Here is a 143,310-nt window from a genome sequence, read left to right as displayed (position 1 = left end):
AGTATCTTCATGTCGGGGATACAACTGGCCGGGAGTGCCTGGTAAAATTTTGTGAGGGCATGATAGACGCCTTCGGCGCCACATATTTGCGCAAGTCGAATGCCGAAGATTGCCAGTTCTTGATAGGGATGCACGATAGGGTGCACGACTTTTCTGGAATGTTAGGGAGCATTGATTGTATGCACTGGGTGTGGAAAAATTGTCCGGCGGCGTGGAGAGGCCAATTCACCAGTGGGTATAAGGGTACCCATCCGACGATGATCCTTGAAGCCATCGTTGACCACCGTCTTTGGATTTGGCATGCTCACTTGGGCGTGGCGGGGTAAAACAACGACATTAACGTGTTGAACACGTCGAGTCTCTTCACCGAGCAATGCAACGGAAACAGTCTGGTTATCCAGTTCACTGCCAACGGACGGAAGCATCATATGGGCTACTACTTAGTCGATGGCATATACCCGAGATGGTCAGTTTTCTTGAAGATGATCTCCTGCCCAACGGATGCGAAGAGAGCCCTTTTTGCACAGCGGCAAGAGTCTGCACAGAAGGACGTGGAGCGAGGATTCGGTGCGCTTCAAGCACGTTGGGCAATAGTGAAAGGTCCGGCTCGTTCCTGGTACATGCATCATATCGTCAATGTCATGTACGTGCATCATCTTGCACAACATGATTATTCATGATTATTCATGCAACCCCGCCAGTCATTCGAGGTTTACCCTATGGAGTCAGTGAGATATTACAAGCTCGGGAGAACATGTGCAACCGACAAGCTCATCTTCAACTCATGAAAGAAGTTTGGACACGTAGTGGGCATTGAAATTGTATCTCTTTTTAAATATTTTCGTTGTATTTTTTTTAAAAAAAATAAGTAATGCATGTTTTTGGCTAGCTCTTTAATTTAGAGTATAATTTTATTATTTTTAATGTGTAAACATTAAAAAATAATATTAAAATTAAAATGAAAAATGGATAATTAATAAGGCACCTACTAGGGCCAAACCATTACAGAAAGAATGGGCATGCTGATGTAGCAACCACTAGGACATCCATTGTGTATGTTCTCGCAAATTTTTGGAGTACATTTCTCTCAACCAGACTCACTCATAGAAAATTTTTGGTTGACTTTGATTCTACATAGCTAGTAATGAAATCTATGTTGCTTAGTCTATATTATGAATAAAATGATGTCATTTTAACTCCTAATTGTTGAATACAATGTTGAATAATTAAAAATGCCTCGTAGATCTATTAAATTTGAAGAATGAACCGCCGTAAGAAGTTGATACCAAACTTAAAATTTAAAATTTTAAGATCATTTTTAAAATTCATGAAAATTACTGAAAATCGCCCAAAATTTATGATTTTTTAGCAATACCCCAAAAAGATACTGCCTAGGAATACAAAAATGGGCTGTCCAAACAGCAAGACAAAATATACCAGCTCTGCCAGCTAAGGCCACAGTAACAAGATCAAGAAAAAAGAAAAAGAGACTCATAGAGAGAGAGAGAGAGAGAGAGAGAGAGAGAGAGAGAGAGAGAGATTCACCACCAAACTACATAATCTGTGTGTGGGTTCAGTGGCAGGTTGGCTGGACCTATCATGGTTAAGTTTTACTCCAACAATTGCATGTTGTGGTAGGCCCTTCACACACTAGGTGGTGGAGCAACTTTACACCAAAGCTTCAGCCCCACCTCCATACTTATGTTTCAATCCTACTCCACATCACTCTTCCATACATTTCCATGTCCAATTTAGATTAAACACCACCTTAACACTCAGGTGAAAGTGAAATACTACTAACTAGTGCAACTTGGCAAGCTAAAGAATCTTGTATTCAAGATATTATTCATATCAATACAGAGCAAGTAGCAAAACGAATGGGCACCGAGATATAATAGCATTCTATCCCACATATATATAAAACGAAGCCCCCAAAAATACAACACCGAGATATCATAACAAATTACTAACACTATATCCGAACAAGACTACGTTCACCCAACAAAACCAAGGATGATGACCTGAATTCTCACTAAGCAAGCTAAGAAACAGCTTCTCCCCTCAAAAAAAACAAAACAAAACGGCGGGAGTCAGAAAAGGAAAGGATCACCCGATCAGGGTGAAGACCTCCCCAGAAAAGAACCAGTCAAACAAACACAGAATACTACTACTGAGGTCAGCTGCTTATCACTAACTAGTAGCTTCTTAATTTTTTTCTTTTTTTCTAGAGTTTTTTTCCCTTCACAAAACCTCAAATTACTCGAGTACTCTCTGTACAAGTCCAAGTAAACACTTGCTATATACAGCCAACAGCAAGCTATCAAGAAATCATAGTACAATAATAAATCATCTATTATACCTCTCCCCCTTCTATGGACTTGAAGAAGAAGCTTCATGTCTTTGTTCTCTTAAGTACCCAAGAAGCCTTTCAGCCTGAAAAAAATTAAGACCGAGTAAGTTACAACCGGATGATGACATATAGGAGAAAAATTGCAGCTTTTAATATAAATACACGCAAAATGAACAAAAGCAACATTTGAGCAGTTATTGATCCTCTAAATAATGCAAAAATGAGATGCCTAGACTATCAGTGATGCAATTATATAAATCCAAACAATCAAGATTAGCATCAAAACATCAATATCAAGCCACTGATCATTTGGAGAGAAAGATTATGACAAAGTGCAATTATTGTGAGCAAGTGGTGCACCCTTTTTTATCATAAATTCAAATATCATCGACATAAAATATGCAATTTGCATTATCATCTATGTCCCCTCGCTTTCAGAATCATTCTTAATAATTAGGATAATTTTGTAGCAGTATTTGACACAATAAATTACACGTTCAAAAGGATTTGGGACTTGGGAGCAATCTAAGTGTAGTAAAACAAATATTAGGGAAATTATGTTTGAAATTATAGCACAATTAATCAAGAAAACAGTGATCTAACAAAGTTTCCAATGTAAAGAAATCATGAACAGAAAAATCGACGAACCTTATGCTTAGCTTTAGCCGTCCCATTCTGCGAAAGCGCCACCAACGGCGGAATGCCTCCTTCTCTGACAAGCAATCCCCTGTTTCTAACACTGTCGGCGCAAAGCTGGAGAAGAGTCAGCACAGCAAACTCCTTCCCTTTGTTGCTCCCATCCTCAATCGACTCCACCAACGCCGGGATCCCGCCTTCTTCAATGATCGCCTCTTGCCCTACCTCAATCCCCGCCAAGCTGCTCAAAACCACCATAGCCTTCTCCGCCAATCCAGTCCCCTGTTCAGCCACCAGCCCCACCAGCGGCCTGACCACACCGGCGCTCACCGCTCTCTCCTTATTCAACGGAACAGAGCACAGCTTGTACAGCGTCGTGAGCGCGTCCTTTTTCCCCCTCACCGAGCCGTTTATCAGCAGCGCAACCAGCGGCGGGATCGCGCCGCAAGCTCCAATCGAGAGCTTGTACTCGTCGACCAGAGCCAGACTCAGCAGCGCGCAAGCCGCGTTCTGCTTCGACACCTCGGTGCCTGTTTTCAAAACATAAATTAGGGATTTCACAGCGCCGGCTCTGGTTATCACGCTCTTGTTGCCGTCGTGGAGGGAGAGATTAAGCAGCGCCGTCACCGCGTGTTCCTGCGCGGTAGGGTCAGAGCAATTGAGAAGAGGAATCAGAGCTGGAACCGCGCCGGATTCCCCAATTAAAACACGATTATCAGCGCGATTCTTCGCCAATAACCGTAATTTCGCCGCCGCAGACCTCTTCACCGCAATTGAAGAAGACTGCAACCCGTCGACGCAGAGCTTGACCGTTGGTTGGAGATCTTCCGGCGAGATGCTCTCGATAATCTCCGTCGAAAACGTCTCTCTCTGTAGAAATCCGTAGCAAGGCTCCTGCTCATGCTCAGAGCTCGTGACCTCATCAACAGCCGGATCCGGTACACTCGCGAGGCGCTGAAGCTCGCCGGAGATATCGCTGGAGCACGCCGAAAAATCGCTGAACGCGTGAGATATGTCTAGCATATCGTCGAAATCCTCCGAGGACGGGCTCTTCGAATCGGTAGACGACTTACTAGCAAGCTCGCCGAGGCGCAGGTCGATAACGGAGTCGGTGAGATTCTCAGATAAATTAGGCGATTTTTCACACACCGGAACGGATTGATCGGTGTTGAAGATGGTGGAGCGGATTGTGCGCATGGATCGCCCCATGGAGCGGCTTATCTTAGCGGAGGACGGCGGCGGAGTGTAGTAATAGTAAGGCCTCGCTTGGTTGTAGTTGAAGCGAGCATTGATGTTTGGATTGGAGTGTGAATCGCCTATGGAGACCATGGTGAGTGAGTAGAGTTTGGTTTTAGAAGGATGAAGGAATTTTCATGGGGGATTGTAGTGAGAGAAAGTAGCTCTGGAAGTTGATAGTAATGGCGGATTTATAGATGAAGAGGAGGGATAGTATATTAATAATTAGATTTTTCAATAATTAAAGAAAATGATTTTTAATTAATTTATTTGTTTGTGTTTGGAAATCTGAGCTGAGGGGAGAGTGGATTTAGCGGGTGAGACCATCCACAACGGGTGTCGCCGGCGTCTCGCGTCTCAGCGAGACGAGACCCCGGCGAGACGCGTTGCAGCCTCCATCTCGTCCCGTCTCGTCGCGCGTCTCGTCGCGCGTCTCGCCTCGGCGAGCCACGAGACGAGCTGTCTCGCCACTCGCCTAGGCGACGTGGCGCAGCCCGGCGTCGTGCGTGACGCCCACTCGCTGGCCCGCGAGTGGGCGTCGTCACGTGCTGACGCAATAAATATTTTTTTTTAAAAAAATTCGAATTTAAATAAAAAAAAAATTTTTGTAACGGTATTATTACCGTTTTTTTGTTTTTTTTTATGTTTTTTTTGTTTTTTATTAAATTTTTTACTCTATAAATACTCCTAAACCCATCCCCATTTACACACAACTACACATCTATTCTTCCTATCATCTAAATTTTCTCTCAAATTTTCGCTGAAATTTTCATAACCCAACTCAAGATGTCCGGCGACGGCGAGGGCAACTATGGCGGCTCCGGCTCCGGCGGGTGGGATCTCAACTCATTCGGCGATTGGGAGAACATGATCAACACATTGGGCGGTGGAGGTTCGTCAACGCCGGGGACCCAGGGTTCGGCGACGCCGGGGGGTACCAACCACCCAATTTTGACCTTGATGCATATGTTCGTCCCAACGTCCCGCGGTTTTCGCAGGGATTATCCCAGATCCGGGAGGATTTTCCAGTTGATCCCACGCCGGGAGTAGGCCGAGGCGGTGGAAGTGGCCGAGGCGGTGGAGGTGGCCGAGGCAGTGTACAACCCCAGACGGGCGGACACTTCCCGCTTCTCGCACTCCCAATTTGCGGCCTGGTGGAACGGAATTGTGCATATGGCAGCACAACTTGGCCTTCCAACTCCCCCTCAACCTCGACCGCCTCCGGAGGATGATTAGCCCTTCCGATTAGTTTTTTTTTTTATTTTGTGTGTTTTTTTATTTTGTGTTTTTTTTAAATTTTTTTTTTGTGTGTTTTTTTTTTTTGTGTGTTTTTTTTTGTTTTAATTTTAATAAAGTGTGTTTGTTTAATTTGAATTGGGTTTTAAAAAAAATTATAAATTAAATTGAATGAATAGTAATTAAGAGACGGTATAGAGACGGTTAAGAGACGGAGCGTTGCAGGTTCCGTCTCTTAGTTAAGAGATGGAGGAAAAAAGGACAGTGGGGCCCTCAAATAGTGCTCAAATAGTAGTTAAGAGACGGTTTAAGAGACGGTATAGAGACAGCGTTGCGGATGGCCTGAGGGGTTCTGATAAAGTCACAGCTGTAGGATGGAAGGTTGGGTCCACGGCGTAATATCATTGGCTGATGCGTGTGTACACAGTGTAGGCTTCCCTCACATCTTTTTGGGTTAAACGTCACAGTACCGAGGCTGGCCTCACAGTACATTCTCTGGGCCAGCAACTGGTGATGCTTCACGACGTCGTATTTCATGGTGGGTAGCCAAACAATATATGGTGGTAAAAAAATAGGTGAAGAATATGTCAATATATGAAATCATCATAAGAATTTATAAATTTAGTTGAATTTTACTTATAATATTATATATATGGAGTATGAAAAACAAATGTCAACCAAATACATGCCTTCCATCAGTTACAACTTTTTAAAACATATAAAATCCTCTATTTTTCATTTAACGCAGTAAAAGATTTTAAGCCCACCTAAGAGTGTCCACTATAAGACGGACACCCCCAATAGCTCCGCTCCATTTTTTGTCCATAGCCCCAATTTTGTTATCCATAGCCCCAAAATTTTGTTTCCGCCACTATAATGGACACCTCCAATAGCCCACAAATTTTATAATCAATTTTCATTTTATAATGTTTCAAGTAATTATGAATAAATTTATCGTGCTATACGTAATTAGAAGCTGGTGCGCACCGACGTGGTCTCGTGGGATTGTCCGCCGATGAGTAATGGCACGAGGGATCGCATCCTCCGCCTCCTCCGCCAAACGGGCCGCATCCTCCTGGGCGGCCTGGTGTTGCACCTGTTGAATCAGAGCATTCCAGCTGTCTCTCCACAAATTGTTCATTTCCGACCACAAATTGTAGTGAGAGAGATTTTTAGTGATGTCGAGTTGGAATGGTGTAAAAATAATTAATGGAGTGGGTGTATTTATAGGTGAATTGAAATGAAAAAAAATTAAAATCGGCTATAGGCGCGGCGGTCAAGTGCGCCACTATAGGCGCCGCGCCTATAGCCGCGTCCGCCCCGGAGTCGGCTGAAGCCCGTCTGCCGCCTACCGCCCCCATTTCGGTGTCCACCCCGCAGGCGGACACCAACTCCTCTATAACCGCCCCCGCTTCCGCCCCCAACCGCGGCTATAGCCGCGGCTATCCATTGTGGATACCCTTAGTACTGAACACAAAAAGACATGGATACTCTAATAATCGGTTGAATAATTTGAATAAATCTTTTTCTTCTTACCTTTTCAATATCCGTGCATACCATACCAAAGAGGCATCAAATAATTTTATTTAAAAATTGGTACACAATTAGACGGAATTAACTTTATAAATAATTAGGCCATCCACAATGGGGCGCCCTATGGCGGGCCCTATGGCGCGCCACGTTATCAGTTTTATCCTCATACCCCCCACCTGCAATGGGGCGCCCTAAGGCGCGCCCTATATATTTTACTATTGTTTCGTTAATTAATTTAGATGTTTTCAAATATATAATGCAAACTAATTAAAAAACAGAACGAGTAACTAAAAACCGGCGAAGATTGTATTAATTACACAAAAGTTACACGATTCAAGTTGGCTAATCTACCCAATTCCCAACTTCCGGCTCAGCTCTTCGATCAACCCCCGGAGATATTTGGCTTCGGCGGGGTCCGTACACTTCTTGAGGGCCTTGTGTGTCTGCAACAACGTCATCGCCATCGAGGCTGTTGCCAACGACTCATACGCGGCGGTCGTCCGGATCGGGGTCGGGATCGGGACCGGGATCGGCGATGGGGCGGCGGCGGTCGAGGATGATGTCGCCGCCGCCTTCCCCTTGGCCTTCGCAGCCTTGACGCCTATGGGACGCAGGGAGGACATCGGTGTGCCGGAACTCTCAATGTCCTCGTACGTCCGATTGAGGTCCACCGGACGAGTTCCGCTTTCGCTGCTCGTGTAACCACCAGCTTCGGTGGTCTTCGTCCTCTTTGTCGCACCGGTGTGCAGAATCCCGCCTTGGAACTTCTGCTTGTCCCTCAAGAGCGCCCAGGTGGCCTCATACTTGAAGTCACCGTACAGGGACTGGTACGACAACAGCACTTTAGCGCGCACGTCGCTCAAGCTCTCGCCGCTCCCCTGCTCCCTCGAGCACTTCTCGTACTCCGCCGCGAATAGGTTGACTTGCTTCTTCACCTGGTCCCAGTGCTTGCAGAGCTGCTCCCGTTGGCGCTTGTACGCACTCGGCAGCTTCGCGGCATTGTAGCGCTCCACCTGCCTCTGGTTGTTCGTGAATATCGGGTCCTCCGATATATCCACCCAATACCTCGCCAATACGAGGGTTTCATCCGGCTGGTAGTTCGTACGGCCGAGGGCGTACTCTTCACAATTGCCTGGAGGTGGCAACTTTTCCGCGCGGTACCGGATCCGCTTCTTTTTGGCAGGGGCGGAAGGGGTAACGGCGGCGGCGCGGCGGGAGGGGGCGACAGGTTGGTTTGGAGACGGCTCCATGTCATCCAAACCGTACGATTCCGTACTGAATTCAGGATCGTACTGCGTGTTAGCGTCGAACGGCCGATATTCATCGGGTTTTGTACCCGGCCAACGCGCCTCACCAAACATCGGACTATTGGGACTTGAATCCATTTCGTAGTACATGTGAGTTTCGAGAGTGGAATCGTGAAATAAAATGTTACAAATGAAGGTGGGTAGGGGTATTTATACAAAAAAATCAAAAACGCGTGCCATCGTCCGCCGAGCCCACAATAGGGCGTCCGATGGCACGGACGATAGGCCATTGTCCGCGCCCATCGTCCGCCGAGCCCACAATGGGGCGCCCGATGGCACGGACGATGCATCGGGCTTGGGCGTAGGGCGCGGACGATGGAGGGCACCCACAATGGAGGCATCGTCCGCGCCCGAGGACGATGGCCGCCGTCGAGCGCCCCTTTATGGGTGCCCTTAGTGAACTATAATACTAGTTACTACTAAATTTTAGCATGATTCAAAATGACCATTAAACTTTATATTTAAACTTATGTTAAGCAAATTCACAAATTCCATTGTACAATGTTTTAAAATCAAATTATACTTTAAATTTAAAACAACCGAGAATCTCAATCTTGCAAGCTAAGTGCTTAACAAAAAATGACGTAGATGCACTAACAATAGATTGTATCATTTTCCTAAAATTTTCCCCTTTTTTGTTATATCTATGTATACCGTACAAAAGTGGCATCAAATAATTTTAATTTAAAAATTTATACATAATTAGGAAAAATTAATTTAATAAGTATTACTGAACTTTATATTTTAAATTAATTGAACCGAATTCACGGGTTCCAACCTCTTTGTACAACGTTATAAAAATATCACCTTTTACTTTGTATTTAATGCTGCCGAGATTCCACCATGCTAGCTAAGTGCTTAACAAAAAATGACATAGATGCACTAGCAACATGTTGAATCATTAGCCTAAAATTTTTCGTTCGTACTTTTTGTTGTATCTGTGTATACTGTTACAGAAGTTGCATCAAATAATTTTCATTTGAAAGTTTATACACAATTAGACTAGATTAATATCGTAAATAATTACTAAATTATAGCACTCATATCAATTTAATTACTAAATTCTAGCTTGCTTCAAAATAAGCATTATATTTTAGATTATTTGAACCAAATTCATGAATTTCATCCTCTCTATACAACGTTATAAAATAAATCAACCTCTATTTTGTATTTAAGAGAATCTCCAATAACCGGCGTCACCACCGCGACGCCGATTTTTCGCCGACGCCGGTTTGACGCCGAACCATTGGAACCGGCGTCGGCGAAATCGGCGTCGCCGTGCCGATTCCCGCGCTGACACCGGTTCCGACGCCGATCCTCACGGGCGCCATTGTGCGTCCCGGATCGGAGCCAAACCGGCGTCGGATTTAAATTTTTTTTTAATTCGAATTTTAAAAATTCGAATTTAAAAAAAAAATTAAAAATACTATTTATTTATAAAAATTGTTTTTAATATTTTAAAACAATTTTTACAAATAAATTTATACAAGAAATTCGTAATAGCCCATATATATTTAATGGGCTTGCGAATTATGAAACCATTCTAGGTTGTCTCTCTTTTATAGAGACATCCTTGAATGTTTTATGTTCCACATTCGATGTGGGACAAAAACCACTCTAGGTAGTCTCTCTTTTATAGAGACATCCTTGAATGTTTTATGTTCCACATTCGATGTGGGACAAAAACCACTCTAGGTAGTCTCTCTTTTATAGAGACATCCTTGAATGTTTTATGTTCCACATTCGATGTGGGACAAAAATCATTCTAGGTTGTCTCTCTTTTATAGAGGCATCCTTGAATGTTTTATGTTCCACATTCGATGTGGGACAAAAACCACTCTAGGTAGTCTCTCTTTTATAGAGACATCCTTGAATGTTTTATGTTTCACATTCGATGTGGGACAAAAATCATTCTAGGTTGTCTCTCTTTTATAGAGACATCCTTGAATGTTATATGTTTCACATTCGATGTGGGACAAAAATCATTCTAGGTTGTCTTTCTTTATAGAGACATCCTTGAATGTTTTATGTTTCACATTCGATGTGGGACAAAAATCATTCTATGTTGTCTCTCTTTTATAGAGACATCCTTGAATGTTTTATATTTCACATTCGATGTGGGATAAAAATCATTCTAAGTTGTCTCTCTTTTATAGAGACATCTTTGAATGTTTTATGTTTCACATTCGATGTGGGACAAAAATCATTCTAGGTTGTCTCTCTTTTATAGAGACATCCTTGAATGTTTTATGTTTCCATATAGAAATATTGTACTTTTTTAATTGTACTTTTTAATTTTTGTACTTTTTTTAAATTATTGTACTTTTTTTTAAAATTAATGTACTTTCTAAATTTTAATAGTATTATTCGAATTTCCCGTATTTGTCTCGTAAATTAAATTCCGTATGTTGATACGAATGTAAATTAAATTATATAATTGTTATTAGTGATGTGGATAGGTAGTGTGAAGGCTATGTGATGGCTATTTGATGTCCAGTTGATGTGGCAAGCTGATGTGGCAGGAGAATTGTAGTGCTGATGATGTGGCAGTGTGAAGGCTATTTGATGGCTATTTGACGTCCAGTGCTATTGGAGATGCTCTAACACAATCGAGGATCCCAACCCTTACACCTAAGTGCTAACATAAATTGACGTGGATTCCCTAACAATAAATTGAATATTTGTCTAAAACTTTATGCTCTTACTTTTTGTTATTTATGTGTATACCGTTACAAAAGATGCATAAAAAATTATTCAAAAATTTATACACAATTATGCAAGATTAATTTCATGAATAACTAGTACTACTTATAGTACTTTTATCAAATTAGATACTACATTTTAATTTATTTCAAAATAGGATTAGATACATATTGTTTGATACTAAACTTTATTTTATTTTAAAATAGGGTTAGATACATATTGTTCCATTAAATTACATCATTGTCGTGCTTGGACTTCTAATTTATAGGCTTGCTATATTTCCTATAACGTACGTCCAAAATAACAATTAAAAGAACTTAGACCTGTAACTATTTATTGACAATTAAAACATTTTATGTGTCCTTTCTGAATGAGAACGAACAATTATATTCAATAGGAGTTTCCGCGTAATTGGACCGTATATTAAATCCGTTTACTTTGTACCAGGAATACAATATACATATTCATAAATAAATAATCTTTATTATGCGACTGGGATTTCAATATAAAATGATAAAGTATAGAAAGATGGAGAAAAAAAATATTGTAAGTGGTAAACGGAACTCATTTTGTTAAAAAAAACTTATTACAAATAGATGGAAATTACATTCTAATGAACGACTCAAAATAGATAATATAAGTATTTTATGAACGGGATTGAATTGATATTAATTATAGAATTTCAATCTTATGGCATTCAGATATTAATTAAATGATATAGTGTATGATCAAGTGATGTAAGGTTAGTAATCATTGAATTGCGTCCATAAATAATTGAAAAAACTAACCAATCGTATTGTAGTTAAGATTTTAGAAAATAGATTTTGGAGTATTATTTTAAATTTAGTTATTTGTTAGTAAAAAACCTGGTGTGGACCTGTTGTAGCATAATTTTAATGTATACATATAAAAAATTGGTAAAGCGGTGGAAATTTAAAGTGTAAAGTTTATAAAGTAAAGTGTAAGGGGTTGTGAGGGTGACACGTGGTGAGACAGTGGCTATTGCATGCTTCCGCCGACAAAATCATCCAACCCATAGATTAAAATCTGCTACTACTACTCACTGCTTATTGAAATTTGAGCCCTAGGTCAACTCTAGTAATTTTAATCTGTTTATTTAATTAAGAGCACCAGCAGTGGCACGGAATTTCCTACGGACTTCTACTGCACTCTGCACAGTGGCGGACATCCCCAAGAACATCCCGAATGACTTCCTACAATCAAAAAAATTCACAAATTCACAAATTAAACAATTTCTGAAAGTACAAAATTTACGGAATTAAATAGTCGACACGAATACGGAGAAAATGCAACCACTTTATTTAAAAAAACAGACTTCATTATAAAAAAATACATAATTACTAAAAAAATTACATTATTAAAATAAATAAATATATAATTACTCGTTAATACAAGTGGTGCGAATGAAATGGAGTTCAACGGGACGTATTTATAGAAATTTAAAAAAATATTTAATGCAATAAACGAGATTTCCGCGCGGTCATCCGTGGGAGCCAACGCAATGGCGGACGTCTGCGCGGCGTCGCGACGGAATTCCACGTAAACGCCGCGGAACTGCGGTTTACTCGGCGGAATTCCGTATCAGTGCCTACCATGCACAGTGGTGGACGTCCGCCGCGGAATTCCGGCACGCCGGTCGAAATTCCACCGAGACGGGCGTCATTGCTAACACTCTAAAAATCATTTTTGACCAACAAAATCGGTGTTTTAGAAATACACACTAAAGAGACTGAATTGTGTGCATCAGTATATATAGAAATGCGATGAGAAAATGTCCTTAAAGTACTATATAGTCTTCTATATTGATTTTATATAGTCAAAAGTAATTTAATTACAAAAATTCCATATTAGTAGTACATAAGATTTTTGCATGTCAATAATTTAATAAATTATTATTATAGCTGTGCGCTTATTATATGGAAAATAAGTGAGCAAGTACTACATTTAATTTAATCTACATGAGAGAAAAGTTAACGATATGAACATAAATGCCGCCTAAAAATTATTACAGCAGCAACATTTGAAATTCATATTAATTGTATTTGCAATAAATAAAAGTGTTAAGGGTTAAATATGGTTTGTCCGTTGGTATAGGGGAATAATTTAGATTGATAAGTAATTACGATATTCAAATTTAGCGCACGTGGCGATTAGCTGGCGCCTTATGCATACTCGCAGAGACAGTAAAAACAATTATGGTGATATTAATATAAAATCGATGTAATCGAATTCTAACAATTACTACTATTATTCATTTTTAATAATTTTGATTTGATGATTGAATAACTTATTATGTCATATAGTAGTCTCATATTTCTGCGAAAATGATACGAGCATATCTCCTAATATATTCATATATCTTATTATTTAGTTATTTATTAATTTATCATATCTTTTCATATTTATTAGGATTTTTTTTTTCGTACCCACTATTATAAATAATAGACATTATTCTTTAGTTCAATCATTCAAGAAATAAAATATTTTTACGCAACTTTCTTCACCTTCATCAACAAAACCCTAGTTCTTGTCGTGTGCGATCGACGGGCAAGCGTTCCCGCGACCTCACGGAGGAATTTGTACGAGGTTAAGGAGTTCGTCCTTAAAAAGTGGTGCTTTCATTGTCGAACTCAATTTTCAATGGCAAATCGTGGCGTGGATCGCACGGAATCGATCGTCAATTCTTCCGTCGGCGCCTTCCGCGGGCTAGAAACTCTCCCTGCGACGAGCGGTGCTTTGGATGCGCCGGCATTGGCCTTCGAGCACGTCCTAGCGTCGCTGGCCCGCGTCGAGGCTAGTCTGGACTCGGCGGTACGACGGTCAGCCACCGCACAGCCGCCAGCGCGACCGGATCCTGATCCGCCATATCAAGCTCGACGGCGTGGGAGAGAAGACGTACAATATGAGAGACCGCTGCTGACAACAGCAACTTCGGTCGCGGGTCAGCCCCAATTAGGGTTGGGGAGCAACCCTCTCACGGTCCACATCGACCGCACCTATCTGAGCCGTCCCCGTGGGAGCATCACGGCATCAGCAGCAATGAGAACCGAGTTAGGCAGCCGACGGCGGAGTTGTTTATGGCGAATCGTGTGGGGAGCCGCTCGTGGCGATAGCAACCGGCATCGTCGCAGGGGTGGAGTCGCAATCTTCGTCGACTCGGGCGTTGGATACACCGGCGTTGGCTTTCAAGCATGTGTTAGCGTCGTTGGCACAATTGGAGCCGAGGATGGACGCGTCTGATCGGCGGGCAGCCGCCGCTCAAGCACCATCGCGGCCCGACCCCGATCCTCCCTACACGGATTGGCAGAGGGGGCGAGACGATTCTGGGAGGAATCGCCCGGTTTTGACGACATCAACAACAGTTTCATCTCTGCCGCAATTGGGGTTAGGAGGTCCTCCATCGACGCGTGTACATCAGCACACATATCAGGTTGGTGCGTCGCCGTGGGACAGACCAGGGTTCATCAGCGACAGTCGCGGCGTCAGACAGCCGTCGGCGTGGGATAATCCTGCCCATAGATCAGAAAATCGCTCCGGTCATTCCTCGCCGTGTGACTTGCCTAGGGCGAGAGCTGATGGGAATTTTGCTCGCCAACCAACGAGTTGGGATAATCCTGCGTCACGACAAGGCTATGGTCAGCAGTTTGAACTAGGGTTGGAACGGTACGGTATACCGCGCCGAAATGGTCATACCGCACCGTACCGTGCGGTATGACCAAAAAGCATACCTTTACCGTACCGCTTTTGTCGGTATACCGCAATTGCGGTATACCGAAAAGTCGGTATACCAAAATTTAGATATCGTTACCGTACCGCTTTTGTCGGTATACCGTACCGTGATTTCGGTATACCGCAATATGTATATACCGCAATTGCGGTATATACCGTATTTGCCGTATACCGTGTTATTTGCGGTATCTCCGGTAAATTTACAGTATATACCACAAATTTGCAATATATACCGTATATTTTCGGTATATACCGCAATTGCAGTATGATGCGGTATAACGCGGTATATACAAAATGCATACCTTTACCGTATCTAAAACTGTCGGTACAGTATGATACCATACCGAAAAGTACGGTATACCAAAAATTCGATATTTTTGGTATTTTTTCGGTACGGTAAGTGCGGTATTTCGATATATTTTCCCAGCCCTAGTTTGAACATCCTAGGCAGTTTAACATGCAACAGCCGCAGTTTGCTGAATCGGAGGTTGCGAATTGGATCTTGAGGATGGAGTACTATTTCGAGCACCTTATAATGCCGGAAGAGAATAGAATAAACAAGAAGTTGGACGTGATGGACGAACAACAACGCCTGCTCACCTACACGGCTTCATCTGCGCCGTTGAAATATTCGGCGCCAGCCTACGTCACGCCGGTGCAAACAACGACTGAGCACTACTTCCACAATATGTCATCGCCGTCAAAAGACTACCACCAGCAGCTTCCTCCTCCAAAAACCTATCGGCCGCCGCCACCGTCGGCGTTGATTCCTGATTGTGATCGAGTTGAGGAAGGCTTTGCTGATTCTGCCAAGAAGATTCCTGTTTCTTCTGTTGTTTTTGATGGAGTTGAAAAGGTTGAGAAGATAGAGAAGTTCAGTCCGGATTCACCACGTAAAGAGAAACCGGGTCACGGTTGCATCGAGATTCAATGCGCGCGACAATTGAATGCTTCTCGAGTAAAGATTCCCAAAGTCTAGATTGGTTTGGGTAGTTCCATTGTGGACAACGCATCGCTGAAATTATTGAGTGATTCATCTTATGTCAGGGTTGTCGCAAGTATGAATCATTGATCAACATCGCTCAACGCCGATGCCCAGTTGATTCCTCCGCAAAATGACACTCTATGCTTGAGCATTCATGGACGCATTGATGCAGGGAGACGCTCAACTATTCGGTGTATGTTTGACCCAGGAGGATTCCTCGACACTCATCGTTGCTTCATGGTTCCCACCTCGAGGACAAGATGGATTTCAACCGTGGGGGAATTGATACGAGCATATCTCCTAATATATTCTCATATCTTATTATTTAGTTAGTTATTGATTTATCATATCTTTTCATATTTATTAGGATTATTTTCTTGTTCCGTATCCACTATTATAAATAGTGGACATTGTTATCCAGTTCAATCATTCAAGAAATAAAATATTTTTACGCTACTTTCTTCTCCTTCATCAACAAAACCCTAGTTCTTGTCGTGTGCGATCGACGGCCAAGCGTTCCCACGACCTCACGGAGGAATTTGTACAAGGAGTTCGTCATTAACAGAAGATTTAATTAATAGTAGTCATTGAATCAGATTGGGTCGATTTTATAATCGGTTCTTTATTAATTAATGTTATTTTCATAAGAAATTGCTCCCATTAGATCTTTAAAATATGATTTGCAAGATTTATGATAATCACACATAATTTCCAATTTGATATGAAGATAATTACATAGATACCGAAAAGAAAACTTAATATTGTAAATTTTACTATGAAATTTCCCACCATTAATGCTTCGGACGAGAAAAACTATGAATGTAAATTTTACTACGTAAATTTGAATTATATATGACGCGTTGGGTAGTATAAGTGGACTTTTTCGGACGAGAAAAACTATGAATGTGGTGTCAAATAGATGTAAACGACGTGTTTTCACGTACATTGTTATTAGACCTCTGTCCAAATATTTTTTTTCATGTTTTTAGATGAAATTTTTTATTGTCTTGGATAAAATTTCAGTTTTAGTTTCCTGGAATTTGTTAGTTATCTTTATCGAATTTCTCCTTTTATTTGATTAAATTCGATCTTGTAATGGTCATATATAAATCGATGAAGGCCATGCATGTATGAATTATGATTCAATTTTGCCAAAAACATCCGCAGCAATCCCAGATACTATCAAAGTTCATATTTTTACTAGTACTAAATTTAAAATTTGTATGAATATCCAAAATTAGGTTGTAGTGTAGTGTGTGATTAACAATAAATGACCCTTGACAGTGAACAAAAGCATTCTCATACTGAACTAAACCCTAAACCTTTCACTATAATGACATTTTGACATTTTGGTTCACTCCATATTTTCAAATGTATTATGAATTAAAACGCTCTAATAGTGAACTCCATGTTTTAATATCTAATTATGCATTTAATTAGGACGTAATAATTATCCTATATGACTACTCATATATTTGTATATTATCGGATTAATGAACACGTACAAATATATAGCTTATATAAGTATCAACTTAATAAATTACTAGTATACATGTTCCTCATATTAGTAATGCATTTTTTTTACTTTGAGTCTTTTCACTTTTTTAAATAAATTAACACTTTCATTTTCTATTATTTTCAAAATGAAACACTTCAATCAACAAGGTAATGTATAAAAGTAGAATATATTTTCCCAAAAAATATACTCTGTATACGTATATATACAAAACAAAATATGATAATATAAATGTATATCAATTAGTTTATTCTTTTGTATGGAACGAAGAAATATCTTTGGTAAAATCCATGTTGATCGATCTATCTGCATTTTGATGGATTTTAATTTGCCAGCAAACAAAAATCATTATATTACGTATCCGACCTTGTAAGTTGTTATATCAGTATATAGGAAACAAAGCTCAATACAAGCCTCCTAATATAGTTAATCATTTCCACTTTTAGGATTTTGTTGTGTTGCAAGAAATATTCCCGGAAGCATTTACATTACTATACAATTATTATTTCGATGAATACGAAGTAATTAGCTTTTTTTTTCGAGTTTTTGTACTCCAACGTAGTAATGCATATTTTATGCGAAATTTGAAAACTATTGCATTATTTAAAAACACAAGATGAAGTACATTATTTAATACGTACAACATTTATTGTTCACATATGCTTGGCATCATTAAAAATACAAACTAATATTGAGTACATTGAACCAACAACCTCTTAATTATCAATTCAACATTCTATGTACTTTTGCTTTAATTAGCTCATGACGTGTTGCGGAAGAAGTTATGTTCACTTAAAAAGTACTAGTAATATAATCACTACTGTCAATAATAAATAATGCTTGTATACTGCGTTATTTAAATAGATTACCTAATTACGTAATGCCAAATATTTAAATAGTAAACATATCTCCATCATAAGATGTCTGTTTTCCAATGTGAAATGCTTAGTTGTTTACCTACCATTAAATAGTACAATTTACGGTACGATTATTCAATTGTCTGCGCTTTGGAGTATTATTCAAAGATATGTAAGAGCCAAAAAACGGCAAAACTATTTTACTTTAAATTTATATTTCTTAATAAATAAATTTATATTTGGAGAATTATTTTATCAAAAAAAAAATCATTTGGAGAATTTTAAAGTCCAAAACTTTCTACAACTAATCCATCCACCATCATGTGTCGCCGCAATATATACGCGATTTTATGAAATGTGTTCATGTTTATTTTTGGTAAGTATGATACGAAAATTTGTAGTTTGATTATAACTCGGAATGGACTTAATTAGCATGTCTTATGTTAGCGTATCTAATAAGAAATCGAATCATAAAAACTCACAATTAATTTTTGGATAGACCAGTAACCGGATAATAAAATAGAAAGTTCATCATTTTAATTAACACGAGAATAATTTTGTAAAAATTCAAAATAAGTCATTTTTCATGGGAAATCCCCAGATCTATGCACGTGATTCTTGCACGTGCAAACTCCCAGTGAAAATTTGTTGAAAATGGAAAGTACAACTAGTATTATACTATTCCATATTAACGTCTTAACAATATATTCGATACGAAATATTCTAATTATTAGTAGGAGTACGTCTTTTGTCACACCCGCATTTTCTAAGGATAGAAAATACAGTTGATCGCGACTAGGGGAAGATTAAAGAAACAGGAAAGAAAGGGGAAAACATGCACATTTGACAAAAACAATTTAATAACTGAAATAACTTGGGAAAACGTCATGACATTAGAGTATCCACTATAGGGGCGGCGCGCCGGCCACCCCGGAAGAGGCTAAGCCGCGCCTGTCTATAGTGGACGAGGCGTCCGGCCCGAAGTGGACAAAAAATCGGGGGCGGAAGAGCGTTCGGCGAGAAGGGGGCGAGGACGCGGCTGAGGAAGAAGGGGTGGGGCGAGGGCCGCGGCGCCCTATTGCGTGGAAACGGGGCGGACGCGGGCGGGCGGCTATGAAACGGCTGTGCGAGAAGGGGGGCGGCGGTGGGAGGGGCTGTGCGAGAAGGGACGCGGGCGGACGGCTATGAAACGGCTGTGCGAGAAGGGGGGCGGCGCCCTATAGTGGATACCCTTATCCTAACAAATATACCAACTCTAAGTAAATAAAGAATGGACGGCAAACAATCTTGAAACGAGTTAGACTCTCAACGATAAAACAATTCTAAAGAAAAAGGTTCTTAGCGGAAGCGTTCAAGACACGGAAAATGCCGAGTATGAAGACACGACATATCAAACAATACTAAACATGACAAAACAATCCATGAACTCTGCTCAACATCCTCCACGTCCATCGCCGCTCAATCTGCACATTAAGAAAAATAATATGCAAGGCTGAGTACTTGATGCACTCAGTGGACACATGCCAAAATATAGTTTGTCAAGTCATAATCAAGTGACCTTGGGGATTTTAATTAAAAGAACCCAAGTACACTAAAAATATATTTCACAAGTTCGGTTAGCCAACCATTTTCCATCCACATTCACCATCACCATATCTGAACATACATGACAAGGAACGTGGCCACGAACCAAGTCACTAGACCGGCCAACTCCAAAGAGATAGCGCACGATCTACGGGGTGTACACTAGTCCGAGCAGGGTTTGCAGCTCTACTGGGACCCGAATTCGATTAAACATACATAACATAGCCACTTCAGATAGGTTCCATCGAATAACACAAAACATGGCATGACAAATATTTTCATATCATTTTCACATCAAAATATATTTAGGACATAGTCCTTATTTAAAAAGAAAGTCCACCTCAAATGCTTAACTCCTCAACACTTTCTTGTTCCAGCCACAACAACGTGCACAAGTTCACCCTTTTTGAAATATCATGATATGCAAAATTATACTTTACAAAATAATAAATTTAACAATGCATGCATCCTAAGTGTGTGCTCTATTTATCCCTTTCTCTTTTCTTAGCAAAACCTCATATCTCAAACTTGTTCCAACGTCACTCAAAAATTAAGAATTCGGACTCATCAATTATATACAACAGTCCCAGACATCACTTTAAATCTTCCGATCATCACTAAACTGATATAAGCCAATTATGTAAATTCCAACCACACATAATATCCAATTACCCTAACTCAAAAGTTCAATCCTATTAAATCAAACTAAAGAATGGAAAAGAGTCTGTATCTTAAAATACTCGCAAACACCACACGTCAATACTCCCTGCCCATTCTGCTTCCAAAACAAAATAAATAAAAAGGCAGTACGTATATTATATTCCTACCAACACAAAATGAATAAAGAATATCAGTTAAAGGATTGAACATACATACTCTCAGCACCACGCATATATATATATATATATATATATATATATATATATATATATATATATATATATATATATAGGGGAGCGTTATTATCCTATCCATCCCTTAGATCCTTTATTCTTCTTAATATGAGCCGTTAGATCTCATTCATCAACGGTCCAGATGATCTGCATTATTACACTATAATGGTGCATTATTAGTCGGTGTGCATTATTCAACTGAAAATCTGCATTATTACACTATAATGGTGCATTATTAGTCGGTATGCATTATTCAACGGAAAATTTGCATTATTAAATAACACGTGGCACTAATCTAACCGTCGGATGACAAAATCGCGGGGCTGAGATCAAGAAGGAAAAAGGAGAAAATATGCAAAAAGGAAATGAATACATCCCTATATATATATGGGTGCATTATAATGATAACTCCAATTTGTGTGATAACCCTATAACTAAATCTCCACCACACATTTTAAAAATATGTGGTCTGGATTTAATCTAACAAAAATATCATATTTAAGATATATTAAGGGCAAAATTGTCATTTTGTTATAAAATTGGGCGGGTAAGAAGAAAACGTGAATTAAACACTGCATTCAATTTCTCTCACTCTCAAACCCTCCGAATCGCATTTCAAACCCTTGCTTCTTCAGTTTCGAAGGAAAAATCATCCAAATTCTGGAATATGTCGAAGGAAAACGCTCAAGCATCATCGAAGAAAGGCTGGATGAAGTTTATTACTTATTTCACTTTTGTTTTTGCTCGATTTTATCATTTTGCCAGAGATTCTCGTTTTTTTAGATTCTATAGTTATTTAGTGTAGATTTAGAGTTACATATGACAACATGATGAATTTACTTTGAATTTACTTCATACTTGGTTTTGTATCATCAATTCATACCTTATTCCATGATGAATTATAGTTTTAAATTATAAAATGATAGTTTTAGGGGATAAAATGATAGTTTCAAATGATAAAATGATACCAGGGATAGAAATCAGCTGCTTCTACTAATGTATTGATTTTCATACCAATCATTGGCTTCAAAGCATCATCACAAACATGAATGTACATACCTACAAATCAGTAAAACTATCATTTTATCAACTCAGAGTATCATTCTATCCGTCAAAACTATCATGGTATGCAGTAAACCTAACATTTATAAGCCAAAAGTATCATGTTAACACATAATCAGCAATGCATAATATAATTACATAATATCATGAACTGATTTGTTGCCCATATTACGAATGCCAAAACCAACTTAACGAGCATAATGTTCATAGAAATCAGCTGCTTCTACTAATGTATTGAATATCATACCAATCATTGGCTTCAAAGCATCATCACAAACAGGAATGTACATACCTACAAATCAGTAAAACTATCATTTTATCAACTCAGAGTATCATTCTATCCGGCAAAACTATCATTTTATCAACTCAGCGTATCATTCTATCAGGCAAAAGTACCATTTTATCAACTCAGAGTATCATTCTATCAGGCAAAACTATCATTTTATCAACTCAGAGTATCATTCTATCCGGCAAAACTATCATTGTATGCAGGAATGTACATACCTACAAATCAATAAAACTATCATTTTATCAACTCAGAGTATCATTCTATCCGGCAAAACTATCATTTTATCAACTCAGAGTATCATTCTATCCGACAAAACTATCATTTTATCAGCTCAGAGTATCATTCTATCCGGCAAAACTATCATTCTATGCAGCAAACCTAACATTTATAAGCAAAAAGAATCATGTTAACACATAATCGGCAATGCATAATATGTCATTTTGTCAGGGTAAAGTATCATTTTATCAACTTATATGCAAAATTGAAAACATCTTCCCGATCACAATTATACGAGAAATATGGAAACAAAATCTGGAGATTATGGAATAATGAACCAAATCGGAAGAAAATCTGGAGCCTATGTAAATAAAATAGGCGAGAAATATGGAAACAAAATTGCTCAGAAAAGAGAATCGAACTGAGAGAGAGTGAAAGAATGGAGCGAAATTCAGAAATTAAATGAGGGAAATGACATATTTACCCTCTGCGCCTTTTTTATGAAGTAAATCTAAGTTTAAATCTCACCCACAAGATTAGAAAATATGTGTGGTTCAGATTTGGTTATAGAGTTATTACGTGATTTGGGGGTTATCATATGATCACAACTATATATATATATATATATATATATATATATATATGTATATGTGTGTGTGTGTGTGTGTGTGTGTGTGGAGTCAATAGATGGTATTTGGTTGGAGATTCTTAGGGGAGAGGGAGATATGGAGAAAACCGTATGGTAAAGGGATTGGGAGAAATTTGTTTGACTACAATTTGACTGTGAGTAGAATAATTATCTAATATTTTGGCTTCTCAAAATTGGTCAATTAAAAAGAAATAAAAGGCTAGAACAATAGAGATAAAATGATAGGCCCAAATATTTGATTTAGAGTATTAATTAAATTGTGGTATTTTGTTTTTTTAGTACTTGGTGTTATTTCAAGTACTCGTACGAACGCCCAAATCTCACATCGACAAAACTCACATCAATCTCGCCGACTACTTTCACCACACGATTATCCAATCAACGATACAACATTTAATATTCCCAAAAGCAACGAAACAAAACAAGGATGGTATTTTAATCAAAGTCTATCACACGCTCGTTCCCAAAACAAAAATTTTAACTTAAAAAGATAGAAATATAAGCTGGTATTACATCTTTTTATTAGAAGATCTGATACGTCTTTCTGCACATAAGTGCATTTATATAATAAATTAGACTTTAATCCTATATCACAAAATATAATAATTTTGAGTTGAATGAGTAGTAATTTGGAATTCAAACTTTATGCCGTCACACCTAATTAAATGGAGTATATATCATTCACAAAATAAAATAATGTTACAGTAATCTTTTTTTCCTAATTAACAAAAACACTAGCCATATTATTTAAGTCAAAATTTTATCAACATGACTATGATTGGTTGAGCTAGTAAAAAGCATCATTAACTAATGATTTACAATTGAATAAGAGGTGAAGTCAAGATAACCTATTAAGTAAACGATAGGCCACCAAAATTTGATCAATGCTTCTTAGTTTCTACTCACCTAACTTAGTTTCTTTTATACCTAAATTAAATAAGTAAGTTTCATAATTTCTTATTTTTTGTTGATTTATGTACGCCTATATTTTGAAACCTTTTGTGTCTTTTGCTTGCAGTATTGATTGCCTTTTTTTGACCTCATAAATAATTGAGATATTGGTCCCTAAAATTATAAACTTTGGCAAAAACTTAACTGCACCCCAAATATAAAATCTGTTCCTAGCTGCAAATTTCTTCCGTTGAAATTGCCTTGGCGGCCCCCACACTTCGGCCCGACATCATGTGAGGGGGTTCAATCAGGGTACGCAGTAGCCCGTTAAGGGGGAGGCCTTAACCCACTTGTGCCTGAGAGATGGAAGCAACTACACAACAACAGTGGGAATCGAACCCAGGTTCATTGCAGCAAGATCTGCCCCTCCGTTGCCAACGGCGCTACGCCCCTAGAGGTGGTACTATTGATTATTGAATATGGTGGAGAAGTTAATGATACTTAGTGGCGGTAATAATTGAATTTAGTCCTTTATATTATATGTTTGAACTATGAAGTCTCACACTAAGCAGTGAGTGTGTCAATTCAAAATAATGGAACCGTGTTCGCTCAACTTGCGATTTATTTAGATAAATGAGTATAATCATTATTAGAAAAGAAAAAAAAACGTGGTAACCTGTTTGTAACACGTTTTTAAGAGAAAATTTACTGACTCGTTTGAGGCTTAATGGAGTATTTAATTACTAATTACCACTGACCATTGACACACACACACACAGTAATTCACCATCATAATTTCCACGCTCAAACAAAGTTCATTCAATTTTCATGAGGTTAATCATCATTTACCACAACTTGGACATGCTTAGTGGACTAAATAGCGTAACATTTAATATTGGTTGTGGATTATCTTTTTTTTTATCGATATAACACATCACAGTCACTAAATATCAAATTAATTATTTGCAAATCTTAAGATAAAACGGACATAGAAGCATCGACATCAATTAGAATTAATTTGATATTTTTGGGTGTGGATTGGTTAAAGAGCCACACTATGGTGCATTCGTCCTAATTGGATGTGTGAATATACGTCTACACATACGAGTATTTTTTTTCTTTTAACTTATTTTTAATTTTAATATTTATATATTCGAAGAACCCAAATTAACTAAAAAAGAATGATATTTTATACTCCATGTCTCAATTATACTAAAAGTTAATTTGTTTTTTACACAATATTTAAGAAAATTATATTTTGTAATAATTGAAGACAGTAACCAAAATAAGAGACATAATAAAATAAGATAAATTATATTTTATTTTTTTTATTATAAAAAATAATTCAAGCAATTAGTTCAAACCATTCAACAAAGAATATCACTTCCTGCATCCCTGAAAGTTTGTCACATTTTCCATTTCTATTCATCCCACAAAATTATTCTATTTCACTTTTTATCATTTTTGTAGTGGACATGATATTCCACTAACTCATTTCTACTCAAATTTTATTATAAAGTTAATATATAAAAATAAGACTCACGTTCCACTAACTTTTTCAATTCACTTTTCATTACATTTCTTAAAATCCATGCTCGGTCAAAGTGAGACAATATTTAAGGGACGGAGGGAGTGGTCTACAATTAATTTTTGGATAAAGGAAGTCAAATTTAATAATCTTTACTGTAATTACTCACTATCGTATAACTGTTTGAATTGAGTTCCAGTATCCAAGATTGACTATTAACATTGTAGCACAAAATACTGTATTTCTTTGATGGGATTAAAATTTTAAAAAAAGTTCATAAAACAGTTTACAGGTGATTCACAGTTAATATTCACACGATTACACTGGAGCTCTTAAAATTGAATCTGATCATAGCAACCGATGCAAATCTTTTATGACAAATAAATTATTAAATAAATAACCTAAATGTATATAAATTATACATATACATAATGACCTTTTTAAAAATTTAATTGAATTAAATTACTTATTGGATCTGTTATTATTCTATTGCAATAAAATTAAGAAATGATATGAATTATTTATGACAAATTTTCAGTTGATTTTGAGCTTAATTCTAAATAATTATCCGTTATCAATAGAAAAAATTAAAAATATTAAATATGTAGATATTTAATTTAAATTTTTTAATATTTTTAAAAATTGTTGCAGAATGATTAGTATATAATTTGTTTAAAATTAATAAATTTTTATAAATTCATTTTCAATACATACTATCTTTACAAATTCAATATAATTATGTATGTACACTTATGTATATTTATTAAATATCCCTTGATTCAGACAGTGTGCCATAGTCTTGCTACATTTATATTAAATATCCCTTGATTCAGACAGTGCGGTCATATTCTATGTTACTATTTTTAATTAATTGATTACTAAAAATTAAAACTACTGTGTTAATAACTGCTTTAGAATAAACATAGGTGAAAGCCGGCAGCTGTCCATTACAAAGTAGGTGAACAAGATCACATGCATTAAATTTGCCTGATTTTGTTTTTTTCTTCTTCTTCTTCTTTCTATTAATTTGTTATTTTCTAAATGGCCAATATTCGATTTATCATGTAAAAGAAATAAAAAATTAGTACTATCACTTTAAACCATAAATTATCTTATCTTTATCAATTAAAGTTAAATTAACAACTACAAATATCCATCCTTCCTATAGTAAATTTAAAAGGTGTTCATGATTAATTCTTTTAAGAAACTCAATTTTTTGTTAATGATAATTTAAAAACTTTAATTTACACTCCAGTATAAATCCGAGTTGTGAATGATAATCTTAAATCTCATTTAAAAAGTATTACATTGCAAATTACTTATTACTAATTAATAAAATTATGCTTTAATAAAAAAAATGGCAGTAATTCATCCAAACCGTTCTTGAAATTCTTGCATGGATTAATTGTTTTAGGTTTCAATGTCCATGAGACTGACAGGATTTAATGATTCTAGTTGATAATAAATATATGCCTCATGAAATAAAATATTTAAAGTCTTGTCCATCATCATCCATCCACAAAAAATATGAAAATAATGTTGACTTAACAAGTGGTGGATGGTGTGTGATGCAAATGTATTAGACCCTATACAATATATACATCTTTTTCTAGAGGTAGGGCATCCAAATCTTGAAATTGTAACAAGACATCAACTTTCAAATTTATTGCTAATTTGACTCAAATCTTTAAAAATTTATTTGTTACCCAATTTCTCATTATGCAGTATTCATATCCCTGGATTTTGTACGCGAATTCGAATCGGATATCTACATATCCACCATACATCACATAGTCTAATTGTACTATTGCAGCAAGCTCTGCTTCTCCGTTGCCAACTACGTTACGCCCCTGCGGGCATTTTCAAATTCATCACTGAATGCTTGAAATTGTGACTCGTACGCCCCGAGAGCCCTAAATACGCCATCTAACTCCTAACTCGGTTATCCAATCTTTGGACGTCGGATTATGAAATTGGCAACACTCCGATGATAGTCCAAACAATGAACTTATATGTTGTATATCGAAACATTTTAAAATTTTGGATCTAATTTTTTTACATGGTATATAGAAAGAAAAGAGAATTGAAAAACAATCAACCATTTTCTCTTTATTCAGTTGGGCTGGTTAGACACTGTGTGTGAAACAGAAAAACAAAAAAAAAAGGAAAAGGGAAAAGCACTGTTTCATTTGGGCCAAGTTGTATTTGCCCGTCAAGAGTTTTTATTTGTGTTTATAAAAAGAAATAAGGTCTCGTGTATTTTATGTATTTGGCCCAATTTATCTTACTAATTTTCATCAAATGAAATATGGGTGATGCATCTTAATTTTAATTTTTATTCTCCACACACACAAGTATGTAATAAATGCATGTTTTAGCAAAATATACTAAACACCAAATTGCTTAAGCACATGTGTTTGAATATACTTGGGCCTGAGAATGAGTGACATAATCCCAATCTTTTCCATCACCCAAGTGAAAAAAAGACAACTCATGCCCAATCAATATTATAAATAGATTTATGCAGAATTAGCCATTTTCTTATTAGCCAATACTTCATCTATAATTATCTATTTTGTCATTTTCATCCCTCTATCAATAATAAAGGTTAACATTCTACTAATTACCTTACATTTTAATAAAAGTTTGACCCACCTTCCATTATATTTTTCCATTCATTTTCTATTATTTTTTAAAAACTTATGTCAAGCTAAACTGAGCCTATTATTCGAGGAGAGAGGGAGTAGAACTTAGGGCGACTTCCCCTCTAGTAAATAATTGTATTCAATTGACCGAGGCGTTTACCATAGTTATCAAACATAATTTAACAACATAAGATAGGTAAATCCAAAAAATAGCGGTTAGATTAGGGGTAAAGGAAGATTTTTTTATTATTATTATTATTTTTTTATGAAAACAAAAAGGAAGATTAATTGGAGTAGTTGAGTCAATTTTAGTGATGCAAAGTCTTTCACGAAAACTCACTTTGAAATGTTGATATCATGACATCAACCTACAAATTCTGCCCAATCACTAATCAAAAAGTTGTTGGCCAAAATCTCCAGTTACGCTATTGTTTCTCTCTAATTAAAGAGTGATATCTTCTTTTATATATTTGACATCTAATTCATTTACTTCCCCCAATAGTCTTGATAATATATAAATGATATACATGTAAAATTGATAAAAAAAAATGTGAGAAAAATAAAAAAGATAAAATTATTGAAATATTGTTAGGACTTAGGAGAGAATAAGGCTTACTTTATTAAACAAATAAAAAAGTTAAAGGATAACTATTTTTTATAAAAAAAAACTCAAGAAAATTATAGTAATTGATTAGGGATCAACGAAGTATAATTTAAATTATCTAAAAATAGTAGTACATTAGTAAATATGCAATCTTGGTAATTGATATCATGATACGTGATAATGGAATACAAAATTGAGACAAAAGTTATCAAGCATTGACGATGTTGAGATGTAAAATCAGAAACAAACAAAGTATACCAATATGTTATTTTGGAAGTAAATTATTCCCTCCGTCCGGCATTAGGAGTCCCGGTTGAGTTGGGTGCGGGTTTTAAGAAATATTTGATTTTGTAATAATTGGAGTGTGTGATAATAGAATGTGGGACCATTTGCATTATTATTGGCTTTATTCTTTAGATGTGTTTTTACTTGTGCTTTATAGTGTTTTATTTTATAATATTTTTATTTCATTTTTTATGAAAATATCTCACCGGGACTCCTAATGCCGAACGGATGAAAATGGTCAACCGGGACTCCTAATGCCGGACGGAGGAAGTAATAACTAGTGGTTGCTGACTAATAGTAATAAAACCAATAAGCTCCCTCCATCCAAAGGTAGTGGAGTCGTTACATTCGTATTCCTCTTTGGAATGTCTTAGAGCATCCACAACCGTGCTCTTGCCAGCGGCACGGTTGTGGGCCAGGGCCCACTTTTTCTGCCTGCTCTCTGGCAAGAGCACAACACCCACAGCTGTACTCTTCCGCAAGGACGAGCACAAATTCAATTTAAAATTCAATTAAACAAAAAATTTCCATAACATTAAAATTCATTAAAAAAACCTAAATAATATTACAAATGACAAATAAAATAAAAACGACATAATTAAAATCCTAAAAATAAAAAATTACATAATTAAAATACTAAAAATTAAAAATTACATAATTAGACTCCTAAAAATTAAAAATTACATAATTAGACTCCTAAAAATTAAAATTACATAATTAAAATCCTAAAATTTGAGATTGAGAGAGTTGTTTGGTATAGTGTCATTTTTTGTGTTTGAAATGAGACTATTTATAGATGAAAGTATGAATTTTGGGGTAAAAATAATGAAAAAAATAAATTAAAAGTGTGGAAAAAATGGATATATTTTATTAGGAAGTGGGAAAATATTTTTTTTATTAATTTTGAATTTTTCAGATTTTTTCAATTTTTTTAAAAAAATTATAAAAAATGATAAATCAACGGGTCAATCAGAGCATGTCACGTCGACGCCTCGTGCTCTTGCCGCTGGCACGGACGTGCTCTTAGCAGAGCACGTCCGTGCCAGCGGCGGCGGAGCTCGTCCTTGCCAGCGGCACGGACGGACGGACATCGTCCGTCCACCGTTATGGATGCTCTCACCCAGGAGTATTTAGCCTTGCAAGGTGGTCCTTGCTGAGTCAATTTTTTTAGCAAAAAACTTTATTCTCTCTTATACTTTAATCTTTCTTCATTTTTTTAATACTATTTTATTGCATCTCATATTTTACTCTCTTCATTTACTTTTAATATATAAATTTTTTAAATCTTATGCCTAAAATTACCTCAACTACATTGAGACCAGAAAATATATTTTACTATGTAAAATAAAAGAATTGCCCATTCAATCTTGCATGTCATGCTAGTGCCACTTGTTATCACTGCCATGAAAACGAGGTCATAATCTTACCAACTTCTCGACGTATGAATAAATACATAAAATAATACATACGTCTCCTCTTACCAAAATATATTCAACAATATTCCAGAAGTTCTAATTTAATTACTAATTTATACTAGAGGTGTGTGTTGAAAGAATTGCGAATAAACAATTAATTATAGACGGAGGCAGTGTTATATTCTTTTCCCTCAAAATAATTCAAGTTGTTCCATATAAATTTCCTTTTTACTATCTCTGTTCAAAAATATAGTTATTACGTCCATTTTTGTATTTCAAGACGATGCAATGCTGCTATTGCAATTTGCAAGTAGCATTCTAATTAATGGATGTAAATTGTATTAGTTGTAACGAGATAATGTGCATGAAAGTAAAATGATCACTTATTCGGTTTGAAAGCTTTAGCTACTAAACGAGCCTTGTATTTATATTAGGGGTGGCAAATCGTGCGTGTCGGGTCGTTATCGTGTCGACACGATAACGACACGAACACGATAACAACAAACACGAACACGACCCGTTAAGAAAACCTCAAACACGAACACGAACACGACACGAAACCCTCAGACACGAACACGACACGAACACGACACGAACCCATTAACGACACGAACAAATTCGGGTCAACACGACACGATAACAACACGTACACGAGATGACACGATAACGACTCGATAACAACACGACCTGATAACGGTTAAACCTATTAAAAATGAAAATAATAAGAATTAATAATATTAAAATATTATTTGTTAACGGATAACACGAACACGACACGAACACGACAAGAACACGTATTGTTAACGGATAACACGAACCCGACACGAACACGACACGAACACGACACGAAATTTTCGTGTCCTTAACGGGTCGACCCGATAAGGACACGAACCCAATAAGCTCTGACCCAAACCCATTATTTTCGTGCCGGTTCGTGTCGTGTTATCGTGTCGTGTCAAAAATTGCCAGCCCTAATTTATATGTATAGTTCAAGTTCAAGTTCAAGTTCAAGTTCAATCGGTATTATTTTCTTTTTTGGGAAAAAATTTTACATCTTGGTTCAAGGCCAAAAATATTCGACAATATGAACATGTGATCCAACATTCATCCCTCCACGAAAATAAATACACTAAACTATTATGATTATATTGCAGATTTCATATCTACCATTTAATTTCAATAAATCCAAAAATTTATTATTAATAATTAAATATTGACTTCACGCTATATATTCTCAACAGTCCCAGTGATTGTGACTTTTGTAGTTCTTTATTGATTATTATTTATTATTTATTTATTCTACATGTTCAATTTTAATAAGATATCCTAGTCAAGTTCAGAATGGGAAAGAAAAAAAGAGATTTAATTGGGATAACGATGTCATGCTTTGTCATGCTCATTACATATTAGTGTTAGTATAAGAAAAAAGTGTTTAAAGTATTATATGAAAAATGAGATTCACCTAGTTTGAGACAAAAGCTTGACATAAATAAAAAATAGACTAGTTTTGATAAACAAATTAAAATAAAAAAATAGAATTATTTTGTGTGAACGGTATTAGAACAATTTATAAGGCCTTTCGCAACGCGTCCCTTAGCCGTCACTTATCTCGTCTCGAAGTGACGGAACGATTAAGGGACGGCGTTGCAGCCTTTCGTCTCCATCCTGTCACAGAGAAACGCCCGTCCCGGAGGACAGCTCGCGAGACGACTCGCCACGCGCGTTGGCGACGTGGCGAGCTCCGGTTCGTCCGTGACGCCCACTCGCCGCCCCGCGAGTGGGCGTCGTTTTTATCCGGAAAAATGTTTTTTTTTTAAAAAAAAAATTTAGGAAAAATTCAAAAATTTAAAAAAAAAACCCAAAAAATATACTAGCCGTTTATAGCCTTATTTTTGCAAATTTTAAATTTTTTTATTTTTTAAGCCTCCAATCACTTCTATATATCAAATCATTCCCACAAATTAATCCACCATAAAAAAATACTCCCTCCGTCCCGCACTACTCGCACTTATTTCCTTTTTGGGCGTCCTAAGTTACTTGCACTCTTTCCATTTTTAGTAAAAAATTTCACCTACAGCCGTCATTTTTTACTTTCCTATACACTCATTCCTTAATCTCCGTGCCGAAAAGGAAAGGAGCGAGTAGCCCGGGACGGAGGGAGTATGTTTTTATTTAAATTATATATTTTTAATTTTTTAGGATTTTATTAATGAGGTTTAAAATTTTTTAGAATTTTAAGTTGTAATTTTATTTTATTTTTAATGAAGTGTGTTTTTTAATTGAATTTGGTTGGAAATAAAAATAAAAAATGAAATTGAATGAATAGTAATTTAAGGGACGGAGGATTGCAGGTTCCGTCCCTTAGTTAAGGAATGAAGTAAAAAAATATAGTGGGGCCCGTGAATAATAATTTAAGGGATGGTTTAGTGACAGTGTTATGGATGGCCTAAGACATTAGCAAGTAGTAATGAATATATTATATGTATGTCAGAATACGTGTCTTCATGTTTTAAAAGAAGCAACAACAAATCACAGTGCATTGTTAAATTGTGTTTTGGATTCTATCAACTCTTTTAGATAGAAAAAAATTGTTTTAATAATTAGTTGCAATTTTCTAGTACGTATATAATTCGATGTAATTAAACCCATATAGTCATATTTGAATCATAAACATGCCGATTGCAATCAAAAGGCATATATACTGTTTCGGTGAAAGGGAAATTGGAAGAATATTGCATATGAATCTTCTTCAACTTTGCATTTACGGCAAAGATATAATTATAATGTGAGCTACGCGGTTTCTACTAATTGAGTCATTTCAATTGACTAATTTAATTATAAAAATATAAATAAAGATGTGTAGAAGATAAATTAAAACAAAATCAAGACACAAAGGGGTCCATCTCTACTAAATCAAGCCCTGTAAACATCAATCAAATTATCACAACCTTTCCATTTATTTAGCATCATAGGAATATATGTTACTGAATTATTTATGTATATATGTGTTACTAATTGAAAAGTCGAGAATAACTGAGACATCATTTTGATACTCGAGGAGGTATAGTTAATAATTTATCTTGGGTTCTTAATTATAAATTTACTGTAAATTATGCACCTAATCCAACACAAAATACAGTATTAAAACTTACAACTATGATTTGACTCTCCTCCTTTATTTCTGCAATTATTAACTAGTAAAATTACAAAATGATCCTCATTTGATTTTAAATAAATTAATTATAATTGAAATAGATATTTAGGCATATTGAATTCATTGTTTACTATGACAATACAATATATGTTGATGATTTTAGTTGGTTGTTGATTGGAAAAAAAGTGATCAAAGGTTGTGATGAAGGCCATGCTTTTATATATATATTTATATATATATATATATATATATATATATAGATATATATATAGGGTCATGATAATATACAAACTCCCTAAGCTACAAACTATGCAAACTATAATCTCATCCGGTAAGTATATCAAATCGACGGTTCTAATTTATGGTCTCTACACATGTCAACACAGCTTATAAAATCGGTCACCAAGGGTTACTTTTGGGACAAAAATTATAAGCTGAAATCACAAAATCCGTTTAGATTAAGCAATCCCAATAATGTCGGCTATTCATTGCACCTCTCATTTATCACGCCTTCCCCTCTCTCTTCCATTCCATCAATTAAGCATGTTCAACGCTCCACCCATTAAACACGTCTCACCTCTCCAATTTCCTCCATTCCACCGTTTAGAATTTGTACCTCACGCAATCGCCGTTCTTCAAGGATCGCGTTGACATGAGTTCTGCGAGGCGAGCGGGTCAAGCGGCTGGAGCGTCAGCCGGAGGTGAGGTTTCCATTGAAAACCCCAATTTTCATCAACAATGGAAAATCATACATTTCCAATAATGTTAACACTAAATGTCAACAGCAAACTAATAATGTCAGCAACACACCTTCAGCAATGTCAACAACAAAAATAACAGGATGAGCAACAACAAAATCAAAGCAGAATGTGATCAACACACCATCAACGATGTCAACAACAATGTAAACAACAACTCTAAAATCATTCGTTTGGCAACAATGACAACACCAACTCTAAAAATGTACATTTCCAATAATGTTAACACCAAATGTCAACATCAAATTAATAATGTCAGCAACACACCTTCAGCAATGTCAACAACAAAAATAACAGGAGGATCAACAACAAAATCAAAGCAGAATTAGAGTGAAATGAGGATGTATGTAACTGCTGGCAAAAAATGATTTCCATATACACCCCCCGCTGACATAAATTGTACTGCCCGGTGACATCGAATTTGTAACCTCCTAACAGTCGTAGATTAGTTACAATGATGGTGTGTGATTAGAGTTTGTAGTTTGCATGATAAATGAGAGTTTGTATTTGATCACACCTCTATATATATATATATATATATATATATATATATATATATATATAGGTATTTGATCAAAACAAAAATGGTGTTAAACCAAGAATTGCAGACGGGTTTTTGTCCATTGGATTAGACAATCTAATCTTTAGATTACATTAATTAACGGCTAGATTTATTAGGAAGATATTATTATTTTAATTACTTATAATCTAAAAAGGTTAATTAAGTAAATTGCATATTGTCGTTAGTTATAGTATTTCCTATGATTGTGCTCCTTCATCTCTCCACTAACTTCTCTCCACTAACTGCTCTTTAGCGTAGGTTATCAGCCCATAATTTCTTCTCCTTTAATCTTTCGTCGAATTTTCATACCCTATTCCATTTACTGTAGTTCTGCTAAGTCTTAACATTTGAAGATATGCAAAAATTCTCTGTCGATGTAGTTATTGTGGTGTAGTATATGATGCTATGACCCAAATATTCATTTATTATGACACAAATTAAGCATACGATGCTATGACCCAAATATTAATTTATTATGACCCAATGTATGAATTCTCATATACTATTAGTTTTTTGCCTAATTATGCTTATTATGACTCGTACATGCATATATTATGACATGAACTGCTAATTTACATAATCAATTTTTTCTCACAAGTTAGCTTGGTTATTGTACAAAATTCCCACAACAAATTAATGATTTTATTTTTATCTTTTTTGCTCAAAATGACTCTAACATGTACGAAGTATGACATAGAGTCATCTTATACTTTGTTTTTACTTTTCAGAAGAGATCAAACAACCATTATATTTTTACCTTGGTCATAGAGTCAGAAAAATAATTCATATTAAAGTCTAATTTGCAGAAACAATAAAATCCAAAGCCATTTTAAAGTATCACCCATTGATGAAATAAAATATTTGAAAACCCATATATTAAATACACACATAATTATATCAATAAAACATACTTTAAATCCAAAATTTATGACATGGCCACTACAGAAGCTCTGTAGCTTGCTATCATCTTTTCAACGTCGATCATCATTTTCTTGTTGTCCGTTGCATAATGTTTGGATGTCGATGTTTTATTGGAAAGGGAGCTGTGATTATTTTCGGCCAACTTCAACACAATACTTTTTAGCTCTTAAATACTTAAGCGCACCCTTATATCTAGTCGATAGTCCACAATTCCAATGGCCTTCTCTCACCCATGTTGACTTCCATCTGAGAAAATAAACATTGCAGTCACTTATGACATAAAAGTGATACAAACATGACCTAATTCATATATTTCACTTATGACATAGAAGTGATATAAACATGACCTAATTCATATATTGCTACTACATAACCCATAAAACTATTCCAATGCTAATCAATGACCATACATTTATTTTAGGTGATTCCAAATTGAATGCAACCTATAGAAACAATAACAGTTTGTAAACATGACACAAAACTGTTACATATATGACCTAATACACTCATATTCTGATATGACATATATAATTGTTTAGTATGACCCAAAAGCATATCTATTTTTTTAATAATTGTTTTTGCATGATTCAATTGTATTACCTCTCGGAGCCTTTGGGATCTTTTGTAGCTTTGTCTTCGCGGATGTTCTCTCATACACTACGTGAACAACAGATTTAAATTACAAATCGGCCTGATTTTGTCAACTTTAAGTCATGGGTTACAACATCGTACTAACCTTTTCCGTCACGAGGTGCGGATCCAGAGGCTCTAGTGTTGACCATGGTTGTAGTAGCTTTTTTGTTATCCTTCTTCGTCAAGTTTTGAATTCTGCCTAAGGTTTTGTGGTAGAGGAATCAGTTTTTATGGAAAACTCGATTTTTGGTGCAGACGAGGTTGAGATAGTGGAGGAGACGACTAATGTTTACAGATTTGTATGGTTTGGGCGATTGGGTAGAGATTTTGGTGATGGGGTTGAGATTTGGGTGTTTTGTCGTGTAGATTCTAGGGTTTGTTGGGATGGGGTTGAGATTTTGGTGAGAGAGATGCATTGAATGGCGAGGGAACCGAAGAATCAACTTAGAAAATGTGAGGAGTAATGATCCCAATTAATCTGGTCTTAATTAACGGAAGGGCGGTTGTTTATATTTTCTATACCTAAATTGCCCTTTCATGACATAGATCAATCCTATTATGACCTACAGAAATTGTTGACAAATCCACATCGTGGCCATTCATTTCCATATCTTACGGTCCATAATTGGTCTGTATTTCTATACTTAAGGGCTTCTTTTGATAGATTAAGACCCTATATATATATATATATATATATATATATATATAGGGTTGCGTTAGTGTGCTAACTAATTTACAGTAATAACTAATAACTTTCAATTCTGTGTATTAAAATTATCAACACAAAGACATAATTATATCAATACAACATGTAAATTTAAATACCAATACAAAGATATAATTTATCAACACAAGAAAGATTGATAAATTTATGCCTTTGTGTTTATATTTTTAACATACAAAATTACTATTTAGTTATTAATTATTACTGTAAAAAGTTAGTATTTGATCACACCTATATATATATATATGATGAGAAAATTTCACACGGCAGCAATGATTGTTATTCAAGAAACGTGAATTGGTGATGAATCAAGAGACTCTACCTTGCATGCTCATCTCCAATAATACTATCACAAATAATTTTGATGCGATCATATGTCAATTATCAATGTCACTATAAGTCTTGTGTGACTTCAGTCTTCCACTTTTAAATTAATGACGCGTTTGATAACTAGTATTCCCTCTAACCACAATTAGGAGTCCCATTTTTTATTTCGGTACGTCCACAAATAGGAATTCCGCGTCCTTTTTACTAAGTACTCCTAATAAGCTCCACATTTCATTAACTCAGTCTTCTTACATTTCATTTAAAATCATACGTATATACAAATGAGATTAATATTTCACCTAACATTTTTTCGTCCACGTTTCTTAACAATTTTTTAAAATTCACGCCGAAAGGAAATGTAATTTCTAATCATGAATGAAGAGAGTACTACAACGTAATAAATCTAAGTTAGCTCTTATTTGGTTTTTACTATGCGCTTGGTATACATATTAGTCTTAGGTGGTGTTCGATTTCATAGATAAAATAATACCAACATATAATCTAGGATTGAGTAGTGAAGCTATTTTAGTCATAGATGATTAGCTATGACTAATTATCCTATGATTATCCATCTAGGATTGAATTATGAGATTGAATCTCATGAACCAAACACACCACGTTGTTCTTACCACCATATTTGCCAAAGTACTGCTTTATTGCGTGTCGCTGATCTTCCAAATTAAACTATGAAAATGGGTGGTTGGAGTTAGACCTAAACAAGTGTGGTTGTAAACTAAAACAAATTAGGATACCAAATATTGGCAGATGCAATTATCTCAATAAAACAGCACCAATTATTTCGTCACACTTCCTTTACCAAACTGTAACTACTCTTGTCCCCACCATTCTCCTTTTATAAAAACTCCTCTCCCTCCATTCCAAAACCACCTTCATCAAACTCAAACTCAAACTCATCTCTTCAATTCTCACAAATTCAACAACATAAAACCAAAAATATCATTCCTAAATGATGTTGACGATCCTCTCTTTCATCCTCCTATTCTCTCTCCACATCTACTCCTCCCACGCCCAATCATGCGCCACCCATAACTTCACCGGCAACCGGATATTCAGCCACTGCTCCGATCTCCCTAATCTCAACTCCTTCCTCCACTGGAACTACGACGACTCCGCCAAGACCGTCCAAATCGGGTACCGCCACACGGGGGTGGCGGCCACGAGATGGGTGGCGTGGGCGATCAACCCCACCGGGAGAGGGATGGTCGGTGCGCAAGCGCTCGTGGCGTTCCGGAAATCGGACGGCACCATGAGGGCATACACGTCGCCGGTGAGCAGCTACCAGACTCAGCTGGCCGAGGGGGATTTGAGCTTCCCAGTTTCCGACCTGTCGGCGACCTATGCCGGAAATGAGTACACCATCTTTGCCACGCTCAAGCTCGATAATCTCACATCCACGGTGAATCAAGTGTGGCAGGAAGGCCCCCTCTCTGGGGATTCTCCAGCGAGGCATCCCACCACCGGCGCCAATGTTCAGTCCACTGGGAACTTGAATCTTTTATCTGGACAGACGGGAGGGACGACGACCGGATCAGTCGACTCGAGGACTAAAAAGAAGAATGTGAGTTTTTTTAAGTCAAAAACTGATATTAATGTATTTACAAACTATACGGTACAACGTTCTTGTTTTAAGAAGAGTTCTTAAATGAACCATCTCCTTTATGTATCTTGACCTTAAACTTGAAACGATGCAGATTCACGGAGTGCTGAATTCAGTCAGTTGGGGAATACTACTGCCAATCGGGGCTATCACAGCAAGGTACCTGAAAGTATTCCCGGCAGCTGATCCAGCGTGGTTTTACCTACACGCCCTTTTCCAGAGCTCGGCCTACATCACTGGAGTCGCAGGCTGGGCCACCGGCCTCCAGCTCGGTAGCCAGTCTGCCGGAATCACATACACGGCCCACAGGATCATCGGCATTGTCATCTTCTGCCTCGCAACCCTTCAAGTCTCTGCTCTGTTTCTGAGGCCCAAGAAGGAGCACAAATGGAGACTCTATTGGAACATCTACCACCACTTCAGTGGATACTCAGTTATAGTCCTCAGCATCGTCAACATTTTCAAGGGCTTTGACATCCTACACCCCGATCAGAAATGGAGGAGATCCTACGTTGGGGTCCTGATCGGTCTGGCTGCTCTCGCTGCCATTCTTGAGGTCTACACATGGTATGTCGTCTTAAAGAGGAAGAAGTCGAGCCACCCCGACAAGATTTCCAATGGAAACAATGGCTATAATGGATATGGTGCAGGTGATCAAGATAGAGTATGAAGGATAGGTTAATGTTTGTTCTGTTTTGCTCTTGTTGGTTTTGGTAGCCAACTTTTGATGTTTCCATGATTTTCTACTCTGTCTTTAGTTTTTTATTTAGATTTCTGTTGGATAGTTATATATGTTCATTATTTATTTGGTCATTTGGTGCTAATACATGATTTTATTCTCTTCCCCACTTTCTCAATTTTCACAAGTACAAAAAACACAGAACATATTAGAACTTCGCAACAAGGAATTCTTCCATAACAGAAAGTATATAAGTTTTGTATAAAATGTAAAAATAGTATGGGTGTAAGCCTCATCCAATAGGAAGAATAAGCAAGCAAGTAAATGATATTGGTGCTACAGAGGTGTGGTGTGACAAGAAACTCAACTGGCCATCTCTATTCTGATTGTTTCAGAGCATCAACAAATGCATCCTTTAGAAAACCATTTGAAGCTGCTACACGTTGAGCAGTGATGTCGAACTCCTTGCCGGTGCTGTTGAAGAATGAAAGCATATGATTATTTTGGGATAAGAGAAACTTCATGACCCCATTTTTCACGACCTAAAAGTTTGTTTTTTTGGGTATATTGCTATTATGCATCCAATTTATACTTAATTTTTTGTGTTGTCGTATGAACTTTCCGGTTCATGTTGGCTGCTATCTAGTGCCACTTCCGGCAAAATATGTGCGAATATTCCTAGCATATTTTGCGGGTGGTGGCTCTAGAAGGCAACTTAAAAAACATGTATAGTTCTGTTGGATGGTCGTAAACAATTCACTATTGATTTGAAGGAGTTTGAAGGCTCGTCACTTACGGATCAAATACATGCCCTCCAGCTTCAGTAAGAATTACAGCTCCAGCTGCTACATCCCTGAAAAGATATAACCGACGTTTAGTTGTTCCTTGGAAAAATATTAATTTTTATATAAAAATGTAAAATCTTACCAGGGCCCACCAAAACCTACTTCATAGAACAGATCAAGCCTTCCACATGCAATTCCACAGAGATTTAAGGCACAAGAGCCACTCATCCGAAGTGACCGAACCTGATTAAGAGAAAACCCAAGTCATGCGTTTAAGCCATCTATCAGAATTACAGAAACAATTACTAAAAATCATCATCAAAACTCAAAAGACCGCCAATAGTGAGCTTACCTTGAAGAGTAAGCTATTGATCCTATTTGTGGATGCAACCAAGGTGGCCTTGTCACGCTTGGTACCCGCCTGCCATTATAATATAGACAAATTTGATGAGGTTCTAACAAGCAGAATTACCTAAACAAATTCTCGATGAAGCGAATAAGTGAGAGAATCCAGCAAGTAAAGAAGAATGAGGATAGAATAGCTTCCGAGTGATTCATAATCCCTTCACTAAATAATTGAGTACACGGCGTATTTCAGTCTGTCAACAGTCACTATTCTGCAATATGTATAGCTAAGTACCTCTGTTGCAAGTAGAGACTTTACGTACCTCTGTTGCAAGTAGAGACTTTACGAGCTCAGTTTGTGAAGACGCTGAATTTTCAAAATACAATATCAGTGATCACATTGAAATTCATGTTCTTAAAAATTATCTACAAGGAGAATTGACTTACCCTTAATAGATTTCCATTGAGGAAAGCACCTTTTCCATGAATTGCAGTGAAAAGCTGAACATCAGAACGTAAAGCACAGTAAATAAAAATTCTGTTGAAACAGCAATGCATGCCATGTATATTCTTATACCAACAGGTGGTAGTGGCTAGAATGACTAGATCGGGTAATGACACTTTCGACCTTGCATAATTCAGTATATCTAGATAACACGAACACTACAAGGAGTAGGAATACAATACTTTGAGCGTGACGAGAATAGCTCTAATTGGAAGTATATAAGAACTTCTCATACTATTATCAATTCCTAACAACAAGTCAAGATATACAATATGATCATTAACAGAAGTTAACCTCTACTACTAGTGCTTAGCAGCTGTACAAATTTACCTCATCCATTATCGGGTTGTAGACGACACCCACTTTAGGAATTCGTCCGATTGTGAGTCCAATAGATACACATACAAATGGGAACCTGCAATCAACTATCAGCCTCAATTAACTACTATAATCAGGAATATGAGAAACTTCCCTAAAAACAGATGAAATAGATATGGCACTTGCCCATGGACAAAGTTAGTCGTTCCATCCAGAGGATCAACGATCCAAGTTGGTTCATCCGTCAATTCAGTCACTCCACAGGCAGCAGTTGTTTCTTCCCCAATGAACTAAAGATGAACAACAATAATGAAGAAGATTCAACATCAATCCAACACAGGAAGCAAAACCAAAAGACGGTTCACCTTGTGGTCAGGATATTGCTGTTTTAGCGAACTGAATATGAGTTCTTCGCATGCCTTGTCAGTCTCCGTGACCAAATCCACCTACATACATAGAAAGAAATGGATGACTGACAGAAACCTGAATATAGGAAACCTTAGAAGCTAACATTAGAGCCCAAGCTCATTGTATTCCCATCCACATTTGTAGAATTCAAACAATACTTGCCAAACATATCTTCTTCTAAATAAAATTTTTGCTCAAATGTCCCCATTCTAAAATTATAGCTTTTCATGAAGCAGATTATGCATTCCCAATTCAAAGAATTGATTGCAAGATAGTAACAGATTATTCAAGATCCATCAATTTTATCCACGAAATCAAAGAAACAACTTCACAAACTTGCCAAAAATGAGTTAAATCATTAAAAAAACGAATATTTTACCAGGCCTTTGTGCTCAACAAGCTTGGTCTCATAGAAGCCACGACGAATAATCTGCAATCCAGTTGATTGAGAATCAAATTCATAAGAAATTAGATTACAGAAACTCACCTCTCCAGCTTTCTTGGCAGCTTCCACCGCCTGGGCCAAGAAATCCTCAACCGAACCTGAAATCCGATAAACTATCAGCAAATGTATGGAAATTCACAGAGAGATAGATACATTGTGCACATAATTGAGTGCGCGAGGGGAAATGATAGGAGTCGCGCCTTTTTCCGCCATTTTTGTTTTTCTTTGAGGATTGGGAAAATGAAATATTTGGTGGTTGGAGCTTCTTCTATTTCCACTTAGCCGATGACTGAAGCTAATTTTTTATGTGGAAAGGGAAAACAGAGAGAGACAGATTTATACAACAAATTTTAATTTCAGAAATAACAAATTTAATAAGTATTTACTATAGATCAGTGACTTTATTAAATCTTTTTTTCTAAAATATTTACTACACAATAAATATTACTCACTTTACTAAGTTGGTGATTTTTGCAACAACTTTGAAAAATACCAAATATTTTTGCATGGGATTTTATAGACTACCATTTAATAATTTATTCAATTTGGATACCATTCTCCTACGGAAATTATTCACCTCAAACCAATTATTAATAAGAACGTGTAAAATATTGGCTTGATTCTCAATTGATAAAATAATAGATTGGTCTTTGATTATCAGTAATAAATTTGAAGTGATAAAATACAGGTCATTTTGAAGTTGGCAAATGAACCTCTATACACGGAATATGCCAATATCCTAGTTTTATATTCGAATCTAAGCATTATTTTTGTTCATTTATTGATTCGAATCAATTTCTAAAATTCTCGCGACTTCCACACAATTATACGACGATAAAGAAGGCAACCATTATCGAAAAAGTAACCCTCACGATCAGAGTCTTTGCAGACTTGGAAAAAAATGAAGAACGAATAAAGAATTATTCCAATAATTTCTTGTTTAAAATGATACCACATGTAATTACAACATGTAAAAAATACTATTTATTACTCCCAAATATGCAACACAGGAAGCACTTTGCAGATCGACTTCTTAGTATCTCACAACATTGAGATCTGATTTGTATTAATTCACAATTATATATAGCAGAGCGAAATGAAAATGTCACAGGTAGATTTACTGGTACAAGACAGCTGATACACTTCACAAGAGCTGAATTCATGGCCGCTCTTTAGGCTCGAGTGCAGCAATTTCTTTGACAACTTGCGCTTTATCGGCCTCGAACTGCTCATCCTCTGCAACCGAAAAAAAAAATCAGAAACACACCCAATAATGCAAATAAAAATATTCGAAGATTATCTGTGAATATATCATTCCTCGATTTTACCTTTGTCGGGCTTGAAATCAGCAAAGAGGCGGAGGAGCTTGCTTCGGTTGGTGATGAGAATACTAACAATATCCGGAGGTTTGTTCTGATTAGCTGCAAATAACTGCACATATTTGCATTGCAGGCCACAGTATGAGTTACCTAAGTATTTCCAATGTACTACTATATGTGATCGGTAGTATAAAACTGTACCTTGAAAACATGGAATGCTTCAATCTGTATGCTCTTGCTCGTCTCCTGGGATAAGTCAACAGTTCAGCACTAACATATGGTACGCGATATGCATGACAAAATATCTCAAATTCTTTCAAGTAAGACATCACCAAGATGACAGGGTTCAGAACGAATTAACATTTTAATTCATTTAACGTGTTCAGGAAGGGGTTCAGAATATGGTAAGTCATTGAACACGACAAAAACCCTAAACCCTAAGTAGCGAGCTTTCAAGCTCTTATGACATTGATTACAATAGAATAAACAGTCTGAAGTCTGTGATAAGAATATTCAAGAATGAATGGGGTCTAATAGCATCAGATCAATTCAAATTCTTGAGATTAATTAAATTACAATTTGCTATGCACTTAAAACCTACATATATTTCATTTCTCAACACTTCGCCAGCCATTTAAATGGAAGGGGACTTAGGGAAGTGAGGACTGACTAAAGCCAAGAAAGTAACATACCCTGAGAAGATTCATGAGGATCCTCAAGTTGTCCCTTGAGCTAACATATCGTGTCATTACAGCTGAATTCGAACGATCCAGCAAGATATCACCCAAGAGCTGAAAGGGGTGCATCATCAAGAATCAGAATCATAGTCAACCATACAGAAACAATTGTGCATGTGAATGGTTCATCATGTGAATGATGTCTAACAATACTAAAAAGGAGATACAGGCACCACATTACCTTGATAGCCTGCCTCCTAGTGATGTAGTTAGTAGATTCTAGCAGCTTCGAGTTGTACTCCGCAAAGAACTACAAGAGGTGAAAAGCAAATCAGGATCAGATGCGATGCTCATGAAGGACTCCAAAAAACTATATTGTGATATTTGAGGGTGGGACATGCAACAACATATTATGAGGTATGGCTGGGTCTCTGAGTTGTTTGTATTGACCAATGAGCATAATGTATAAAAGCATGTAGAGACAATATTCGAAGCTCTGCGGTATAAATATTAAATCAGAAAATAAGCAGTACAAAGAAGCTCTAGGTACTAAAGCAGTAAAAACTTACCCAGTCATAGTTTTTAGAAAGGAATTCGGCTACTGTTGACTTGTGCCTAGTCAATAATTCCTGCAATAAGATGTCAATCCTGTTAGATAGACTTTAATGTCAGTACACATGCCAAAATTACCAAAAAAATGCATCATTAAGGAGCATAATCTAGAACTTAAATAACCTAGGTTTCAGTAGCTTATATCATTAGTGTCTTAGAAGAAAATTGGCACACTGTGGACCTCATACATCATCTAGGTGTTGCACATGTAGTAAACCATTCATGTAAGAACACATGAAGAAAAATATAGGGTCATAAAAGATAATGCTACCCAGCTTAACAACCGAGTCGCGCATCTCATCGAACATCAATACATCATAAGTTCACTTTTCCCATTACCATCCCTAGCACTTCCTCAAATCATAGTAAACCTGAATGTTATCTCTTTAAGGAATAAGGTATTCTATTAAAGATTTTTCACCAAGCAACCACATTTTTAGTAGAGTGTCAAATGAGGGAACTGTATACTTAACACTAACTGCATATGAACCTTCTAACGATTAGTTAAAATGTAAAAGTCAGTAACTTGTCAACTACACTGCATATACTACAGTGCAGCAAAGTGAAAGAAAAACCATTTATTGAAAAAAGGAGGATAATATATAATCACTGCTTCAGATGGAATACCCAACCTTGAAAGTAGCAGCAGCATCTGAGGCAATGTCGAAATTTGGAAGTTGGATAAAATCAAAAAAATTCTTCATATGCTCCAATTCCAAAACATACCTATAGGACAAAGCAGATCCCAGCATTAATAAAATGTTGGTTTTAATCTGCAGCACTTAAACACTGGAGTAAGCTAATGCAATAAAGAAAACAAAAAAGGCAGGCAATGTAGTCAGTGACTGCATACATGATAGAATGATCCACACAAGATATCAGAAAACGAGAAAATTGAGTGATTTACTCACTTTGCAACAATTTGATGGCGTATGCATTCCCTCAACATTGCACCATAGTGTAAAGCCAGCTCAGTGTTCTCATACCTAGATGCAAAAAAAAACAAATTGAAGTCAATAGATTGCAAACAAGAATGAAATCCCAATTCAAATGAAAGCCTGGAAATATAAGTTATTTCATTGAACAATCCAGAATCTAATGCAAATTCTTTATCATAACATACCCTGCTATTAAGACATCCATAAGATCTATGTTCTTTTCCAAGTAATCACACGCAATCAACTTTGACTGAACCTGTTGCCTCTGCAGATTTGCAACAACCTGAGTAGCATCTTTGCGGGTCTGCGAAATTGTCTCATCAGTCAACTGAACTATCCCTTCACTTCTAATCGTAATGAATTAAATTCAACAACTATAGGTTTACAAATTTATAGACTAGGAACTCAAGCACCATTCAATACAACCATAAAGCTAAATGCACAAGACAGAACTCTGATCATTTCTAGTAACCAAATTAGTGATTAACCCTACACGTACCTCTAAATTCAACTTCGGCAGACATGTAATTAGGATGCGAAGAGTGTCCTCTCTGAAAAACTCCTGAGTCAACTGGGCACAGGCTTCTGCCACTGGCTCAGATTCACTGTCCCCATAAAGAACTTGCTTCAATTCTCTCATTAGTTTGCTCAATTCCACCATCTGCACAGTACAATCAGCAAAAGACATACCATTAGAATCAAATAAGGATCGTAAAATCATCTACGCGACCGCACTCCACTTGCTACCATACAACAATACAAAACAGACATTTCAAACACCAGAAGCCATCAACTAAACCATCAATACAGAGCTTTGCCTATACCCAATGATGGTACCTTCTGAAATTCAATTCCAAAGCAGCTACTCACAAAAACATAGACATTCCAATCATGACCTAAATGAGCACAAAATTAACAAGTGGAACAGTAGCTCGCCAAGCCGACTAATACCGCAATTCACTAACTAATAACAGAGACGATTTGCCTTCTATCGAAATTCGACGATAATGTCAAACTACAAGCATCACCAGATCAACCAAAGCTAAACGCAAGGAAGTTAAACAAGAGAACCTTCTCGTCTCGCTTGCTCTCCTTAGTATCAGGAGCGCCGAGATCGGCGAAGATGAGTAGATCGCGAGTCTGCCGCACCAAATCGACCGGAGTCCTCGGCTTGGACTTGAACAGACTCTTCATCTTAGCGTTTTCCGAGCCGCCGTCGGTGGTATCTGGTATCGGAAGCCTACGGACGGACGCCTGTGGCGCCAGCGGCCGCTGCGGCGGCGGTTTCCCGCCGGAAGACAAACACCCTCCTATTTTGGATAATTGTTAAATCCCCCCTTTTTTGTGAAAAATGGCCTTGAACTTGTTGAAGTTAGCTCGACTCTTTTCCAATCGATTGGTTTAGGGATTCGGATTCAGCAAAGCTGATTTTTCGTGGTGAATCCTAACAGAATATTTTGGAGCTTTGTGTATCAGAATGATTTTGTGGGGGATTTTTTTAAAATTTTATTTATATAAGGTAGATGACTCGACGGTGTGAAGCATTTGTAGAGCATCCAAAGTTAGTGCGGATGTCCCGGTGGACATCCCGGCGGACTTTCCAAAAACTCCTTCTGTCACGTTATTAGAATATCTCACTGCACAATGATAGACATCCCCAAGACATCCCGGCGGACATCCACAATAATAAAAATTCACAAATCCACAAATATGTAATTTACGGAATTAAAATTTCGATACGAATATGGAGAAAATGCAACGATTTTATTTAAATAGTAAAAAACATACATAATTATTTTTAAAAAAATACATAGTTAAAAAAATTACAGCCCAAAGCTTCGACAAACGCGGCCCCCGCCTCACTCCCGGGCAGGGGTGGCACTGGCATCCCCAAATCGCGCCTCATACTGTCGATGACATCCTTCAGCATCAACTTGTATAAGGGGTCTGTCGATGCATGCCACTTGCCCATGGTGTCTAGCAGGCTTTGCGTTTGCTGCATACGGGCGAGATGGATGAGCTCGAGATTGAGCTGGGAAGGAGCTTCCAATTGGACCTCGTGGGACCCGCTGGCGCTTCCCCTAGCCAGCCGCATCGCAGTCTTTTGCCCAACCGGGCGACGACGGGAAGACGATTGAGGGGTAGGGAACTCTGCCTCGGCGTCGGGGAGGTCGTGGGAACCGGCACTGCTGCTGTGCTCGCCGGAGGCGTTTATCTTCGTCCGCTTCGGCCAGCCAGCTTCAACGCCCACACTAAACTTGGCAGAAGTATGCACCACTAGATAGACCTCCAAATATTTGAACTCCCCGAAACCCAAAGAATTGTCGGGTACTGCTGCATGGACAAAACCTTCACATCCTCGGCGGACATGCCGCTGGTTGCCGTGCGGAGGTTGTTTTGGTAGATGCCGGAAAATCGGCTAAGGTGTATCCTCAGCCGCTCCCACTGTTTCCTGCATTGCTCTCCATCGTGAGGCTTCCCACCTGGCGTTTTGAATTGGAGGTAGCTTTGGCTAATGCGCCACCACATTCTGTCGATATACTGGTTAGCCCCGATGTAGGGATCCTCGACTACACCGACCCAGCCCTTCGCCAGCGCGACGCACTGCCCTATGCTCCAGATGGTTCTCTTTCTCCCGTCGGCTTCCTCTCCCCGGCCCCAGCCCCACCCTCGTCCCGCGCACGCGAGGACGAGGTAGTGCTCTTGCCCTTCCCTTTGCCCTACTTCCTCGTCCTCCCTACCGCCGGTGGCATCGCAGTGGGAGACTCCCTGACGGGAGATAGCCCCAACTCCTCAAAAGAGAAAGTCTTAATGCCGGTGAACTGAGTCTCCAGAGGAGTACTCTGGGGGGAATCACTAGACAATAAATCCATGTAGGAGCGATATACATTGTCCCCAGGTGATTGGGGGACCCCCTGCCTGCTACCCCCGTAGCGGCAGGCATGCCCTGCATCATCCCGGGCATTTAGGGGATCTTCGGGATAGGTGCCATCCCCGTCATCGTGGCACTCACCCCGACCATTTGGGGCATCATCCCACCCATCCCTGCACTGTCACGCCCGCATTTCCTAAGGATAGGAAGTACGGTGGACCGCGACTAGGGGAGGAGTAAAGAAGTGGGGAAGAAAGGGGAAAAACAAGAATATTTGACCCAAAGACATTTAATAAAAGGAAATTCATTTTAAAACAAGGTACTGTAGCGACATTTCAAAAGTTTAAGTAACCAGAGTTTAAATGAAAACATTGTTTCGGATTACAAGCAGCGGAAAAAGATCAAGAGACAGATAATGCCGGGTATGACGACACGACATTATCCAAAACAAAGTGAAACGCATTTTGACTTTAACTGCTCAACATCCGTCCTCCCCATCGCCGCTCAACCTGCACATTAAGAAAACAACATGCAGGGTTGAGTACTTATTGCACTCAGTGGACACACGCCAAAATCATAGTTTGTCATGCCATAACAGTGTAACATTGGGGTTTTGAGTGTAATGAAAATAACCCAAGTACACCAAAATATATTTCATAAATTCGACTGCGCAGTCATTTTCCGATATTGCCACCCTTATTCCCTCAATCATACACTATCTGATCCAAACGGTGACAAGGGGCGTGGCCACACCCCAGGTCATCTAGACCGGCCAACTTGCTCTCAGATGGCACCCAGTCTCGTGTACACTAGCCTGAGGGTTCGCAGCCCAACAGACCCGAATTCGATTAAACATATGTGGTAAACCACTTCAGATAGGTTTCAAATCAAAACATTTGGCAAGACAAACAGTTCACCTCCATAAACAATTCCGGAACAGAGTCCGTATTAAAAACAACCCACGTAAAAGTAGGGTAGAAAAGCCCACCTCGATTGCTTAGCTTTTAAAATAATTCCCTTCTTCAACCACACTTTCCTCGTAAACGATCACCCTTTTGAAAGATAAATTGTATCATGATTAGAGTCAGAAGAGACGAGACTTTAAACGACAATGCATGATTCCTACGTGGACGACTTCAACATCTAGCACGTTACACGTACATACACTTAACAACATGTTACAAAACAAACACACAAAGTCACACGTTCGAAACACACCCCGCACGCAAACGACGTACCCAAAACGCGCACACGACACACGAACACAGCACTCCAAGTCCTGGCATACCCTTACTGTGCAAACGGCTCACTTGGCTCGGAAAAGGTTCGGAAAAACTCGGAAAAAGGATCGGCGTCTCGACATGGCTCGGTGTCTCGGCCGCTGGCTCGGCACCTCGGCCACCTGTTCAGCACCTCGGCCGCTGGCTCGGCACCTCGGCCGCCTGCTCGGCACCTCGGCCGCCTACTCGGCACCTCGGCCGCTGGCTCGGCACCTCGGCCGCCTGCTCGGCCCCTCGGCCGCTGGCTCGGCATCTCGGCCGCCTGCTCGGCACCTCGGCCGCCTGCTCGGCACCTCGGCCGCTGGCTCGGCACCTCGGCCGCCTGGCTCGTCCCGTGCACACTCACTTTCCTCCAACTTCCGATTCTCAAACCCTATACAACATTCACACCACACATTCTCCGTCCCAAAACACACCCAGACACCTGGGATCATCCCTTCAAAACCCCCCCACAACACTGCCCTAGGCCGGCCCCTAAAACTCTCGGCCAACCCACGCAAAACCCTCGAACCAAACACTGATTTTCCCGAGCCATCTCTTGGTCAAACACACCCACATTCATCACAAAAACATAGCACTCAGAATCACGCCAATTGCACATGAAAACATCTCCCAAAAACATACAACTCGCGAAACTGCGCAGTTTACTTGCAAAAATCATAATAAATTCATACGACATCCAAAGAGGCTGAAAATTACACACCACACAGAAGCCACATTAACCTTTATACATTTCAAAATTCGTACCCAACGGAGATCGTTTGCTTAGATAAAAAGGGGTCGGAACCCACTGCCAGTTACTACCAAAAACATGCTCAACCATATCACATAGCCACAAACCCTATTCAGCATCTAAACCATCCAAAACGTCCTATATGCATGAGTTTTCGAATTAAACAAGGGTTAGGGTTTGGTTACCTTTCTTGGATAGTTCAAACGTAAATTCGAAGCTTTCCCTACACCGATTTACAACGTACGAGCGTAACACCTTGAAGAAGCCAAGATGATGATGAGAAGGGGATGAATGGGGAAAGGTAAACCGAGAGAGAGAGGGGCGAGAGCTTACCGTGAGAGCACACTTCGAGAGAGATGAGAGCTAGAGAGCGAGAGAGAGAGAGAGAGAGAGAGAGACCGAGAAGAGAGAACGAATGGAAAAGAGGGGGAGGGAAATCGGTTATGAGGGAGTGGGGGCGGTTGAGAGAATCATGGGGTGATGGGGGAGGTTTTTTTTTTCGAAAAAGAAGAGAGAATTGGGGAGGGAGGGATTTAATTTGTTAATTAGGAGTTTTTATTCATAGCTTAATTACTTAATTCCATTTTAATTTGCCTAGGTAGAAAATACCACATCCACAACAATCAAATAAACACAAATAATATTTTCCACACCATAAACACAAAAACATAAAAATTTCATCCTTAATTAAAAGAATAAAATTCCACAAATTTTCGGGTATTACATTCCTCCCACCTTAACAAAATTTCGTCTCGAAATTTGTTAGATTACTCAAACAGCTCTGGAAACTTCTCTCTCATCTTATCTTCTGATTCCCATGTTGCCTCTTCGGTTCCATGATTCCTCCACCGTACTTTCACCGAAGCAATTGACTTATTCCTCAATTCTTGCACTCTTCGATCCAAAATGGCCTCGGGCTTCTCCTCATAGCTTAGATCGGGATTTAGGACCATCATCTCTTCTTGGTGAACTATGTGTGTGGGGTCAAACACGTACTTCCTCAATTGTGACACATGGAAGACGTTGTGCACATTTCCAAAGCTTGGTGGTAGAGCCAACCTGTATGCTACCACGCCGACTCTATCCAAAATCTCGTATGGACCGATGAATCGGGGTCTAAGCTTTCCTTTCACTCCAAAACGAGTTATTCCCTTAGAAGAGGAAACTTTCAGAAAGACCTTTTCCCCGACCTCGAACTGTAACTCGGTCCTTCGAACATCCGCATAAGATTTCTATCGATCTTGTGCCTCCTTGATCCTCCCACGGATTTGTTGGACAATCTCTATCATCTCTTCTACAGAGTCTGGTCCGAGAATTCTTCTCTCACCCACTTCATCCCAATAAAGTGGCGATCTACACTTCTTTCCATACAAGGCCTCATATGGGGCCATCTTGATAGTCGCCTGGTAACTATTGTTGTACGCGAATTCAACCAATGGCAACACTTCTTCCCAACCCCAGCCTCGATCAAGCACCACGGCTCGTAGCATGTCCTCCAAGGCTTGTATCGTTCTCTCCGACTGCCCGTCGGTTTGAGGGTGGAAAGCTGTACTGAAATTCAACTTAGTCCCCAACTCGCGTTGCAGGCTTGTCCAAAATCTAGAAGTGAATTTAGCATCACGATCAGATGTGATTGTCGCTGGAACTCCATGCAAGCGTATAATCTCCCGTACATATACCTTAGCCAACTGGTCGGATCCATAAGTAGCGCGAACCGGTACAAAGTGGGCAGATTTGGTGAGACGATCTATAATCACCCAAATCACCGTGTTCCCTCGCTGGGATTTTGGCAGTCCTATCACAAAGTCCATTGCAATATGTTCCCACTTCCATTCCGGAATCTCGAGGGGTTGCAATTTCCCATAGGGCCGTTGGTGTAGCGCCTTTACTTGTTGACACGCTAGGCATCTCTCCACAAAAGCTGCAACATGCTTTTTCATACCGTTCCACCAAAACTGTCTTTTCAAGTCTTGATACATTTTGGTGCTCCCTGGATGAGCAGCGTATGGGGTTTCATGTGCTTCTCTCATGATTTCCATCCTCAAGCCTTCATCCTTGGGCACACACAACCTTCCCTTGTAGGTGAGACCGTTATCCGCTGCCTCACGGAAACTTTCGGGTTCACCCGTCCTCACTTCTGAGCGAATCCTTTCTAGTAGCGTATCTCGCCGTTGAGCTTCCACAATTCTGGCTCTTAAGTCGGGTTCCATCACCAACGTGGCTACTATCCCTTCCACAGTCTCGGGCATTCTCACCACTTTCAAGCGCATCTTACTGAACTCTTGGATTATACTCTCCTCGATAGTAAGAAAGGTGGCCAGCTGAGATTGAGACTTCCTACTAAGAGCATCGGCCACTATGTTTGCTTTTCCCGGATGGTAATTTATACCACAATCGTAGTCCTTCACCAACTCGAGCCACCTACGTTGGCGCATATTCAGCTCCTTTTGCTCAAAGAAGTACTTTAGACTCTTATGGTCCGTGTATATCTCACAACGGACTCCATAGAGATGGTGTCTCCAGATCTTCAAAGCATGCACCACAGCTGCCAGTTCCAAGTCATGCGTCGGATAATTCAGTTCATGGGGCTTCAATTGTCTCGATGCATATGCAATCACTTTCCCCTTCTGCATAAGCACACATCCCAGTCCCACCTTCGACGCATCCGTATATACCGCATAGTCAGTCTCTGGCTCCGGCACAGCTAGGATTGGTGCGGTGGTCAATTTCTCCTTCAACAACTGAAAGCTCGCCTCACATTCTGGCGTCCAAATCATCTTGACTCCCTTTTTCAGTTGTTGCGTCATTGGCCTTGCTATCTTCGAGAATCCCTCGATGAATCTTCGATAATAGCCCGCCAGTCCTAAAAAGCTTCGGATTTCATTTTGTGTAGAAGGTGGCTTCCATTCCTGCACTGCTTCCACCTTGGCCGGGTCTACACGAATTCCATCTGAGGTTACTACATGTCCAAGAAAGTTCACTTCCTTGAGCCAAAACTCGCATTTACTGAACTTGGCATATAGTTTCTCGTCCCTTAGAGTTGCTAAGACGGTTCTCAAGTGCTCTTTGTGCTCCTCTTCGTTCTTTGAGTAAACGAGCACGTCATCGATGAAAACCAGGACAAACCGATCCAGAAATGGATGGAACACGCGGTTCATAAGGTCCATGAACACTGCCGGGGCGTTCGTCAGTCCAAAAGGCATTACAACGAACCCATAATGACCATATCTTGTTCGGAACGCCGTCTTGGGTACATCTTCTCGCCGAACCCTCAACTGATGGTACCCAGACCTCAAATCCATCTTAGAGAAGACTCCTGCCCCTCGAAGTTGGTCAAACAAGTCGTCTATCCTTGGTAGTGGATACTTGTTCTTTAGCGTTAGTTTGTTTAGCTCCCGATAGTCGATGCACATCCTCATCGTTCCATCCTTCTTCTTTACAAACAACACTGGTGCTCCCCATGGTGACACGCTAGGTCTAATGAATCCCAATTCCAGTAGCTCTTGCAGTTGCACCTTAAGCTCCTCCAACTCTTTTGGCGCCATTCTATAAGGTGCCTTGGATATTGGTGCCGATCCGGGCTCCAGATCGATCGTGAATTCTACCTGCCTGTCGGGTGGGGGTCCCGGCAATGCATCGGGGAAGACATCGGGATATTCACTCACTATCGCCACATCTTCTATCTTCCTGTCTTTCTTCTCCTCCCCATTCAAATAAACAAGGTACGCTGGACATCCCTTCCTCATCATTGTAGTGGCTTGCAGCGCAGAGATAATGGACTTGCGTCGGCTCATTGGGACTCCGTGAAACTTCATCGGCTCTTTTCCGGGGGTTTCAAACGAGATTTCCCTTTCTCTACAATGAAGGGTAACGTGGTTCTCCGCTAACCAATCCATACCCAAGATTATGTCTACGCTACCCATCGTCATTACTTGCAAATTATAAGCCACTAAACTGAGTTCACCTATTCCAAAGTTCACACATGCACAAGATCGGGATATATCTATAGTCCCGCCTACCGGTGAGGTCACACTCATAGTGGGTTCGGTCTTAACAGTACGTAATCCCAAAGTATCCACACAAGACGTTGATATAAAGGAATGCGACGCACCCGTATCAAACAAGACAACTATAGGCATATTGAGAAGTGTGCCCATACCTGCCAAGTTTCCTTGCTCAAAGGTTTCTTTCCCGTTTGCCGGCTGTTTCCCCTTCAAGGCGTAGGCCCTTGCTTGCGATGGCAATCCTTGGCGGCGTTGCTGTGGTGGAGGTGCAGGTAAAGCCTGGGGTTGTGGACGGAAGCCTAGCTGGTTCTGTCTCGTTCCCGTTCCCATGTTCTTATTTGGGCAGCTTCGGAAGTAATGGCCACTTCCACCACAGTTGAAGCACCTAGGGTCTCGACACTCCCCGGCGTGGTACTTGAAGCACCTTCCACATTGAGGGTTCCTCGGCGGAAAGTTTGCCCTCGGTTGGAAAGTATTCTGTCTCCCGCCATTGTAGGGTGGGTTCCTCATGTGTTGTGGCCTCTTACCACCATACTGAGCTTGATCACCATCCCACCTCCTCTTCTCTTGGTGGCCCGGCTGAGCTTGTAGGGGTGTCGCGTTTGTTGTTGCCACAACTCTTGGCTTAGGGAGTGCATATTCCACGTCCAGTGCACAAGTCAAGATCTCCGAGTAGGAGAGTTCTCCTCGACAGGCCAACGCGGCCTTTATCTCATCTCTGAGCCCAGCCCGGAACTTCACCGCCCATTTCTCATCGGTGTCCATCAACTCGGGCGCATATCGTGCCATCTGCGCGAGGGCTCGGTCATACTCGGTCACAGTCATTCGGCCTTGGCTTAGCGTGTGGAACTCTACCACCTTGGCCCGTCTGTACGTCTTTGGGACATACTTGTTGTCAATCTCCACCTTAAACTCCTCCCATGTTAGCGCCTCCAGGCGGGTAGGATTCATAGTTCTTTGCCGAGTCTCCCACCAGTAATCGGCAGCACCTGACAGTTGAAAGGTAGCGCCAGCAATGCGCTCCCTATCTGTGCACTCCATGACCCTGAAGATACGCTCGAGGCCGCGTATCCACTCTTCCGCTTTGGATGGGTCTCCTTGTCCGTCAAATTTTGGGGGATTCTGCCTTGAGAACGTAACTATGAATCTTTCTTGTTGAGGCGGGGGTGGAGGTGGTGGTGGTGGAGGTGGTGCCCCCACGTTGGTTCCTTGTCGTGGTTGACGTCCCCGTCTTGGCGGCATTCTGATTCAATACCCATAAGTGTTACTTTAATTCTCACCCAAGATTACCACTTTCTCAAAAATTCTTATAAAACCTTCATGTAGTATAAGATGCAACACATAGGATATAAATCAAAATCAAATTCTCATTAAAAGAAAGAAGGCCAACATTGTTCCCAAGAGTAGATCGTACTGAAAGCAAAAACTGAAAAGACAACGAACTATTCTAATTCTAGACTACGACTCTATCATCCTCATCCATAGGCCCTTCCTCCGGGTCTTCGTCGTCGTCCTCCTCGGAGTTCCCTGGCAGAGCCTCCTCATAATCATCTTCATACCCTTGTTCACCCTCGTACATGCTCACATACTTGTCCTGATACACGACCCTCTCTTCCACCTCCTGTGGGGGCTGCTCCTCTCGAGAGTCCACCAGTGCACAATACACGGCTTTCCGAAAGCCAGCCATGTCACCCACCATGTCATCGGTAGCGGGCTCATGCCACGTGTACCTCCTCGCCGTTCTTTCGGCCCACTCCTTCCAGCTATCGGGAAGCAAATCTATTAGCTTCTCAATGCCGTCATGCTCTGTCACTCCGAACTCCTGAGCTGCCCTCCAGAGGGTGTCGAAGTGTGCCACGAACTCGATCAACGGTACGTGATCCTTCTTCCGGTACACTCTATAATCCCTGAGCACCCTCTGTGCCCTAAGTCTATCGCGATCACTCCGTCGCGCGGTTCGGAACATACGCGCCATCTATAGAAAAACAGAAACAACCGCCTCGCGTATAAAAACAGAGTACATAACCGAAGAAGAGAGAGAGAGAGAGAGAGAGAGAGTGTGTATGCACGTATCGCTGTTCTAACCCAAACCCGCTGGTGTTCAAAGGCCAAAAGCTCTTATCTATCATAGGTCCAAGAAGCACTAGTGAAATTCTATCACGTCTAAGTTCAAACATTCAAAAGGCCAACACATACTCACATAAAAGCTCACATCAACATTCACGTCATCATATCATCACACATCAGCCACATGCTTTCATATAAGTTCATCATACATCAACAGTTCATAACTCAAATAATTTCCAACTTTTCCACATCACTTTGTACCCTTCCACATGTCTCAACATTTACTTAAACTTTACATAAAAATCATTTTCAACACCAAAATCACAATTTCCTCCACTTCCATATACTTTCCAAAATTTCGAAATTTTCATTACCTCATTTCAGGTTGAGTGCGATGAGTCGGATGTTGAGCCAATGACACTTTTGAAAACTTACTCCAGTCAGAAAAAGAATTTTTTTGGGTCCAGAGCAGAAAGAGAAAACCTAGGCTCTGATACCACTCTGTCACGCCCGCATTTCCTAAGGATAGGAAGTACGGTGGACCGCGACTAGGGGAGGAGTAAAGAAGCGGGGAAGAAAGGGGAAAAACAAGAATATTTGACCCAAAGACATTTAATAAAAGGAAATTCATTTTAAAACAAGGTACTGTAGCGACATTTCAAAAGTTTAAGTAACCAGAGTTTAAATGAAAACATTGTTTCGGATTACAAGCAGCGGAAAAAGATCAAGAGACAGATAATGCCGGGTATGATGACACGACATTATCCAAAACAAAGTGAAACGCATTTTGACTTTAACTGCTCAACATCTGTCCTCCCCATCGCCGCTCAACCTGCACATTAAGAAAACAACATGCAGGGCTGAGTACTTATTGCACTCAGTGGACACACGCCAAAATCATAGTTTGTCATGCCATAACAGTGTAACATTGGGGTTTTGAGTGTAATGAAAATAACCCAAGTACACCAAAATATATTTCATAAATTCGACTGCGCAGTCATTTTCCGATATTGCCACCCTTATTCCCTCAATCATACACTATCTGATCCAAACGGTGACAAGGGGCGTGGCCACACCCCAGGTCATCTAGACCGGCCAACTTGCTCTCAGATGGCACCCAGTCTCGTGTACACTAGCCTGAGGGTTCGCAGCCCAACAGACCCGAATTCGATTAAACATATGTGGTAAACCACTTCAGATAGGTTTCAAATCAAAACATTTGGCAAGACAAACAGTTCACCTCCATAAACAATTCCGGAACAGAGTCCGTATTAAAAACAACCCACGTAAAAGTAGGGTAGAAAAGCCCACCTCGATTGCTTAGCTTTTAAAATAATTCCCTTCTTCAACCACACTTTCCTCGTAAACGATCACCCTTTTGAAAGATAAATTGTATCATGATTAGAGTCAGAAGAGACGAGACTTTAAACGACAATGCATGATTCCTACGTGGACGACTTCAACATCTAGCACGTTACACGTACATACACTTAACAACATGTTACAAAACAAACACACAAAGTCACACGTTCGAAACACACCCCGCACGCAAACGACGTACCCAAAACGCGCACACGACACACGAACACAGCACTCCAAGTCCTGGCATACCCTTACTGTGCAAACGGCTCACTTGGCTCGGAAAAGGTTCGGAAAAACTCGGAAAAAGGATCGGCGTCTCGACATGGCTCGGTGTCTCAGCCGCTGGCTCGGCACCTCGGCCACCTGTTCAGCACCTCGGCCGCTGGCTCGGCACCTCGGCCGCCTGCTCGGCACCTCGGCCGCCTACTCGGCACCTCGGCCGCTGGCTCGGCACCTCGGCCGCCTGCTCGGCCCCTCGGCCGCTGGCTCGGCATCTCGGCCGCCTGCTCGGCACCTCGGCCGCCTGCTCGGCACCTCGGCCGCTGGCTCGGCACCTCGGCCGCCTGGCTCGTCCCGTGCACACTCACTTTCCTCCAACTTCCGATTCTCAAACCCTATACAACATTCACACCACACATTCTCCGTCCCAAAACACACCCAGACACCTGGGATCATCCCTTCAAAACCCCCCCACAACACTGCCCTAGGCCGGCCCCTAAAACTCTCGGCCAACCCACGCAAAACCCTCGAACCAAACACTGATTTTCCCGAGCCATCTCTTGGTCAAACACACCCACATTCATCACAAAAACATAGCACTCAGAATCACGCCAATTGCACATGAAAACATCTCCCAAAAACATACAACTCGCGAAACTGCGCAGTTTACTTGCAAAAATCATAATAAATTCATACGACATCCAAAGAGGCTGAAAATTACACACCACACAGAAGCCACATTAACCTTTATACAGTTCAAAATTCGTACCCAACGGAGATCGTTTGCTTAGATAAAAAGGGGTCGGAACCCACTGCCAGTTACTACCAAAAACATGCTCAACCATATCACATAGCCACAAACCCTATTCAGCATCTAAACCATCCAAAACGTCCTATATGCATGAGTTTCGAATTAAACAGGGGTTAGGGTTTGGTTACCTTTCTTGGATAGTTCAAACGTAAATTCGAAGCTTTCCCTACACCGATTTACAACGTACGAGCGTAACACCTTGAAGAAGCCAAGATGATGATGAGAAGGGGATGAATGGGGAAAGGTAAACCGAGAGAGAGAGGGGCGAGAGCTTACCGTGAGAGCACACTTCGAGAGAGATGAGAGCTAGAGAGCGAGAGAGAGAGAGAGAGAGAGAGAGACCGAGAAGAGAGAACGAATGGAAAAGAGGGGGAGGGAAATCGGTTATGAGGGAGTGGGGGCGGTTGAGAGAATCATGGGGTGATGGGGGAGGTTTTTTTTTTCGAAAAAGAAGAGAGAATTGGGGAGGGAGGGATTTAATTTGTTAATTAGGAGTTTTTATTCATAGCTTAATTACTTAATTCCATTTTAATTTGCCTAGGTAGAAAATACCACATCCACAACAATCAAATAAACACAAATAATATTTTCCACACCATATTTTAAACACAAAAACATAAAAATTTCATCCTTAATTAAAATAATAAAATTCCACAAATTTTCGGGTATTACATGCACACCAAGGCAAGTACATATTGTAGTACCCGGGCATCATCCCTGCCATTTGGGGTTAGGGCATAATCCCGGACATCGGTGCACTTCCGCTGGCGTTTCCCCATCTCTAACGGGAAACGTCGGCGTTTGTGACTCGCTTGTGGCGGGAGAATCACTATCGTGGTGCTATATTTATCTTCAAAAGAAATGAAAGTAGAGAGAGAAACTCGTTAAAACAAGTGGTGCGAATGAAATGAAGTTCAACGAGCCGTATATATAGAGTTTTTTTATAAAAAAAAAATAAAATAAAAAATAAAAAATTGGGACGTCTGCCGAGACGTCCGTTGATGTGTATTTTTCGAGCTTTTATATCAATGAACTAATAACACATAAGTAAATCAAATAGCTCTAAAATTACAACATTTCTGCAAGAGTACAGATGTAGTTGTAGTCAAAGAGTGTCGAACCACAGGGAGGCGTGTGATTATTTAACAAGGTTTGACAAGATTAATAAACTAAATTTAAAAACTAAAGTACGAAAATAGAGAAACTCAAGAGATAAAGAACATTGCTCTCAACAACATTCGGATGATTCACTATTGTATTGATTCTATATTCAAGTTCATACGCTATTGAGAACGATGTATCAATTTTACACTCTAAAAGTACTGAACATACTTAAAGAATTATAGTACTAGTGCTAGCTGAACACATAGCCAGAAGTACCTACTCATTAGACTATCATTCCCGCAGAAGCGCAGTAAATACTAGACTAACTTCTCAAAGCCAACAAGAATTATGGTTAGCTGAACACTTAACACATAATATCTTCTCATCAAACTAAACTCCCACAGAAGCGTAGTAAGTATTAATTCAACTTTTGAAGACTTTTTTACATCAATATTCACTTATGCATTTTCCTCTAAACAAGGTAAAATTCATAAGTTTTTCATCTATGTTATCATCCAATTTCCAAGTTAAAGAGACATTAGAAAGAGGTGAAAAATATACTACGTTAGATGTATCAAAACATAGCATATATAAAATCCGAACCATAGACAAAAACCAAAGCGAATGATTAAATATACAATCTCTACAATCAATTCATCCTACTAGTGTTAGGAGCAATGAAGACAAACTAGCCACACATGCTAAAGAAGAAAAACCGTAAGATTAATGGTGTTCTTCGATAGTCGATGGTAGTCCGTCTCCGAGATGATGAAGATTCGATGCTGGATCCTCCTCCCTTCTTCCTCTTCTTCTCCCTTCTTTTCTCTCCAATTTCCTCCAAAACCGTCACCCCCCCAGAATGCTTCCCTTGATTCGTCCTTTAATTCCCTCTTCAAAACCGTCCCAAAAACTGCCGAGTTGCAGTTAGAGTTGAACCACCCGGCCGGGTGGATTTTTGCAACTAAGAATTCACCCCGACCGGGTGATAGGAATTCCGCCTTCTCTGGACACTTTACGCCTTGCGAATCTCACCCGACCGAGTGGATTTTGTTGGTGTACAACTCACCCGGGCGGGTGGTGGGCTCTGGACTCCGCATGCTTTATATATTTTACCCGACCGGGTGTCTTGAATCTGGAAATTCACCCGGCCGGGTGTAAGTTCTGGAATCCTCCAACATGCATTTCCGACTGTAATAATGGAGTGCTCATTTCAGTTGGAAGAAGAAGGAAGAGTTCGGTAAGCTCGGCTTTGAGCTGGAACTAGCCGAGAAGAAGAAGGCAGAAGAAGGAAGCTCGGCTTTGAGCTGGAACTAGCCGAGAAGGGAGTTCGGTTGTGAGCCGAGAAGGGAGTTCGGTCTTGAGCCGAGAAGGGAGTTCGGTCTTGAGCCGAGAAGGGAGTTCGGTCTTGAGCCGAGAAGGGAGTTCGGTCTTGAGCCGAGAAGGAAGAAGCAACCTAGCCGAACTAGCCGTTGGAGCAGCAGTTAGTTAGCTGAGATGTAGCGGTTATTCTTCTTGTTTTCTTGATTCTTGTTGTAGTTAGTTAGTAGCAGTTGCTACTTGATTGTAGAGCTTTAAATAGCTCATAAACCGTGTATGTAGTTTAGCAGAGTAGGAGTTTTATCAATAAAGAGTTTTCCAGTTTCTCTCCAAGATTATCATCTTCAATACTCAAAGTGTGAGTGTGTGTGTTTCTGCATTGTGTGATCTCATACAACAGTGAGTGTGTGTGTGATCTTCTTGAGTGTGTGAAAGCCTTGTGTGTCTAAATCACAACAAGTGGCGCCGTCTGCGGGAAGGGATATTGAAGCTGATTTGCAGAGGATCAAACGGTTTCAGAGATGGCAGCAAGGCTTGATGCAGAAAAGTTCACAGGCAAGAATGATTATAGCCTGTGGAAGATGAAGATGAAGGCGGTTTTGATTCAACAAGGCTTGGCCGCAGTTCTTGCAAAACCAGAGGAGAAAGGAAATGCTCCAGTGCTTGATGATAAAGCTCAGGCAAAGATGGAGGAGATGCAGCTCAAGGCACATTCTGCAGTGATCCTGTGCCTTGGAGATAAGGTCTTGAGGGATGTTCAAGAAGCCAAGACTGCGGTGGAGATCTTGGACAAGTTGGATGAAGTTTACTTGGCCAAATCCTTGGCTAACCGGCTGTATCTCAAGAAGAGGCTGTATGCCTATAGTTTTTCTGGAGATAGGTCCATCATTGAGCAGCTAGAGGAGTTCAACAAGATCATTGATGACCTGGGATCTGTTGATGTCAAGATTTCAGATGAGGATAAGGCCATTCTCACATTGAATGCCTTGCCTAGCTCGTATGACCAGTTAAGTTATGCAATTATCTATGGAAGAGATAAACCTATCACCTATGCAGAAGTCTATTCAGCCTTGATGGCCAAAGAACTCCAGAAGACAGCCAACAGAGGCTCTGCAAGCTCCAATGTTCAAGCTGCAGAGGCCTTGAATGTGAAGAAGTTCAAGAAGCAGAACTTCAAGAAGAAGTTTGAGGGCCCTAAACCCTCAAGTTCTGATGCTCAGAAGGAAACCAGAGCTTGCTATTGGTGCAAGAAACCTGGACATTTGAAGAAAGATTGTCATGCATGGAAGAGAAAGATGGCCTCTGAGGGACACAACCAATCTGATTGTGTGGAGAGTGCTGATCCCCCGGCTCAACTTATGAATATTAGTGACAGTGGGGTCAGTCACAGGTGGATAATGGACTCGGGGTGCAGCTTCCATATGTGCCCCAATAGAGGCTGGTTTCATGATCTTCAAGAAGCATCGGGTACGGTTGTTCTTGGAAATAATCATACTTGTCAGATAAAAGGGATAGGGAAAGTGAAGCTAAGCCTACAAGATGGCTCTGTGAAGATCCTGACTGGGGTGAGGTATATTCCAGAAGTGAAGAGGAACCTCATCTCATTGGGAATGCTGGAGCAGAGGGGGTTCACTATATTAATGAGTCAAGGAAAATTGTTTGTGAAATCTGGAGATGCAGTGATGATGGAGGCTGACAGAGAGCATATTCTCTATTATTTGAAGGCTAAGGCTGTTGATGGAGAAAGCAATGCTGTGTCAGATGATTCCCTAATGCTATGGCACAAGAGGCTGGGCCATCCAGCAGAAGGAAGCTTGAAAGAACTCATCAAGAAGGGCCTGATCTCTGGAGATTTCAACAAGATGGACCCCTGTGAGCAGTGTATACTTGGAAAAGCAAAGAAGGCACCCTATCCTACAGGTATTCACTCTTCTACAGCCCCTTTAGACTACATACATAGTGATCTTTGGGGGCCTTCACCGGTGTGTTCAATTGGTGGAGGAAAGTATTATCTAGCTATCATTGATGACTATACAAGGAAGTTGTGGGTATATATTCTTAAGGAAAAATCTGAAACACTCACTAAGTTCAAGATATGGTGTAAGGAGGTGGAGCTAGAGAAAGGAAGGAGTGTTAAATGTTTAAGAACTGACAATGGCTTGGAATTCTTGTCTGCTGAATTTGATATATTTTGCAAAGAGAAGGGTATGAAGAGGCACCGTACTGTTCCTGGTAATCCCCAGCAAAATGGTGTTGTGGAGAGGATGAATAGGACTATCCTAGAGAGGGTGAGGTGCCTACTTCTTGGTTCTGGTTTGAGCAGCAGGTTCTGGGGAGAGGCAGTGTATACAGCAGCCTATCTCATCAATAAATGCCCATCTACTGCCCTGAAATCTGAAACTCCTGATTACATGTGGTATGGAGCTCATAGTGACTACTCAAAATACAAGGTGTTTGGGTGTGCAGCCTATGCTCATGCTAGGCAAAGTAAGCTTGAAGCTAGGGCTCTGAAATGTATCTTGCTGGGATATCAGAGGGGTGTTAAGGGGTATAGGCTCTGGTGTATTGAGCCTGGTAGGCAGAAGGTGGTGGTGAGTAGGGATGTGGTGTTCTTGGAGGATCAGATGCCCTACTTGAAAGATAAGCTGGACTCCAGTGAAGTTGAGAGTGATTTCTTCAAGGTGGAGCCTATGGGAGTTGGCCTAGGAGCAGGTGGAGTCACTGACTCAGAATATGAACCTGATCCAGAGGGTGATGGTGCTCCAGCTCAAGGTAGAAGAAATGATGAGCCCACAGCAGACCCTACCAGAGAGTACCAGATTGCAAGAGATAGGGGAAGGAGAAATGCAAAGCCTCCTGAGAAATTTGCAGATATGGTCTATTATGCACTGTGTGCTGCTGAGAGTATTGATATTGCTGATCCTCTCACCTATAAAGAGGCCATGAGAAGCAAAGACAGAGAGAGATGGATAGAGGCCATGAATGAAGAAATAGAGTCTTTACTCAAGAACAAAACCTGGATTTTGGTGGACAAATCCAAGCTGAATACAGATGGAAAGGAGAGGAAGCTGATCAGTTGCAAGTGGTTGTTTAAAAAGAAGGTGATTAAGATTAACACCTTGCACAATCCGGCTGACATGCTAACAAAGTCTCTAGGTAGAGACAAGTTTGATCATTGCAAGAAGTTGATCAATGTTTGTGCAAGAACTGAGATGAGCCCTCAGGTGGAGAATTGTAATAATGGAGTGCTCATTTCAGTTGGAAGAAGAAGGCAGAGTTCGGTAAGCTCGGCTTTGAGCTGGAACTAGCCGAGAAGAAGAAGGCAGAAGAAGGAAGCTCGGCTTTGAGCTGGAACTAGCCGAGAAGGGAGTTCGGTTGTGAGCCGAGAAGGGAGTTCGGTCTTGAGCCGAGAAGGGAGTTCGGTCTTGAGCCGAGAAGGGAGTTCGGTCTTGAGCCGAGAAGGAAGAAGCAACCTAGCCGAACTAGCCGTTGGAGCAGCAGTTAGTTAGCTGAGATGTAGCGGTTATTCTTCTTGTTTTCTTGATTCTTGTTGTAGTTAGTTAGTAGCAGTTGCTACTTGATTGTAGAGCTTTAAATAGCTCACAAACCGTGTATGTAGTTTAGTAGGAGTTTAATCAATAAAGAGTTTTCCAGTTTCTCTCCAAGATTATCATCTTCAATACTCAAAGTGTGAGTGTGTGTGTTTCTGCATTGTGTGATCTCATACAACAGTGAGTGTGTGTGTGATCTTCTTGAGTGTGTGAAAGCCTTGTGTGTCTAAATCACAACACCGACGAACTTCCAGCTTTCAACCATCCTAAACTTCAATAAAAAAACAACTTGATGAGTTATAATTAACATAAAAATGTGTAGTCTAAGGGGAAAAATATAGACAATATGCTTCGCATCAAATACCCCCAAACTTGAGCTCTTGCTCGCCCTCGAGCAAGGTTGATTTTAAGCACAATAACTCTACAAAGTTTAACCCACAAATTTATTTCAAATGTTTCCATCACAAAGAATCAAGAAGGAACGTGAATGACAAAATCTAAACCCCCAACATTTCCAATCAAGATTTCTCACTCTCAAGAACAATCACTCATCAATCTAGAACTTCAAGTCAAAGTGCACTTCAAAGTAAGTCTGAGCATAAGATCATACAACTCAAACCGTCGTCATTGACTCGTCAAGCATTACTTACCACATAGACTCGCGGATTTCAAATCAAACTTCTTTAACTCTACCAAGCTATTTACAAAACATCCACAATGAATCAAATTCAAATCAGTAAATATCCATTGTCGGGACGTCCTCCGTTGCGGATGCTCTTATCCATTGAAATTCAAATAAGTAAATATCAAGTAATTCTATTCTTATTACTTACATAAAAAAATATTTCATGTTTACTTACAGTAGATTTATATAAAATCAAATTAAATAACTTAAAATTAAATATAGGTCACACTAGTGTCAATGCGTATGCCATACATATTAAAGATTATTTATCTAAAATGATAAATTTACAAAATAACAAGTCTTCTAATTTATGACATTAATTAGTTTACTAAAACTGAATTAACATAGCCAAACATGATAAAATTAATACTATCCACAACACAATTAATTAAATATTTTATGTGTACATCATTAAATACACTATATTAAATAGTAGTATTTTATTTACTTTTATGTATTTCACATTATTGACCGGTACTATATGGAATCTTTATTCCTTTGGAGAATTTCAGATTTGGAATCGGGCCCAAAGTGGGCTGAATTTTTTCTAAACAACTGGATCTAGTGTAGCATAGATACACTTGGAAAGTGAATTAGTCTGGATTGGATCGAGACTATACATAAAATTGTTTTTAATACTATGTTTTAATTAATTAGTTGTTTTTATTTTTTGTTAAATATTAAGTACTACTAGAAAATTAAAAAAAATATTTACATTATTAAAATATTTACTAGATTTATATTTTAATAGTATTTCATATATATTTATTGAATAATTTTAGAATCATATATAAGAATATGCATATTTAAATTTATCATTTGTAATATTTTTAGAAAGTTCATTTGTAAAGATAGATTTTGAAAATTATAAATTAATACCAAAATTTAGGACAAATATAGTTAAAACTATAATCTAAATAATTAAAATATTAAATTAGTAATTGTAGATCTTATCTTTACTAGTTTTGAGACTTCCGATGAGCATGATTTTTAGAAATGATTCAGTTGAAATTCATCTTAACTAATAGAGTGATTTTAGACTATAATATTAAATTAAATGATAATCCTATTTCAGTTTTTGGGATTATATTGTATAGCCTTTCAGAATATGGATTGGGCCTGGGATACACAATATTTTCATTTTAGGGAATTATTGTCTTTTTTCTCTTCTTTTTTTCTTAATCTTATTTTCCTCATTAAAACAATAGATAAAACCCAAGGTTGAATCTTCAATCTTCAGTCTTCTCTTGCCTGGATCTGCAGAGCTCCGCTCCAATGGAAGATGGATGAATTATTTGTGGAATATGGAATGGAAGAATGTGTAGATGTGGAGAAGGATTGGAGGCTCTGAGATGGAGAATGATGAATTAGGTTGAGAGGTATTTATAGGTGGGAAAAAGGTTTATTTTTTATAATTTTCGTGGTCTACAATAAATGGGAGAGATTTGGGCAACAATTTATTTTCTTCCCTAAATTTTCGTCAGCTTTGACTGCATTGCGCAATGTTAGTAGAATAGTCATAACTTTCTCCACAGAACTCCGATTGAGACGTGCAAGATATCCACCCGAAGCTCTTTCGAAGATGAAGAGAATGATATATGCATTAATCACTGATTAGACTTCAACAGTGCCAGCAAACTAGGCTTGAACTGAGGCTGTTGCACCTTGGCCCTTTTTGCACCTTTTTCTGTCTTTTTCTATCATTTATCAACAAACACGTCAAAAATTACCAAATGTATAACATATGCAATCTAAGAACATAATTTTCATGATTGGCATTTAAAATGAGCCAAATATAGTCCTCAAACACATGCAAAATCCGTGTTTGTCACCTGCAGGCCCCAACCAGGCCTCATCTAGGCCACAATTATTAAATTGCACTATTCACAATTTACCACCCATTTTACGCGTGAAATAAAAAATGTTGAACAATTAAAACACGAAAAATTCATTATTCAGTTGAAAATATAAAAAAAATTACAACCCTTAGAAATTAAAAATTACAAATCCTAGAAATAAAAATTAATGTCCTAGAAAAATTAAAATTACTAGTCCTAGAAATGAAAAAAAAAAAACACTTCTTTTTCATTTGTGCGCGAAGGTAGGCGATCATCTCATGTGCAACTCGAGCTCAAACTCCGACATTGTCGAGGTATCCCTCGACGTCAATTCCGTCAGATGGCCCATCTGTAAGGTACCACTCATATCCGACATAGAGTTGGATATCTTATCCAGAGAAGGATTGGGTGGTGACGACGACATAGTGGGGTAACTCGTAGCGGCCTTTTTAGTTCCCATCGGCCGGGTTTGAGTGGTAGGGGATGAGACGAAGAAGTCGTCGTCTGTCACGTTGAGGTCGATTGCCGAACATCCTTCGCTCGAAGAGTAGTTTCCGGTGGCGGAAACTTTGGTTCTGTTCGGCATCCCACTTCCCACCTCTTCTGCCCCGCCGGTGTACTTCGGGCTCTTTTGGATAAGCTTCCAAACATCGTAGTACTTGAAGTGCTTCTTCCCGTCAGAGAAAAACTCCTCATTAGCTTTTGCCACGAGGTCAATCTTGCTGTGACCGCTCGGCCACATTTGGACTACGTTAGTCCACTTGCCATTCCACTTCGTCATCTCCCTCTGAACCTGGCCCCAATGCTTTCATAGCTTCACGTAGCTACGCTCTAACGTCCCTCTTGGTCGACCAGCGTTATATTTCTGGGCAATCCGCTCCCAGAATACGTTGCCGCTCTGCTGGTTGCCGATGACAGGTTCCTCGGAGATGTCGACGAAATTCCTGGCCAGCCACAATGTCTCCTCCGGGCTATACTTCTTCGGCCCCTCATCATCAGCTGCAGCAACATTGCCCCTCTCTGTGACAAGCTCCATATCACTAATGTCGAACTCATTAGTGCTAACCGGCGGTGATGGCAAGTCAATGGGGCCTATGGTGGACCCCCCACCCCCCGGACTAGGCGCAATATTTCCGTGGGCAAATACCGGTAGGTACCAATTGTTGACGTTGACAAACTAGTTCAACTCGTGTTCATCGCTATTAAACCAATCCATACGAACAACAAATATTGAATGATTTAGAGGTTAGAAAGGAGAAATTGGTTAGAAAGGAGAAATTGGTGGAAGAATATTGAACAAATGAGATATAAATAAGCAAAAAGGGGGGAAGGGTTCGGGTCCGGCCAAAAGGGCCTCCAACGGCGGGCAAGGATGCAACGGGGCACGGCCCGCCTGCCTCCAACGCCGAGCCGAGCCGGAACGTGGCGCGGCCTCGGGATGAACCTGCATCACCATGCGTGGCCCAAGCCGCGACTTTGTGTCCTCCAAGACGCGGGCCGGGACCCAGGTGCGGTCCGGCCCGCCTGCGTTAACGATGGTCTAACTAATGAGTCGATTTCAGTCTCGTTTTGTTTCACTAATGAATTGGGCCTAAACCGTGATAGGCTAGATTGATGGAGTCGCCAATTGACAACTCAAGATAGTTCTTAATTTGCGGATAATGATCAGATTTGATACTGAATTGCCCTAAAAACAACTAAACAACTCTGTGTATAATTTTGTTTAATTGAAAAACGTATGAAAACTGACAATGGGTAAAAACATTAGAATGAAAAGTGACAAAAGATTATGTTGTAAACCATATCTCAATACTTTAATGATTTCGATAATGAAATCTAATTCTAGATTTGAATTAATTCAATCACAATATTTATACTATATATTGGAGATAAAATCACCAACCTCCATCCATGCTTTCTTTGTTTGATGTAGAGGTTGAAATCCACCAATTGATGTTAATCCTTTCTTTGACTGGATCGTCCAATTGATTTTATCTCGTCTTTGACCTCAAGCCTTTAACGATTCTTTTGATGGTTAAAGAATCAAAATCTTTATATTCACTAGTGAGTAGTGAATATGTACATGTGTATATACCGTGACTTTTTTGTGTTACTAATGAATGAGAGCACACATGTATTTATAGGTGTTGCATGGCTCTTCACGAAAAGTGGTGTAACTTCGTATCTATCATGCCATGCACTAACCGCAATTGATACGTCGATTCATCCATACGGTTACACTTTCTGTATCACATACATATATGTACATCAACTGCTTCTCACCAACAAATGAGTCGGTTGGATAATGACAATTAGTTTACTAATAAACTAATTACCACTCACACCCTTTCACCGTCACATACATATACTTTAATATTTAAATATATGTGTAACAATTTTACACGTCCAATACATGTATTTACATGCATGTCAGCCCACACATATTTATATACACAATTAATTATATATATATATACATGATCCTTCGTATAATATATATACCCCTATATATATTATAATATCATAATTTAGAGGTATGAGAGGAGGGTTATCAATACCCATGATTCTAATTCTTCAATCAAAACCGATCCATCACGGTATCGTCTTTTATATTAGAATCTAACATTTAATATAAACTTAATCCTTAATATTAAACCGATAGATACATAGGGCACATAAGAATATAAATATTCCTACATATGTATCTCTTCTCGACTACTCCACACGCAATTTGAAACTCAACAACTATCCTCAACATAACATATTTACACGCATTCAATCTCCGGTGCATTTACATCCGCGATCGGGGTCCAGCCGCCGGCGATTGGGCCACGAGCGGCGGAGACGGAAAGCGCGAGGAGAATGTGGAGAGATTTGGGGGACATGATTTTCTGTGCTTTGGTTATTGGTTGGGAGAAATGTGTGTGGGATAGTTGCTTTTATAGTTGGAGACTTTCCTTTAATAGTAAACTTTTTTATGAAAGTTGATTGTTGAACGGTGAAGTTTTAATTACTGCATTTAAATAAGGCGGGATTTTTTTTGAATTAGATCGGAAATTTGAATCAATATTTGTATCTTATTTAAAAAACATGAAAGTACAAAAAAAGGAGTAATAATTTGTTTACGTGCCGATGTACAAAGAATGAAAACCAAGATAAAAAAGAGTGAAAATAACATAATGAGAAAATACATTTGTTTGGAATGGAAAAGGAAAAAGGTGTGGAAAATAGTTGATTAATTAAAATCAAACTAGTATGAGTAATATTTTATTTTTTTATTTGTACTTTATGCACGTTGATTAGAATGAATGAATGAATGAATTTAACTATGATTTTCATTTTTTCATTCCTTTACCGTTAATTCTACGGTTTCTACCTATTTACTCTATACTCTTTGTTAGATGCGCATTCATCAATATTATACATGCTTTAATTTGAATTTTAGGTATATTATCACAAATAAACACGTCTACATTAGATTTATGAGGAGACATAGATATATGAATTGTAATGTTAGCAAATACGCGACTCAATCTTGCTATCACAACAAGATCGATTCCGGAACAAGAAGAACAAACACTCGATATGAAAATGAATAAAGCTAAGAACAACTCTCGGAGAATTAATGGAAATCTTGTATTCAATTTCTTGTGGAAGATTACAAACTGATGGATGAAAAATCTTTCTCTCACTCGCTTGCACAGCTCGGTTATTCACTCTATATAACACTAATCTAACAACCAAAACAAATCCAACGGCTGTCATTTAAGCTAACTAACTAATCGCATCCGACGGCTCACGTTTGTCTATGCATCAGTTAATAACAACGGCCAACACCGAACTCGACTAAGTTCGGCCAACACCGAACTCGACTAAGTTCGGCTAATACCGAACTCGACTAAGTTCGGCCAAAACCGAGCACCAGCAAGCTCGGCTAATCACCGAGCACGATTAAGCTCGGCTAATCACCGAGCACGATTAAGCTCGGCTAACACCGAGCTGCAATCAATCACCTAACAGTATATCAGTCCCTGCCGCGCACGATTAAGGTCGGCTAACACCGAGCTTGACTGATTGTGCAGTTTTGCCCCAATCCTCATAACAAATCTCCACCTTGTGACACAACTGGACAATCCACAGAGCATATCCATCTTCCACAATCACTCCAGCTGAATCAGATTCACCAAATCCATGCAATACTTCAACTTAAGTCCGGGTAACACCTTTGTTAGCATATCAGCAGCATTGTGCTCAGTAGCTACTTTCTCAATCTTTACTGAGCCCTTTTCAACTTCATCCCTCACAAAATGAAGCTTAACATCCACATGCTTGCTCCTCTCATGGAATGTCTGATGTTTTGATAGACATATGGCACTATTTGAATCACATAATACAGTCACAGCTTCTTGATCGACTCCAAAATCCGAGCAGATTCCTTTCAGCCACATGCTCTCCTTTACAGCCTCAGCCATGGAAATATATTCTGCCTCAGTTGTTGAGAGTGCCACCACAGATTGCAAACTCGATTTCCAACTTACAGCAGCTCCATACATGCAGAAAACATAGCCGGATTGGGACTTCCTTGTGTCAATGTTAGTTGCAAAATCAGAATCACAATATCCCAATAGAGGCTGTGTATCAAAATTCTTACTTCCATCAAACAGTATGCCATAATCCCGAGTGCCATTGAGATACCTTAATATCCATTTTAAAGCTTGCCAATGCTGTATACCCGGATCAGCCATGTACCTGCTCACAACACTTATTGCCTGGCTGATATCTGGCCTTGTACACACCATGGTGTACATGATACTCCCCACTATGTTTGCATATGGGACCTTATCCATTTCTCTTCTCTGTTCATCATCTTTAGGGCTTTGATTGCTGCTGAGCTTGAACTGTGAACTCAGGGGCATGCTCACTGGTTTGCTATGATCCATCTGGAATTTCTTGATCACACTACTGATATAATCCCTTTGAGTCAGCCATATCTGCTTGTGATCTCTATCTCTGATAATTTCCATCCCAAGAATCTTCTTGGCATCACCAAGATCTTTCATATCGAATTCAGATTTCAGATCAGCCTTCACTAACTCCACCTCTTCCTTATGCTCTGCAGAGATCAGCATATCATCTACATATAACAGTAGATATGCTACAGCAACTCCACCTCTTCTCTTGATGAACACACAGTGATCATACAAAGATTTTTCAAACCCAATCTTCTGCATGAACACATTGAACCTCAGGTACCACTGCCTTGAGCTTTGTTTGAGACCATAGAGACTTCTTTTTAGCAAACACACTTTCTTTTCATCTCCTGGCTTCACAAAACCAGGTGGTTGCTCCATGTATATTTTTTCTTCAAGTTCACCATGGAGAAAAGCAGTTTTAACATCAAGTTGTTGCAATTCCCAATCTCTTTGAGCAACTATAGCAAGTAATAGCCTGATGGAGCTGTGTTTGACAACAGGTGAGAAAATTTCATTGTAATCCACACCCTCCCTCTGTGTGAACCCCTTAGCCACCAACCTTGCTTTGAACCTGATATGGTTGTTGTTGAAGGCCTCAACCTTCTTTTTGTAAATCCATTTGCACCCTACTGTTTTCTGATCAGTAGGCCTCAGTACCAAGATCCATGTGTGGTTTTTATACAAGCTATCAATCTCCTCTTGCATAGCTAACAACCACTGATCCTTTTCAGGGCTTCTGATTGCTTCTTTATAAGATGAAGGTTCATGGTAATCCATCTGTTCAGCCACTGCCAGTGCATAGTGCATCATGTCATAATCATTAAATCTAGAAGGGAGCTTAATATTCCTCTTTGCTCTGTTTCTAGCAATCACTCTCTCTGGTGTTCTGATTTCAGCTTGCATTCCAGAAGCTCCACCACCACTGACATCAGATGTAGCATTTAGATCAGTCTGAGTTACATCTGTAGTTACTCTCTGGTTCTCCACCTCAAAATGAACTTTCTGATTATCCTTGTTGAGGAAAGGCATTTCAGATTCTTTGAAGATCACATCTCTGCTAACCACCACTTTCTTGTTTCCTTCCTCACAGCACCACAGCCTGTACCCACTGACTCCCATCTGATACCCAATCATTACACACCTGAGAGCTCTAGGTTCCAATTTACCTTGCTTTATGTGAGCATAAGCTCTACACCCAAATGGCCTCAGTTTTGAATAATCCCCATAAGATCCATACCATTTGCTGTCTGGGGTCTGATTTTCAATGGCAGCTGAAGGACATTTATTGATCAAAACAACAGCAGTAGATGCTGCTTCACCCCAAAATGGTTTAGACATTCCAGACGCTATTAACATGCACCTCACCCTTTCAAGAATGGTTCTATTGATCCTCTCAGCAACCCCATTTTGTTGTGGGTTGTGAGGGACTGTTCTGTGCCTCTTTATCCCCTTATCTTTACAGAATCCATCAAATTCATGGGACAAGAACTCAAGCCCGTTGTCAGTCCTAAGACACCTCAATGGCTTTCCTTTCTCCAACTCAACACCTACACACCATTCTTGAAACCTCTGGAATGTTTCTGACTTGTCTTTCATTATTACTATCCAAACCTTCCTTGAAAAATCATCAACAAAGGATAAGAAATACCTGCCTCCTCCAAGGCTATTCACTGGTGCAGGTCCCCATATGTCACTGTGAACATATTGGAGAGGCTCTTTCGATGTGTGCTTGCCCACTCCATATGGCAGTTTTTTGCTCTTACCAAGTATGCACTCCTCACAAGATCCAATGTGTCTTTGTACATCAGACTCAGACATCTGAATTATGCCTTGTTTCACCAACTGCATCATCCCAGCAACTCCTACATGCCCGAGCCTTGTATGCCAATTGATGGTTTGTTGAGTTGAATTTGCAGAACCATCAATAGGCTCAGCTTGTAGATAATAGAGTACATTACTTCTGATAGCTCTCATAATCGTCTGGCCATCCTTTGTAACAAGCATTTCTCCACCATAAAGGGTCAATCTATAACCTATCTTCTCAAGAAGTCCCAATGAGATCAAATTTCTCTTGATGGATGGGATGTACCTTACATCAGTAAGCTTTCGCAGTGATCCATCTTCCATCCTCAAGCATATGTTCCCAACACCCCTTACATCACACACATGATCATCTCCTAGCAACACCGAGCCTTCAGATTCCTTTAAATCTTGGAACCAGTCAAGGTTGGAGGACATATGGAAACTGCAACCTGAATCCATGATCCACAGCCTTGATAATGGACTATCCTCCACCACATTGAGAGCTCTTGCCTCTTCAATTTCCTCAGTGATAGCTGCTGTACCATCTGCTTTGTGATTTTCAGCTTGTCTTTTCTTCCAAGCAAAGCAATTTTGCTTGATGTGTCCTGGTTTCTTACACCAAAAACAACTTCTTGACTCCTTCTGATCACCTTCCTTCGCACCCCGTGGTCTCCATTTATCAGATGAGGGTTTCTTGAATTTGAATTGTTTCTTTGATGCAGTCTTCACATTAAGGCTTTCAGCAGCTTGATCGATTTGCTTGCTGACAGATTTCTGCATTCCCTTCAGCTTTAATGCAGAATATACCTCCTCTAAAGTCACCTTCGAATCCCTTCCAAGAAGTATTGAGTCTTTGAATTGCTCAAAACTCTGAGGCAGAGCATTCAATAACATCAAAGCTTTATCCTCATCTTTCATGGCATCATCCACACTCTCAAGATCATCTATGCACTTGCGAAAATCTTCTAATTGATCTGCTAAGTTCTTGGAGTCAGAAAACTTGAAATTGAATAACCTTTGTTTGAGATGCAATCTATTTGAGATCGACTTCTCCATATAGATTTTCTCTAACTTCTCCCAAACTCCTGCGGCATCATCTTCCTTTTGAACCTCCCTCAAGACTCTATCGCTGAGGCACAAGACAATCGAGCTATACGCCTTGTATTCCAGTTCTTGAGATTTCGCCGCATCCATTCCTTGAATCTCCTCCTCATCCGCCTTGGATTTGACATAATCCCAGACTCCTTGCTGCATAAGAACAGCTTTCATTTTCAATCTCCACAGGCCGAAATCATTTTCGCCGGTGAACCGCTCAACGTCGAACTTCGTGGTAGACATTGTTGAATGCGTCGTCCTTCTTCGTTTTCCCACAGACGGCGCCAATTTGTAATGTTAGCAAATACGCGACTCAATCTTGCTATCACAACAAGATCGATTCCGGAACAAGAAGAACAAACACTCGATATGAAAATGAATAAAGCTAAGAACAACTCTCGGAGAATTAATGGAAATCTTGTATTCAATTTCTTGTGGAAGATTACAAACTGATGGATGAAAAATCTTTCTCTCACTCGCTTGCACAGCTCGGTTATTCACTCTATATAACACTAATCTAACAACCAAAACAAATCCAACGGCTGTCATTTAAGCTAACTAACTAATCGCATCCGACGGCTCACGTTTGTCTATGCATCAGTTAATAACAACGGCCAACACCGAACTCGACTAAGTTCGGCCAACACCGAACTCGACTAAGTTCGGCTAATACCGAACTCGACTAAGTTCGGCCAAAACCGAGCACCAGCAAGCTCGGCTAATCACCGAGCACGATTAAGCTCGGCTAATCACCGAGCACGATTAAGCTCGGCTAACACCGAGCTGCAATCAATCACCTAACAGTATATCAGTCCCTGCCGCGCACGATTAAGCTCGGCTAACACCGAGCTTGACTGATTGTGCAGTTTTGCCCCAATCCTCATAACATGAATATTATTAGTAGTAATGAAATTATTTTCATAAATAATTTATTTAAAATTGAGAAATCGTAAGTAACGACTGAATGCATGGAGAAGGGAGAGTTTACGCAGTTAGTTTGTTGCGTAGGGTTTAAACAAGAGATTAATCAAATGTGGAAGCTGCTAGGCGTTTCCGGAGTCCAGACATTACTTAAACAAGTCTTAAAACTTAATTTAACTAGTAAATAACAATGAGGGAATACATAAAACACAAAAAAAATTGTAATTTTTTTTTCATATTAGTTATTGAAATTGGTCCACTCTTTTTATTTTTTTTATTACTGTGCATTTATTAAATTATCAAGGTTATATTAAAATTTTGACGGGTTAGTTTCATAAATATTAAATTAGTGTTTATATCAAATGGCTTTGCAGACTTGCAGCTCCAACAAATTTTATCCTTCTCAAGTCTCAACCCAGGGGTTAAGTTGTAATTGTTTACCTCTTTCCTCTGTTATTTTAAGTGAATCAGTGATGAGTGCAAACATTGTAAATTAATACTCTCATCCTCCTAAGGAAGATGACCTCTTCCTTAGTCAGCCGAGATTCTTTGCAATTTTATTTTGTGTTTGGTACAGAGTATGGAAGATGACATCTTCCTTAGGCAGCCGAGATTCTTTGCAATTTTATTTTGTGTGTTTGGTACATAGTATAAAGTTAAAGAGAATCAGTAAAATAGAGATAAAAATGTTTTCAGTTTTAGTAATTAATTATTTTAATTGGGATACAACAAAGAAAGAAGTGCATCATCTTCAATGAAATGGAGAAAAAACTATCCTTTCGTGACTATCTAGATATTTGACATTTTCTGTGAAGCAAAGAAACCATGTTAAGATAAATCCTTGGACATTGGGTTTTCGATAATACTATGGGCTTGTGTAAGAAATTGGAGATAAAAGGAATAAAAACATATTCAAAACAGTATTCTTAAAAATAGTCTCATCTCGTCCACAAAATAATCTTAACATCATTGGGAAAATGATTTTTTGATTCGCAAACTTTGGAGATAAAAAGGAACAAAAACATATTCAAAACAGTAGTTTTAAAATTAGTCTCATCTCGTCCACAAAATGATCTTAAAATCTTTGGAGAAAGTATTCTTTTGATTCGCAAAACTTTGTCAATTGATCATTTTTAGTTCGTTACGTTTTAAAATACTACTCCCTTCGTCCCTAAACAATATACATTTTGGATTTAGCATGAATTTTAATGTAAAATTGGTAAGGTAAGAGAGATGTAGAAAGAAAAAGTAATAAAAGTGTTGTTAGTAGAGAATGGGTCTCACCCGAGAGAAAATAGTTTCTAAAATTAAAATGTGCATATTTTTGTGGGACGAACTAAAAAAAGAAATATTGCACATTCTTGTGGGACGGGGAGTAGCATTTAAGGTTCATAAACTTCAATTTAATAATATACTCCATGAGCTACTTTTACACTGTTCCAATTTTATTTTGGGCAAAAATACCCTCACGGCTCAAGGCTATGAAGGACAACTCAGACTATTTACTCTTCAAGTTCACATTTTTGAAAACTTACTTCTTATTAGAGCAAGAAGAAAGAACGATAGATAAAATAAATATTTTAATAAAAAAAAGAGTAAATACACTGAATTATCCTTCATGACTTCGGTGAAAAAAAATTACATTCTAAAATAGTTCATATAATATTAAATGAAATTTATAGACATCAAATAGTACTCCAAATTTACAGTCTAAAATAGTTCATATAATAGTACTCCAAATTTACAGTCTAAAATAGTTCATATAATATTAAATGAAATTTATAGACATCAAATAGTACTCCTTTTTTGAAACAATACGAAAAAAAATACTCCATACATTACCTTATCTTTACCCAAAGAAAAAAGTCTCATTAAATAGTCTCGATGAAAATTGAAAAGTGAAAACTAATGTAGTACAATAAAAGGTGGATTATTCATCACGTCTAATTGTCTATCAAATAGGTACTCCCTACTCATAGCATATGGCAATATCATTGACAAAATCTGCAAGCATATACAAAAATCTCGAAATTTTATTCAACTTTAATACTAACTGATAATTATCCCTATTTTCCATTTCGATTCATTCCTCAATAATTATTGCACTTTATTTTTAACATAAATCATAAGTAAGACCCATATTCTACTAACTTACTCACTCACTCATATTTTATTATAAAATCAATATAAAAAATGGTCTCGCATTTTACTAACTTTTTCAATCAATTTTTCTTTATATTTCTTAAAATCCATACCCGATCAAAGAGGAACAATTAATCAGGGACAGAGGGAGTACAAAATCTAGCCAGTTTGGTAAAACAAATTTTTCGTATAATCAGCGATTAGGCTTTAATTGGCTCGAAGGAAGTGAGCTCTAGGGATTTCGGCGCAGCCCTGGAGTAAACCACGGCGGAGTAGGTTTTGGGGGCGGCGGCGCTTCCGTCCTTGGCCGAGATCTGGAGCTTGTAATTGATACCAGCCACCACCTGCGTCTCTCCCTTGACCACAGTCACGAAAACCAAGGAGGCGTGCGCCTGCTTATTGTGCTCCGACACCGCGAATTTCGCGATTTCGACGATCTCCGGTGCATTGGAATTGCCGATCGGGCGCCAGCCGCCGACGATTGGGCCACGTGCGGCGGAGATGGTAAGCGCAATTGCGAGAAGTGAGAGAGAGGCGAGGAGGATGTGGAGAGATTTGGGGGCCATGATTTTCTTTGCTTTGATTGTGCGTTGGAGAATTGTGCGTGGGACACTTGTATTTATAGTTGGACATTTTTCCCTTCAATTCATTGTATAGTTTAGAGATATAGATGAGCGTTGCCTTTCTTGGTGACGGTTGAACGGTAAGTTTTAATTAAATGCTCCTTTCTATTTTATAGTAGAAAATTTTGAAATATGTACTAAATTCTAATGCATAATTAAAAAAAAGTAAGAGAAGGATTTAAAAAAGATTATTTATATAAAAAACATGACAATACAAAAAGAAAAAGAAAAGCTACTCCACGTGACACTTTGTTTACATGCCGATATATGATTACAAAGAATGCAAACAAAGGTATAAAATAAAAAGAGTAAAAGTAACGTGATGAGAAACTACGTTTCGTAGTTTGGAATGCAAAAAAAAAGTGTGGAAAATAGTTTATTAAAATCAAATTTTGTACTTACTCCGTTTAACGGTAAGTAAGATAGTACTTACTTTTTTAAGTATGATTTTTTAAATGATATGGACTATACTTAAATAATTAAAATAAAAAAATAAAGTAAGAGAGATAATAAAATATTTTATTTTATTTTTATTTTAACTATTACCTAAAATTCGTATTAAAATAAGTGTCTCACCATCTCCAACCATACACCAAAACTTATTTTTGTTGTAGACAGTTTTTCTAATTATACACCAAACTCAAATCTATTTTTGAATTTTTCAATGGAATAATACCAAATATGGTGTTTACTGCTAAATTTTTGTGAAACAAATACTCAAAAAATGGTGCAAAACTTAAATATGGTGTAAATGGTTGGAAACTACCTTTTAATGTGACATATACTCAAAAATGAATTTGAGTTTAGCGTAAATAGTTGGAGATGGCGGGAGGAAGTATATTATACTCCTGAAACATATATTACTAAACTTATTACTCTAATTTATTCTACACTTTTTGTTATATGCACATTCATCATATTATACATACTTTAATTTGAATTCTAGGCATATTATCATAAATGAACACGCCTTGCATATTCTATACTTTTTGTTATATGCACATTCATCATATTATTTTAATTTTAATTTTAAGCATATTATCATAAAATGAATATGTCTTGCATTAGATTTATAAGGGTATACACTATAAGGCGGACACGCCCAATAGCCCCGCCCCAGTTTTTGTCCATAACCCCGGTTTTGTTGTCCACAGCCCCAAAATTCTATTTCCGCCACTATAGTGGACACCTCCAATAGCCCACAAATTTTGTAATTAAAATAATCGCAGTGTAAATAAATAGAAAACGAGGTAATTAGGGCCGAACATTCGTTGTATTGCAAACCGGTAAAATTATACAACGAATAATTAAAATAAAATACAACTAAAAACTCCGCCACCGTCTACTCGGTGTCGAATTCGGCTTCCTCGTCGTCTTCTTCTTCTTCTCTTCCTCCTCCTCTCTCTGCTGCCGGCCGCGGTTTCCCCAGGAGCATTATCAACCAACCCCAGTCGACTCTCAATCCGAGTGATGAGCCACTTGTAGACGTTCCTGACGTACGAGTCAGTTTCCCCTGAGAGTCGGGTGATTCGCCGTCGCCTCGGTGCATTTTTAGAGAGTGGTTGTGTAGATAGTGAGTGGATGAATTTTGTGAAAATGGTGAAAAATAGGTGGTGGGGAGTGGTATTTGTAGAGGTAAATAAAAAAAATTTGAAATTGAATCCGCTGCGCCGGTTGTCCGCCCCCTATGGGCGCCGCGCCTATAGGCGCGGCTAATTCTCCCCAGCCGCGGGCTCGCCCCAACCCCGCCTATCCCGCGTCCGCCACCCCTACCGCCCCCAAATGTTGTCCGCCCGCCCTCCGGACAACTTCCCCACTATAGCCGCCCGCCCTCCGCCCCAACCCGCGGCTATAGCCGCGGGCTCCCCATAGTGGACACTCTAAGGAGGCTTCCATACTATATATATATGGGCATGTTTGATTTTAAAAATTATATCTAATGATTGAATATATATTATGTTTGGTTCATTGGATTAAATGTCAGAATTTAATCTTAGATAAATAATCATATAATAATGAATTACAGTCATCCAATTCAGTTCTTTAATTAAAATAATTTAACAACTTAATCCTAGATGAGTAATTATATAACAATAAATTGTTAATTATATGACAATAAATTATAACAACCAGACGGGATTATTATTACTAGTGAAACTGTGTAAACAACAACTCTATTTGTATTGCCAGAATAATCATGGTGAGCTTCAACTAATCAAACAAGTTTTATAAACTCATTAAGTCGGAGAGTTTTAGACAAGGCTGTTGGCAATTGAAACATAAAATGAACATAAAAAATATCTCACATCTGTGTACACAAAGAGCTAATTCACTATATAAGTCTCATGGGCCTCTCCTCCTATCACCAATTGGTTTTAGGATAGAACCCACGGATTTCTATCAAAGGCATTAAGAGATGAATACCAAATGTGGAAGACCCTAGGTGTTACAAAACATTACTTAAACCAGCCTTAAAACTAGTAATAGTACTCCCTCCGTCCCGGGCTACTCGCACATTTGCTTTTCGGCACGGAGATTAAGGAATGAGTGTATAGCAAAGTCAAATATTACGGCTGTTGGTGATAATTTTTACTAAAAATGGAAAGAGTGTAAATAACTTGGGACGCCCAGAAAGAAAATAAGTGCAAATAACACGGGACGGAGGGAGTATAATTTAAATAACAATGGTCCCGTGACTAAAGGAATACATAAAACATAAAAAAAATTGCAAACATTTTCGTAATAGTAACTAAAATTGGTTCACACTTTTTGTTTATTTTTATTAATGTACATTTATTAATTATCAAGGATTGATTAAAATTGTGACATAAAAGTTTCCTACATTAATAGCTAAAACAAGAGATATATTAGTAACATCTTATGTGTATATGTACAAATCATCAAATACACTGAAAAGAAGTATAAATACATGCATAACATGTATGGAACTAATCATGAATTTGTCCCGTATTATTCATCATATGTAATTGTTACATATAGTTTTTGATGTACAAAAACCAAAGATATTAGAATAAATAAAATAAACTTGACTTTTGTAATAGAAATATCTAGATATTGTAAAAAAAACTAGATTTTTATAGAGAAAAATAAATATCTACAGAATATAAAAGAATACAATAGAAAATTTATGAATATGGTAAGAATACCTATATATATGGGTTTGTTGTAATATTTTATACAAAGTAATTTTTTTATCAATCTAACTTTTACGTTAGTATTAACAAGCGAACCAAAAAAAATATTCTCAACTATATCGTTAAAAATGTACAATAGTTTCTTTAAACAACTTCTAATAGTTCTATGCTCGATTATCCATATCACAATTCAAATCATAAATTCATTTGCTATTAGATCCTTACCCTGATTCTTGATAAAAATGGTTGTCTATTGCTTTGGGCCTTCTGTAAATTCCTTCAAAGAAAATTTGTTAGTACTAATTTTCGTTTAACATTCATTTATATTGCTATAAACTATTGACGAGTGCATTCAATTATAACGCTAGATAATAGTATAACGTTAGATACACTTACCGGGAGCTGAAATGCCCTACATTAACAGGAAAGAATCATTAGCTTTTAGAAGCTTTAGCCAAAGCTTTGATTTTCTAAATAATTTGTAAAATTGTTGGCGTGGTCAAACATTTTATATATATTAAAATTGAAAATAAATGTAAGAAACAATTTCAATGGATTGTAAGACTAAGTTATAATTTCTATGCCACCAAGTAAAAAAAATGCATAATTTCAATGTTTCAATTTCAAACACAAAATGTATAGCAAAACATAGTATTAATATCTTCATTTCAACTATCAAGTAAAAGACTTCAAAATCCAATTCACTATAAAAATATAAATACATTCTCACAAGTTCGCAACATGGCTAGGAGCGGGTAGCTGGACATGAGGGCGGAAGTGGGCAATGAACTGAGTTCACAGCTGCAAAGGCAATGACGTTGACGCTGAAAAGTTTTTGAGTTCACAACATGCAAAGATTTGTGTCGTTTCGACCTGGGTACTTGGGCTTTTATTAAGGACCCTAATTGTAGTTAAGAGTTTCGGTCCAAAATATCCACCTCAAATGTTAAACATGTTAGGCTTTATTTAGACTTGGTTTGACACTTAGCTAATGGCTAATGGGTTGTTAGAAATGGTTACGCCTTGTGGACTTATAGCTTGATCCAAATCCAACAAATTTTCTTCTTCCCGCCAAAGGCCAGCGGAGGGGGCGATCAGAGCAAAGTTCCAAGAGTTAAGTGGTAATTGATCATTGAAGGTCCTAAATCCGCCACTAATTCCAACCCCTTTTTTGTTTAAGTAAATCATTGAGTTCGTAAATATGTAAGTTGTGTAATGTTTTTTTAAAATTTTCCTAAAAAAGAGGTTACATTTATTCAAAAATAATTCTCTAATATTAATATATAAAAAAATATTTTCTCTACTTAATTCACGAACATTTCTTAAAATTGCCAATTTAAAATAATTCTTTAAAATTGTCGACGAAGAGATTATATCATTAAGGCCATCCACAGTGGGGCGCTCTAAGGCGCGCCCTAAAGCCCGCTCTATGTACCGTCACGTCAGCATTTTATCCTCCTGCCCTTCCACCTGTAGTGGGGCACCCTAAACATTTTCTTCTATTTGAATATTTAAATAACTACAAAAATTGGGAAAAACCTTCATTTCATTTATAAAATTAATACATTACAATACGGATTACAAAAAAATACGCAAACTTAGCGACGGCAGTTACGGGCTCACACTTCTTCAAATATGTTGTTCTTGAGCTGCACATGGTCGTGTTGGTTGCGCATTGAGGCCTGTCTAGATAGAACCTCATTGAAGCCCGTCGGTAATCCTCGAGCGGGGGGCGCGGTCGCCGTGCTAGAGGAGTTGGATGCAATTTCGTCATCGGTCCAATCGGTGATGCTCCCACCTTCATGTTCGACTATCATGTTGTGCAAGATTAGGCACGCATACATGACATCGGCGAGAATTTCTTTGAACCAGAGACGCCCCGGCCCTTTCACTATTGCCCACCGTGATTGGAGCACACCAAATGCCCGCTCCACATCTTGGCGCGCCGCCTCCTGCTTTTGCGCAAATAAAACTCTCTTATCACCAATTGGGCAGCTGATCGTCTTCAGAAAAACAGACCACCGTGGGTATATGCCATCGGCCAAGTAGTACCCCATGTGGTATTGGCGCCTGTTGGCAGTGAACTCGAAGGCCGGGCCGTTGCCTTTGCATTGCTCGGTGAAGAGGGTGGATGAGTTGAGGACGTTGATGTTGTTGTTCGACCCGACTACACCAAAGTAAGCATGCCTGATCCAGAGCCGATAGTCAGCGACGGCTTCGAGGATCATCGTCGGGTGGCTGCCCTTGTATCCACTAATAAATTGGCCTCTCCATGCCGCCGGACAATTCTTCCACTCCCAGTACATACAGTCGATGCTCCCTAGCATCCCAGGAAAACCGTGCGTCGTCTCGTGCATTCTTATTAGGCTGTGGCAATCTACAGCGTCGGCTTTCGCAAATATGTGTCGTTGTAGGCCTCGACAACTCCCCTACAAAATCTCTTCAGGCACTCGCGGCCTGTTGTATCCCCGGCGTGGAGGTACTCGTCGAACATGTCAACGCTGGTGCCGTAGGCCAATTGGCGGAGTGCAACTGTGCACTTTTGCAACGGCGTAAGTTCGGGTTTGTCGATGCCATCTTCCCGATACCGGAAGTATTCATCACGTGACTCCAACGTCTGGACAATGCTGAGATAAAGGTAACGAGGCATTCTAAACCGACGGCGGAAAACAGTCGGGCCCCACCGTGGTTGCTCGGCAAAATAGTCTGCAAATAGACGTTCGTGAGCTGCGGCGTGTTCGCGTCGGACAAACGTCCGACGTCGAATATGCCTGGGGATCTGCTCCGCCGCCGCCGCTGCCGCCTCCGCCTCCTCGCGTTGCATTATGGCTAAGCATTCCGCCATTGCGTCGTGCACGGCTGCATTTAAGGCTCAAGTAAAGGTCGGACTACCGTCCTCCGAGGAACTCGGGTCGTCGTCGTGGTTCATTTTGGCTTGTGAGATTTGGAGAGACGTGAGAGATGAGAGAACTGATGCCAGAAATGTTCGTATGAAAAATGGAATGACAATCGGGGTTTAAATAGATAAATTTCGAATTTAAAAAATTAAAAAAACAAACGAAAACGCGTTGCATCATCCGCGCCATCGTCGGCGTCGCCTACAGTGGGCGGACGATGACGCGGACGATGCCCTATCGTCCGCGCTTCGTCCGCGGACTAAGCGTCGGGCGCGGACGACGCATCGTCCATCGTCCGGGGAGCCACAGTGGCGAACGATAGCGCGCCCGACTATCGTCCGCCCCACTGTGAATGGCCTAAATTATTATATTTGAAAAAAGGATCAAAACATAAAACCTTTATTAAGTACTTGGTAATAAAAATAGTCTTAAAATCTCTATTCACACCTGTTTTTCAATTATTGCTTTAGTTTATTCCATTCAAAATGTTCATTTTATATATTTGCAAATAAATATTTCAATTTATTTTATATTAAAATATTTAACTTTTTTTTCCCTAATTATTGGACCCTAAACAATTCCTTCTAAAATCTTGTGCTACTAAAGAGTTGTGCTTAGTATTTTATTAAAGTTACCAATATCACAACAAAATTTATGCACCCACAAAAATCTCGAAATTTTATTTTCCTTTAATAATTCATACACAATCTAACCAGAAAACAAAATTTTCTTAAATTCGGCGATCCGCCTTAACCCTATATATATGCAAAATCGTCGATTAGCCTTTAATTTGCTCGAATGAAGTGAGCTCTAATGAAATCGGCGCAACCTTGGCATAAACAGAGGCGGAGTAAGTTTTGGGGGCGGCGGCGCTGCCGTCACTGACCGAGATCTGGAGGCTGTAATTGATACCAGCCACCGCCTGCGACTCTCCATTCACCACAGACACGAAAGCCAAGGACGCCTGCGCCTGTTTGTTGTGCTGCGCCACCGCGAATTTCCCGATCTCGACAATCTCCGGCGCGTTCGGATCGGCGATCGGGCTCCAGCCGCCGACTAGCGGGTGGGCGGAGATGGGAAGCGCAATTGCTAGAAGTGAGAGAGAGACGAAGAGGATGTGAAGAGATTTTGGCGCCATGATTTTCTACGCTTGGATTATGGATTGTGTTGGTGAATTGTTTGTGGGATGGTTATTTATAATCGGGGATTAATTATTAGTAATTGTGCCTTTAACATTATTTTCTAATGCTCACTAAATATATCGAGCGTTTTCGCGATGAATTAAGTAAATTTATCAAATCATTAAGGCCGGAATTAATTTGCTATTTATTTCTTTAGCCATTGTGGTAAAAGAAAATTAAATTAAATTAAATAAACAATTATGTACAAGTATTCGCACATTGCTCTTGGAGTATCATCATATGGCCATCCGAATATAGATTATTAATAGTATGAGATTTTAATAATAACTTACAGATATGTTGAATAAATATAGAGATTCTATATAAAAAAATGGCTCCTCTCATGACAACACAACCGCATTTTAAATCTCAAATCAAATTCACAACTCACCTTTTCGTTTGCTACGTTAATAATTTACTTAAAACTTTAAAACAAACCTTCTCTGGCCTATTTCAAATGATTCATATCTACTTTTGATTGTTGTTTAGCACAAATTTTATCTTTCTATTATTTTTTTTCTTTACTATTTTCTATTTCCTATTTTATTGGGTATCTTTATTTAACCATTAAACCGTACTTCCTAAAATCTTATGCCCAAAACAAGGTCCTCGACTGGGGAAGGAGTACTACAATATTTGGGTCATTTTCAACAATACTCCCTTGGTTCCACAAAGTTTGTCCGATTTACCATTTTCGTCTGTCCAGAAATTTTGTCGCAATTGGATCTTTCCAAAAATAGACATTAAATACACTTATAATCTCCTCAATATGAGACCCTTATTTTACTACACACCTCCATTTAACAAAAGTCAAATAATTTTTTAAAACTCGCACCGAATCAAACTAGAACCAACTTTGTGAGACGGAGGAATATTATCTATAATAATAATATGGCAGACTCATTATTAGATTGCGGATTGTTTATAGTGGAACACTTCATAGAGTATTAGTTCAATCAATATACTGGACATAGTTAATAGCCATTAGCCCAACTAGTTCAACATTCACAAGCCCAGTTTCCAAACCCTAATCCAAAAAACCCCATTATTTAAGCCACACTAAAACTGAAAAACCCCATTCTTTAGCTGAGAAATGCTTTCGGAGTTGGAAATTAAGAGAGTTTCTGTATTTTATTAGAATCCCATTTCTCCCTGTATACATCACCTTTTTTTGTCAATTTGATTTACATTCAACACAATTTATGATTTATTGTTAGAAATTCTTCAAAGATATTTCCTAGGTAATGAAATTTCCGATGTGGTCCTTTTTTTCTATTGAATCTGATTTTTTTGCTATATCCAATGATGGCATGTATCTTTGAGACCTGACTGTCAATTTGATGACAACTATAAGCATTTTCGCTGAGGATTTCACTAAAAATTCAAATTATTCACTTGCGTTTATAATCATTTGTTTTCATTTTCAAACTATTTATTTTGATTCCTAAGAGTGTCCACAATGGTGGCCTTCAAAGGCCACCATTTGTGGCTCCCATGTGGCCTTTGTAATGACAAATGTAAAAAAGTCAATGCAAATTCAAAGGGCCACCAAATGTGGCCCTCTAAAATGTTAATTTTTTTTTTTGCTTTTTTTAATGTTATTTTTAATTTAATTTAATGTTATTAAATTTTAGTAGATTAATAATTTGGATAATAAAAATAATTTAATAAAGAGAGAAGTAGAGACAAATTTTTGTCGTACTATTAATAGGGGAAAATTCTACAACGAAAATATTTTAAAAACACAACATAATAATAAAAAGAAAAAAACGCCACTGCTTCCTACTCGGTGGCGTCATCGGAATCCGGCACATCTTCTTCACCTCCACCGCCGTCGACACCGGCCCCACTGCCGCTTGCTTCGCCCGTCGCCGACCCATCGGAGAAGCCCAACTTCGACCTCAACCTAAGTGAGAGTGTATATTTATAAAAAAATGGAAATGAGAGCGTATATTTATAAAAAAATTTCGAAATAAAAAAAAAAATTATATTCCGCGGCCCAGCCGCGATTCGCGGCGCTTGCAATGGGAGGGCCGCGGCTCACACGGCTCAGCCGCGTGAAGGCCGCGGCCGTGGCTCAGCCACGCTTCTCGCCTCTCCGCCCCGGCTCTCGGCCTTTGCAATGGGGGGCCGCGCGCCGAGCCGCGGCGCGGCTCCCCCATTGTGGACACCCTAAGGTTGAGATATGATTGCACTGGGCTCTGAGCAGTTAAACTGCGGTATTGATGGATAATGCAGCCTAGAAAGCTATATCTGATCTCTTTTTAATTACATCCAATTCTTATGTTATTTATCCACTTTATTAATAGTATTAACTTCTATTTTAAAAAGGTTAGAAGTTAATAGTTAAATGACAGTATCAATCAAATAATATATGCATACAAAAATATATGCAGCACCGAAATCGAATTGTATCAATAAATCTAAAACATTATTGATTTGTAAAACACATGTTTTTCAATTTGTTTTTTCAAGATCTCAACAATTCTAAAACAAATAAAATAAGTCTTACTTTGACATTGTTATACACATGATATATTAGTGTTAATTGCATTGTACTACCTCCATCTTACGAAGCAGGATGATTCTTGAGAGTACAATCCTCACTCTGTATCAAGATATTAGACTCGTATGCCATTTTGGGATGTCCTAACATACTTTGGCCAATTCTATTTATAGTAAAAATCTACTTTATTACCAACTCCACTTACACCACTAAACAACACATGCTAAATTCTTTTGCCAAAAGAAATGAATCTAATATCTTGACGAATGGAGTACTATATTGACCTATAGAGTACATAATAATGTTAATAAATTAATACTCCTAGTTATCCCGAATCACTTGTTCCATAATTTCAAATATGCCCTACATTACACTAACCTTATTCCACTTAATGATCAATGCAGGAGTTTGGGCCCGACCATCAATTTCGAAGCCAACGGCAACCATCATCAAATGGGGTACTATTTGGCTGATGGGATATACCTGAGATGCCCAACAGAGCCAAATAGAGCTTACTTTACACAACAGCAAGAGGCTGCGCGAAAGGACCTGGAGCGATGAAGTGTACGACTCACCGACTGGGTGAACAAAGACAGTGACAGAACCATAAATATAATAGTACTATATTTTTTTAAAAACAATAGCATTAGAATATTTAATTTTACTTATAACCTTTTTACAAAAGTTAAAGAGAACAACATTTTCTTAAGTGAAACCATACACCAAAATTCTAAGACACTTTGATAACAAATTTTTTTATATAAATATTCATCATAAAATTATAAAGATTATAACATTTTTAAAATATTGCCATTTTCTCGTATGAAACTATATCCTCTAAACTCTTACTCTAATTAGCAATTAATATAAAAAAAAATAAAGTAAACAAATCAAAAATAAAGAGAACACCATCTAATACGGAGTAATACAAATAATAGAAACATAAATTGATGATATGAGGAACTAAATTCATGCACCACACAAAATTGATACATGAATTATAATTTATAAATTGATAGTATATATAATTTTGTAGGCGGAGAAAAGAAATAATTATATGAGTTAGAATTATAGAACTAATGACTATCGATTTGATCAATCATAGTACTATTACTTCTTGGGGATTAATGATAATTCCCAATAAATGAGTCATTACCATAAAGCAGCGAGAGACCGTGAGAAATATTCGGTGATGAATTAAAGAGGAGTGTTTTTAAATTGTTTAGTAAAAACTAATGGGCCAATGAATTTTATTTTACATTCCAACCCAACATCAAAACCTAAGCCTGTAACTTCATCTTCTTCCTTAAGCACTCAACAGATTCTGCAACTGGGCGGCGCCTTTACAATTTCCGGTGGTACTAGTGATCAGGAAGCGGGGGCTTGGCCTATGCTGGTTCCATCACTGAACAAAGATGCTGCTGGATCAAGCCACGGTGTGGCTAGTAAGCCCGTACAAATGGGTGCACTGCATGGCGAGTCTCGAAGGATCCAAGAATTCGTTAGTACCCACCAGAAAGAAGCCCTTCATCGACTCTAGCACGATATAATTGAAGAGATTTGGCATGTAGTACAAGTAACCATTGGTGATGCACATTTGAATTTTATTTTAATGTTTGTTTGTCGTTGTATTGTTTTCCAAACGTCTAACGAAGATTTTCGTATTAGTAGTGAAGTGTGTGAAGTCATAATTATGTTTATATTTGTTTTTTTTCTATGTTTTTTTTGTCCAACTCATTTCGTTTTTGTTATTTTATACTTCCTCCGCCCTGATTAAGTTGAGATGTAATTCTTTTTAGGATGTCCCAACTAAGTTGAGTAATTTCATTTTTTTACAAACCAAACATTCAATACCTCTTATTTTATTCTATCATTTAGAGCATCTCCAATAACCGGCGTCACCACCGCGACGCCGATTTTCGCCGACGCCGGTTTGACGCCGAACCATTGGAACCGGCGTCGGCGAAATCGGCGTCAAAATCGGCGTCGCCATGCCGATTCCCGCGCTGACACCGGTTCCGACGCCGATCCTCACGGGCGCCATTGTGCGTCCCGGATCGGCGCCAAACCGGCGTCGGATTTAATTTTTTTTTTGTTTTTCGAAAACACTATATATACGCGCGTTGTATTTTGGGATAGCCGGTTCGAACAACGACCTAAACGTCCTCAACTCGTCGCCCCTTTTCAACGAGCAGTGCCAGGGCGTCGGTCCGGCCATCAGTTTTGTCGCCAATGGCAACCAGCATGATATGGGCTACTACTTGGCGGATGGGATATACCCTAGGTGGCCCGTCTTTGTGAAGACGATCCGGTGCGCATCAGATCCGAAGAAGGCCTACTTTGCGACGCGGCAGGAGTCGGCGCGAAAGGACGTGGAGCGCGCATTTGGTGTGCTTCAAGCTCGATGGGCTGCAGTTAAGGGACCAACGCGTTTGTGGCATGTCGACTGCATTGCTGATATAATGTACGCCTGTATTATCATGCACAACATGATCGTCGAAGATGAAGGTGTACAACTGACTGATTGGGCCACCGACGATAATGAAGCAGGTCCAAGCCACGGCGTCACCACCGCCAACGTACGAGGTGGGGTACCGCACGATGAAGAAGCCCTCCTCCAAGCACATGCCGACATGCGTCAGACGGAGGCTCATATTCGACTGCAAAATGATTTAGTTGAAGAGTTGTGGGCGCGGAGCATTGCAAGGCGTTAGTTTTTATGCAAATTTATGTAATTTTTTAAATGTAATTTTTTTAATTATTGTACTTTTTTTTTAAAATTAATGTACTTTTTAAATTTTAATATTATTATTCGAATTTTCCGTATTTGTCTCGTAAATTAAATTCCGTATGTTGATACGAGTGTAAATTAAATTATATAATTGTTATTAGTGATTTGGATAGGTAGTGTGAAGGCTATGTGAGGGCTATTTGATGTCCAGTTGATGTGGCAAGCTGATGTGGCAGGAGAATTGCAGTGCTGATGATGTGGCAGTGTGAAGGCTATTTGAGGGCTATTTGACGTCCTAACCTATTGGAGATGCTCTTACTTCACTTTCTCTTTATCTCTTTCACCCCCTCTATTCCTGAAAATTTGTCACTTATTTCTATTTTAGTTCGTTACATAAAATTTGTCACATTTCACCTTTTCCACTTTTAGCTGTGGATCTCACATTCTACAAACTCATTCTCACTCACATTTTATTATAAAATTAATATTCCTTCCGTCCCAAGTTACTTAAGTCGTATTCCTTTTTGAATTGTGTCAAGTTACTTGAGTCATTTCTCTTTTTGGCTAAAAACAAAACATCTAATCACACTTATTTTATTCATTCTTTTACTTTACTTTCTCTCCTCTCTCTTATTTTATTTCTCTCTTCTACTTTTTTTACTTTATTTAACTCATTAAACACAACTTTCTTAAATCTCGTGCCGAAAAGAAATGCCCCGAGTAACATGAGATGGAGAGAGTATATAAAAATGAGATTCACATTCCACTCATTTTTCATTTCATTTTTTAAAATCCATGTTAGGTCAATACATAACAAATTATAAGGTCCAGAATGAGTACTTTATTATGTTCTACTTTTTGACACAATATCTTAATGTTCGTGCCCAAAAGTTTTAAATAATTTAATTAAGACAAGTAAAATATTTGGTAAACAGTCACAATTAAAATTATATATATAGGGATAGATGAAATGAGATAGGCTGGATGGACTATGAGATAAGCTAGACATGTGGCAGAAGGAAAATGAAGACATGATTAGAGCATCATTAACGCTACAGGCTGGGCCGCAAAAAGCGAGTTCCAGCCCGAGCTCAGCGTTGGAGGCGACAAAGTTCCGGCCCAGGTCGGTCCTGGGGTCCGGCCTGGCCGGCGTTAGACGTGCACAGGCCGCAATGAGCGAGTCCCGGCCCTGCGTTGCATGCTCTTCGGGCCGGGCCGCAAGTCCCCAAGTTTTTATTTTTTTTCTTTTCGATTTTGTGTCTATAAATACGGAACATTTGTGCACCAATCTTACGTACATTACCCATTTCAATCCTCTTGTATTCCCATATTTTCGACTTCAATGGATTAGTTTAACAGCGATGAACGAGTTCGTCAACGCCAACAATTGGTACGTGCCGTCATCACCCCCATCGCAACTGACGCCTAGTCCGGAAGTGGGTAGCAACATCGACATAACATCGCCAGTTAGCACTGATGAGTACGAGATTAGTGATATGGAGCCCGCTGAAGGGCGGGGCAAGGGCAAGGTTGCGGATGATGAGGGGCCGAAGAAGTATAGTCCGCAAGAGCCATTGTGGTTGGCCAAGAACTACGTCGACGTCGACGAGGATCCTATCATCGGCAACCAGCAGAGCGGCAAGGTGTTCTGGGAGCGGATTGCTGAGAAGTACAACGCTGAGCGTCCTAAAGGGACGTTCGAGCGTAGCTACGTGAAGCTGTGCAAGCATTGGGGTCGGGTCCAAAAGGAGATGAGCAAGTGGAACGGCAAGTGGACTAACGTCCTCCGGATGTGGCCGCACAACGAAATGGACCTCGTGGAGAAGGCCAAGGAGGAGTTCTTCCCTGACGGGAAGAAGCACTTCAAGTACTTCGACGTTTGAAAGATTGTCGAGAAGAGCTCGAAGTACACCGATGGTGCCGAACCGACGGCAAGTGAACCAAAGTTTCCGCCGCCGGAAACTACTCTTCGAGCGAAGGAGGTCCGGCGATCGACCTCAACGTGGCGGACGACGACGTCTTCTTCTCATCCCCTAGCGTTCAAAGCCGTCCGATGGGAACAAAGACAACAAAGAGAAAAACGAAGGTGAAGGCAACTGCGAGCTACTCAGCTATGCAGCCACCGCCGCCCAATCAGTCTCTGGACTCCGACTCTATGTCGGAGATGGGTATTACCTGGCGGATGAGCCAGCTGACAGAGTTGACATCGAGGGATACCTCGACAATGTCGGAGTTCGATCTCGAGTTGCACCGTGAGATGATCGCCTACCTTCGCGCACAAATGAAGAAGTAGTAGTTGGGGCCCGTGTTTCTATGACTTGTATTTTTATTTTCTAGGATTTTTAATTTGCTTTGTCTAGGATTTGTAATTTTAATTTCTACTGAACAATGTATTTTCCCGGTTTCTATTGTTCAACGTATTGCATTTACGAGCAAAATAGGTTGAAGTTGTGAATATTGTCATTTATTAGTTGCGGCCGGGTTGAGGCCTACAGGGTTAGAGCAGTTGTGGCCTGAGACTCAAATTTAGGGGAATAATGACGTGGAGGGGACTTGGGGTCTGAAATTGGGCCGGGTTAATGATGGTCTTAAAGATGGGCTCTAGTGAATGCTCTAAACCTCCAAACTCTTCCTCCAACCAAATCCAAAGCGCCGCCATGCCGTTTCTACCTGAAGAAATCGTCCGAGAAATTATCGGCTGCCTGCCGCCGAAGGCGCTGTTGCGTTTCAGGTCCGTTTCCAGATCATGGCGATCCTTAATCGACAGCAAACAATTCATTCAACTGCATCTGCACAACTCCTTGAGATCCAACACAAATCTCACTCTTTTAGTCGATTCATCCCGATTTTACTGCGTAGATCTGGATTCCTTCAACCAATTGCAAGTTGGCGACGCACGAATCGAGCCTTTCTCCGTCAAAGGCTCCTCCAATGGCCTCGTTCTTCTCACCCCCACCTCCGGCGACATATTCCTCTGGAATCCGGCAATCCGGAAGCAGCTCAAATTGGCCGCGCAACCGCCGATTCCCCATCGATTTTTCAGATTCGACTACGTGCAGGCTATATTCGCGCTGGGATACGATTCAAAACACGACGATTATAAAGTTGTTAGCGTTAATCAGGCTGTAACCGGCAGGGATGGCAATACCTTCGCCACGGAAACGACGATCTACAGCCTCAAATCCAATTCATGGAAGAAGGCAAAGGATTTCCCCTATTTGTTGCCACGTCACACTTCAAGATGGGGAATCTACCTGAACGGCGCGCTCCACACGGTTGCGAAACACGGCGACAACCCTGAGATGGTGATCATGGCGTTTGATCTCGGAAAGGAAGAGCACCGCGAGATTCCGCTGCCGGAACACAGCGTCGGCGCGATTCGTGGTTTGGAATCAGTAGAGGTGATGGGAGGGTGTCTCGCGGCGGTTGTTCCTGGGAGGAAATGTAGCACTGAGATCTGGTTGATGAAGGAATACGGCGTGAAGCAGTCGTGGATGAAATTACTGCAGCTCGATCCGCCGCCGCGCGGCGATCTGCGGCCGCTGGCTTTCTCCAAGAGCGGCGGCGAGGTTTTGCTGAACGACGATGGAATGTGCCTCAGCTGGTACGATCTGAAGAAGAAAACTGCCGCAATCGCTCGTGTTAGCGGCTTCAGCGCCTCGTTTGAGGCAAAGGCGGATGAGCCGTTTTTCGATACGGAGGTTGTTGTTGGGAGCCTTGTTTGGCCTTGTGTGGAGGAGGCACATGGTCCAAGAAAAGGTGTGAAGGAGATGAAGATAAAGAAGAGAAAGGTAGTTTCCTAATTTTACAATTTTGAGTGCTTTGGGTATTTATTTTGTTTATATTTCTCCTTTTTTGTTGTTGGGATCAAATGGCGATTCAAGCTAAGGCTATGAAGAATTAACAGTGAAAGTTAAGTGGAGAAATGGAGGTTGATTACTACGTTTACAAAGTTGTGCTTGGTTTTTGTTTTGATTTTCGGGTTTTGCATTTTAGTTCGTTTTGCTTGTGTGAAGTGCTCAGTTCTTAGGCCATCTATCTCTTCTCTTTACTATTAATACTTCCAATTTTTAGTCAATCACTTCTCCTCTCCACAAGTAGAGCACTATGTTGGTGTTGGTCTGAGGAAGGAACCAGTCGAACTGCAATCGACGAACCAAACCATCAACAAAGGGAATGGCTCAATAGCCCTATGATAAAAACCAGGAAAGCCCAGCTGAACTTTCTGAACATTACTTTATCAAGCCATTCATTCTCTTTATAGAGACCGCCATGAAACTCTTCAATGACGATGTTTATGAGAGCCTCCACGAGCTTCTTTGGAGGGCCAACATCTTTTGATTTCAACACCTGAACTCTGGCTTCTCTTAGATGGCTTAGAGTATCCACGATAGGGGAGCCGCGGCGGGGGAGGGGGGGCGCCCATGGGAGCGCCACGGTGACGGCTCTGCCAAGGCTCTTGGGCGAGAGCCGCGGCTCCGCCCATTTCCGAATTTTTTTTAAATTTTTAATATTTTCGAAAATTGTTTATAAATACCTCATTCTGCGGCTCCGCCCATTTCCGAATTTTTTTTAAATTTTTAATATTTTCGAAAATTGTTTATAAATACCTCATTCCACACATTTTCACATCACCCACATTTTACACCCTTAATTTTCATTCTCTACATTTTTCAATTTTTTTTATTAAATTATGCATTTTTTATAATTATTATAGTCCGATAATTTTTATTCTAATTAAATTAAAATATACAAAAAATGAAAAAAAAAAAAAATTAATTTGTGGCTTGAGCTTGTCCGCTATTAAGGTGGACAAGTTTTTTTTTTATGGCCGACCAAGTTTCTTGGCCTTGGCCAAGTTTTTGTGGCATGGGCAGAGGGCCATGGGCTTTTCTATCGTGGACACCCTTATCACCAACTCCGCCTCAATTGATCCTACCATCTTGAAAGAATCAACTTGAACTGTTTCGAAGGATTCATGTTTGTAAGGTTTAGCAGTAGTAAAGGAGGAGGATGGCGTTGAAGTCGGATCTGAGACAGAAAGTGATTCTGATGGTTGTGTCTCTGTTGGATGAACTGAAGTCAATAAGTTGTGGAAACAGAAATGATGGTTAATCATCAAACACTTATGATATTAAACACATCAAAGTATTCATTCCTACTTGATGATTTACTATTCGAGCTTGTTATATGCAAGCAAGAACATTAATGCAGGTAAAAGAACCTCAGAATATGATGAGTGAATTGCAAGTTTACTACTACATCAAATTCATGATGATACTCACCAAAATCCAAAAGCAAATAGATAACACAGATTCAATGTGCATTTTTTTTATTTCATGGCACAAGAAATGGAGTTTGTCCATTATCCCACAGAAATCTCACTTATTTACTAGGAAATCATCAAACAAAAATGTTACTAGTATTGAATTTGTCAAAACATTCCAAGCTTCCTACTGCTAAATACTTCCTTTGTCCGCCATTAGAAGTCTCACTTTACCATTTTAGTTCGTTCGCTGTTAACAGTCACGGTTCACTTTGACTATAAATGATAGGTAGACCCCACTTTCCACTAACTCATTCTAAAATTAATATACAAAAATTGGTCTCATATTCCACTACCTTTTCTCACTTACGTTCCTTATATTTCTTAAAACTCGTGCCGAATTCAAATAAGACTCTTAATGGTGAACGAATGAAGTACTATAAAACAACAGCTAACGTGAGGAAAACACAAAAATAAAAAAATAAAACTAAAAAAGATGTTAGTATATGTTGAGTGTGTATTATATATTATGTGAATTCTCTGTGTATTCAGTTAGTTTGTGTGGTTACAAATAGTGTGTGTAACAACTTTAATTATTAATAACGACTTTAATTTGCATATAGTGTGTGTATACAATGTGTATTGCTTATGTATATTGAATGAGCGTTTGTGTTTGTGTGTGTGTGTGTGTGTGTATTGTAGTAATCTAGTGTTTGTGTTTGTGTGTGTGCACAAAGTGGATTTAGTGAATGTGGGTTATTGTTGTGTATTTGTATACTGTGTGTTTACGATTTTTTCAAATTCAATTTAATTCTACCAATTTATTTTACCAAACATAAAATTTTAAAATTAATTTAAAATTCAGTTCCATAGATTATTTATTCCAATTTAATTCTTATTCCTTGTACTAAATGAACTCTAATCAAATTCTAAAGTTTAGTTTGATTTAGATTTCAAATATTTTGCTCGCTCCTAATCTCGGCTTGAAACATTTCAAATATTTTGCTCGCTCCTAATCTTGGCTTGAAACCTTTCACATGGGCCCCTCTCCAACCAGCCCATCAACTTATGTTACGAGCGCATGAGTCATGATACTTTTCAACCGAAAAATTAGAGCATCCACAATGGCGGCGAGCGGACCGGCTAGCCGATTCCCGGGCACTGGCTGATGCGCTCGCCGATCGGCTGACCGCCATTGTAGACTCCCGATCGACGAGCGATTGGCCAGCCGATTTTTTATATTTTTTTTATTTAATTTTCGAAACACTATATATACGCGATTTGCACGTCATTTTCATTCGCACCACTTGTTTTAACGAGTTTTCTCTCTATCTTAATTTCTGTACAAGAGCAACAACGCGAAATGGAGCGCAACAATGAGTCTACTCCAGTGACGAGCGGGTCTCAAACTCCCACGGTACCCGTGGGAAGTGGATGGGGTCCGATGGCCGGGTACTACAACATGTACCCTTGCAGCAGATGATGCCCGGGATGGCATTCGGGGGTAGTATGTCGGGATGGCAGGGGATGCAGGGCGGGCCGGTGATGCCGGGCGGGCAGGGGGTACCCGGGATGCAGATCATGCCAGGGTGGCAGCCGGGGGATGTAAGGGACGCCGGGGGGGGGGGGGGACAACGTCTATCGCCCCAGTTTTGATTTTTTGACTGCTTCTTCGCACACATCAACCCCATTGGAGATGCAGTTCACTAGGTGTGATACTTTCTCCTTAGAGGAGTTGAGGATAGATCTCGGGGATGCGGACATTCCCGTTCAAACGGAGAGTAGGGCGGGGTCGGGGCGCGCCAAAGAAGAAGAAGGGCAAGGGCAAGAGGGTGGTTGGCAAGTCGTCGCAGCCGGCTGATGACGAGAGCCCGGCACGGAGGAAGTGGACGGATGCGGAGAACGTCGCGCTGTCCAAGGCGTAGGTGAGTGTTTGCGATGATCCCCTCGCCTCGAACAATCAGAGGATCGTCACCTTGTGGGCTAAAATAGCAGCAGCCTACAAGGCATTTTGCCTGGAGGGGAGGCCACGCAACGGGGAGGAGTGCCGGAAGGGGTGGGGCCGAATCAGGGCTGGGGTCTCCCGATTTTCGGGCTTGTACACCAACGCCCTCCGCATGCAGACCAGTGGCCAAACTGACGACGACTGCAGGAGGATAGCAGAGAAAGCCTTCCCCGTGCCCGGGCTTTATAAGAAGTTCACCTACTGGAACTGCTATGAGGTGCTGATGGACTCCGAGAAGTTTCGGGCAGGTGTCGATGCTGGCTGGCCGAAGAAGCAGCGACTGGACTATACCGGTGATTACAGCAGCGGCAGCAGCGGCGGATCCCACGACCTCCCCGAGGATGTTCATGAGTTCCCGTCCCCTACCGCATTTACTCGCCGCACTCGCCCGGTTGGTCAAAGGTGGGCGCAACGGGCTCGCCAGGGGTCCCAGGAGGTCCAGTCGGCATCCCCCCTGTTGGCAGGTCGACAGCCGAGCTCGCCTTCTTCGCGCGTCAACAAACGCGGCCTCAGATGTACAAGATCTTAGTTGACAAGAAGGCGGCAACTGACCCCGAGGAGAAGAGTTTTCTTCACTCAATGCTCGTGAGTATGCAGGCCGATTTGAATGCTGCAGCGGCACAGTTGGGGGCTCAGACGCCGCAGATTTGTGGGTCCCGGATAGCAGCGACAACGGCGACGACGACGAGTAGTGAGGCGGAGGCGAGGGCTCGTGTGTGGAGGAGGAGTTTTTTTTTAAATTAATGTAATTTTTTTAATTAATGTACTTTTTAAAATTTTAATATTATTATTGAATTTTTCCATATCTGTGTCGTAAATTTAATTCTGTATTTTGTGTGATTGTTAATTATTTATTTTTTATAATTTTGTTTATTGTGGTTAGGATATGACTGACCTATTACTTATCTAGTTGTTTGTGTGGCCGGAGGAATTTTTAGTACTGATGATGTGACAGGAGGAGTTTAGGGCATTAGCAATGGGGCGCCCTAAGGCGCGCCCTAAGGCGCGCCCTATGGCGCGCCACGTCAGCAGTTTTATCCTCCTACCTCCCCACCTGCAGTGGGGCGCCCTAAGGCGCGCCCTAAGGCGCGCCCTATGGCGCGCCACATCATCATTTTATTTATTTGTTTAATTGATTTAAATGTTTTCAACTAACAATTAATAACGAGTAAATAAAAAGGTCGAAATAACAAACGGGGACACATTAATAAAAAAAGAAGTTACACCGTTCAACTTACAAAAAAAAAAACTAAGTCGGTGCAATTCCCAACTTCCGACGCAGTTCATCTATCAATGCCCGGAGGTATTCGGCTTCGTCGGGGTCGGTACACTTCTTGAGGGCCTTGTGCGTCTCCAACAACGTCCTCGCCATCGACGCTGTCGCCAACGACGAATACACTTCGGCTGCCTGGGGCGGGAGCATTTCCGGGAGCGGAGGTGGGGTTGCAGCGGTCGAGGATGAGGTCGCGGCCGCCTTCCCTTTGGCCTTCGCAGCCTTGACGCCGGGAGGACGTCGGGAGGACATCGGTGTGCCGGAACCGCTGTCGTCCACGTACAACCGGTTGAGGTCAACCGGTTGATTGCCGCTGCCGCTGCTCGTGTAACCACCAACTTCGGTGGTCTTCATCCTCTTTGGCGCACTAGTGTGCAGAATTCCACCTTGGAATTTCTGCTTGTCCCTCAAAAGCGTCCAGATGGCCTCGTGCTTGAACTCGCCGAACATCGACCGGTACGACAATATCGCTTTAGCACGCACGTCTTCCCAGCTCTCGCCGCTCCCTTGTGCCCGCGCGCACTTCTCGAACTCCGCCGCGTACAAGTTCACTTGCTTCTTCACTTGATCCCAGTGCTTGCGGAGTTGCTCACGCTTGCGCTTGTACGCGTTCGGCGGCTTGGCCGCATTGTAGAGGTCGGCGATGCGCTGCCAGTACGCGAACTGCCTCTGGTTGTTCGCGAATATCGGATCTTCCGATATATCTACCCAACACCGGGCCAAAATGAGAGTTTCCTCGTCGGTGTAGTTTGTACGACCGGGGGCGTACTCATCGCAATCACCGGGAGGCGGCAACTTCTGCGCCCGCTGCCGGTTCCGCTTCTTTTTGGCTGGGGCGGAAGCGGTCGCGGCGGGGTCGGGATCGGCCGCTGCGGCGTCACGTCGGGAGGGGGCGACTGGTCGGGTTGGAGACGGCTCCATGTCCGACAACCCATACGAGTCCGTACTGAAATCGGGATCGTATTGGGCGTTGGTGTCGAACGAACGATATTGGCCGGGTTCTGTACCCGGCCAACGCGCATCTCCACTAAACATAGGACTATTTGGACTTGAAGCCATTTCGTAGTAATTATGTAAATGTAAGTTTCGAAAGTGAAATTGTGAAATGAAATGTAAAACGAATGAACTCTATTTATAAAACAACCAAACCGCGTGCCATCGTCCGCGACCTATCGTCCGTGTACGCCACAATGGGGAGGACGATGGCGCGCCCGATGCCTATCGTCCGCAGCCATCGTCCGTGTACGCCACAATGGGGCGGACGATGGCGCGGACGATAGGCATCGGGCGCGCCATCCTCCGCGCCCTTAGTATCGGCCGCGACGATCGTCCGCGACCTATCGTCCGTATCCGCAATGGGCGCGGACGATCGATGGCGCGGACGATGCGCGCCATCGGGCGTGCCATCGTCCGCCCATTGCGGATGGCCTTATGGCGGGGTCATGGCTTACATATTATCATGCTCTAATTCAACGTAATTTGCGGGAGTAGTTCGTCGCGTATTTGATACGTCAACAGTCAGTCCACTCTCCTCAAAATTCAATATCCAGCATCCAAACTCTCTCAGCCCTACCATGCCGTTTATACCTGAAGAAATCGTCAGAGAAATTCTCTGCCGCCTGCCGCCGAAGGCGCTCCTGCGTTTCAGGTCCGTTTCCAGATCATGGCGATCCTTAATCGACAGCAAAAAATTCATTCAACTGCATCTGCAACAGTCCTTGAGATCCAGCAGAAATCTCACCCTATTGGTCGATTCATCTCCATTCTACTACGTAAATCTGGATTCCTTCAAGCAATTGCAAGTTGGCGACGCGCGAATCGAGGCATTCTCTGTCACAGGCTCCTGCGATGGCCTCGTTCTCCTCATCCCCACCTCTGGCGACATATTCCTCTGGAATCCGGCGATCCGGAAGCAGCTCAAATTGGCGCCGCAGCCGGTGATCCCCGCTCGATTTTTCCGATCCGAGTACGGGCAGTCTGCATTCGCGCTGGGATACGATTCTAAACACGACGATTATAAAGTTGTTAGGGTTAGTCAGGCTGCAAACGACATAAATGCAGATGCCTTCACCACGGAAACGACGATCTACAGCCTCAAATCCAATTCATGGAAGAAGGCAAAGGATTTCCCCTATGTGTTGCCACGTCACACTTCAAGATGGGGAATCTATCTGAACGGCGCGCTCCACACCGTTGCGAAACACGGCGGCAAGCCTAAGATGGTGATCATGGCGTTTGATCTCGGGAAGGAGGAGCACAGCGAGATTCCGCTGCCGGAATCCCGCGGCGGTGGTTTGGGATCGGTGGAGGTGATGGCAGGATGTCTCACGGCGGTTGTTCCGGGGATGAAGGGAAGCACCGAGATCTGGTTGATGAAGGAATACGGCGTGAAGCAGTCGTGGATGAAATTGCTGCGATTCGATCATTTTAGTCGCGATCTGCGGCCGCTGGCTTACTCCAAGGGCGGCGGCGAGGTTTTGCTGAACGACGATGGAATGTGCCTCAGCTGGTACGATCTGAAGAAGAAAACCGTCGCAATCGCTCGTGTTAGCGGCTTCAGCGCCTCGTTTAAGGCGAAGGCGGATGAGCCGTTTTTCGATACGGAGGTTGTTGTTGGGAGCCTCGTTTGGCCTTGTGTGGAGGAGCCTCGAAAGCACAATGATTCGAGAAAGGATGTGAAGGAGATGAAGATGAAGATGAAGAAGAAAAGGTGGTTTGCTAATCCTTTTTTCTACTTATCTTGATTATTTTCAATTTTGGGTTTTGGGTATTTGTTCTGTTTATATTTCCCCTTTTTTGTTGTGATGTTTCGCAGGGATGATTTTCTTTCAAGCGGATTCAAGCTAAGGCTATGAAGAATTAACAATGATGGAGAAAAGGAGGTCGATTAAGAAAGTTGTGCTTGGTTTTTTTTTTGTGAAAATGTTATGAGATTATAATGATACTACTATGAGACTAAAATGAAGTGCTTTTCGTTTGTTTGAAGTGCTTACTTCTTAGATTGCTCTATAAAAAATTGTGACCAACATTGATGGGAACAACTCTCTCTCTCTCTGACTCCGTGATTGTTCTGCATTTATGAGAGAAATAAAGTAGAAAGTGAAATTGGAGAAATTAGATAAATGGAAAAGAGAAGAAAATTACATGATGACGAAGAAGGAACTTGAAGGAAGATTGTCGTGAAATAGAGAGCATAGCTTTAATGAGAAATTTGGAAATGAGTGAAAATTGAAGAGACTCTGCATATTGAAGAACAGTTCACCTCATCTAAAATTAACTTAAAATCAAGCTTTTCTTTATAAACATGCACACACTGCATTAGCACTTGACTTTCAATCTATTGGAGTTTGTGTGCCAATCTGTATTTACTCTAAGTTAAAACTATCTCCAATCATTTATATCAAACTCATATTTTACATAATTTTTTAGTACGTCTCACTAAATTTTGAAGTAACTCTAGTGTATACTCATATTTGGTGTTATTCCGTAGAAAATTGTAAAAATGTGATTTTACAATATGATTAAAGAAGTTTTATACACAAAAAATGAGATTTGGTGCATGATTAGAGATAGTATTAACGATCACATTGGTAGAATTCTGATAAGGACAAATGGATATAGAAGAACGACACAACACTAGAAGAAGAAATATATTTAGAGTTGTGTGAGTTGACCAAGTAGTAGAGTGGTAATTCCCGAGGCCAAAGGTTTCGAGTTCAAATACACCATGATCTAATTTTAAATCTACATTCATTTACCCATTAAAAAACAACACTATATTTAAAGGACGAGGGTTCAAATCCACTATTTGATCAATTTATACGAACTTCATTATTTGATCGTTTTATTTCATTGCAAAAAAAAATTGAGCTAAAATGACCTTAAAATGAACTATGTCTGTTGTCTAATAATGAACTATTTTTAAGTTCAACGGTTCGACATTAAGAATTAGTTCTACCTATATCACAACCATATATATATATATATATGTTTATATTAAAATGGCAACCCATCTAAAGCGACAACGTACCACCATTTGTAACCATCAGTTCTTTAAGGGCCCGTTTGGTAGTTATGTCATGTTTCGACTAGGTATGATATAATTCATGACACTTATCATAGTTTCAATTAGTTAAGAAATATATATTGGGTGTTTGGTAGATTAAGATAATTGTGAGTTATCCTATTTAAGTGTTTGGTTCAACAAAGATTAAAATTGTAATTGTCAAAATTATCCTCATTAATTTTATTTAATTACTTAATTATCCTTACTGTGAATATCTGTACCAAAACTATTATCATGTTGTTGCACTTCTCTCCTGCAAACAGAATGTTCATCGATTCACCGAGAGCTGTTTCACTGTGTTGATCTTCTACAGACTGAATGCTCAAATTTTAGTTATCATCGTTGGGCGAGCTCTAGATGATGAAGAAATAATTGGAAAAAATAGACCAAACACAACAAATGAGAGGCGAGCTCTGGATGATGAAGAAATCAACTACCTCCAAAAATCCATCAAGAAGACATCGTCTCTAACAATCCCCTCTTCCTCCCCCTTTCAACAATCCCTCGCTTCAAAACTACTCCACCGCCGCATCGCCGCCGCCAACCATAATCAATTCCTCGGTGGCGCCTCCACAATTCTTGGAAATTCCTTCAATCACAGCCGATGTCAACTATAAATGTCGGTCAAGAATCATACCCGCTTCAAGAAATTGCACCAATTTCCGCTCCGATTCCCCTCTTCAACCCGATCGCCGGTACTCCTTCGCGCCCACCTGCCAAGCGGGACCTTTTCAGGTCTCCTGTCTCCGGCGACGATCCCACTGCAAAGGTTCGGTTTTTCCTTTTTAAATGTGTCGACGTCTTCCCTTTTTTAATTAATTTGTGAAATTTCATTCAGTTACTGCATAGGTTGAAGAGGATGAAGGAGAAGTGGAGTGAGGGTCTGGCGAGCGGCGAGAATATGTTGCCGAAAAATCTGGAAGAATAATTGCAAACATCCTAACCTTGATTCAAAAATGGAGTCGCCGGGAGATATGGTGTCGCCCGAAGAAATGTAGTTGCCGGATTTTTGAGTTGCCAGAAGAAATGGAGGAGGCAGAAGCAATTTCTGTGAAGAAGAATAGAAGGGAGGCGTATGTTTTTAGGATTACAAATTTGATGGGTAAAAATGTATTTTGCAAAATTAACTAGGTATCCTTGATATGTAACATGCCAAAATGGGTGGTTACATATGTGACTGAAACATAGATTTTTTAATGGGCTTTGTCCGGGCCGGATACAGAACACGAGCTATTAAGTTTATTAACATAGCTACCAAATGCACAAATAAACCCGGATTAATCCTCTTATCTAATCGTAACATAGCTACCAAACGGGGCCTAAATGGATGGAAAGGAATGTATTGTAGGATTGGAGTACAGATTGCTTGCGTATGAAGAAAATATTGCTTGTAAGGGTAATTTTGTCATTCTGCCAAATTTGACATCATTGACAATGGCAAGCAAATGCTGACAAATTGGCAAATATATGCGGAGTACTGCATATATAAATGTTTTACAGTTTTATACCTATTTCTTTTCTTCTTCTCAAATTATAGAATTTTATACTCCTTTTTAATATTCTCTTTTTTATTTATTGTAATCTTCATATTTCGCTATAAACAATTAGATGTTAGGATTACAAAATACCTAAAATATTTTACTACTTCTATCTGTTCCATAATACTCCCTCCGTCCCGCACTACTCGCACTTATTTCCTTTTTGGGCGTCCCAAGTTACTTGCACTCTTTCCATTTTTCACCTACAGCCGTCATTTTTGACTTTCCTATATACTCATTCCTTAATCTCCGTGCCGAAAAGAAAAGGGACGAGTAGCCCGAGACGGAGGGAGTAATATGCATTTTCTTAATCCGTCCTATATTCACTTTATAATTTTAGAAACTCTGTTCACTTTATTAGGGTGTGATTCATTTCATTCTTCATTAACAATATTTTAATTACTTTTTTTACTTACCAAGTACATATTAAAATTCATATCTAACTAAAATTACATTACTCTTGTGGGATATGAAAGTGTAAAATATCTAAATAATTCAAATTTTATTTGTTATATTTTTTAATTACTTTTTTTTTCTCCTACTCACAACCATATTATATTTACATTAAAAAAATGAGTACAGTGTTCGCTCGTATTTATCCGCGGCAACGCAAGGGCAGTTCGATATTTTACCGATAAATTCGCAAACGAAGGCTTCATTAATATTGTTTAACCCAAAATAAAATAATAATGACACGAAAACCTCCTTTCTGTTGAAAGAATCCTCTCTTAAATTTTGACAAACACAGCTTTACACTCGTCTCCTCTTCCTTCTCCCTTCCATCGCCGCTCTTGATTCGCCAATTCCCCCAAAATTGAACTGTGTTGTGCCGCCGTGTTTACGATTCCATGAACACCGCCGATGTCGTCATCTCCCTTCAAGCGCAAACTCGACGATTACGCCGACGATGACTCTCCTCCTTTCTCCATAAACCCTAGTAAGATGCGAAAGGACCACTCTACCCTCCCCTCCCCCTCCCCCCTCTTCCGATCATCCTCCCGCCCCCTCCAATTCTTCGTCCGTATACTCTCCGACCGCACCCTAGTCCTCCGCGCCGACCCCTCCGACACCGTCGAATCCATCCATGGCAAAATCCAGGCCATCACCGGAATTCCGGAATTCGAACAGAGCATCATCTACAGCGGAAGGCAGCTCCAGTTTGATCAGACCCTAGCCGAATGCAAAGTGCAGAACGATGCCAGTCTCTATCTCGTCGGCCGAATGCGCAGCACGGGGCATCCGAAGGCGTGGAAGCTCATCAACAACGTAATCAAGCTGATTTTCAAGCTTTGCGGGAGCAAATCTCCGGTCTATGTTACACAGACGGTGAAGGTGATGCTCGCGGAGTTCATGTCTTTGATTTCACAGACGGACGTGGAGAAAGCAACTGAGCATTTGCAGATTTTCAGTGCTTCGTCGGCCCCCAAAGCGCTAGTCATGCTCTATATGTCTAAGGACAATAGAGGCGCGGCAGATGAGGCTATTAGGCATTTCGTCACCTCGAGTAAGGGAATTCTTCATGTGATGCATAATATGAGAGGTGAGTTTGTGCCTATAATTTTGGAATTCTGTAGATTGTTAAAGAAGGCAGCTGGAGTTGATGATCCATTGTATTGTTTATGCCGAAGTAGTTTAGCGGGAATGGTACCGAATACCGAGCTTGGAGAAAAGGCCAAAACTGGGATTCCAGATATATTTCCTTTTGTTCAGGAGTTATCAGCTAAACTCACCAATGATTTCGCGTTGAGTACGCAGTCAATGCCTTTTCCCGGGCCTTCATTGTCTGATATACGAGATTTCGCTTCATTTGTGGCACCATTCATTAAGGAGATTGAGGGCTTTTGTGATCCTATTAAATTTCCATCGGACTTTCGTAGGGCGTGTCGTTATGGGGAAGAAGCTAGAATGTTGTATAAAATTTTTCATGATCTATTACGTACATTCGAGATGCGTTTGAAGATAGTGGAGGACTGTATGAACAATGATGTGAAACAGGATTATGGTATCCTTTGTGTTGGATCTTGTCATCACCTTGAATTTGCCAAGGAACTTCATAAAATCTCAAAAATTTACAGTGGTTGTGATTGTTTATTTTGGGAAACCATGAAGAGATACAAGGGGGCTTTCTGTAATCTTGTTGTCAGGTGTGCAAAGAGGAGTGAGGACCATACTTGGATTATGGAGTGTAAGGAAGTGACCAACTTTGAGGTGAGGAGACATTTAGCAATGATGAAGCTTCCCGAGGTGAAGGATGACTACGGGGAGATACATGAGATGCTTATTGACCGCTCACATTTGTTGGCAGAATCATTTGAGTATATGAAAAATGCTGAAATTGAGTCCTTACGTGCTGGTTTATTTATGGAGTTCAAGAATGAGGAAGCCACTGGACCTGGTGTTCTACGGGAGTGGTTTTTCTTGGTATGCCAAGCAATCTTCAACCCTCAAAACGCCCTCTTTGTAGCTTGCTCTAATGATCTTAGAAGGTTCTATCCAAATCCAGGTGTGGATCCTTTGTTTCCTACTATAATTCCTTATTTTTTCTGTTTTTTGCTTTTTGCATACATTTCATACTAAATTATTGGAATATGATATACTGTTGCTTATGCATCTCTATTTTTTCATAACCTTGAGTTGTGCTGTAATCTTGTAAACCATGTAATAGAGCTTCACTGGATGGTTATTTTTTTCTAATATTTACTTGATTTTTTGTCGGCATACTAAAAAGACATAATGTTATCTGTCTCACTAGTACCTTGGTATGAAAAGGAAAAGAACATCTGGTTGCTCCTAGTGAGATAGGTTAGGTTTAGGAGACATTGTCAGGACACGAATTCCCACTTGTCATTTAGATCTGAGTTTCTATAGCAAACATCCTTTGTGAATTGTGACAGCGTGAACTGTGCGAAACAAGTTTGAGCTTTGCTATTGGTCGCTTAAATAAGCACTCGGAAGTTCATCTTGTCTTGTATATAACACGAATTGTTGACCACTCTAGTAGCCTTATGAGCAAGAAGTCCTTAGACAAACTATGGGTGACGATGGTAGTGCAGTGGTAGTGCAATGAGATGCATGATCTGTGAAGACAAATTATTAGGCACATTACAAGCATTTACAAATTACAAGTATTAATTACATGAAGAGACAGAAGTTGAGAACTGAAAGCAAAACTGTAATAAGCTAGAATTTGGATTGGTGTTACATAAACATTACATGGTAGATATTGCATTAAGAGGCTAGAGTGATACTGCTATTGGCTGGTCAACATACTATTTGACTATGATGTATCTCATTCCCATAGAGGAATGCCACATATTTCAATTTTTCTTAGATAGCTGTAGATAAAAGCACCTGGTTGCTATTAAAAGTATCACATGTACATATTGTCTGTGTAATAGAGAATGGGACAAGAAGTCAAGAACTTAATAAGTGCATAGCTATCTGAGTGAAACTCACCCGTGTCTGGTGTAATTCCTTTCCTTCATGTTCACTTGTACAAATGTGCTTTTACAACACATGTTCTCTTTAAGGGTACACAAGAATGTCCTGCTGTAATTCGGTGAAGTTTCTTTCCCATTTGTATTTTGTGGATAGTCAACCATACAAATACAAATAGTTAATTTCTTTATTTTTGGGCTTGCATGATGGACCGGATAGTTAGAATGGATAATGCACTTTTAGATGAATCCTTAATGCTTCGGAAAGTTTTGTTTCAGATGTGTTTGAGATACCTCTGTGTAGGAAATTATAGTTGCAAGATGCAACAAGTTTCTACCTTTGCATTTCTGATTTCTCTACCATCTCAAGTGGTCTGTGTTTGAGTATTCTATAAATTATGTTTCCAGCCAGTAGGACAGTAGTTTCTGATCATTACTGCGATTAATGAAACTGTGACTAAGTTGTCCATTTTGTTGGCTGTAGGAGATTCTTGATAGTCATGATTTGTTTTTTGTTTCCACACGAGTAGTTACTCTTGTATTCATTTTAAACAAATGGAAAACACTGTGGTAGTTTAACTCCATTATTATTTTTCTGTAAGTTGTCTGACGTTGGAGGGTACTATTCTTTTTCTGGTTAGGCAAAATTTATGGTTATTAGGCAAAAATAGCTATTTTCTGCTATTTTTAGTTTTATTTTCAAGCTTTTATCATGTTCATTCATTATCTCATTTTTCGGTTAGCTGTTTACATTGTTTTTTGTGACAAAAATGATCTTTTACCAATTTCTTTGTGAAATCTATCATTAATGACTTTGTTCCAACTTCTTTCACTGTTAAGGAATAGAATATTCTATTCTTCATATCTTGTCTCAAACAAGAGAATCAGGGTCAGGGTACTTTGCTTTGTAAACAAAGATCATTAGAATGTAGTTTCATTTTTGTTACTAATATAGGGAGTACATTTTATATGATTTTTTTGATGTTTAGAAATTTGCCTTTTTTAAATATTTGATGGGGCTTATTTTGATATTGAATGGTGATAATTGCACTGTACAAACATAATCCTTTGAGAGACTTAAAAGAAATCCTTTGGGGCTCAATTGAGAGACTTACTAAGATTCAAAATCCTTTGGTAAAATGTGCATAATTAGGTGTGGTAGTACCAGAATCCTTGTGACATTAGAAGAAATTGTATTATTGGGTAACTCAAATAAAAAGAAAATTCTTTCCTAGGTACCAGAATCCTTGTGACATTCGAAGTACTTCCTGTTCCAGTTCGTTGAAACTAACAAGGCTGATCATTCCATTTATTGCATTTTCTGTTTGCAGCATCTAAAGTGGACCCAATGCACCTAGAGTATTTTAGGTTCTCTGGAAAGGTGATTGCCTTAGCCTTGATGCATAAGATACAAGTGGGCATTGTGTTTGATCGGCTATTCTTTTTGCAATTGGGCGGGCGTACAATTACCTTAGAAGATATAAGGTATGCAGATCCCTTGTTATATAACAGCTGCAAGCAAATCTTGGAGATGGACCCGGAGCTCATTGATCAAGATGCCTTAGGCCTAACATTTGTTCATGAAGTTGAGGAGCTGGGAACAAGGAAGACTGTTGATCTGTGCACTGGCGGGGAAAATATTGCTGTAAATAGTGAAAATAGGAAGAAATATGTTGATTCTCTTATACGGCACCGGTTTGTATTAGCTATTGCTGACCAGGTAAAGCATTTTGCTAAAGGTTTTGAGGACATTATTGGTTGTCCTCGTCTCCAAAAATCTTTCTTCAAATACTTGGAACCAGAAGATCTGGACTGGATGCTACATGGCAGTGAAAGTGCAATCTGTGTGGATGATTGGAAAGCACATACCGAGTATCATGGCTTCAAGGAAACAGATGATCAGATATCCTGGTTTTGGAAGGTATGTTAATGAAGTTTTTATTTATTTTAGTTGTTGAAGGCAAAACAAGGTTTAGTTGCACCTCATCCTACATATTTACATGATTCTGTTTAAATTTTGTCTTATTTATTCTTAATTTGCCCTTCATTCCATTTCCTTTTTCCTTCTTTGATGTGCAGATTAGTAAATATTAGAGTCTAAATTTCCAATGTAATTGCATCCAATTTCTGTCCATGTGAACAAGTTGTTTTCATTGTGTATGCATGTTTGATACACATCCATCTTTTGGTGTTTTTGTCTCAACCCCATAGATTGTCGGAGACATGACAGCGGAGCAGAAAAAGATTCTACTCTTCTTCTGGACCTCAATCAAATTTTTACCCGTTGAAGGTTTCAGAGGTTTAGCTTCTCGGCTTTACATCTACAAGACTTCTGAATCCCGTAGACGGCTTCCTTCGTCTCATACATGCTTTTACCGATTGTGTTTCCCTGCATACCGGACCTGTAATGTGATGCACGATCGTCTTAACATTATCACTCAGGAGCATGTAGGATGCAGCTTTGGGACATGGTGAAAATATGTGGATTCGGGTCATTGTGCAGAAAATAGAAATTCTCAGTCTTTTTTGTACATAATGGATGACTCTAAAGACGACGACCTTTTTTTTTTGCAACTAGACGAAAATCGAAATGAGAATGGTGATAAATTACAGTTGTAACATGTAGCGACCTCTATTTAAACTGTTGATATGGGTAATATAAAAGGCGTGAATGGTGACAATTTCCTGTTTCATTTATCAGTAGTGGCGGATCCGGAACTCGAAAATAGAGGAGGTGGAATCCAAGAGAATCGTGCCGATGAACTCGAAAATAGAGGAGGTGGAATCCAAGAGAATCGTGCCGATGTTTTTGCACGACGTTTTTCGATCTTTATGGCATCTGATGAGTTATCATGTTGGAGGAAGGTAGATGTTGAACATTTATTGATACAAATTTGATCGATGATTTAAATAAATAGTTCTACTAATTCAGGATATCATATGCTTTGTATTGTCAACGTGTTTGAATTTGTATTGCCAAAGCGTAAGAATTGACTATTCTAAAAAATCTTCCATATTGCCAATGATCAACAAAAAAAACTAATTCAAATGAGAAGTGAACCAAATCATGATAAACAAAAAATATTGACAAAATGTATTTGCATAAGAAAGGTAAAACACACAGATGTTTGTATAACTATATTTGACTTAATTAGGTCTTTTTACAATTTTTTGTTTCATTAGGTCATTGAATTTCCTGGTTTTGTTAAGAAATCTAGACAAAATCTTAACTTATTCATATCATGTCAAACAAAACTAAAAGAGTCCTTAATTAAGTTAACTACATATTCAAAGTTAATAAGAGGCTGCTAAAAGTTACAGTTGTTGTAAAAAAAAACATGACATGTACCTCCATTTTCATCTGCTACGGTACAAAACTACGAAAAATTCTATTTTCTGCACAAACATCTAAATCCACATATTTTCACCTTGTCCCAAAGCTGCATCCTACATGCTCCTGAGTGATAATGCTAAGACGATCATGCATCACATCACTGGTAGGGTACGCAGGGAAGCACAACTGGTAAGTATTTCATCGAGGTCAAGAAGAAGAGTAGAATCCTTTTTCTGCTCCTCTGTCATGTCTCCGACAATCTTCCAAAACCACAATATCTGATCATCTGTTTCCTTAAAGAGTTCATACTTTGTATGTGCTTTCCAATCATCTACAGAGATTGCACTTTCACTGCCACGTAGCATCCAATCCAGATCTTCTAGTTCCAAGCACTTGAGAAGGATTTTTGGAGACGGCAACAGCCCGTAATGTCTGCAAAGCCTTTGGCAAAATGCTCTACCTGGTCAGCAACGGAAATCACAAACCGGTGCTGTATAAGAGAATCAACATATTGCCTCCTATTTTCACTATTTACAGCAATACTTTTCCCATCAATGCAAAGATCAACAGTCTTCCTTGTTCCAAACTCCTCAACTTCATGAACAAATGTTAGACCTAAAGCATCTTGATCAATAGCATTTGAGTCCATCTCTAAGATTTTCTTGCAACTGTTATATAACAAGGGATCTGCATCTCTTATATCTTCTAATGCGATTCTATGCCCAGCCAATTGCATAAAGAATAGACGATCGAATACAACGCCCACTTGTATATTATGCATCAAAGCCAAGGCAATCACCTTTCCGGTGAAGTGAAAATACTCGAGGTGCATTGGATCCACTTTAGACGCTGCGAACAAGAGAGAGAAATAAATGGAATGATCAGACTTGTTAGTGGCTAATGAACTAAAACTGGAACTACTTCTAATGTCACTCTAGTAAGATAGTACATCATAGGTCAAGCAATTATTGTAGGAAATCATACCTGGATTTGGATAGAACCTTCTGCGATCATTAGAGCAAGCTACAAAGAGGGCATTTTGAGGGTTGAAGATTTCTTGGCATACCAATAAAAACCACTCCCGTAATGGCTTCCTCATTCTTGAATTTAATAAATAAACCAGCACATAAGGACTTAATCTCAGCATGTTTTATAGACTCAAAAGATTCTGCCAACAAATGTGAGCGGTCAATAAGCATCTCATGCTCATCGCCATCGTCATCGTCATAGTTGGAAAGCATCATCATTGCTAAATGTGTCCTTGCCTCAAAGTTGGTCACTTCCTTACCCTAAAAAATCCAACTATGGTCCTCACCCCTCTTTGCACACTTGACAACAAGTTCACAGAAAGCTCCCTTTCTTTTCTTCATGGCTTCCCAAAATAAATCTTCACAACCACTGTAAATCTTTGAGATACTATTAAGTTCCTTCATAAATTCAAGGTAATAAGAAAATTCAATACAAAGGGCATCCTTATCCTGTTCCAAATCACTGTTAATACGGTCCTCGAGTTTCCCCAAACACGACTCTAATATGCTTAAGAAATCATGGAAAATCCCGTACAACATTCTAAGTTCATCTCTATAAACATGAGGTACACCACGAAGATCCTCAGTCAATGGAACAACAATCGGATCACATCCCTTAATCTCCTCCATCAGTGGTGCCACAAATGAAGAGAAATCACTTATATCAACAAATGACTCCACACTCAACGCCAAAGCATGGGAGAATTCCAAAATTATAGGCACACACTCATGATGCCTATCCATAGGCAGGATGCTCTTAATCGAGGTGAGGAAATATCTAACGGCCTCATCAGCCGCACTCCTATTCGATCTAAAAGGCGACATATAGAGCATGACTAGCGCTTTTGGGGCCGAGGAAGCACTGAACATCTTCAAATGCCCACACGCTTGTTCAATGTCCATCCGTGGAATCACCGACAGGAACTCCTCGAGCATTAACTTGGGTGTAGTGTGAACATTGATGGGAGGATCTTCCTTGCACATAATGAAAATAAACGAAACCACCTGGGTCGAAGCCAACGAGGGAGAGTTCTGCGAAATTCTCCGCTTCACATTCGACTAATGTCTGCTCGCAATGCAGCTGTTTCTCTCCGTAGAAAAGCGTCCGCTCGGTAACCGGAATTCCGGTGAAGAGCTGAATGTTGTCGTGGATGGATTTGATAGTGTCGGAGGAGTCGGCATCGAAGTCGAGGGAGAATACATCGTGGATGTGTTCCGGATAGTGCCAGAATACATCAGTTATGATGACGTGGAATTGGAGGAAGGGAGGGCGGAGACGGAGTGGTCCTTTGCCATTCTAAAAGGATTTATGGGGAGACTACAAAAATCGTCGGCGTCGAGCTTTTGCCGCTTGGAGGGAATTGACAACATCTCCACGGGGCGTTTCATCGAAGTCATGATCACTCAATTATGACTTTAGGCGACCTAGGTTTTCGGAAAAAGTAAGAATTATATAGAGTTGTTCTATTGTAGATTAGAGCATCCAGTGGACGCTTCCAATAGCCCACCACTTTTTTTGTCTATAGCCACTTCTTATTTGTTCGCGCCTAAAAAAAAGTGTTCGCAGCTATAAGAGCATCCACTACGCGTCCCGCGCGCGGCTCGCGTTCCGTCCCGGAGGGACGGTTCCGCCGCGGGACGCGTTGCAACCCTCGTCCCGTCCCGTAGCCAGTCCCCAGCCCGTCCCGTAGCCCGCATCCGCGAGACAAGGGAAGCGCCGGCCCGTCACGCGCCCGGGCGACGTGGCGCGCCCCCGATGCATGCGTGACGCCCACTCGCTGGCCCGCGAGTGGGCGTCGTCACGGATGACGCAATAATTCATTTTTTTAAAAAAAATCGATTTGTTTTAAAAAAAAATCGAATTTTAATAAAAAAAAAATTTCAAACGGTAATGTTACTGTTAATTTTTTATTTTTTTAAAAAATTTTATTTATTTATTTACTCTATAAATAATCATATTTCATACTCATTTCACACACAAACACACATCTATTCCTCTCAAATCCTCTCCATCACTCCAATTTCCATCTTAAATCAACTCAAACAAATGGATCCTTTTGAGCAAATGCGTCAATTAATGGAACCATCACTTGAAGAAGATCGACGACGAGAGGCGGAGGAAGCCGCGCCACCCCCACGACGCTCCCGGAAGTACATCAATCGGAATCAGGAGGAAGCCGCCGCACGGTTAGTACGCGACTACTTCTGCGATAACCCGATTTGGGGAGATACCTACTTCCGTCGCCGTTTCCGCATGAGTAAACCGCTATTTCTCCACATAGCGAATACTTTGGCGGCCCGAGAAGAGTTCTTTCGAGAAGGGTTCGACGCGGTCGGCCGTCCCAGCCACACGACGCTGCAGAAATGTACTGCAGCCATCCGTCAGCTTGCGACTGGACAAACGGCCGACATATTCGACGAATACCTCCACATCGGAGACACCACTGGGCGCATGTGCTTGCTCAACTTCTGCAGAGGCGTCCGGGCAGCCTTCAGTGACGAATTTCTCCGGAGGCCAAGCACGGACGATTGTCAGTTCCTCCTCAACCTGCACGAACAAGTGCACGGATTCCCCTGGATGCTTGGCAGTGTCGATTGCACGCACTGGCAATGGAAGAATTGCCCGGTGGATTGGAGGGGGTCCTACACGAGCGGCCACAAAGGCACCCACCCAACCGTTGTACTCGAGGCCGTTGCCGACTACCGGCTTTGGATCTGGCACGCGTACTTCGGGGTCCCTGGCTCGAACAACGACGTAAACGTGCTCCACCAGTCCGATCTCTTTACCGAAGTTTTGGATGGTAAAGCGCCGGCCATCAACTTTGTCGCCAACAACCGGCTGTATAAAATGGGGTACTATCTCGACGACGGCATCTACCCGAAGTGGCCGACCTTCGTGAAGACGTGCGGCAGGCCTGCGAACCCAAAGCAGACTCTTTTTGCGCAGAAGCAGGAGGCTGCGCGCAAGGATGTGGAGAGGGCGTTTCGGGTTCTCCAAGCGCGCTTCAACATCATCAAAGCCCCGGCTCGTTCCTGGTTCATGGAGAGCATGGTCGACATCATGTATACGTGCATAATCTTGCACAACATGATTGTCCGAGACGAAGGACCCGATGCGGGAAATTGGTTCGACCCCGAATCTCCCGGAAGCTCAACCGCAAGTAGTCCGCCGCGAAGTGGAGCGCATCCGTCTATACAAGAACGGTTGGCTATTCGGGCAAGGACACGCGACTCTAGCGCCCACACCCAACTCCAAGAGGATCTAATTGAGCACATTTGGGAAAACTTTGGCGGAGAAGATTAAATTATGTCATTTTTTATTTTTTTAGAATTTTAATTATGTCTTTTTTCTTTTCTTTTTTTAAGTTTAAGTTGTAATGTTGTTTTAATTTTAATGAATTGTGTTTGTTTAAATTTAATTGGGTTGTAAAAAAAATAAAAATGAAATTGAATGAATAGTAATTAAGGGACGGAATAAGGGACGGTTAAGGGACGGAGCGTTGCAGGTTTCGTCCCTTAGTTAAGGGATGGAGGAAAAAAGGACAGTGGGGCCCTCAAATAGTGGTCAAATAGTAGTTAAGGGACGGTATAGAGACAGCGTAGTGGATGGTCTAATGGACACTTTTTTTTAGCCAATTTTCATTTTATTTTATTTTTTGTATATTTTAATTCAATTATAATAAAAATGACCGGACTACACATAATTAGAAAAAAACGGCTATAATTAAATAAATTAAAGTTGAATACTAAATTTTTGTCGTATTAAAGTAATGGAAAAATTATACAACGAAAATTTAATCTACAGAAAATCACACCACTTCTTCACGCTGCGCCCCTTCCCCTACGTGCCCATACCTCTTCAATCAAATCGGCCTGGAGTGTGGTATGTGCTGTGCTCCTACGCATATCAGTGAAACGTTGGAGCAAATATTCATTACTACGTGGTACACCCATCTGTATCGGCATGGAGGCAACACCGTGACTTGAACTTGCACCATCTTCCGGTGCCCAGCGCTCCGCAGCAAAGCCTCCATCTTCTATTATCATATTGTGCAATATGATACATGTTAACATAATATTCGCGACATCATCTGCGTGCCAAACTCGTGCCGGGCACCGTATAATGGCCCATCGCGCTTGGAGCAAACCAAAAGCTCGCTCAACATCCTTCCGAGCAGCCTCTTGTTTTCGCGCAAAATATTGTTTCTTCGGTCCAACCAGTTGGCGAACTGTCTTGACGAATACGGGCCAAAGAGGGTATATCCCATCTGCCAAATAGTACCCCCTGTTGTACTGCGTTCCGTTGGCTACAAAGCTGATTTCTGGACACTCCCCCTGGCACTCATCGATGACTGCAGAATGTTGATGTCGTTGTTCGAACCTGCAACACCGAAATATGCATGCCATATCCGCAAGCGGTAGTCAGCAATGGCTTCCAAAATCATCGATGGACCTTTGTTTTTTAAACCAGTAGTGAACTGGCCTTTCCACGCCACCGGGCAGTTTTTCCACTCCCAATGCATGCAATCGATGCTCCCTAACATCCCTGGGAAACCGTGCACCGAACCGTGCATATCTAGTAGTCTCTGGCACTCATCAGAGGTTGGCTTTCGTAGGAACTCCAGACCAAAGATTTCCCGGATCCCCTTACAAAACTGCCTAAGAACCGTTAAGCTAGTCGTCTAACTCATTTGAATTTTCGTCGAACATATCAGCCGGTCCGGCATATGCAAGCTGCCTAATTGCAGCGGTGCATTTCTGAAGAGTAGACAGCCCGATCCGGCCAGTGCAATCACTCCGGAGGGTGAAGCACCTGTACCGCTCCGCCAAATTCGTCGCTATATGAGTGAAGAGCCGTTGCGACATTCTGAAACGCCAACAAAAAATCTCGGGTGGATAACGGGAGTTATCCACAAAGTAGTCCGCCATTAGCCGCTGGTGCACTCCGCTATGGTCTCGTTGGATGGTCTGTCGAGCAATAATCTCACGAGGGATCATGGCCTCCGTAATTCAGCCGCGTGCGCCGCATCCTCCTCGTCGGCTTGGTTCTGCACCTCTTGAATCAGAGAATTCCACGCGTCATTCCACAAATCGTCCATTTTTAATACCAATGGAATCCACAAATTTTAGTAAGAGAAAGTATGAGTCAAGAGTTGGAATGGTGCGAAAATAATGAGGGGAATAGAGTGTATTTATAGGTAAATTAAATTGAATTTAAAAAATGAAAAAAAAATCATCCGCCCATAACCGGCGCGCCGCTCACCGCCGCGCTATAGGCCGGCTCGCCGGCCGGCGCGGCGCACCGCGGTAGGCGCTTCCTCGGTGCCTAGTCGTCGATCGCCCTACCGCCTCGAAAATTTTGTCCGCTATGGGGCGGATACCCCGCAAACTATAGATAGCCGCGTCCTCGGTGTTTCCGGGGCCGACGCGCTGCCCCTATAGTGGATGCTCTTATGAAGTTTGATCGGAGACAGAAGATTTATATAGAGGTAGATTTGATCGATCTCAATTTAATCTAATAAATAATTTTTAGAGTGTAGAAAGCCTTACTAACAAATCTAATAAGTTTTAAAATATTATGTCATCTATACATATTTGCGGTAAAATATTTATAATTAAAATTAAAAAAATTATGAACTTTCATAAAAATTTAAAATTATTAACCTTTGCCTTTGTGGAATGCCGACACTAACTCAAGAGCATCCATATCATCACCAGTTTCATCATCATCCCGAGATGTAATGTAGCTTCGACTATTACACGTAGGTAATTTGGCATTCCATGTGGGCAATATTTATACTGAAAACTTAGTATATGAAATCCGCAAAATTTGAAAAATTGATAATTTTAAAAACCTATTTAAAAATTATGAGAAATATCAAATTTTTGTAAAAGTTTATAATATTTCTGACCAATTACCCTTAAAATTACAACATATGGATGTGCATAGTAAAATTTTTTAAGTATAGAAGAAAATAGTACTAATTTTGTCAATAAATCCAAAGCATATATACGTGTAATATATCCAAAATCGAAATTAAAGTATTTAATCCGTCCAGGCTGGCGGGTTGAGCGGGTCAGCCAGTTGGACTGCACAAAAATAGTACGGAGTACGACATTTTTACTTATTTTTCATTTATCTTATGTTACACACTTTCATTAGAATTGTTTGTTCACATTTTCTTCTTTCTTTCACTGAAAAATAATACTCCATCCGTTCCAACTAAATTGAATCAAAATTTTTGAACACATAGATTAAGATATTATATTATTAAATAGGAGGGAGGAATAAAATAGAAAAGATAAAAAGATAGTAAAGTAAGTGATATAATAAAGTAAGAGTGATTGAATGTTTTGTTTTTTTATCAAAAAAAAGAAATAACTTTCAACTTAGTTGGGACGGAGAGAATACTATATATTTTTATACATAGATGGATGAAAGATTAAAATTGTCCCAATCTAAAAAGAAGAAAAAAAAAGGATAAATAAAAATTTTCTATATAAATAAGTATTTAAGATATAAATATATTTCCTTATTTCCTTACGAAATTTATTTCCATCTTATATTTTCATTTTCTATTTTTAATTTGTGCTAAATATATTTATAGTTACAAGGTTGATTTTGTTAATGGTGTAAATGTGTATATACTATTATTTCTAAGAAATATAAAATCTTTACAATGAATAAATAAATAAGATAATTTTAATAAATACTTTGTAGTCCGTTTAGCTCGTTGGGCTAGTCTAGAGTCCAAACGTTTAGAGTTAAGATTGTAACAATAAGAAAATTTCAGTCCGATTAGCTAGCAACCGAGTTGAGCTGACCAGATTGATATCCCTAGTGACACCTCAAGCTACAAATTAAATTGTATTCATACGATTTTAATGTGAATATGTTTATTTATTTTATACATAATGCACTAACTGATTTTCTAAACTTGATGAGTAAGCAAATTGACACTTCCTATCCCGTTTCACTTTATTCCTCCCTTTTTAAAAAAAAATCTAGAATGAAGAAATATAATCATTTTCCTGAATTCCATCTATTCCACAAGGTCATAGTTCCTATCCCATCTCACTTTATTCTCATGGTTCTTATCTCTCTCTTTCCTGTGCAATTCTTAGATTCCTCATTTCACAGTTACAAAAGTAAATGTATCAATTTTTATGGGAAAGTGACAAACATATGTCTTGTAAATAATTTGGATCAATTTTAATCTAATGGAAAATCTATTTCTCTTTCTTTGATATTCCTATTTATTTCAATGTTAATATTACAAAAAAATTTTGAAAATATAATTTTCAGGTATTTATTAAATTTAAATTTCTAAGTTAAATACATTAAATACTCAACATGAAATGTCTAGCTCTGTCACTATATTGGAACATGAGTATATGTTTTACTCCATGAAATCATAAATAGCAGCTCAAGAAAAGGGTAAGATAAAAATAATAATGTGGTATTGTCCTTTCCCTATGACAATTTAAGAAAAATAAAAGCCATCTAACTATAAATTAACAAGGGAGAGAACACCTAAAATAACAATTATTTCAGTTTAAATTTTGAAGGAAAGTAAAGTAAGAAATTACAAGTAAGCATGAGTGGCAAGATTCTCTAATTGCATTATCATATGTTTTGAAGTAGCTAATTTGAGTCACTATAAATACCCACTCTTCTCCATCCTTTCATATCATCACATTCACTTAAACACTAGCTAATTTCAGCTTTGACTCCTTCACCATTCTTCATACTACAATGGCATCCGTTGAGGTATATAATTCTTTTTTGCTAGGCGCTAGTTTGATCTCTTCTCGGTTTGAATAAAAAATTATACTACTAGTATTGTTTTTTCTTCAAGTTTTTAGTACTCCTAATTATAGATTACCTTTCAGTAATCTAGAATATTGTTGTATTATAATCAAATGATTTTCCTTTCTTGTGAATGTCATCTAAGTTAATCTGTGTCATAAATTATACTCCCTCCGGTCCCCATTAATTATCCCATTTTTTATGGGCTCGAGTTTAAGAAATTATTTGACTTTGTTAAGAAAATTGAGAGGTAAAAGTTAGTGCAAATGTGCAGAGTTTTAAAGAAATAATTGTGAGTGAAATGAGTTAGTGGAATATGAGGTCCGCTTAACAAACATAGTAGAGGTCAAATGAGACAATTAATGGGGATCGGAGGAAAATAGCAAAATGTGATGATTAATGGGGATCGAAGGGAGTATAGACTAATTAGTTACATGATTTTGAGCAGGTTGAATCAGTTCCGGTGGCAGAGATCGTTGCTCCGGCTGAGGCAGCGGTGAAAGTGGAGGAGTCTCCTGCAGAGATGGTGGCGGTGGCGGAAGAAGTAGCTGCTGAAGCCGAGCCTGAGAAAGAAGCCGCAGCAGTGGAGGAGCCAACCGTTGAAGCCGCTCCTGTCGCTGCTGAAGAGGCTGCGCCAGCTGAAGTCGCCGAGGAGAAGGCTGCTTCAGCTGAAGCCGAGCCTGAGCTGAAAGAAGCCGCGGCGGTGGAGGAGCCAGCTGTTGAAGTTGCTCCTATCACCGCTGAAGAGGCTGCTCCAGCTGAAGTCGCCGAGGAGAAGGCTGCTTCAGCTGAAGCAGAGCCTGAGCTGAAAGAAGCTGCGGCGGTGGAGGAGCCAGCTGTTGAAGCTGCTCCTGTCACCGCTGAAGTCGCTGGGGAGAAGACTGCTTCAGCTGAAGCAGAGCCTGAACTGAAAGAAGTCGCGGCGGTGGAGGAGCTAGCTGTTGAAGCTGCACCTGTCACCGCTGAAGAGGCTGCTCCAGCTGAAGTCGCTGAGGAGAAGGCTGCTTCAGCTGAAGCAGAGCCTGAGCTGAAAGAAGCCGCGGCGGTGGAGGAGCCAACTGTTGAAGCTGCTCCTGTCACCGCTGAAGAGGCTGCTCCAGCTAAAGTCGACGAGGAGAAGGCTGCTTCAGCTGAAGCAGAGCCTGAGTTGAAAGAAGCCGCGACAGTGGAGGAGCCCGCTGTTGAAGCTGCTCCTGTCACCGCTGAAGAGGCTGCTCCAGCTGAAGTCGTCGAGGAGAAGGTTGCTTCAGCTGAAGCAGAGCCTGAGCTGAAAGAAGCCGCGGCAGTGGAGGAGCCCGCTGTTGAAGCTGCTCCTGTCACCGCTGAAGAGGCTGCTCCAGCTGAAGTCGCCGAGGAGAAGACTGCTTCAGCTGAAGCAGAGCCTGAGCTGAAAGAAGCCGCGGCGGTGGAGGAGCCAGCTGTTGAAGCTGCTACTGTCACCGCTGAAGAGGCTGCTCCAGCTGAAGTCGCCGAGGAGAAGGCTGCTTCAGCTGAAGTAGAGCCTGAGCTGAAAGAAGCCGCGGCGGTGGAGGAGCCAGCTGTTGAAGCTGCTACTGTCACCGCTGAAGAGGCTGCTCCATCTGAAGTCGCCGAGGAGAAGGCTGCTAAGGAGGAGGAGGCTGCTCTAGCATAAGCTGCCAAGGAGGAGAAGGAGGCTGAAGTTGCAGTTGAGAAAGTTGAGGAGTGAAAGAGCAGCTGAATTTATATTTTGCTACTATATGTAAAAGGTGGCAGTATTTGAATCTTTTATCATGGTTTTTTAATGGATGGTGATTTAATATCTATTTTATTGTACTAGCATTGTCATTCAAGTTCTCAATTAATAAAATTTAAGTTATCTATTTATGGTTTCTTTGGCAATTTTTATGTGGTTTTCATACATAAGATAATACTTACTCCTCAGTCCTATACTTATTTAAATAATTGTTAAAGTTGATTCTGCTACTCGAAATCAAATTTATCATAGGTGAAATGTAGGTATTTAAGAAATTTATCGGTGTGCAATAGATATCTCATATTTGATCGGCGTGAGTTTCAAAAATTTGTTTGATGTATAGATTTTTGGATGAAGATTGTACAATGATTTAAACAATAGTAATTAATGTGATTTTATTCTAATAACTGAAATCATAGTAATATTGAAAATAAAATAAATGGGCTTAACTGAAGATCTTATTCCAGCTCATAATAAATCCATAAAATAAATAGGCCGAGCCCAATTCAACCTCCAAACCCTATAAAATCAGAGGAGATTTGAATTCCACACCAATTCTGTGATCAAACGCCGATGTCTTCATCTCTCTCCAAGCGCAAGCTCGACGATTACGCCGCCGCCGACTCTCTTCTTCCCCCCATAAATCCTATTCGCAATCGAAAGGACAAAATCTCCCTCCGCTCTCCCTCGCGCCTCGAGTTCTCCGTCACCATAACCAATGTATTCTAGGAAAACATCCTAGATTTCCACGCCCACTCCTCCGACACCATCAAATCCATCACCGGAGTTCCGGTTACCGAGCGGAGGATTTTCAACGGCAACAAACAGCTGCATTGGCAGCAGACATTAGCTGAATGTAAAGTGGAGAATTTCGCAGAACTCTCTCTCGTTGGCCGTATGCGCAGCACCAAACACTGGAAGGCCTGCCAGCTCATCAACGAGTGCGTTCCGTTTATCTTCATTATGTGCAATGAAATTCCTCCGCTCACTATTCCTGTTTCGGTGAAGTTAATGCTTGCAGAGTTCTTGTCGATGATTCCACGAATGGACCTTGAACAAGCATCTGAACATTTGAAGATGTTCAGTGCTTCCTCGGCCCCTGCAGCGCTAGTCATGCTCTATATGTCGCCTTTTAGATCGAATAGGAGTGCGGCCGATAGGGCCATAAAATATTTCGTCAATTCAATTAAGAGTATCATGCTGCCTATCCATAAGCTTCATGAATGTTTGCCTATAATTTTGGAATTCTGTAAATTGTTGAAGAAGGAAGCTGGAATTGATGATCCATTGTATTGTTTATGCCGAAGTAGTTTAGGGGCAATGATAGAGTGTATTATAGTAGGAAACAAGGCTGAAGTTGAGATTCCAGATGTATTTTCTTTTGTTGAGGAGTTAGCAGCTAAACTCTCCCATGATTTGGTTTTAGGTGAGGAGTCAAGATGTTTTTTGGGGCCTTCATTGGTTGATATAAATGATTTCTCTGCGTTTGCGTTACCACTGAGGAAGGCGATTAAGGGTGTGATCCTATTGACGTTCCATCGACTGAGGACCTTCGTGTGGTACCACATGTTTATACGGATGAAGTTAGAAATTTCTAGCGATTTTTTTGTGATTTATTAAGCAAATTAGAGTGGTGTTTGGGGAAACTCGAGGGTAGTATTAACAGTGTTTGAAACAGGATAAGGATACCCTTTGTATTGGATTTTCTTATTACCTTGAATTTATGAAGGAACTTAATATTATCTCAAAGATTTACAATGGTTGTGAAAGTTTATTTTGGGAAGCCATGGCGAAAAGAAAGGGAGCTTTTTGTGAACTTGTTGTCCAATGTGCAAAGAGGGTGAGGACCATAATTGGATTTTTGTGTTTAAGGAAGCGACCAACTTTGAGGCAAGGAGACATTTATCAATGTTGATGCTTCCCAAGGTGAAGGATGACGATGACAGTGGCAATGATGATGAGGAACGGCATGAGATGCTTATTGATCGATCACATTTGTTGACAGAATCATTTGAGAATATGAAACATGCAGATATTTTTTCATTACGTGCTAGTTTTTTGGCATTCAAGAATGAGGAAGCCACTGGCCCTAGTGTTCTACTGGAGTGGGTTTTCTTGGTATGTCAAGCAATCTTCAACCCTCAAAATGCCCTCTTTGTAGCTTGGTCTAATGATTGCAGAAGGTTCTATCCAAGTCCAGGTATGGATCCTTTGTATTCCTATTCCTATATATTACACTAGACAGGGCTAGCTTGTTACATCATAGAAGCAAGTAGATGAGAAACAGTAATTGATGTCTTATCTATTAACCTAAATCATAATATCTTAATTCCTTTTTGCCTACTTTATGGTAAGACTATCTGAGGCATGTTCAATAAAAAAATTGTCTGATTCTTACTGTGAATTATCATACTTTAGGTAAAGAAAAACACTTGATTTGTAACACTAGAAGTACTTCCGGTTTCAGTTCAGTTGAAACTAACAAGACTTATAATTCCATTTATTGTCTTTTCTATTTGTAGTATGTAAAGTAGACCCATTGCACCTTGAGTATTTTAGGTTCTCCGGAGAGATGATTGCCTTAGCCTTGATGCATAAGATACAAGTCGGCATTGTATTTGATCGTCTATTCTTTTTGCAATTGGCTGGACGTATAATCACCTTAGAAGATATAAAGGATGCAGATCCCTTGTTATATAATAGCTGCAAGCAAATCTTAGAGATGGACCCGGAGCTCGTTGATCAAGATGCCTTAGGTCTAACATTTGTTCATGAAGTAGAGGAGCTGGGGACAAGGAAGACTGTTGATCTCTGCACTAATGGGAAAAGTATTGTTGTAAATAGTAAAAACAGGAGGCAATATGTTGATTCTCTTATACAACGCCGGTTTGTGATATCTGTTGCTGACCAGGTAGAGTATTTTGCAAAAGGTTTTGCTGACATTTTGATTTGTCGTCATTTCAAACAATCCTTCTTCAACTGCTTGGAACCAGAAGATCTGGACTTTATGCTACACGGCAGTGAAAGTGCAATCTCTGTAGATGATTGGAAAGCACATACGAAGTATCATGGCTTTAAGGAAACAGATGATCAGATATCGTGGTTTTGGAAGATTGTCGGAGAGATGACAGCGGAGCAGAAAAAGATTCTACTCTTCTTCTGGACCTTGATTAAATACTTACCAGTTAAAGGTTTCAGCGGTTTAGCTTCGCAGCTTCACATCTACAAGACTTATGAATCCTGTGGACGACTTCATCTCATACATGCTTTTACCAGTTGTGTTTCCCTGCGTACCCTACCAGTGATGAGATGCACGATCGTATTAGCATTATTACTCAGGAGCTTGTAGGTTGCATCTTTGGGACAGGGTGAAAATGTGGATTTAGGTGGTTGTGCATAAAATAGATTTTCTCATAGTCTCATAGAAAATAGATTTTTTCATAGTAGATGAAAACAGAGGAGTTGCTACATGTAGTTTTTTTTACAACAACTGCAACTTGTAGAATATGGGTGGACTCGTTTAGTTTGTTTTAAGATTTTGTGTAGAATTTATAACTTTGTTTTGAGCTTATATGGATTTTATCCGTGCTTTGTATTCATCCACAAAAGCATTGAACTCTATTAATTTATCTTCTATGCTTAAATTTTTTCTTAATTTAATTCAACGAATAATCAATGGTATTATTTAATTTTCATAACTGAAAATAGTACTACATTAAACTTAAATCACCGGAATTCTGGTAACCGAGCAGCACCAAACACCCGAAGGCCTTCGAGCTCTTCAACGAGGTCGTTTCGCTTATTTTCATTATGTGCAAGGAAATTCCTCCGTTCAATGTTCCAATACGGTGAAGTTAATGCTAGTTGAATTCTGGTGGACGAATCCAGGGATGGACCTTGAAAAAGCATCTGAGCATTTTCATATGTTCAGTGCTTCCACGGCCCCTACAGCTATAGTCATGCTTTATATGTAATGTCGCCTCTTAGAATGAATAGAATCGTGCTCGGGTTCAAATGCAATTCCGAGCACAAATGTAATAAAGTATAGCCGTATAGCACTGCAAATACATTAAAAATAGATAACATAGATTTGTTTATTAATTGAAACTTTAATGGTAGTGCTAGTACTAATAAAAATTGAAATTAAATGTCAAAACTCAACACCATCCATCAAAAACCATGATAAAATTTTCAAATACTGCCACCATTGTCACATAGCATTATATATTTAGCTGCTCTTTCACTCCTCAGCTTTCGCAACTCCAACTTCAGCTTCCTTCTCCTCCTTGGCGGCTTCAGCTGGAGCAGCCTCTTCGGCTGCGACGGGAGCTGCATCCTCTTCCTTAACGGCTTCCTCAACAGCCAATGGCTCTTTCTCTGGAACGGCTTCTTCAGCTGGCTCCTCCACCGCCGCGGCTTCTTTCTCTGGATCGGCTTCAGCTGGAGCAGCTTCAACGGCTGGCTCCTCCACTGCTGCGGCTTCTTTCTCAGGCTCGGCCTCAGCTGGAGCAGCTTCAACGGCTGGCTCCTCCACTGCTGCGGCTTCTTTCTCAGGCTCGGCCTCAGCTGGAGCAGCTTCAACAGCTGGCTCCTCCACTGCTGCGGCTTCTTTCTTAGGCTCGGCCTCAGCTGGAGCAGCTTCAACGGCTGGCTCCTCCTCTGCAGCGGCTTCTTTCTCAGGCTCGGCTTCAGCAGCTGCAGTTTCCTCAGTTGCTACTTCTTCCGCCACCTCTGCAGGAGACTCCTCCACTTTCACCGGTGCCTCAACCGGAGCAACGATCTCTGCCACTGGAACTGATTCAACCTGCTTCAATCGATTACAAAAATTAACATAAAATGGCATTCACGAGAAAGGAAAATCATTGGATTCTAATGCAATAATTGATCCAAACTCTAGATTTCTTAAAGGTGATCTATTAATTTGAAGAAAAAACGATACTATATTTTATGATCCAAGCTAGGAAGAGATCAAACTAGCGCTAGGAAACAAGATATACCTCAACTGATGCCATTGTAGTGAAAGAGTTTGAAGCTGAACAAGGAAGAATTCAAAGCTAAAATGCTAGTGTTTTAGTGAATGTTTATGTGATGATATGAAAGGAAGGGTTAGAGGTGGTATTTATAGGGGTTCAAATTAGAGCATCTCCAGTGGGCGGACATCCCACTCGGACATCCACTAGGACATCCCAAAAACACCTCCTGCCACGTCACTAGGACATCCCACCCCACTGCCACATCACTAGGACATCCTCTGCATATCCGCCCTTCCCATCGCCCTTCCCACTAGGACATCCCGCAATTAAAAAAATCACAATAATTTAATTTGTAGAAATGAAATTTGTAGTAAAAGAAGAGAGAAACTTGTTAACACAAGTGGTGCAAATGAAATGAAGTTCAACGAGCCGTATATATAGAATTTAAAAAAAAAAAAAATCAAATATCGGACGTCCGACCGGGACGTCCGACCTTCGCCACAGTGGCGCCCGTCCACCCGCCCGTCCCCGGGACGTCCGAGGACACCCGACGTCCTCACGGGACGTCCGTATCCGACCTCCGACCTCCCAACGGCGGACGTCCCGTCGCCCTTCCCGGTGTCCTACCGGAGGGGCGCCATAGGAGATGCTCTTAGCTACTTTAAAATATAGTAGTACTATTATAATTTAATTACAGAATCTTTAGTCATGCCTAGTTGTAAATGATTATAACTTTTGCCATAAAATTTAATCAGAAATATTCTACTAATTTTTTTAAGAAATATTATCTATTATTCTATCTGCCCAGTAATACTCTTATTTTTACTCTGCACTTAAAAGTGGATGAAAATAATATTATAAAAAATTAATGAAATATAATCTCAATTTTATAAAGTTTATAATGAAATATCATTGAAATATGTTGTTTTTAAATGGCAAAGGAATATGGAGGTCAATATCACATTACTAATTTTACCTTCTCGCATTTTCTAAACTGCTAATATATACTCCCTCCGTCCCTGAAAATTTATCACTTATTTCTATTTTCGTCTGTCCCTAAAAAATTTCCATCTTTCACTTTTTACCATTTTTAGTTGTAGATCTCACATTCTACTAACTCATTATCACTAACATTTTATCATAAAACTAATATACAAAAGTAGAACTCACGTACCACTAACTTTTGCAACTCACTTTCTATTAGTACATTTCTTAAAACCCGTGCCGGATCAAATTATAAGAGACGGAGGGAGTATTAGAGATCTAAGAGCACTTAATTTATCGAAATTCAAAAAATATTTTATATTATTTTTAATATTAATCTTGATAAGTAAGAATATCAAAGAAAGAGAACAAATTTGGCATAAGAGTAAAACTCTAGCATGGTTTTATTTTTCCCTCATTTTGAGGGAACATCATTTTAGGTCCATGAACTTTGCCAAAGTATCATTTTAGGTCCGTAAACTTTGAAAATCTTATTTTAGGTCCGTGAACTTTGAGTTAGTATCATTTTAGGTCCTTTTTACTATTTCCAAGTTTTTTTGGACGAAAATACCCTCAATACCTTAAAATATATATATTTTTAATAAATTTATCATATACTCATATTTTTTTATAAATATCTTTACAATATATTTTTGTCAAATTTTCTAAATATAATTTGACCTTAAATATTATCACTTAATTTTATGACATGCATGTAAAATTGCTTCTTCAATTTTTTATATTAATTTTTTTAAAAATTGAATAAAGAACTTTTCTTTAATAATAAAAAAAATGAATAAAGATCTTTTTATAAATATATTTACAATATATTTTTGACAAATTTTCTAAATATAATTTGACCTTCAATATTATAATTTAATTTTGTGACATGCAAGAAAAGATCTTTATTCAATTTTTTATTATTAGAGAAAAGTTATTTATTCAATTTTAAAAAAATTAATATAAAAAATTGAAGAAGCAATTTTACTTGCATGTCACAAAATTAAGTGATAATATTTAAGGTCAAATTATATTTAGAAAATTTGACAAAAAATATTGTAAAGATATTTATAAAAAATATGAGTATATGATAAATTTATTAAAAATATATATATTTTAAGGTAGTGAGGGTATTTTCGTCTAAAAAAACTTGGAAATAGTAAAAAGGACCTAAAATGAAACTAACTCAAAGTTCACGGACCTAAAATAAGATTTTCAAAGTTCACGGATCTAAAATGATACTTTGGCAAAGTTCATGGACCTAAAATGATGTTCCCTCTATTTTTTAACATAAAGTAAATGAAGGTGAAATGAGGCACAGTGCTACAACTGGAAAGTTCATTAAAAAGCGAGGTATGGTGGGCCAACTGAGTGACGAAGGTCGGTGGCATTACTTTGTGTGGGCCCAACAGTGACAGCTATGCCCATTTGTTAAATGGGGCCCATCAATCTGCCGACGTGGACTCCTTTCCAGTTTCTTAAATCACCAAATTATGGCATTTTTGTAATAATTATATAATAATAAGGGTAGCTAAATTATTATATGAGGGAATATTAAATGTAAAGATAGAAAGAAATGTGCGCAAGTATTTTCAGTATCTCATGCCACCTATGTAGTCAGAAATCTCAATATTTTTCTATTATAGATCCAAATATATTGATTCAAAGGAATTAGCTGGTTAAATAATACAGTAAAACATTAGTATTTTAGTAGAAGAAGTTTAGATGACCAATTGGCCATTAAGGGATCAGAAATAAGATGGATTGGAATAGATTCATATCAATAAAATAGCCAAGATATATGTTTGCCACTATCCCAAAATAATCGATAATTTTACTTCTGTAACTGTATTATATATGAGGAATCCAATAATTATACAGGAGACAAAGAGACAAATAAATTGTAGTATTACAGTATAAAAGAAAAAAAGAGATAAGAACCACGAGAATAAAGTGAGAAGAGATAGGAACTATGACTCTGAGGAAGAGATAGAATTCATAAAAATAGTCATATTTCTTCATTTAAGATAAAGATCATTAAGAAATAAAGTTAAATGGGATAGGAAGTGTCCTTGAGAGGGAGAGATAAAGTCATAAAACTTACAAATACAATTTTTACTATACTTTTTCAAACATTACTTACTCCAAAATATTTATTAGCTTACTTTGTGTATAAAATAAATAAAAATATATTTATAGGGGTTTGCGATCAATTATAAACTAATTAGGCCATCCGCAACGCGTCTCGTTGTTGTCTCTATATCGTCTCGGAGAGACGAGACGGCGTTGCAGCCCTCCATCTCAGTCTCGGTCTCGTCTCGGCGGGCGTCTCGTCCCGAAGGGTGGGCTGGCGAGACGTCTCGCCACGCGCCAGCACCACGTGGCGCTCGCTGGCGCTAGGCTTGACGCCCACTCGCCGGCCCGCGAGTGGGCGTCGTCACACTGACGCAATAAATCATTTTTTTAAAAAAATCAATTTTAATAATAAAAAAATTAAAACGGTATTGTTACCATTTTTTACCGTTCAGAGGTATTTTTTATTTTATTTTCTTTTTTTACTCTATAAATACTCCTCTTTCATCATCATTATACACACAAACACACATCTATTCTTCTCAAATCATCTCTCTTTCCTCTCCAATTTTCATCTCACCTCTCCAATTTTCATCTCAAAATGTCCGGCGACGGAAACTCTGTCGGCTCTGGCGGCTATGACTTGAACACGTTTGGCGATTGGGGGGCATGTACAATGTCTTGGGTGGTTCCGGTTCATCGATGCCGGACACCCAAGGCTCGTCGACGCCGGCGGCGTATCAACCACCTCATTTTGTTGAGGATGCATACGCTCATCCCTCCGCCCCGAGGTATTCACAGGGATTATCCCAAATTAGGGAGAATTTTCTGGATGAACTGATACGAGATTATTATTATTTAGCATATATCACGATGAAAGCACCAGTTGTTAAGGAAACGCTTCCTTAACGTTCGAATTCCAGTTACAATCAAGAAACGAGTGTCGTAGGTATCAAGCGCCCAATGACGTTGGGTCGACGATTGCTCCGGCGAGGGCGGCTGAGCGCGAGAACAGTCTCGTCGGCAGCCTTAGGAGAGGTTTCTTGAAGCACAATTAATTGAGCCAAATTAACGATAATTTCATAGATTCATTGACTAATTGACTGAATATTATGGAAGACTCCACACATATTATCTAAACAAAATAATAATAATAATAGAAGATATGGAAGATATGCTAAATAATAATAATCTCGTATCATGAACCCACTCCGGAAGGAGCACGAGGCGGTGGAAGCTCCGGGGGTCACGCATTCGACGCCATAGAGGAAGAGGAGGAGGAGAACGCAGAGGAGGAGGATATCGACCGTCATCCATACAGCCGCAAGGAGACGATGACTCTGTTCAACGCTTGGGTCAGCGTCTCGTACGATCCCATCGTCAGGAATCAACAAACCCGCAAGTGTTTTTGGGAAAAGGTCACCGATGCCTACAACGAGAACAAGCCGAAGGGGCCACGCTGCCGCACCATGAAGATGATCCGCAGCCATTTTGACCGAGTCGACAGAGATGTCAAAAAATTTTGCGATTTATACTTCGTTCACAGTTATAGTTATACAAGTTCCAACTACAATACCCTAGCACAGTTTATACTTCGCTAGAACGAGTCACATAAGTTTTGCCCATGCGGTACAAGCGTAGATTATTAACACTAGGGTTGTCAATCCTAGATCCGTAACTCCTAAAAGCTCCTAAAACCCTTGAAAAATCATCTATCTCTCAATTAACAGTGTCGTTTTAAGGAAAACAAATTGTAGTGTGTACTAAGTGGATCTAACTTGTCAACCTCATCTCACGATTATGTAGCAAGTTATATTAAATCATCACCGAATGTGTAACTCAAACGTGAAGTATTACGGAACAACTTAGGGAAGAAACGAAGTAAAAACAAAACGGATATTAAATAGCAAAACGAAATTGTATAACCAAAGTCGTTACTAACATATCCCTAGAATCCTATGAATTTAGTTACACATAATTGAATAAGCTAAAAACATAAAATGAAGGGAAAACAAAGTGAACATAAGAACTAAAGCAATAAAACCCAAAGGTTGAATCTTTGTAGCCTTGACCTTTTCTTGATTCATTCTTCAACCTCTTGCTCAATGAAGAACTCTTTCAATTTTATGCTCTAGAATTATAAGGCAAAAAGATGATCATAATGAAGAGGTTTGAGGGGTTATTTATAGAGGGAAAACCGAACTCCATCAAATAAGGCAAATAGTGGCTAAGTTTGGTAAATCTTGGGGAGAAAGTAGGTCAAATTTGTGCGCCGCATTTTTGTAGCGAACTGCTGCACCTTGGCCAGCGGTCCATGCACCTTGAACCGTAGCCTCTGCCTCTTAGATAGCGATCGCTACACTGTGTTACAGCGGTCGTTGTGAATATTCCAGTAGCTTCGGAAACTCTTCGAGCGGTTGCTGGGCGTGTTCTTCGTTTCAGCACAACTTTCTCCGGAGCGGACCGCTACTGGCTTAGCGGTCGTTGGGCCTCATCGATCGCTGTGCATGTTGCAGCGGACCGCTGGGCATCTCGAATGCTCCAGATTCCCAACTTCGACCTTTTCCTATCTTTTAGGCTCAAATATGCACAAATCTCACAAAACACGTCAAAATACCTAAATAGATAAAATATGCAAAAAATGACATGAATTGTGATTTTGACATTAAAAATAGACCAAATAAAGGCCTTAAAAGAGTTCAAAATCCGAGCGTATCAGAGATACAGAGGGCCGACCGGCGTCATGGGCGGCCTTAAGAAAATTTGAAGAAAAGGATTTGAAAAGGGGATTTTCCAAGAATCCATATTTTATTTAATAAGTACCCAAGTAATTATTTTCAAGAGAATAGAATTTCTATGGAGTTAGTAAAGTGGATAATTATATTTGCAGAGTAGTTAATCCCGAAGTAGGATTTAGAAAATCCTATAAGATGAGACTAAGATATAGGTGTTATCCAATAGGATGCATACATTCTTTTTTCAAGAAAAATGGTTCAAGTAATAATTAGCGTGCTACGCTATTTATTTTCAAAATAATAAATTGCTCAAGGGCAAGTGTGGCCAACGTGAGTAATTGAATTGAGGAACAAACATATCAGGTGGACTTTCTTTTAATATCCAACACATTAGTGTGGATATAAATCAAATACTTGCGAAATTATGAAATATCATCTTTTCTCAAAATGGAGCTATGATTCTTTTCAAGTTGTTGTCATGCCATAAATGTTTGTTTTGATGAATGGAATGGAATGGAATGATGGGTGACCATGGGAGGTGACCACCTCCCCGGCACTTGAATGGAATGGAATGATGGGTGACCGTGGGAGGTGACCACCTTCCCGGCACTTGAATGTTTAGATATGACGAATTATGAATGGAATGATGAATGATGAATTATGAATGATGAAAGAGCTTAGTCTGCAGTCGAACTTTTAGCTCACAAAAGAATTTAGTAAGCTCGAGCCTTTTAAGAAAAAACCCCATGTGTTACTGTGATGGCTTGACAACTATATAATGTATGTTTTGCTTTTCGGCATGTGTCCACTGAGTACTCCTGTACTCAGCCCTGCATGTATTTATAAATGTGCAGGTTGAAGGTCAAGAGGATGGAGTGATGATCGGAGTCGATATTATTAAATAATCAAGTTGATCTTCCAATGATTCGTATCTTCATATACGAAGTCTTTTAGTAAGGACTTATTCCGCTGTGCTTTTGTGAAATGAGAATTATAGAATCTCACCATCAAACTCTGATTTATTGATGAGATGTTTATCATATTTCCAAGACCATGTAATTGAATACTTGGCTTCTATTTTATGATATCAATCGACTTGGTCTTTGTGCAAATTTCTCAAGTTCTACCCCTTTTCTTTCCCCGCTTCTTTAATCCTTCTCATTAGTCGTGGTTTACCTGCTTTCGCTATCTTTAGCAAAATGCGATCGTGACAGAGTACTAAGTTCAAAATTAATAATTAACTAATTATGTTTTTCTTTTTAGTTTGTTCATAAAAAATGTAGTACTACTATGCCTTATTATACACAAAAAAGTAAGCTAAGTTATTGTTTATTTTCATTTTTTCCACATTATCGATTGCATATTAAAATAGTATGCTACACTATAAAGACTATTGGTATTGGATGTTGTATATATTCCATCATCAATTGTAATTTAAATAAAAAAAATTGCTCATTATAATTAGAAAAGACTGCAATGATTTGATTTTCTTTTATTATAGGAGTATGTGGTATTGTGAAGTATGGCATTTAGAAATTTCATGAAATAGATCTACTGCATAAATTTAATTACGATTATAATTAGAGCATCCACTATAGGAGGAAAAGGGGGGCGGACGAAAAAATGGGGCGAGGGTGGGGCGGTCTATAGTGGAGAGAACGTCCGCCCCGTGGCGGACAAGAAAAATGGGGCGAGGGTGGGGCGGTAGAGGCTTCGCCTCCTACGGGGCGATCGCTGGGCGATGGTGGGGTCCGCGGGGCGAAATGGGGCGATGGGTGGGGCGGTCTATAGTGGGGCGCCGGGCTATGGACGTCTGCCCCACTTTGATTTTTTTATTTTTTTTTAAATTTTTTCGAAAATTACATCTATAAATACTCCTCCTCCACTTCTCATTATTTGCACACCAAACATTCCACCTCTTCACACACATATTTTCTATCACTAGAATTTGTAGTCTGAAATGGACGATTTATGGATGGACGCGTGGAATTATCTGATCGAAGAGGTGGAGTACGATGCCGAGGAGGAGGAAGCGGCGTGAGCGGCGGAACGCAATGCGGAAGTGGCGGAGGGCGCGATCCCTCGTGCGATTAGTCGTCGGCGGACCATCCCACGAGACCATACCGGAGCGCACCAACGTCTAATGGCTGACTACTTTGTGGATAACCCACGGTATCCACCCGAGATTTTTCGCCGCCGATTCAGAATGTAGCAACCCCTTTTCAACCATATAGCGACGAAATTGGCGGAACGTTACCGGTGCTTCACCCTTCGGAGTGATTGCACTGGCCGGATCGGGTTGTCTACGATTTGGTTGAAGAAGTTTGGGCACGTAGGGGAGGTGCCGGTGCAGTGTGAACACTATTATGATGTTTAATAGAATAATATTTCGTTGTATACTTTTACCCCCCACTTTAATACAACGAAAATGTGGTGTTTAATTTTAATTTCTTCACTTATACCCGTATTTTTATAATTACGTATAGTCCGATAAATTTAATTAATTATTATAATTGAATTAAAATTAAAATTAAAATTGGTTATAAAATTTTGGGGATATTGGAAGTGTCCGCCTATAATGAGGCAGTAGAGGAAAAAATTGTGGCTATGAATAAAAAAGTGAGGCCGTGGACAAAAAAAAAGGGGCGGGGTGATTGAAAGCATCCGCGCTCTTTAGGGTACAACAAAAAATATAGAAAGGGGATATTTCATGCTTCCTCTTTGTCGATTAATACTACGGGCCCCACCATCCCGTTTGATTTAACGCTGTCCATCCCTGGCGTATACGAACTCGCCACGTGGATGCGGAGCACGTCATTGTTGTCTGTTGCCATGCCCAATTTACCTAACCTTGGTCCCACACACCAAGATTCTTTCTTAACCCACATTTTATTTTTCTTTTTCTCAACTTTATTTGATACGAATCCATGAATCCATGCAAATACTTTGTATGATTGTATCGATCAAATTTAAATTACTCCTTTCATCTTACTTTATGCGGATCTAAATTCATGAATAAAAATTAACACAAATATAGTGTTACTATAATAACAACATAGAATATGTTTTATTTAAACATTCAACTGTTTTGAATATGTTTAATTTAAATATCAAAGTGGTGCGAGCAATAGAGTAACAATATTCGAGATTAAATACCCGAGTCTGATTCCACTCTGGGACAGTCTTTAAAATAATACTCCATCCGTCCACTAATATAAGGCTAATTTTGACTGGACACGGATTTTGAGAAATGTAATAGAAAGTGAGTGGTAAATGTTAATAGAAGATGAGTCATACTTTTATATATTAATTTTATAATAAGATGTGAGCGCAATAAAATTAGTAGAATGCGAGATCCATTATCAAAAGTAAAAATTAAATAGAATATTTATTGATTGACCGACAAAAATGACAAAATGAAATGTTTATTAGTCGATAGAGGGAGTATGAGTATTTATTTATCCATAAAAAAAGCTGCACAAAAATTAAGGATGAATGTTTAATCCTCACTCCTACAGCTCTATTAAAAGAAAACATGTTCCAAATAGTTTGTACACTGACCTTTGATCATAGGAGAATTCACTCCATTAGGATCTAAACTTGCAATTCTATAATTTCTTGATGAAATTATTTTTTTTTCTAAAAAAAAATCCACATTATCTACGTATTTTTGTACGAAAAGAAAAACACACTTGTTAGTACAATTGTAAAATTCCCAAGGAACAACAATAGTCTAATTCCTTGGCATAAGATGTTGGTTGTTTAAAAAATTAACTGGGGGTAAAGTATTACCATTAGTTAAAAGTTAAAGCCTACGGCCAACATCAAAGATGGTTCCTTTTACTACAGTGGAGACAAACAATGTAATGAGGCGTTTTGGCTGGTTTGGACCCCAGCACTCGATATCCTTTCGTTTAGAGCTACTGGGATCGTGGCACCTAGACGCACAACGAAGAGGGGATAGCAGGAGCAATGATGTATGAGTATGACTATGGACCGCAGGTACTTGGTCATTTCTGGACAAGTTTCTTCAGTACAGATTCTGCTCGCTGCTCGAATTTTGGTAAGGCCCAGTCATGTTGGACGATGTCCAGATTATCTTTCTCTGCACCCAAACTCTGATCCAACAAGAAGAATACAAACCCATCAAAAACATTCATGATAACAAATTTCATTTCAGAAACAGTAGCGCGTTGGCATATTTTTAATATCTAATATTTTAACAGAAACTATGATTACCAAGTCATTAAAAGGTGCCAAACTGCTTAACCAACTTAGCTGCTCATTAAATCAGTGTAAACTGTGCCTGTGCAGATCTTTGATAGACTTACACTTGTTATAAATCGTCAATCACTAAGGTATCCAGATTTAAAAGACACTCAAATCCTAGCATATGCGCCAAGGCTGTAAGATTAAAATGTGCAAGTTCTTTAAAGGTCTTCAACCTAATCTCAAAACGGTTCCTTTGGCAGTTTGACAGATAAATGTTTGGTCAGTGTGCTGTTAAAGTTAGGCACCCACTAAATAATGACACATTTCCAGGAAAAGGATGCTGATGTTGGACAGCTTTTGGAGTTTCATGTCATTGGAAAACTGAGGAAAATCATAAATTACAGAAGCACATAGCATTTCAAAAGGCGAGATCCTTATAAACAAATGGCTGTGGAATGGTGAGGTTAACAAACCCAATAAGGATATAACAAAGTTCAGAAGAGGGAACCAAATCAATTGAAATTCTGGGTCACCAAACAACAGGTTTTCTTCTTAAAAATAGGTTATACAGGGTAATGCCCTCCATAGAGTCCAGCACAAACTGCCAACTAAAAAAGTGGAAAAGATTTTGAAAACTTATATCCAGATCAATAGAAAAAGTTGGTCGAGTGCTGAAAAAAACCTTATATTTACATATTCAAGACTATAATCAAGCAACAATCAAATTCATAAGACAGTTAGCTACTCATCGAATCCGCATGAATTATGTAGAAGTAGAACAAGAACAAGTTCAGAAAGAATACTTGCTCTCATTATAAAAGTATATACAGGGGAAGGAAAAAACATATAGCCTTACCCTGGTTGGGTCGAATCCAAATCCACCCATTTGCATCATGCGCTGTGTATCATCAGTTGCTGTTGAAGATCAAGGACTCGTGTTAGTTACCAAGTAAAAGTACTTTCTTCATTATAGTGATAGATACGTATCTGGTTGGTTCTACAATTTTTGTTGTGTGGTTTTAAACTACCAACAAAGAACAGCATTGGCAAAAGGTCAAGAATACTGACCATTGTCTTCTCCAAGAATAAGACTGAAGAGACCCCTTAGCCCAAAAAGATTGAGAAAATACCTGCCAAGAAATTTTTTTATCACTTTTTACATCAGCTATAATCTCAAAGCCAGTCAAAAGAAACTGTGGTAGTGATTTGAATTTTTTGTTCATGGGTAGCGACAATACCAAGAGCGACTGCTGACATAACTAACATCAACAGTGCTCAAGTCTATGCCATTTTGCAGCATTGCCCTGAATCTCTGGGTAAGCGGAAATGGAATCTTTGCTGCAAAAACAAGATGTACAACCTTCATATCAGACTTGCTAGGATATAATTAAATGCAAAAATTTCACCGGCGATACACAATAATTAATACTCCTATTTGATTTTAGTAACAAAAGTTCCCATATTGGACATAAAAATCAATGTAAAGTGGCAATAAATTAACTATATGGAAATTGAGCATCTCAGGTTACACATTCACAAATATGTGAGGAAGGAAAGAAAAGAAAAGGCAACCTAAACATACCTGCTACGAATCCAGAGAAGAAAAAGTTAACCCAGGCAAAAGTAAGTGTCTGTTCAACAAAAAGGCAAGCACATTAGAAAAGATAGATCTTGTTACAAACTACAAGTATCAAAACGATGGAGCAGGCAGCAACTTCACCTGTGGAATAATCATTGAGAGATTTTTTTTCATCATATCCATAGCCATATTCGGATCCGAAAACATCTGTGCCTGTGGGTTCTGAGCTTGACCCTTGGGTACGTGTAATAATCCATTCTCCTGCAATTTGAAGCCCAGTGTTTAATCTTAAGAAAATTAAAACGCATGTCAATCCTGGTTGGCATCAGACAACAAGTGCATAAACATAAAAGGCTATAGAGAAGATATGTAATCAAAGTAACAAGTTTTCTGCTAAAACTCAAGGTTCCACACACACTCACAAGTCACAACTTAGACACCTCAGATGAAAACCAATCGTGTGCTCTTACAATGTGCTCTTACAATGGTGAAATGTGCTTGGCAGGTACGAGAACGGAAAAAATGAGGAATTTGGTTGTGTCCGTTAAAGCCTTTAAAGGGGAGATCATAGTGGTCGTTATATACATAAAACCAGCCATCTACGAATGCAATAGTAGTAGATTTGAGGTCTCTCGCCCTTAGAAAGGGAAGAGCTACAAGGCTGACTGATTTAGCTCAAGGTCTCTTTATGGAGTACTTGTTTACTCATCAAACTACACAATTTCTTTTCTTATTCATCTTCACAGAAAATTTTCTGAGATCTAGAATAGAGTTAGTATGGTTCTGGTGATAAGATTCTATACCTATGCTTTTCATCATACATATTCTCTCTCCAAAAACATGTGCTCATCAATTACCAAATCACAAACACATATACAATGAAATCAAAAACAAATTCTCTCACCTCATTGTTGTAGTAGTGCTTTCGAGCACGGAACGACTTAGCAGGTATGAAATTAGCGGCCGCCCTAAGATTCCTCGCCCTAGTTATCAGTTGCCTGTCAACGGAAAACCAATCCGCAAACTTTCAATATTTATCCACACGATTTTAACCTCAGCTATCAATTATAGAAAAAAGTTAAGAGATACCCTTCTTTGACGATTTTGAGATCGGGAACTTGATCGGAGCGCATGAGCTTAGATACGAAGTAACGTAGGACTCCGATGAGCACCATCACCACCGATAAAGGTATCAACACCCAGTCTCTGATCGCCGTATCTAACACCAAATCTTCCGCCATTGTTTTCCTCGGAAGGTTTCGGATCCGGCTAACTCAGCTTTACACTTAGGTTTTTCTAACTAACTGAAGCAGATGATATTCTAATTGGGCCGTCGATGTAGTTCTCTATCTTCACTATTGGGCCTCCTTCACTCTTGTTGGGCTTCGAGATACTACAACCACATAATTAAACACATTAAAAGTATAATTGATTATGTTTTATTTTATTGTTATAAAGAATTGGGTGCAATTCTAGTTCCCATCTCCAACTCAGAAATGGGATTATTCATGCTATTGTATTGTGCTTTAGAAAGAGAGAAAAGTTAAGAAAACTACTAAAATTAAATTAAGATAGATTAACTACATGGATCATCCTTCCTAATTAAAAATATTAGAAATAAATCATTCTTAGTTGAATTCAACTAAAGTATGAATGCAGTTTGATAAATAACAGAGTATTTAAAATTTTACATGACCGAATCAAGATTCAAGAATCATATCCTTATACCATGTTTCTGTTTGATGTTTGGTATAGCATCTCTCATATATATTTCATCATAAGAAAAGAGGGCATTAGAAGTTGCAGGATAAACATCGTTGGCATGTACCATAAGGTGTTCACAGCCAAGTCATGTATCTATTTCGTCCTATCCGTTACAACTTATAACAGCAGCAATCAGTAATCAGTGGAAATGAAGCCATAGAAAGGAACAACCTAAACAAGCTACGGCAGCATAATTACAATACAATTATAGCCCGCATCCAGGGTTAACTAGGTCGCACTCGGATGTTAGTCGCTACCTGTGAGTGATGCCATAGCATCTACACATGAGACAAGTCAAAAGAAACTAGAACTACATCTCCATCAGCATCAGTCATGTCATCATAAACAACTAGCAAGCTACAGCATCAAGATACCTGCAAAACTTGAAGAAAATGGAAGATCAGGCAAAAGTTCGCAGCAGCATTACAAGATGATTTTTCTGAGCAAGTCACACATAATTAGCCCAATAGTGCTGTTATTGTTCTTTACCTCAAAATCCTACTCACTGATAAACACAACTCTAATGCACATCATATCCCATAATGTTATCATTGTCACCATATCACCACAGCAGAAGTAACAGAATTACCTCATCAGAATCAAATCAAGAGCACATCATATGCCACCAATTGCTATCATACATATTTTTGGTCAAACCATAACCAAAAACAACTGTTGAAAGACCAGAAACCACATCATACCATGTCAATGAAGTTCGACCTATGCTACTCTAGAAGCCAAGAACTAATGAACTCCACCATCTCTGGTTTAGACCTTGGTATTCCTCACCATCACTATTGTCTCCATATTTAATCCGTAGAACATGCGCGCATTCAAGATTTAGTGCTAGATGTGTAGGAATGATAGGTTGTATAGATCAAACAAGGAGGAAGAATGTGGGCTCTCGATTCTCAAAAGAGATATAGCAGTATCTTGTTTAGGTGTGTGTAAAAGACAATGGTGAAGTTGACCCTACTGGTATGCTGGTTCCAGGAGAAGGTGGAATCGGATAATTAATGTCTAGGGATTCAATATTTTCCTCTTTCCAAGTGCCATCCATCTCTTTGGTTACGGGTAGGAGAGAGACGATTGTGATCTCATCTCGAGTGGGCTTTCAGCACTTTAAAAAATTGCAGCTACATCTATATATTATCGACTGGAGAAGGATTAGAGCTGAATGCAACAAGATCATCTCAACCTATTAGATTAATCACTCTATGCTAGCTTTCAAACACAAACCATATGGCAACATACAAACTAGAAAAGGAAAGGGGGAAGACTGGAAGAGACAGGAGGAAAACGTAGTCTTATGGTAGCAAGGTCAGGTCCTCTAAAAGAGTAACTAACTAATGAGCAAGGTCAGAGGTTCACAGATTGTTCAGGTGGCGAAGAGGATTGCACTCATGGCTTCAGTGGCGATCATTTGGAGAATGCGGAACAAGATTATCTTTGATGGGAAGACATGGGATGCAGTTAGGGTCATCTTTGAGATCAAAGAAGCTACCTACAACATCTTGTATTCACATTTCCCACACGAGCAGGTCCTTCTCCACCTTCCAGACAGATGATGGTGTTCACATCTTTCGGATGTTTTGGTCTTCGACACACTTTGAGTCACTCATCAGGGTACTCTTTTTCCCCTTGGGGAGTTTTATTCCACGGGGTTTTATCCCCAAGGGGTTTTAACGAGGCCCGCCTCCTCTAGGTTTCGATGGGTGACGTGAACTGGGGTCGTTCTTGTTGGGGCCTTG

General features: G+C 39.5%; 12 protein-coding genes, 2 long non-coding RNA genes, 2 other non-coding genes and 2 pseudogenes across 19 annotated transcripts; 8 read left to right on the top strand and 10 right to left on the bottom strand.

The window, feature by feature from the left end:
* Positions 1-1,816: 1,816 nt before the first annotated feature.
* LOC121775043 (U-box domain-containing protein 4-like) lies at positions 1,817-4,422 on the bottom strand. The gene is made up of 2 exons (XM_042171996.1): positions 2,999-4,422; positions 1,817-2,433 (listed from the first exon to the last, which is right to left on the bottom strand). Exons 1-2 carry the CDS (start codon positions 4,313-4,315, stop codon positions 2,371-2,373), a joined length of 1,380 nt encoding a protein of 459 aa, XP_042027930.1. The 5' UTR covers positions 4,316-4,422; the 3' UTR covers positions 1,817-2,370.
* A 31,096-nt stretch (positions 4,423-35,518) lies between these two features.
* Positions 35,519-36,671, bottom strand: LOC121774597. Its single transcript, XR_006044949.1, has 3 exons — positions 36,302-36,671; positions 36,166-36,222; positions 35,519-35,811 (listed from the first exon to the last, which is right to left on the bottom strand). It is a non-coding gene; the product is annotated as an uncharacterized LOC121774597 (long non-coding RNA).
* A 1,457-nt stretch (positions 36,672-38,128) lies between these two features.
* Positions 38,129-39,711, top strand: LOC121773347 (cytochrome b561 and DOMON domain-containing protein At5g47530-like). Its single transcript, XM_042170177.1, has 2 exons — positions 38,129-38,828; positions 38,962-39,711. Exons 1-2 carry the CDS (start codon positions 38,217-38,219, stop codon positions 39,535-39,537), a joined length of 1,188 nt encoding a protein of 395 aa, XP_042026111.1. The 5' UTR covers positions 38,129-38,216; the 3' UTR covers positions 39,538-39,711.
* Positions 39,712-39,752: 41 nt separating this feature from the next.
* Positions 39,753-42,651, bottom strand: LOC121773348 (inositol monophosphatase 3-like). Its single transcript, XM_042170178.1, has 12 exons — positions 42,553-42,651; positions 42,395-42,450; positions 42,287-42,337; positions 41,865-41,945; positions 41,686-41,789; positions 41,512-41,596; positions 41,120-41,177; positions 41,000-41,043; positions 40,684-40,752; positions 40,474-40,574; positions 40,343-40,399; positions 39,753-40,020 (listed from the first exon to the last, which is right to left on the bottom strand). Exons 1-12 carry the CDS (start codon positions 42,563-42,565, stop codon positions 39,924-39,926), a joined length of 816 nt encoding a protein of 271 aa, XP_042026112.1. The 5' UTR covers positions 42,566-42,651; the 3' UTR covers positions 39,753-39,923.
* Positions 42,652-43,254: 603 nt separating this feature from the next.
* Positions 43,255-47,391, bottom strand: LOC121775150 (putative MO25-like protein At5g47540). The gene is made up of 11 exons (XM_042172152.1): positions 46,970-47,391; positions 46,398-46,559; positions 46,084-46,202; positions 45,872-45,946; positions 45,593-45,686; positions 44,918-44,977; positions 44,590-44,658; positions 44,364-44,462; positions 43,873-43,917; positions 43,681-43,783; positions 43,255-43,588 (listed from the first exon to the last, which is right to left on the bottom strand). The coding sequence occupies exons 1-11, from the start codon at positions 47,090-47,092 to the stop codon at positions 43,512-43,514; spliced, it is 1,026 nt and encodes a 341-aa protein (XP_042028086.1). The 5' UTR covers positions 47,093-47,391; the 3' UTR covers positions 43,255-43,511.
* A 1,702-nt stretch (positions 47,392-49,093) lies between these two features.
* Positions 49,094-51,149, bottom strand: LOC121774620. The gene is made up of 3 exons (XR_006044954.1): positions 50,969-51,149; positions 49,759-49,822; positions 49,094-49,279 (listed from the first exon to the last, which is right to left on the bottom strand). It is a non-coding gene; the product is annotated as an uncharacterized LOC121774620 (long non-coding RNA).
* Positions 51,150-78,737: 27,588 nt separating this feature from the next.
* LOC121773792 (cysteine proteinase inhibitor 5-like) lies at positions 78,738-79,327 on the bottom strand. Its single transcript, XM_042170709.1, has one exon. It carries the CDS (start codon positions 79,239-79,241, stop codon positions 78,876-78,878), a length of 366 nt encoding a protein of 121 aa, XP_042026643.1. The 5' UTR covers positions 79,242-79,327; the 3' UTR covers positions 78,738-78,875.
* A 6,701-nt stretch (positions 79,328-86,028) lies between these two features.
* Positions 86,029-86,492, bottom strand: LOC121774612 (cysteine proteinase inhibitor 5-like). The gene has a single exon (XM_042171474.1). It carries the CDS (start codon positions 86,486-86,488, stop codon positions 86,129-86,131), a length of 360 nt encoding a protein of 119 aa, XP_042027408.1. The 5' UTR covers positions 86,489-86,492; the 3' UTR covers positions 86,029-86,128.
* Positions 86,493-87,829: 1,337 nt separating this feature from the next.
* LOC121775635 lies at positions 87,830-87,901 on the top strand. Its single transcript, XR_006045181.1, has one exon. It is a non-coding gene; the product is annotated as a small nucleolar RNA R66 (small nucleolar RNA).
* An 811-nt stretch (positions 87,902-88,712) lies between these two features.
* LOC121775642 lies at positions 88,713-88,791 on the top strand. Its single transcript, XR_006045187.1, has one exon. It is a non-coding gene; the product is annotated as a small nucleolar RNA snoR118 (small nucleolar RNA).
* A 5,611-nt stretch (positions 88,792-94,402) lies between these two features.
* Positions 94,403-97,001, top strand: LOC121775291 (F-box protein CPR1-like). 2 transcript variants are annotated; one of them, XM_042172348.1, is made up of 2 exons: positions 94,403-95,559; positions 95,870-97,001. In XM_042172348.1, exons 1-2 carry the CDS (start codon positions 94,426-94,428, stop codon positions 95,891-95,893), a joined length of 1,158 nt encoding a protein of 385 aa, XP_042028282.1. In that variant the 5' UTR covers positions 94,403-94,425; the 3' UTR covers positions 95,894-97,001. The 2 variants fall into 2 exon arrangements, with proteins under 2 accessions (XP_042028282.1, XP_042028281.1); XM_042172347.1 differs by having other exon boundaries at positions 95,843-97,001.
* A 4,810-nt stretch (positions 97,002-101,811) lies between these two features.
* On the top strand, positions 101,812-103,350 carry LOC121775580 (F-box protein CPR1-like). The gene is made up of 2 exons (XM_042172677.1): positions 101,812-103,022; positions 103,128-103,350. Exons 1-2 carry the CDS (start codon positions 101,887-101,889, stop codon positions 103,165-103,167), a joined length of 1,176 nt encoding a protein of 391 aa, XP_042028611.1. The 5' UTR covers positions 101,812-101,886; the 3' UTR covers positions 103,168-103,350.
* A 3,266-nt stretch (positions 103,351-106,616) lies between these two features.
* Positions 106,617-112,321, top strand: LOC121774965 (E3 ubiquitin-protein ligase UPL5-like). Of its 2 annotated transcripts, none has more exons than XM_042171890.1 (3): positions 106,617-108,419; positions 110,685-111,274; positions 112,055-112,321. In XM_042171890.1, the coding sequence occupies exons 1-3, from the start codon at positions 106,778-106,780 to the stop codon at positions 112,055-112,057; spliced, it is 2,235 nt and encodes a 744-aa protein (XP_042027824.1). In that variant the 5' UTR covers positions 106,617-106,777; the 3' UTR covers positions 112,058-112,321. The 2 variants fall into 2 exon arrangements, with proteins under 2 accessions (XP_042027824.1, XP_042027823.1); XM_042171889.1 differs by lacking the exon at positions 112,055-112,321 and adding an exon at positions 111,565-112,034.
* Positions 112,322-112,777: 456 nt separating this feature from the next.
* Positions 112,778-115,113, bottom strand: LOC121775490 (annotated as a pseudogene).
* A 6,318-nt stretch (positions 115,114-121,431) lies between these two features.
* Positions 121,432-123,158, top strand: LOC121775489 (cytochrome c1-like). Its single transcript, XM_042172569.1, has 2 exons — positions 121,432-121,486; positions 121,974-123,158. Exons 1-2 carry the CDS (start codon positions 121,472-121,474, stop codon positions 123,156-123,158), a joined length of 1,200 nt encoding a protein of 399 aa, XP_042028503.1. The 5' UTR covers positions 121,432-121,471.
* Positions 123,159-123,812: 654 nt separating this feature from the next.
* Positions 123,813-126,894, top strand: LOC121774726 (annotated as a pseudogene).
* A 414-nt stretch (positions 126,895-127,308) lies between these two features.
* LOC121774732 (cytochrome c1-like) lies at positions 127,309-128,329 on the bottom strand. Of its 2 annotated transcripts, none has more exons than XM_042171606.1 (2): positions 128,237-128,329; positions 127,309-128,043 (listed from the first exon to the last, which is right to left on the bottom strand). In XM_042171606.1, the coding sequence occupies exons 1-2, from the start codon at positions 128,249-128,251 to the stop codon at positions 127,480-127,482; spliced, it is 579 nt and encodes a 192-aa protein (XP_042027540.1). In that variant the 5' UTR covers positions 128,252-128,329; the 3' UTR covers positions 127,309-127,479. The 2 variants fall into 2 exon arrangements, with proteins under 2 accessions (XP_042027540.1, XP_042027539.1); XM_042171605.1 differs by having other exon boundaries at positions 127,309-128,046; positions 128,237-128,323.
* Positions 128,330-137,677: 9,348 nt separating this feature from the next.
* LOC121774728 (ER membrane protein complex subunit 3-like) lies at positions 137,678-141,096 on the bottom strand. Its single transcript, XM_042171600.1, has 8 exons — positions 140,885-141,096; positions 140,700-140,793; positions 139,937-140,056; positions 139,799-139,847; positions 139,455-139,554; positions 139,285-139,346; positions 139,073-139,131; positions 137,678-138,122 (listed from the first exon to the last, which is right to left on the bottom strand). Exons 1-8 carry the CDS (start codon positions 141,034-141,036, stop codon positions 138,015-138,017), a joined length of 744 nt encoding a protein of 247 aa, XP_042027534.1. The 5' UTR covers positions 141,037-141,096; the 3' UTR covers positions 137,678-138,014.
* Positions 141,097-143,310: the final 2,214 nt, after the last annotated feature.

This window comes from Salvia splendens, chromosome 17, assembly GCF_004379255.2.
Source record: "Salvia splendens isolate huo1 chromosome 17, SspV2, whole genome shotgun sequence".
NCBI lineage: Eukaryota > Viridiplantae > Streptophyta > Magnoliopsida > Lamiales > Lamiaceae > Salvia > Salvia splendens.
The sequence above is the reverse complement of the archived record's forward strand: the minus strand, read 5'-3'. Positions and strand labels throughout refer to the sequence as shown.

Excerpts from the sequence above, each read along its gene's own strand:
- LOC121775043 (XM_042171996.1), bottom strand. The coding sequence starts at position 4,315 with ATGGTCTCCATAGGCGATTCACACTCCAATCCAAACATCAATGCTCGC. Across the intron at positions 2,434-2,998 it reads CGGCTAAAGCTAAGCATAAG|GCTGAAAGGCTTCTTGGGTA; the intron begins GTTCGTCGATTT and ends AATTTTTTTCAG.
- LOC121773347 (XM_042170177.1), top strand. The coding sequence starts at position 38,217 with ATGATGTTGACGATCCTCTCTTTCATCCTCCTATTCTCTCTCCACATC. Across the intron at positions 38,829-38,961 it reads CGAGGACTAAAAAGAAGAAT|ATTCACGGAGTGCTGAATTC; the intron begins GTGAGTTTTTTT and ends GAAACGATGCAG.
- LOC121773348 (XM_042170178.1), bottom strand. Across the intron at positions 40,753-40,999 it reads AGTCTCTACTTGCAACAGAG|GCGGGTACCAAGCGTGACAA; the intron begins GTACGTAAAGTC and ends TTATAATGGCAG. Across the intron at positions 40,400-40,473 it reads GTAGGTTTTGGTGGGCCCTG|GGATGTAGCAGCTGGAGCTG; the intron begins GTAAGATTTTAC and ends ATATCTTTTCAG.
- LOC121775150 (XM_042172152.1), bottom strand. The coding sequence starts at position 47,092 with ATGAAGAGTCTGTTCAAGTCCAAGCCGAGGACTCCGGTCGATTTGGTG. Across the intron at positions 46,560-46,969 it reads AGAGCAAGCGAGACGAGAAG|ATGGTGGAATTGAGCAAACT; the intron begins GTTCTCTTGTTT and ends TGTACTGTGCAG. Across the intron at positions 43,589-43,680 it reads TGATTTCAAGCCCGACAAAG|AGGATGAGCAGTTCGAGGCC; the intron begins GTAAAATCGAGG and ends TTTCGGTTGCAG.
- LOC121773792 (XM_042170709.1), bottom strand. The coding sequence starts at position 79,241 with ATGGCCCCCAAATCTCTCCACATCCTCCTCGCCTCTCTCTCACTTCTC.
- LOC121774612 (XM_042171474.1), bottom strand. The coding sequence starts at position 86,488 with ATGGCGCCAAAATCTCTTCACATCCTCTTCGTCTCTCTCTCACTTCTA.
- LOC121775291 (XM_042172347.1), top strand. The coding sequence starts at position 94,426 with ATGCCGTTTCTACCTGAAGAAATCGTCCGAGAAATTATCGGCTGCCTG. Across the intron at positions 95,560-95,842 it reads TGAAGATAAAGAAGAGAAAG|TCAATCACTTCTCCTCTCCA; the intron begins GTAGTTTCCTAA and ends TCCAATTTTTAG.
- LOC121775580 (XM_042172677.1), top strand. The coding sequence starts at position 101,887 with ATGCCGTTTATACCTGAAGAAATCGTCAGAGAAATTCTCTGCCGCCTG. Across the intron at positions 103,023-103,127 it reads ATGAAGATGAAGAAGAAAAG|GGATGATTTTCTTTCAAGCG; the intron begins GTGGTTTGCTAA and ends GATGTTTCGCAG.
- LOC121774965 (XM_042171889.1), top strand. The coding sequence starts at position 106,778 with ATGTCGTCATCTCCCTTCAAGCGCAAACTCGACGATTACGCCGACGAT. Across the intron at positions 108,420-110,684 it reads AAGGTTCTATCCAAATCCAG|CATCTAAAGTGGACCCAATG; the intron begins GTGTGGATCCTT and ends TTCTGTTTGCAG. Across the intron at positions 111,275-111,564 it reads AGATATCCTGGTTTTGGAAG|ATTGTCGGAGACATGACAGC; the intron begins GTATGTTAATGA and ends TCAACCCCATAG.
- LOC121774728 (XM_042171600.1), bottom strand. The coding sequence starts at position 141,036 with ATGGCGGAAGATTTGGTGTTAGATACGGCGATCAGAGACTGGGTGTTG. Across the intron at positions 140,794-140,884 it reads CTCAAAATCGTCAAAGAAGG|GCAACTGATAACTAGGGCGA; the intron begins GTATCTCTTAAC and ends TTCCGTTGACAG. Across the intron at positions 139,347-139,454 it reads TATGTCAGCAGTCGCTCTTG|GTATTTTCTCAATCTTTTTG; the intron begins GTATTGTCGCTA and ends ATTTCTTGGCAG.